A 144,179-nucleotide genomic window follows, 5' to 3' on the forward strand; every position below is an offset into this window, starting at 1 on the left:
GGACAGTCCTCTTTTTTAAGCTCTGTCCCAGACATTGCGACTTTTTTGGCAAAACTGGGCATTTGTCCCATTTGCTCTTGCCCTGGGGGGGCATGGAGGAACGTTAGGGCAAGAGCAAACAGGACAAATGACCAGTTTCACCAAAAAAATCATAATGTCCATGACGTTGGCTCAAGCAAGTGACAACGCCAGGTGGCTCAGGTCAGAATCTTCAACCCCACCATGTGGCTCAAATTAGCCCCACCCAGCTCAGGGTGTCAGCCTCGCATAGCGGGACTTGGGCAGACAGCCCCAAACAACAGGGCTTGGGCGAGCGGCGATGCCAGGCAGCTCTGCCAAGCAGTGACGCCAGGAAGGGCTGGCCTGAGCTTTCTGGCATCACTGCTTACCTGGTGTCCCGTTTTCAGTTTAGGGAAATATGGTCACCCTAGTCAGTGACCCCCAACTACTCTTACACTCATAGGCTACAGAGTAGTTCCACAAAACTTTCTGAATATCCCAGTCAGGTGCACATGAACTATTCCCCATCTGCTTAGCCTTAGACTATAGAACCCTGCAGTGTCCTTGCATATACACTAACTCTATAGCCTAATTTTCATAACATTCCAACACTTAACATTACCTTTGAAAATTCCTACCAAAGTATGCCTGACTATATATGTAAAAACAATGAGGAGTCCTTGTGGCACCTTAGAGACTAACAAATTTATTAGTGCTGAGCACTTGGGCTGTGAAAATCTGGATGTTAACACTTTCCTGCTAACATTACAATGCAATTGGAAGGATGTTTCTGAAAGAACAATTCAGTATATTAGCTCTCAAATATGAAAAAATACACTTTCAGCATTGAAATTACTCACGTTAAGTAGCACTTCAGCAAAACATTGTCCACAATGACCTTGTAATTATATCACATCTCGTGTGTACTGATTTACATACTGTATGGTTTCCACCTGTAATTGAGGCTATTAAATTGAATCCAGAGGATGTGGTTCCCTCACTATATCTAACAGATTACAAGGAATGTAAGCCCAGTAAAATATATCTAGGGAGAAGTTGCTGCTGGAGTTAGAATATACGTATCCATGCTTGCAAGGGAATATTGCTGCTGGACTGAAGGAGCAACTGAAGTGGCTTCTGTCAGCAGAGAATCTTCAACTCTAAACCTAGTTTAACAATAATTAATAGCTTAACTCACTTAGGGATAACCTTATGCAGATCAAAAAGTGATGTATTTTGGTGGTACAATCCTGATTTTTCAAAGGCACATTTGCCCTTTGTTAGAATATTTCTATTAGAGATAGTTAAACTAATCCTTACAAATGATATTTGTTATTAATCTATCCCCTTTTTTACTCAACAAATTAATTGTGAATTGATCTTGTTTTTCATTTAATGATTTTGTTATTCATATGTATTCCTCAAATTGTTTGCACAAATGCTTTTCGGATTATGGGTTTTCCATGAGCTATTCAGTTTGGCTATTTACAATTTGTAAGTAATGTTCTGAGATTGGGCTGCCAAAATCACTTGGGGCTATTTCTGCTCCTTGGCTGGATGACAATTTTTTTAAACAGAAAATATCAAATAGAGAATAACAAATAAACCATTTTAACTATGAGTCTTAAGGCAAGATTATTTGTCCTAAAATTTGTGAAACTTTCAGGATTTGCAAACTCATGTTCAGAAACTTTTAGATACTCATGAATAATTCATGAGAACATAAGAATGGCCATACTGGGTCAGACCAAAGGTCCATCCAGACCAGTATCCTGTCTACTGACAGTGACCAATGCCAGGTGCCCCAGAGGGAGTGAACATAACAGGTAAAGATCAAGTGATCTCTCTCCTGCTATTAGGGTGACCAGATCACCCAAGTCAAATATTGGGACGCAGGGGGGGAGGGGCAGCGTGACGCGGGGGGCGGAGGGGGGCAAAAAAAAAAAACCACCCTTCCTCCACAAACGATGGAGGGAGGCCCGGGAGACGCAGGGGAAGCGCGGAGCCGGGGTGAGTGAGAGTCCGGCCTGGCCCCGAGCAGGCAGGACTCAGTTGGGCGGTAGGGAGAGTAGGGGGCGGCCCGCGGGGCCAGGCAGCGGCTGTTCTCCCCCCCCGGGCAGCGGGATTCGGGAGCAGCCGCTGCTGCAGCTCCCACTGCCGCGGGGGAGGAAGCGGCCGATGGCCAAGCTCGGCGGCTGCGGCTCTGGCGCCCGGGCCCGAACCCCCCGAGCCCGGGCCTGCTGCGGGGACCCAGCACCGCGCACACTGCGCCCAGCCCCTGGCCAGTCGCGTCTGGGCTGCTGCCCAGCTGGTGCAATCCCGCGGCGGCCCCGGAGTGGGGGCAGCAGGCCTCAGCCCCCCAGTCCCGCTCGGGTCCCGCAGGGGAACGAACGGGGCTGGGCTGCCCATCCACTCCCGTCACTGGGAGGAGCCGTTGGAACTCCCCCACACCAACCCCGAAGGCGAGACGCCACCGGAGCCCCTCCGCCCCTGCTGTTACCCGGAGGAGCCGCCCGAGGTCCATTGGCCGGATTTCCCCGAGGAGCTGCCGGACCTGCCACCAAGCCCCGGCCGAGAGGAGCCCATGCTGGTGGACTGGACTGGGCCCGGTGCCACGGATGAGGTAGGCCCTGAGGGGGAACCTGGAAGTAGCCCGGGGGTAGCCAACCCCGGTCAGGCTGTAGACACGTATGAGCCGATGTCAGTGTGTTTCGGTCAGGACACCCCACTGACCCGCAGCGGCAGTGGCCGCTGCTAGGGCCCCGGGCTGGGACACAGTGGAGTGGGTGGGCCTGCGTCCCCCCCTGCCACCCCCGCTTACGGGTGGCAGGCTTCCCCCTCACCCAATGCTCAGGCATAGGGTCCTGGGCCTGTCCTAATCACTATATTGTTGCTTAGCCCCTGCACCAAAGGGCCTGAGCTCCCTAGACTGTTGTATTGTTGCTCAGCCCCTGCACCAAAGGGCCTGAGCTCCCCAAACTGTTGTATTGTTGCTCAGCCCCTGCACCAAAGGGCCTGAGCTCCCCAAACTGTTATATTGTTTGCTCAGCCCCTGCACCAAGGGCCTGAGCCCCTGAACTAACTGTTTGTTTGCTCAGCCCCTGCCTGAGGGCCTGAGCCCCTGACTAACTGTTTGTTTGCTCAGCCCCTGCCTGAGGGCCTGAGCCCCTGACCAGCTGTGGTACTGTTGCTCAGCCCCTGCACCAAAGGGCCTGATCTCCCTCACTATTGTACTGTTGCTCAGCCCCTGCACCAGAGGGCCTGAGCTCCTTCCCTGTTGTACTGTTGCTCAGCCCCTGCACCAGAGGGTCTGAGCTCCTTCCCTGTTGTACTGTTGCTCAGCCCCTGCACCAGAGGGCCTGAGCTCCCTGAATTGTGTGTCGCTCAGCCCTGGGCCAAAGGAACTGAGCCCTGACCCAGCGAATTATACCGCTGTCCCACCGGTAGTGAGTCGGTGTGGCTCCCCTCCTGCCCAGGAGGGTCGAGCCCCGGCACGAACCTTCTACAGTCACTATCACTGTCCTGGTCAGGTGGTTGATAATAGATCCCTACTGTTATATTCTTATTAGAGCATGGAATTACTATCCATAGAGATTCTGTGGAACATGTGGATTCATTTAAGATTTTTACTTCATTTGATTCTACATTTTCTTTCACATATAGTGCCACTCCCCCCCCCCCCCCGCACCACCTGTTCTGTCCTCCCGATATATTTTGTACCCCGGAATGATTGTGTCCCACTGATTGTCCCCACTCCACCAGGTTTCTGTGATGCCTATTATATCAATATTCTCCTTTAACATGGGGCACTCTAGTTCACCCATCTTATTATTTAGACTTCTAGTATTTGTGTACAAGCACTTTAAAAACTTGTCACTGTTTATTGTCTGCTCTTTTCTGATGTGTCAGATTCTTTTTTATGTGAATGTTTCTCGTCTGGTCTAGCGCATACTTTATTCTCTTCCATCCTCTCCTCCTGACTAAAACCTAGAGAATCTCTATCAGTAGGTTCTCCTTTAAGGCCTGGTCTACACTAGGCGTTTATGTCGAATTTAGCACCGTTAAATCGAATTAACCCTGCACCCGTCCACACCACGAGGCTATTTAGTTCGACATAGAGGGCTCTTAAATTCGACTTCTGTACTCCTCCCCAACGAGGGGAGTAGCGCTAAATTCGACATGGCCATATCGAATTAGGCTTGGTGTGGATGGAAATCGACTCTGATAGCTCCGGGAGCTATCCCACAGTGCACCACTCTGTTGACGCTCTGGACAGCAGTCCGAGCTCGGATGCTCTGACCAGCCACACAGGAAAAGCCCCGGGAAAATTTGAATTCCTTTTCCTGTCTGGGCAGTTTGAATCTCATTTCCTGTTTGGACAGCGTGGCGAGCTCAGCAGCACTGGCAACGATGCAGAGCTCTCCAGCAGAGATGGCCGTGCAATCCCAGAATAGAAAGAGGGCCCCAGCATGGACTGATCGGGAAGTCTTGGATCTCATCGCTGTGTGGGGCGATGAGTCCGTGCTTTCCGAGCTGCGCTCCAAAAGACGGAACGCAAAGATCTATGAGAAGATCTCTAAAGCCATGGCAGAGAGAGGATACAGCCGGGATGCAACGCAGTGCCGCGTGAAAATCAAGGAGCTGAGACAAGGCTACCAGAAGACCAAAGAGGCAAACGGACGCTCCGGATCCCAGCCCCACAGATCCCGTTTCTACGAGGCACTGCATTCAATCCTTGGTGCGGCCGCCACCACTACCCCACCACTGACCGTGGACTCTGAGGATGGGATATTGTCCACGGCCGGTTCCTCGGACATGTTAGCGGACGTGGAAGATGAGGAAGGAGATGAGGAGGACGAGGCAGTTGGCAGCGCTTACCAAGCTGATTTCCCCGACAGCCAGGAGCTCTTCATCACCCTTACAGAGATCCCCTACCAACCCTCCCCAGCATGTAACCCGGACACAGATTCAGGGGAAGGATCAAGCGGTAAGTGCTTTAAACATATAAACCTTTATTTTTTACAAAACTTGAATATTAATACTAATAACAATCTTTGATTCATGATTTCTTCCCCCTGGGCGCTTAAATAATCAGTAACAACTCTTTATAAAAAAATCAAACAGTGTCCGGTTGTGCATGATTGTGCTGCCCAAGCTGCTCCACTCTTTTGTCCCTGCTACTGCAGCTATATGAAAAGCCGGTCTATATGTCCGGGGATAGAGCAGTAGTCCTCCACAGACATCTCCACAAAGCTCTCCTGCAAGTAATGGGATAGCCTGTTCATCAGGTTCCTGGGGAGAGCGGCTTTACTTGGTCCTCCAAAGTACGAGACGTTCCCGCGCCAGGAGACAAGCAGGTACTCTGGTATCAGTGCCTTGCATATCATGGCGGCATAGGGCCCCGGTCTCTGCATGCTTTCTCGAAGCATCCTTTGGATCTCGGTGTCCGGGATCCTCATCAGAGTAATGTCGCTCATGACAATCTGCTTTGAATTAGGTAGGGGACTGTTAGTATTGGGACTGCTTGCAACAAGTTCCTTTACAGAACTGTGACCGCTGGTTTACAGCCACGCGGTGGGGGCAGGAGAGGGTCAGCATCCAGGGATCTTTCCCTGGCACATCCGCGAGGGGGTGGGACAGGGCCAGAGTTCTTGCTTGGCCGATTGCTGGCAGCACAGACTGGCAGTGCTTTCAATGTGAAAGGTGGCCAGTGGTACTCCTAAAGTTTTAATCTGCAACAAGTCTACGGCTTACCATCTTTGCCTGCTACAGAGAGTACCGTGTCCTGTCCCGGTTCCCAGATCGGCAGTGCAAAAGCCCAGGCACTGAAGGCGAGGTTCGAAAATTCGACCTTGTCCTCAGTGCGCATGTGATAGGTGTGGTTCATGGTCTTGTTCACAGAGAAAGACTAGGTTCTTGTGAATCAAGGTTCTTGATTCACAACTACATTTATCTTTCGGAGGAATTCACTGCCTTTTCCTCATTCCCACAGCCACATCTGCAACTGTCTCCCAACCCAGCCTGGAATCACACTCCCAGAGGCTAGCGCACATTAGGCGGAGGAAGAAGAAGACGCGAGAGGACATGTTCTCTGAACTTATGGGCTGCTCCCGAGCCCAGGCAGCACAGCATAACCAGTGGAGGGAGAATTTGTCCCAAATGCACCGGACACACATGGAACGTGAGGAGAGGTGGCGGCAGGAAGACCAGCAGGCGACTCAAACGCTGCTTGGACTTCTGAGGGAGCAAACAGACACGCTCCGGCGCCTTGTCCCCCGCCACCAAGTCCCATACCCCCCTCGCCCAAAGTCCAAAGAAGGAGGGGCGGAAGAGTCCGTGAAAACTCTCACTCCACCCCTGCAGACTGCTCAAGCACCAGGATGCTGTCATTCCCCAAAATTTGAAAAGTCCTTTCCTGGCCGCCTCAAGCAAGCCCCCGTCCAAGTTTCACCCCCCAGTTTCATGTGTGGTTGTTAATAAAAAATACGTTTTTGTTCATTACTGTTTCAGTCATGCTGTTTTGAGGGAGAGTCTGTCTGCAGGGGGGGAAGGGGCTTGGTAATTGGACAGGACAGTTACCTTTAGCAGGCTACAGAGGCGGGGGCAGGTCCAGCAGCAGGGCACATACACAGTGCAGTGACTAGTTACCCTGGTCAGTCTGGGAGGGGGTTTTCATGTTCTGTGCGTGGGGGGGGGGGGTTGCTCTGTGACTTTGTGGCAGGGGAGGGCAGTTACAGATGTTATGCAGCGGTCCTTGTCCTGGATCACAGAGCCACGCAGCAGGGGATCTGTAACCCTCCTCCCCCTGCCATAAAGTCACATAGCCCCCACATACACGCAGTCCCACTCAGGAGGGCTGGCAGGCTCCGTTGAAACAACCAGTCCGCCACTGCGAATCCTGTCATTCCTGGAGTTTAGAAGGATCATTTGAATCAGTACACTACACCCGCTTCCCACCACAGTCTGCGTCCCAGGTTTAAAACATTCCCGCGAAAACAGTAATAAAGACAACGGTGTTCATTAACAAAATAAAACTGAATTTATTTTTTTGGAAGGGGGTGGAGGGGGTCTGTAACTGGAGAGGATAGTCATCCTTAACTGGGTAAAGAAACGGGGGCAGGTTCAGCTTCTCTGTACAGAAACTTAAAAGTCACTGGTCACCCTGCTCACTGTGGAACCTAGCTTTCAAAGCCTCCCGGATGCACAGCGCGTCCCGCTGTGCTCTTCTGTCTGGCTGGGCGTAATCAGATGCCAGGCTATTTGCCTCAACCTCCCACAACGCCATAAAGGTCTCCCCCTTGCTCTCACACAGATTGTGGAGCACACAGCAAGCAGCTATAACAATGGGGATATTGGTTTCGCTGAGATCACAGCGAGTGAGTAAGCTTCTCCATCTCCCCTTGAGACGTCCAAAAGCACACTCCACCACCATTCTGCACTTGCTCAGCCGGTAGTTGAAGAGTTCTTTTTCAGAGTCCCGGGCGCCAGTGTAGGGCTTCATGAACCAGGGCATTAGCAGGTAGGCTGGGTCCCCAAGGATCACTGTAGGCATCTCCACATCCCCAAGTGTTATTTTGTGGTCCGGGAAGTAAATACCTTCCTGCAGCCGTCTAAACAGACCAGAGTTCCTGAAGACGCGAGCGTCATGAACCTTGCCCGGCCATCCAACGTTGATGTTGGTAAAACGTCCCCTGTGGTCCACCAGTGCTTGCAGCACCATTGAAAAGTAGCCCTTTCGGTTGATGTACTGGCTGGCCTGGTGGTCCGGTCCCAGGATAGGGATGTGAGTTCCATCTATAGCCCCACCGCAGTTTGGGAATCCCATCGCGGCGAAGCCATCTATGATGACCTCCACGTTTCCCAGGGTCACTACCTTTGAGAGAAGTACCTTGACGATGGCGTTGGCTACTTGCATCACAACAACCCCCACGGTAGATTTGCCCACGCCAAACTGGTTTGCGACAGACCGGTAGCTGTCCGGCGTTGCAAGCTTCCAGAGGGCTATGGCCACTCGCTTCTGGACAGTCAGGGCTGCTCGCATCCGGGTGTCATTGCGCTTCAGGGCAGGGGACAGCAACTCACAAAGTTCCAGGAAAGTCCCCTTCCGCATGCAAAAGTTTCGCAGCCACTGGGATTCGTCCCAGACCTGCAGCACTATGCGGTCCCACCAGTCAGTGCTTGTTTCCCGTGCCCAGAATCGCCGTTCCACAACATCCAGATGACCCATTGTCACCGTGATGTCCTCAGAGCTGGGTCCCGTGCTTTGTGAGAGGTCTGTGCCCCTCTCAGAGTTCAGGCCCTCACCGCGGTGCCGTAGCCTCCTCGCCTGGTTCATCTGCATCTGCCTCTGGGAAAGGTGGATGATAACCTGCGAGGCGTTCACAAGTGCCACAACTGCAGCGATGGTCGCAGCGGGATCCATGCTCGCAGTGCTGTGGCGTCCGCGCTGTCACTGACCTGAAAAGTGCGCGAACTGATTTCCCGCCGGCGCTTTCAGGGAGGGAGGGAGGGCGGTATTGACAGACGGATGACGACAATTACCCAAAAGCACCCTCGACCCTTTTTTTTTACCCAGAAGGCACTGGCGGCTCGACCCAGAATTCCAATGGGCAGCGGGGACTGCGGGAACTGTGGGATAGCTGCCCACAGTGCACCGCTTCCAATGTCGACGCTTTCCCCGTTAGTGTGGACTCACAAAGTCGAATTACTGTCCTTAGTGTGGACACACACGTTCGACTTTGCAATATCGATTCCACATATTCGATTTAAGTGAAATCGAAATACCCTCGTAGTGTAGACATACCCTAAGAGAAGTCTCTGCAGCAATTGGCTTTCCCCCATCTCTTAGTTTAAAAACTGCTCTGTAACCTTTTTAATGTTAAGTGCCAGCAGTCTGGAGCCACAAAATCATAGCAAACTGAATTTGCCACTTTTATTTTTGAAAATATATTTGAATCAGAGTTGTTTTGTTACACTGTTTGATCATCTCTAGTTTCTATTGTCCTGCGAGTCAAGAATTTTGATGACTGCATTTACTTTCTGGAATGTAGAGGATGCATAAAATGAAAAATTTCCTACAAGACAAGGCGAAAGCTGTAAAACTAGAAACATACTGAGATACTAAATTGGGACAGTATGTTCTTGCAATATAAAATAATTAGGGGGATCAAGTATAAGAAATTTCAAACTAGAGGGCTGGATGGAACCTAAAAAAAATCATTGTCATGAAGCAAAGGATAATACATTTGCATGTGAAAGGACTGTGAACAGCATCTATGAAGAACTGTGAAATTACTACAGTGTTTATTATTATAATTTTGTGTCATCATAGTCTTATTTCAGTATGACCCGTAAGAATAGATTCAATTAATGCCATTTTCTTTTCTTGTTAACATTTTTATCATAAGAACAAGCTGTCAGGATGTTAGTGTCTAAAATAGTCTGAATTATTGCAAGCAATAGTTGGACTATTTCCATAATCTATGCTTTGATTGGCTAGCCTCATCCAGTACTCACTTCCTTACAGATATGCAGGCTATATACAGGGTGACAATGAGCTTGAAAGCTCCCTATACTGTACTCTCACTACAATGAGAAGTACTTTATTGTTTTTAATCTATAAGATTAATTAACAGAATGAAACCAAAAACGATTGGGAGAAAGAAAAAGGCAGCCATAAGAGGAGAGAGGCCTGAATAGAGATCACAGAGCAAGAGGGAATATAGAAGGGGAGAAAAGCAAAATATGTATATGGGAGCAGAATATATGTAGTCAAAATAATAACTATTAAAGATAAAAGATCTCAGCACAAAGAAAATGATTTGACAATTACAAAAACTGATTTTATACAACAAAGAAGAGTTCTGAGTCAAGCACAACAATAGCCCTTCCTTCTCTTCGGATGTTTCTAAGAAAAGCTGGTTAACATTTTTTCAAGTAAAAATGTGTGTTTAAAAAAGGCATTTAAAAGAAACCAATTTTTTTGGAAAAATTAGTGGGTTTTGGGGGGAAATTCTTTCTTTCTTCCTTTCTGTCTTTTCAACAAAAGTGGAAAGTTGAGGTGATTTTGCAACAATTGATAAATTAAGCAGTAGTAAGTTAGGACCCAGATGGCATTCACTAAAGAGTTCTGAAGGAACTCAAATATGAAATTGCAGAACTACTAACTGTGGTATGTAACCTATTACTTAAATCAGCCTCTGTACTAGATGACTGGAGGATAGCTAATATAATGCTTCTTTTTAAAAAAGGCTCCAGAGGTGATCCTGCAATTACAGGCCAGTAAGCCTAACTTCAGTCCAAGGCAAATTGGTTGAAACTATAGTAAAGAACAGAATTTTCAGACACAAAGATGCATGTAGTATGATGGGGAGGAGTCAACATGGCTTTTGTAAAGAGAAATCAAGCCTGGCAATCTATTGGAATTTTTTGAGGATGTCAAAAAGCATGTGGACAAGGGTGATCCAGTGGAAATAGTGCACCTGGACTTTAAGAAAGCCTTTGACAAGGTCCCACACCAAAGATTCTTAAGCAAAGTAGGCAGTCATGGTATAAGAGGGAAGGTCCTTTCATGGATCAGTAACAGGTTAAAAGATGGGAAACAAAGGGTAGGAATAAATGGTCGGTTTTCATAGTGGAGAAATTAAAAGTGTGGTGTACCCCAAGGATCTATACTGGGACCAGTGCTGTTCAACACATTTATAAATGATCTGTGGAAAGCGATAAACAGTAACATGGCAAAGTTTGCAGATGATACAAAATTACTTACGATAGTTAAGTCCAAAGCTGAGAGTGAAGACTCACAAAGGAATCTCACAAAACTGGGTGACTGGGCAACAAAATGGCAAATTAAATTTAATGTTGATAAATGCAAAGTAATGCACATTGGAAAACATCAGAGGGCAAATATAGGGAAATAAGGACAACCTGGGGAATTACAGACCAGACAACTTAACTTCAGTACCCAAAAAGATAATGGAGCAAATAATCAAGCAATCAATTTGCAAACACCTAGAAGATAATAAGGGGATAAGTAACAGTCAGCACGGATTTGTCAAGAACAAATAGTGTCAAACCAACTTAATAGCTTTCTTTTACAGGATAACAAACCTTGTGGACAGGGCGGGAAGTGGTCGATGTGGTATATCTTCACTTTAGTAAGGTGTTTGATACTGTCTCGCATGACCTTCTCATAAACAAACTAGGGAAATATAATCTAGATGGAGCTACTATAAGGTGGGTGCATAACTAATTGGAAAACCATTCCCAGAGAGTAGCTATCAGTGTTTTACTGTCAAACTGGAAGGGCATCTCGAGTGGGGTCCTACAGGGATCACTTCTGGGTCCAGTTCTGTTCAATATCTTCAGTGATTTAGATAATGGCATAGAAAGTATACTTATAAAGTTTGCGGACAATACCAAGCTCGGAGGGATTGCAAATGCTTTGGAGAATAAAATTAAAATTCAAAATGATCTGGACAAACTGGAGAAATGGTCTCAAGTAAATAGGATGAAATTCAGTAAGAACAGATGCAAAATACTCTAGTTAAGAAGGAACAATCAGTTGCACACGGACAAAATGGGAAGTGACTGCCAAGGAAGGAGTACTGCAGAAAGAGATCTGGGGGTCATAGTGGATCACAAACTTAGAGAAAAGATGACTAAGGGGGGGAGGAGGGGTATGATAGAGGTCTCTGAAATTATGAATAGTGTGAAGAAAGTGATTAAGGAAGTGTTATTTACCCCTTCACATAACACAAGCAGGTCCAGATGAGCGACTCTCTGCCCCAGTCAACATCCTCAGCTGCCAATGACACAACTGCAGCTTTACCACTCCTGCACACGTGGGAGACATATTAGTGGCTGGAAAGCCATGGCTGCTTAACCTAGTTTGAGGTTTCAGATTTACTGGGGTGTGACTTCGGTTACCTGGTGCTTCAGTGTATCCTATTACTGTTATCTTACATCTCTGTGGCCTCTGGCACTTTGCAGATTCTTCTGCCAGCTGCAACACCCTGCACTGCAGTACGGTAGGATTTTTTTTCTTCTGTCGGTCAGATGCAGTGGAAAGGCCAACTCCTAAGAGATGCTCAGCATCTGGGCCACATGCAAGTTTACGTGATTTCCACATGGACGATGTATACATACCTATGAAATTAATAGGCAGCACTAATATTAATATAGGGAAGTACTTCACACAATGCACAGTTAACCTTTGGAACTCGTTGCAAGTGGATGTTATGAAGATCAAAAGTATAATTCAAAAAAGAATTAGATAAGTTCATGGTGGTTAGGTCCATCAATGGCTATTAGCCACATTGGTCCAGGATGCATCCCCATTCTCTGCGTGTCCTTAAACCTCCGGCTCCCACGGGATGACAAGGGATGGATCACTCAATAATTGCCCTGTTCTGTTCATTCCTTCTGAAGCATCTGGCAGTGGCCTCTGTTGGAAGACAGGATATCGGGCTAGATGGACCATTGGTCTGATCCAGTATAGCCATTCTTATGTAAAGTCAAAAATTCATTCATTTTTGGTTGTTTTTTTCAGTTTAGTGTTTTTCCTTTTTTCCCTTTCTCCCCCTCTTCCCTCCACTTCATTTTTCATTGGCAAAATGGAATAAGGGGAGGTCTTAAAGGAGAGGAAAGTGATCAGGAACAGTCAGCATGGATTCACCAAGGGCAAGTCATGCCTGACTAACCTAATTGCCTCCTATGAGGAGATAACTGGGTCTGTGGATGAGAGGAAAGCAGTGGATGTGTTATTCCTTGACTTTAACAAAGTTTCTGATACGGTCTCCCACAGTATTCTTGCCGGCAAGTTAAAAAAGTATGGGCTGGATGAATGGACTATAAGGTGGATAGAAAGCTGGCTAGATCGTCGGGCTCAACGGGTAATGATCAATGGCTCCATGTCTAGTTGGATGGAGGATGGAGCTAGACTGTTCTCAGTGGTACCAGATGACAGAACAAGGAGTAATGGTCTCAAGTTGCAGTGGGGGAGGTTTAGGTTGGATATTAGGAAAAACTATTTCACTAGGAGGGTGGTGAAGCACGGGAATGGGTTACCTAGGGAGGTGGTGGAATCTCCTTCCTTAGCGGTTTTTAAGATCAGGCTTGATAAAGCCCTGGCTGGGTTGATTTAGTTGGGAATTGGTCCTGCTTTGAGCAGGGGGTTGGACTAGATGACCTCCTGAGGTCCCTTCCAACCCTGATATTCTATGATTCTATGAGGTGGAGGTAAAAAAATAAAGAGGCGGGGGGAATGTAAAATATTAAAGAGAAAAATTTCAAAACCAAAATTGTGATAAAAACTTTGTTGAAAAATGTTAAGTGAATGAAAAATGCTTCCTTTGAGAAACCTAGAACAAAATTAGTTCAAAATTTTCAATGTTTATTAATTCCCCTTGCTGCTCCTTTTTCAACCAGCTTGATTTCTAAACTATAAGCAAACACTTACTCATTAAGCATAGATATTCCTATTCACAATTCAACCCAGTTAATTACTGTCTAAACCTTTTGCAATCCTTTTGAGTCTTCAAAACTGGCCCATAAATCTCACATCAGCTCATGTTGGATTTCCTGTAATTTATGGGGGAGAATAAGAAGTGTGGCAAAAAGTAAACTGGACTTTTTTGGAACCTCAGGAAAAGTTTGATTTGGTTCATTATTTGGAGTGAAGGTTCAGAGAGGGTGGATTTTGATGCCACCCCACAAGGTCACCCATCCCTCATTTGTACAAATCCTGCTCAACTTACTCAGGTCAGCAATTCCACTGGCTTTGTTGGGAGTACTTGCATAAGTAAGTTAAAGAGATTTTGGGCCATTGTTTGTCACATAATATTTGTTCATGAAAGGAACCCTTTGGAATGTTCAGCTCTTTTTTCAATACTGTCCTAGAGACACAGGTATTAATCATACACGTAAGGAATTTTTTTCCCCTATAAATGTAGGAATGGTACTTAGGTGTCTCCCCTATGACTAAGTAGGAGAAAATAGACTCCTTGCTTTCTAATCAAGAAGTGAAGACATACAGGGCCAGATTCACTGCTGCATTGCAACCCATTTGTATTGGCTACAATAGTGCAAAGGGACCAAAGGATAGATGTCAGGGGAATAGTGCCAGCATGGAGGACTTCAGTATTGCTCTTACAGAAGCCCTTGGGCCAGGAGGCATTCTGGGTCAGGCAGACAAAATGAGGTGTGGCCAGAGTGGTCCTCACCTTGGCAGTTTGCCATTGCCACAAGCCCCACTGTAATCAGGCGCGGACTCACCCCTGTGGCGCCTCCTGCTGGTCATCTTGGGAATTAGTTCACCAGTCATCGGAGCACCCTCTGCAGGTCAGGTGTCCCGCCCGTCCTCTGGCCCCCGTGTCCCGCCCTGGACCCCGGTGCCCTTTTACCTGGGGTGCTGCCCCCTGGCAGTAACCCCTCAGTCTTAGGGTCTCCCCTCCCCGGGGAACCCCCACCCACTAATCCCACCTCGCCTCAGTATAAGGCTACTGCCAGTCATCGTCTAGCCCCATGCCCTGGGGCAGACTGCAGGATCAACCTACTCATCACTGGCAAGGTTGGGTTTGGACCTGCTGCCTTGGCCTACCCCAGGGCTGCCCTCTGCAACCCCCAGTACCCCTTGGCCTTCTGCTAGGCCTCAGCCTGGGGCTTTCCAGGCTGGAGCTCCTCAGCCTGTCCCCAGCCCTACTCCACTTAGGTATTCTGTCTCTAGCTCCCTGCAGCCAGGCCCTTCTCTCTCTGAATGCAGAGAGAGACTGAATCCTTATTCCTGGCTCCCAGCCTTTATAGGGCCAGCTGGGCCCTGATTGGGGCATGGCCCAGCTGCGGCTGCTTCCCCAATCAGCCCAGCATTCAGAGCTGCAGCCCTCTCCAGGGCTGCTTTTACCCCTGCAGCCCTCTTTAAGGGCTGATTTCAAGCCCTTCAGGGCAGGAGCGTGTGACCACCTCGCTACACCCACATAGCAGCAGAAAGCATAAATTAATGCATCCTGCCTGTTTGGGACTCTTCCCAAAAATTTAGATTTTAATATCATTTCTACTTAGAGTTTTCTGAGATCAAAGAACAATTCGTAATAAGAATATTGTTTCTTTTAGTGGTAAATACAAACCCTTTTATTAAGTGTCACAGTCCACAGATCCCTCACAGCAAACGCAGTTTCTCTCAAATCCCCAAAGTAAAACAAAGTTACGATACAGCAAATCTTCAATCCCATTCAAACGTCACCCCTCTGAGAATCAATAACTATTTGCTCACAAGTATCAGAGGGGTAGCCGTGTTAGTCTGAATCTGTAAAAAGCAACAGAGGGTCCTGTGGCACCTTTAAGACTAACAGAAGTATTGGGAGCATAAGCTTTCGTGGGTAAGAACCTCACTTCTTCAGATGCAAGTAATGGAAATCTCCAGATTATACCTGCCTCTGGAGATTTCCATTACTTGCATCTGAAGAAGTGAGGTTCTTACCCACGAAAGCTTATGCTCCCAATACTTCTGTTAGTCTTAAAGGTGCCACAGGACCCTCTGTTGCTATTTGCTCACAGTTCCTTTGGCCCCTGTTCCAGGACTCCACTCTCTTACCTGAGAGTTCTGAGGCCCACTTTTCTCCAGCAAGTTTTTTCCCGTAGCCCCAAGTCACATCTGCCATGAGAGGGCTCCCCACACTAATTCATTCCACCAGGCATCCTCCTGGTGAGGCCTACCCCAGCTCAGAGGAACCTTCCTCCAGGACCAAGCCCTAGTTCCTTGACTCAGCTTCCTGCTGCCTTCCACTCACGCCTGCTACAAGGGGCTTTCCCACAGGGTTCCACTAACTGCCAGACCTCCATGCTTGTGAGTCCTATCCCTGCTCTGGGATCCACACTCCAGGATGTTTTGGGCTCAGCTTCTCCTAACGAGGCTGGTTCTTCCACATCTTCTAGGGGCCTCTGCCAGGGCTCACTTTGTGTAATTTTTGGGTTTGCCAATGTTTAACATAGGCATCTGCATCCTGGCTTCCAGGAAGAGTATTTATAGAACTAAAATTTCACATAATTAAACATAGGTCATATTGATGCCAATTGTTTGTTTTTCAACATTATATCTTTTGTATACCTTTAATTCTGGTTTCCATTGTATGTAAATTGCTCAGTGAAGAAACTTCAGAGGAATAGAACATTGTTTCAGGATAATGGTCTCCTAAGCAGGAAGGCATTTATAGAAAAATATGGACACTGCTGGATTCATCTGGTCCTAGCTTATAGAGAGAGAAGACCCAGCAGTGGTATATGGAAGGCAGTAACAATATACATTCTGAAGAAAGTTTAATGTAGATATTTTATTCTTGCTCATAATTACAAAGAAAGCTCTCTAACGGGTCTCTTTTCCTCACATACACAGCCACCAACATTATTAATGGAAGTTATATGCACCTATGGGGAAAAGGACAGATTCCTTAGTGGTGATCACACATTAGGTTATTGCATATTAGAGTACTTCAGGGTTTCATTTTTCCTAATAGGATGTATAATTCCCATCATAAGAGGCTGAAGTAAAAATAAAACAATGAACAAATTTCTGAGATTAATATACCCTTCAGCCTAGGCTCCTGCCACAAATAAGTATGTGATATGTACGGTTTTGCAAACAAGGTGCTTTAAAAAAATAAAACTAGATTTAGTTTTCTTTCATTTTCCACGTGTGTTTAATTTAAACTGTAAGTCTAACTCCTTTTGGAGTTTTTCTATTATTCGATGAATAATTTAATTCATTAAATTGATTTGTATATAGGCACTTCCTAATGTTCTTGGATGTAGTGTTAGAAAGCTATAAAAAACAACCTGTTAATCAGAGAAACACAAAAGATTTCCCTAAGAGGAAATTGTCAGTTACATAATTACATTAAAATCTACTACACCGCGTTTTTTTACTTTAAAAGAGCAAAATGAAGAGCTGGACAACAGACAATGCTCCCTTAAAAATAAGCCTTTTAATACCTCCTATAAGGGTCAGATCAAGGGTGAAGAAATGAGAATTGACCAAACACTATGGCAATTCCCAGCTAAAATAAAAAGCCAGATATTCTTTTCTTCACTGACAACAGAAAATGCACATAGAGACAAGAAGGGTTGATCACTGATGCAGAAAATGTACTTTCCATTCTTTGAGCTTTCTATAGTCTCTTCTTTTATCCATTTTCTATTTTTCCTCATATTGCCATTCTCTGTTTCTTGTCAATGACCTTTCTTCAGTCCAACTCAGATTCTGTCTAATGGCCTGAAGAGGACTTCTTCACATGATGGAAAGCTTTAGATTCAAGATCCCCCTCTCCCCCCCCCCTCATTAGAGTGAAAAATGAACAGTCTCTATGTGCTGAGTGTTAATGAAAGTGAAGAAAGATTTTTTTTGTATGTGTTTTACACATTATGTTCTTGACTCCTCGAGGTGCTACAATAAATTGCCGCGCTTCGTTTATAAGGAGTGATAACAGAAGCAAAATGAGGATCTGGCAGCAAATTACTTCTCAGTTCACCCTGGGTCAGGCTGCTGGGGCTAATGAGAAGAGGTGCTCTAATTTTAAACTCCTCCTCGACCAAGCTATTCTTGCATTAATGTTCACTGCTATAAATTGTAAAGTCAAATGAAGGAGCACTGTTGAAAATTAACCAGTATTTTTATCCTTTGAGTACTCAATAGAACATATTTTGGCTTCTGAGCCTGGTAGTTATCAAAGGCAGCACTGACTACACCAAAGGTTCTAGCCTTACTTAGCAAGGTGGTTTTGTTTTTATTTTTTTTTCTCCACGCTACTACTAGTTCAACCCTTCTTTTTAAAAAATCAGCAAGAGGAAGTGGTGTAGGTGTTCAACAAGATTACAATTCAGCCTGAAGGGGAAGTGTTTAACCATTCCCGTTGTGTATCCATTTAACAGGACACTGTACACAGGCATTAAAAGTCAGGCAGAATTACACTGTCCATTTAGTGCTGCTGATGTGTAATGAACTGTAATTGTGTATGTGGAAGGAGCCCCTGTAAATCACTGACCCATTAGGTCTGTAAGCACTTTGTTGCTATAAGCCCAAAGCAGGATTTGAGTAACTAATGAGAAACTAATGCAGCACCTGCTTCTCTCATGAAATAATTTGCTAATCCCACATTTTGCCAGTTTATCCAAATCAAATACAAGAGAACTGGGGAGGAGAGGGGGGTGTTGACTCAAAATGGGGCGTTATGCTGCTTGAACAAGACTCCAGATTTTCATCACAGGATTTTTATACTGACACCTTGGCATTGACCAAAAATGTAGAAATTTATTGAAAACATATATCAGTGCCATGAAGTTAATTTCATGTATGATGTGTCTGTCCTGGTACATTCTCCCATGGAATAGCTACATAACATACAAATTAACCACACTATCGTACTCTAATCATTGTAATCAGTTATGTTTTCATGTGTACATTACTAATATATAAGGTTGTTGTAGTTCTTGTGTGTGGTTTAATTGCTTGTTTTTGCATATCTTGTGTGATTGATGATGTTCTAGAAAATTTTTCCCCTAAAGGAGACTTTCTAAATTACTTTGTTTAGATGCTAATGATTGTATTTCATTAGTGGCCCTCTCATCCAGAATCATCTTTAAATGAATGAATATGCCATAATTAAAAATCTGAATTATGAATTACTTTGAAAGGAGACAACATTGTCCCGATTTCCCACTGCGACTCAGTGTTATTTCAATTATGTAAATATGTTTAATCATTCCCCTTTTGTTTTTCTAATTATTTAATATTAATGTTGCTTTACCCCTTTATTGCTACAAGAAGGGATATGGCATCTTAAATTAGAGTACTTAGACAAGTGACACACAGATGACTAGATTAAAGCAGACATTTATCAGAATGCATAACCATTTCAAAAACAAACATGCTATTAACATTCATACTAATATAGCAACACTAGCAGTAATTGCACTTCATGCATGTTTTGTCTGTATAAATCTAATGTATTCACAATGTACAATTCCAATCATTATTTTTAATGATCAAAGTCAAAATTCATTTGTGAATGTTTAGACTCTCTCAAAGTATAGATTTTAGACAACAAGGAGATATCTTTGCCATATCAGACTGGACATTATCAGCAATTTATTTTTATTTTTTTGCAGGGGGGAAGGCAAAACAGAGGTGGGGGGAAGCAGCTGGACTTGAGATTTTTGTATATTGACGACTAAACCAAGTTACCAGATAGGACAGTCAGATTTTATCCCCTGAATGGGAGGAATATTAGGAAATGAACATTGAACCAGAGTACTGGAAGAAGCTGTTTTTATGGAAAGTCAGAGAAAACAAAAGATCTTGTCATTGGGACACACAGTCTATCAATGTTATAAATCCACGGTTCACAATTCTGTATAAAGTTATTCACATTAGGCATTTAAAAGCTGATTTTAGAGATTAGCTTTATACATCGTGTAGAGTTCCTCTCAGTTTTCGCTTTATTTAGTTAGGTCTAGAAATAAATAATTGTGATTATTCCAGTAGGGCATTCTGAATTGTTTTAACTGTTAGAACTACAGTATTTGATTCCTGAACAATAAAAACCAAATCATATAAGTTTAAAACTCAGTTGAAAATATTGCTAGATTAATCATGTGAAATTTAACTGAAGTAGACATATTAAAGAATGTGAATTTTAGGTCCACACCATTTATAGAACTGTCAAAAGTGAAAACCATTGATTATGGATAATGCTGTTGGTCTAAAGCTCAGCAGTAACAGCTACAAAAATTGCTTTAATTTTCAAATTCCATTTTTTAAATTTGAATTTTAGTAACCACACAAGCCAGAGCTAGAGTTCACTATGTTAAGACGTACCAGTGTTATTTGCCCTAGCACTAACTTACTTCCAGTTTGGGTTTATTATAGTTTGCTTTGAAGTTTGTACAAACCAAAGTAAATACTTTCACTTAGTATTACTGCTCTTTCAACATATGAATTGCACTAGGTTGATTAAATGTACATAAAAAAATCATATTTAACAGCTAATTGTAAATTAGTTTAAATATTTTTTCAAATAAAGTGTTCAGATGGAAAAAAGGAAGGGTGATCATTTTCCATTTACTACTGTTCCTCAGCATAACCAAAAGAGAAGTGTTTCATTTAACCTTACAGTCTTGCCATCTAAAAGGAGGCCCTGCATGCATGCAGATTTGAGAAGGCTCCAAACATATCAACCCTAAATCAACCACAGGCCATTTGAATAAATTTGTAGCGGCATCTGAGTGCATGTGTATGTAATTGTGTATATTTTTGTCAGTAAGTGTTCCTTTATATTCTACTTTAATTTCACTTGAATGATAATTTTAGCAGTCACAAAAGTGATGCAAAATACCAACTGCAACTGATGTTCTGTTAGATTCATGTGTTTTAAAGTGCTGATAGGTTTCTCTTATTAGTGGTAGAAATCAAGCATAAAAAACCAACCCTAAATATTTTTGAGTCTCTGTTCTAGTCAGTTATCATTTCTGTAGTGACCATTCCCTTTTAACTGAAGATGCTTTTCAAAACCTGTTTGAGAGAAAGAGAGAATGGGCTTCCATAGACTTTTTTTGGGGGGAGGAGAGTGTTAAAATTGGTAAACTACACACTCATCCCAAATTGGCAGTCTTCATTTTAAATAATATAACACTTTTGTAAAGTTTTTTAATTTAAAAATTATTACAGGTACATGTAAAATTATCCCACTTAAAACATCTCTTTGGGCCCAGCCCAGAAAAAACTATAATGCTATATACTGTCCTCGGGATTCTTAGATATGCAAATTGTTATTCTGCTTAAGATCTCACAGACACAGACTTGGTCAGAGCAAATTATCCATGAAGTTGGCATTCATCAGAAAGAGACGTCGAGGCAGTTAAAACAGATGAAAATTGGAAGTTTAGAACAAAAGCTTACGATTTCATAGAGAAGAGTATCCTGTACTGTAGTTCTCTGCTCTGAGGGTATGTACTGAAATCTTATCTTAGTTTCATAAAATCATATAGCACAAAATCATGCTGGCCCTTTCGAGTCAGTAACAGTTTTTCCATTCACTTCAATGGGGCCACAATTTCACTCCTGGGCTTTACTGTGCATAAACTGTACATCATTTATATAGCGTTCAATGAGTAAATACTTGTTTTTAAAAAATAACGTTATTATTGAATTTTCAATAATATTTTAAGTGGTCTATATTCATTCTGGGAATGGATACTCTCAGAGTCAGTTCAAGCACTAGTTATAATATATTTTGATATATTAATTTCTTTAGAAAGAAATGTATGTTTTGTACTACTTTAATTAAGGCATATGTAATTATTAGAATAAGGTGCTTTTTTTGTATGAACTATTAATTCTTATTTTTCTAAAAATAAATCAACACAAATATGCATGCAATTACCAGAAATTATTTTCCAGGATAAATATTAGTGGTCTTACCCTCTAGCCATCCCTGAAAACATAGTCTGTGATTTTATTTTTGGCTTTTTCTTATCAGAAGAATTAGTACTAAGAGTTTAGGGCCCGATTGTGATACCCTTACTCAGAATGAGTAGTACCCTACTCAGCAAATAGTCTTACTGATTTCAACGAGTCTGCTTGCTGTGGTACTTTTGAATGTGAGCAAGGGTATCACAATCTGGCCCTTAGGAAATAAACGGGCTTTTAGCTAGTGAATTTATATTATCCTAGTTAATAACTTCCATTTAATATACTGAATATCAATTACATCATAATAAAATTCACTACAGAGTTTCCTCCTCATGCAATTTTTCCTTTATTCTTTTCTATGCAGTCTTGTTGATTGCAATATAATGTGCCCATAGCCTAATTTAAATAAAATGAATAAATTATATTTGGAGTTTGAATGTCACAGATTATAAAAAAATAGCAGAATGTTATTTTAATTACATCAGCAAGTTTCAATCGTGGGGGTTCTTCACATTTTAAATTACTTTTTATTGTCTTTTTGCTAGAACATGGCAGTTGCAATTTTCATTGGTTGTTTTGTTTATTGACGTATTGGGGTTTATAAAATATATATATCAAATGGCGCCTATCTAATACTTACAACACCTTTGAAATAAGATTAAAAAACTAAACTAACCCCAGCAGCTAACCCTGCAAACTGCTCCAAACAAAACTCCAAAATTTCCATCCCCGCTTCATTCAAACCCCTCTCTCCTTCAAACCCAACTCAGTACATAAGCCTTACTAGCTAATAAATATTGTCCTGTCATAAATATTTAAATATGTTCCTTAAATATATTTTAAAAGTATTGTCATGAGCTAGGTGAAGGCTTGTTATGGTTGAGTTAAAATAAAAGCCGATTGAGATTGGTAGGTGTGAACTCACCCTTCAATTAACATAACTGTAAACATAAGCCCTACCTAAGACAAGAAGTGTGTGACTTGCCTAGGAACTTTTGGGCTGCATATTGCTTTGGGTAAGTGTGTGAGGGTATGTCTACTGCAAGAAATAGAACACTCGCAGCTGGCCTATGTCAACTCACTGGGCTCACAGGGCTCGGTCTGCAGGACTATAAAACTGCATTGTAGATGTTTGGGCTCAGGCTGGAGCCCAGGCTCTGGGACCCTAAGATCCCAGATTCCAGACCAAGCCAGAACATCTACACTGCAGTTTTATAGCCCCTGCAGCCAGAGCCCCACGAGCTGGAGTCAGCTGACATGCGCCAGTCATGTGTATTTTATTGCAATGTAGACATACCCCGAGAGACCATGCAGATACTGAGGTTACAGACAAGAAGACAGAGAGAGGCAGAGTTAAAAAACAGAAAGTCTAGTAGCCTTTGATCACAGTTTAACCCTGGAAAAAGCTAGAGAAAGGGAGCTTTTGGGTCTGATGGCTAAAGAGGTTTCGAGGCTGTAAGCTAAAAAACTGTTCCTTTTGTTCTTGGTTCCTTCTGCAATCAGAGACATAGGACTTTGTACATTCTTTGTAAATAAACAAACCTGCATCAAAGGAAATACCAGACTCCATCAATTTCTACTTCCAACTGGAACATACCCAGGCCCCTGAAATTTGACTAGCTGCCCAGGCAACACTGGTGCTAGGGGTAGGATCCAATTTCCAAGGAGAGAGACTCTGACTGGTGTTGCTGTTGAACCAAGGTGGAACAAATAATGGAGGTGCTGCAGAAATCAAAAATGGCCAGCAAGATTTAAAGCAAGACCTAAATGAGGAGCTGAAGGTTCCTTAAAATGATTTAAAGCAGCATCTGGAGGTTTGCCAGAAAGGGCTCAGAAAGGACTTGCAGACAATGGTGAAATCTCTGTTGGAGCAACAACTACAAAATGTCCAGGCAGATTGGGAAGCCCAAGTGCAGAACTCCCAAGTTGGAATGGTAAAACGGATTGATGAGTTGACCAGCAATCTGGCTGCCATAGACCAGAAGTTCTTCCATGAAATAGTGAAGACTAGGCAAGCTTTAGCCAATCTGGAATTTGCCAACTGTGACGAGCTGCAGCAAGGACTTACAGAGCTGAAACTTCATCTACAGAAGGAAATCAAAGGATCACAGACCACAGTGAAAGGCAGCCACCTAAATGGAAATTGAGCCAGCCAGAGTACTTGGGTAAGACCGAATATTTACAACAGTTTTCTACCACATTTGTAACCCACAGAGACCCAGAGGGAAGTGGTAGGGCTGTCCCAGCTCAAACAATGCCAAATACTCCCTAAAAGACTTATTTGTCTCAACTCAACAATGAATGGCTGGGAAGAGGGACAGAAAGGGGAGTTTCTAGCAGCTCTGGGTGGTCCAGCTCTGCAAAATTTACCCCCAGAAAAGAGACTGAGTCATTCAGACCTTGCAGAAGCCCTTGAGATGCAGTTTGGAACTAGCCAGCAATATGAGCTGCCCATGGCATAGTTAAAAGCTGGAAAGAGAGAAAAAGACGAAACCCCACCTGAACTGTCAGAGGACTTGTGGAGGCTTGTGGTAATGGCATACCACCGTGGCCTTCCAGGATAAACTGGTGATGGGCCAATTTATAGATGCTCAGCTGGACTTGGACTTGCAGTTCAAGATCAGGAAAAGGAGACCAAAGACACTCTGAGAGGCTATGGAATTTGCCTCAGAATGTGGATCTTTCCTTGCAGAAGTTCATCGGAAGAGGTAGCAGCTGCTAGTGAGGAAGATGAAAGCTGATCACTATGAACCCTGCAAGTACAGCTTTGTGTCTAATATGTATGATGAATGAGGCAATTCTAATCTGACCATATTGAACAATTAGATCATTTTGGTTTATAAAACAAGGGAAATGGCAGTAATGCAAAAATTAAAGGAAACAGTTCAGACAAATGCTGGTACTGTGTCAAAACTGACCACAAAAAGGATTGTTACAAATTTTAAGGCAGGCCAAGACACTGTCACAAGTGGACTCCACCAGAACGATGGGAGGAGTAGAGATAAAGGGTGTTGTTACACTGAACAGTGTTGGTAGCTGCCAGCAAGCGTATCTTTCATCTCTGGACAATCACAGACCTTACTGAAGCTGATGGGCATGCTAGCTGCCCTTCATTCTGGCTAAATGGAAGAAGTAATTAAGCTCATTATGGAGTAAGATAGCTGAAACAGTAGACACCACCGCCCAACACACTGGCCACGTGGAAGGCCTGAGCAAGACCAGACTCAGGGTCCAAAGAGGAGTTTCTGGTTGCTGCTCGGAGTGACTGGGAACTGATTGAAAATGAAGGGACATTGATTGGATTGCAGCTCTGTGTCTGTGTGTTTCAGAAGCAGAATGCAATCAGAAAAACTAGGAGAAACCCAGAGAAACACTGATGGCTCTGAGAGGAAGCCAACAAAGAGTGTTTCTTTAGGGTAGAATGCTAGCTGGAAAGGCATGCTTGGAATTGTGAACAAGGAAACTGCCTCCTATTGTTTGTTCCTACTGGGTTCAGAGAAACAGGACTTTTTATACATACTTCGTAAATAAACAGAGTTGCACCAAAGAAATGCCTGACTCATAGAATCAATTTCTCCTAACAGAAACAACATAGCAAGGCCCAGATTACTAGTTAGCTGCTAGAGCTAAAAGGAGCTAGCAGTAATATAAGTAGAGCTGGTTGGGAAAATACATTTCCTGCAAAATAGAAACCTGTGGGAAAATCTCAATCTTACCAACAACATTCAATTTTCTGTTGGGAAAATTGAAAAATATTTTGTGTTGGGTTGAAATGACCAAAACATTTTTTTCCAAATTAATTCAATAAAACATTAAATTGCATTTTCCTATCCATGCATTGCCTTCTAGGAGGTGTAGTTCGGGCCCTCATTCTCTCCTCTGGGTTGAGCTGTCTGGAAGATTACATCTCCCATTATACAATGCACATTTCCCTCTGACCAAACTCTGTGTAGTGCATCATGGGAGATGTTGTCTGGTCCAGGAGTTTGGCCCATAGATGAGAATGGGAACATGAGGTTCCCGAACTACATCTCCCATGAGGCAACAAAACAATGGAAAAATGAAGTTTATTGTTGAACTGACTTAAAAATGAAGTGTTTTGAGTCATTTTAAACAAACTGAAATGAACTATTTAGATTTTGGGACTGTCAAAAGATCAAAAATGTCAAAACAAAACATTTAGCCATTTCCAAATCCACATTTATCACAATTTCCATTCCACAAACATTTTTGAAATTTCAATTTTTTGTCCCAATTTGGGATGAAAACAAATGTTGAAATGTCACAACATGCAAATTAACAAGCCATATCTAAAAAACACTATTTCCTTCTCTGAGCTTCCCAGTACATCCCACCTGGCTTGTCTTACTCAGCCTGTAAACATTTCAGGGCAGGAATCATCAGAATTTAGTATCTTTTGTGGTACTGAGCACATTTTCTGCTCTTCAGAAGAAAGGGGGAGGGATAGCTCAGTGGTTTGAGCATTGGCCTGCTAAACCCAGGATTGTAAATTCAATCCTTGAGGGGGCCACTTGGGGATCTGGGGCAAAATCAGTACTTGGTCTTGCTAGTGAAGGCAGGGGGCTGGACTTGATGACCTTTCAAGGTCCCTTCCAGTTCTAGGAGATGGGATATCTCCATTAATTATTTAATTATTATTATAGTAATAAAAGGAACAACATACACACACACACACACTCCTCTCAGTCACCAAAGAACGTATCCTACTAGAGAATGGATTTTAATCCCTGATGGAAGTATATAAAAATGTATTCATATTTGGGCTGCCCAAGAGGTCTTGATTCTGAGAGTTCTCTGCACCTGCATTCCCACTGTCTTCACAGTGAGTTGTGGCTGCTGAACAACTCTCAGAATCAGGCCCAATTCCATACAGAAAAAGCATCCATCCATAAAATGGTTTGCTGGTGACTCAGGGCAAATCACGTTCCCTTAAAGAGAAGTGAGAAACACATGGCTCCAAGCAGCAGAAGAGGGCCAGACAGTGCATAAGGTCTAGGCAGGCAGGGTCTGGCTTTGGCACCTACAACCTGGACTGAGGTCAGAGATGAGGGACTTAGTGAGTGTGGTTTCCTCAGTGACACTACATCCATTTGTCCTTTCTGGAGTGGTAACAAGGAGTTCAGTCTCATAGTTAAGTAAGTTTACATGTAGCACCTCTATCTGCACGGTTACCTCGTTTAACACCAATCTTCCTACAGCTCCAGCTCAGCAGGATGTAACTTCCCTCCTCTCTTCCCAGATAAATATACTTGGTGGGGCCTCCACCTCCCTCACTCCTTCCTGGAAGGATCATCAGGGCAGATTGGAAGGAAAATTCAAACCACAAGATAACCCTGAGTTATGTGCCAGATAACTGGAGACTCCCAAGAAATAACACAAACGCATGCAATATATTCAACAGAGTAACTGTATAAAACAGGAAGTAAATACGACATAAGAGGGTTAACCAATACTCTCAGGGTCACCCATGCCCTCCCAGTGCTGATAATACACATTAATTTCCCTAAAAATCCCAGTCACGTGACCTAATATATAGCAGGAATAATTTGGCTCATGTGGTTCAGTACAGCCCTAAAGATTCACACGTGAGATAAGGTGGTAAGTCCCTCCAACAGCTTTAATAGACAGTAGGTAATAAAATCCCTAAATTCTTACCCCACTGCTTGCAAACACAGTTTGGAGAATAAGGAATGTCCCAAAAAGTTTCCCAGACTAGCTAACTAAAAGATGGTGCACTCACAACTCCGCGAATGATCCTCAGGTTCAGAGCTGAATCCGGACTCCTCAGTAACTGCAGAGGGGCAGGCATCCTCTTCGTGCAGAAATTAGGCTGCTTCTTTTCCCAAGAGTACCCCTCACTGTAAAGAGACACAGGGATCAGGTGCAGATTATAACTATTCTAACTCTTAATCTCTTAAACTCTTACCTTAGTGCTTACATACAATTACAGTAGGCTGGCAGCCAAACTAGTAGTGAGAGTAGTACTTGCCACATGGTGACTGATTTATCTAGGGACCTGAAGCACTAACTCAGCCTGGCTGCATAGGGAGTTTTCCCAACAAATTTCTATTCACTGGGAGTCACCTTGAAGAGGAAAGCACCAAGATAAGAGAGATTGCTTCCAGGTACCCCAAAGCCAGTTCTCAGGAGGAACCCTGCATGCCAGCCTGGGACTCATGAGCTCACTAACAGTAAATTTTACCCTTTCGGTGGCTGGCTCCAGATGCCTCCAAAATGGCTTCTGCCCCTCTCACAGTGCTCCTAGGGCAGGCTTCTCACCGAGCACCTTCCTTACTTGTCAGGCTAGCTCTGATTTCCCGGGCTTTTTCCTGTCAATCATTTGACTCTAATGCCCTCCTTTCTCTCAGGCACTGCTTCTCCTCTGAGCAGGTGAGCTGGTAGCCAGCCAGGCACTCTGCTATTCCCCCTTCTCCCCACCCCCCAGCTGACAGAGGCCACTATCACTTGATATGATGGGTCTCCTCTCTCCCTCTTGGTTGCATAGCAGACTCTGAGGCTGCCTTAGGCTCCCCCTGCCTCCCAGGGTCAGGGTGCCTCTCCCTGAGTCACCAGCACAGAGACACCCAGGAACCAAGATGAACTTCCCAGGGGTTACATTTGCTTCCACAGTAAATGATTCTTCCACACCATGAGCCCTTCTAAGGATATGGCTACTAGTGCCTCTGGCACCATTACTACACTCTAGCTTGAGATTCCACAAACCCTTTCTTCCCTCCCCACCGTGGAAACCTATTCTCCCTCTCCCTTCCTTTCCATTTGACAGGATCCCCTTCTCTTGCCTCTGTTCACCTTCCCCGCTTATGATGCTTTCCTCTCTCCCTATTTTAAAAGCTATTCCCTCTCTTCTGACATGCTGTCCCTCCAATATTCCCTTCTATTATGGTCAATATATAAATGTGTTATGATTAAGAGATTGCTAAAGAAACTGGCAGTTGTCTCTCCCTCAGTTGCAATGACTAACTCCTTTAGATAATACAGGAAAGCCACCGTTATATTTTAACAATATGAATTTTTATTTTGACAGATAATCATTCTGAAAAGGGATGGGGAGATGGGACAGGGAAGAGGGAGCCCCACTTCTTCCCACTTCACAACCAAAATTTCTCACTCTCACCAAAGCACTTCTCTGTGAGGCCCCAACCAGCATCCTAGCTATTTCACTTCGAATATCCGGTTGGCCTACACTGGGAGGGTAAATGGTGTGGGAAGAGGAGTCAGTAGTGATGCTCTGGGACAGCCAGCCCCATTACATTTTTTGTACTAGGTGCCAGTGATATATATTTAATGCAAGAAGGATGTTGATAAATCGGAGAGGGTTCCAAGAAGAGCCATGAGAATGACTGAAGGATTATAAAATATGCCTTTGTAGTGATAGACTCAAGGAGCTCAATCTATTTAGCTTACCAGAGAGAAGGTTAAGGGGTGATTTGATCACAGTCTGTAAGTACCTACGTAGGAAACAAATATTTGATAATGAGCTCTTCGATCTAACAGACAAAGGTATAACAAGATTCAATAGCTGGAAGTTGAAGCTAGACAAATTCAGACTAGAAATAAGGCATACATTTTTATCAGTTAGGATAATTAACCATTTGAACAATATACCAATGGGTGTGGTGGATTCTCCATGAGTGGCAATTTTAATATCAAGATTGTATTTTTTTAAAAGGATATGCTCTATCTCAAAAGGAATAATTTGGGAGAACTTCTATGGCCTCGGTTATACAGCATGTCAGATTAGTTAATCACAATGGTCCCTTCTGGCCTTGGTATCTATAAATCTATGAAAGACAAACAAAAAATTCAAACACACACAACTCTTTTACAAACACCTTAGCTTGTAATTACTAAATCAAAGAATAGAACAATAACCATACATTTGCTTCCATCATATCTTTATTTGGCATAATAACAGGTATAACTTATTATTTGGTATAAATTAACAAGAATCATTTTCAGTTCTACCTTTCCATCACTAGATAGTGCTAGCAACAGCTACACTCGCTCCAATTCAAAGATCAACCAGAACGTGGAACATTAAGTGTATATTTTCTTGTAAGTGCACTTACAAAGTCTCATTGTATGATAACATCAAGGGCTTGTTTCACTTCTGAGGAGTGCATTAATGTGCAATTTTTACTCCCTATATCTAAGCAGGGATTCAGCCCTAGAGCAAAGACATTGGTACTATTGCTGCTCTCCACCAAAAAAAGGCAGCTTTAAACCCTGACCATGGCTCTCATTGGAATCAATGTTTCTAATGGGTACCCTTGTCCAAGCCCATTCTATAAGATTGCCTTGTCCAAGCCCCTTCTATAAGAATGCCAGACTACACCAGAGTATTTCTTCTGTAGTAGCAGAGACAGCAAATCTGGCCCCATAAGTTTGAACCCTGGCTGTCAGTACTTATGGTGATGTAAAATTCAGGCTACTAGATGGAGAGGTAACTCTGTTGTGCATTGTCACTTCTCCCCATAATAATTACCTCTGCCATCAGAATCTACTGTATATATTTTTATCATTTAGTAAGAATCTGATATCTGCAAAGCACATGTTATTTCTTCTTACCTTGCAATCCTACTTCTTCCCTCCCTCCAGCTCCCAGCAACTACAGGGCAATGGCAAACATCAACATATAATTTCCATGCACAGGTTGGTCTTCAGGCTTAACTTCAGCTTGAGATCTGGTATATGCATATTCCACCCATTTTAACAATAGCATATGTTGAATTTAACTAGACTTTCATTACAACACTGTACTGAGCTCATTTAAAAATTAAATTAGCTATATATAAAACAAGCTAGCTAAATTGCGCCAAAAGCAATTAAATAAAATCAGTGAATTTTGGCATCTGTAAAATATCATTACATCTCTGTTTTAGAGAGAGGGAGAGATTTAAACATGCAAAAAAGACAAAGATTGTTTTCTCTGCTGGTAACCCACCACACACTGCCGATGTAGGAATCACTGACAAATCAGAAAATTCCCATACAATGTTTGGCTCAGCCATTCAACTGAAATATGGGCAACGTTATGCATGCTCTGCTGCCAACTAAATTATTACTATTTGTATTACAGCAGTCCTTGAAAACCCCAACCAAGTTCATTGCGCAAATACTTAGGAAGAGAGAGTCTCTGCCCCAACGCATCTGCAATCTAAGAAGAAAGGGAGACTGAAACTGGCAAGGAAAACAGAACCGAGATGAAGTGATTTGCCCAAAGTTAATGGGATGCTGAAACTAGAATCCAGGACTCTCAAATCTCAGTCTAGAGCCTTAGCTATTGGACCACACTGCTTCACCACTAACTATGAAACTTGCAAGACTGGCTGGCTCCACATGCTTTTCCTTCTTTTTCTCTTTTTGCATGTGTAACCCTTCTACAATCAGCTGAGCTATAGCTCAAGAAGAATTCAGATGCTCTGAGGACAATGATTCTTAATATATAAGGAAGGGAACCATTATAAACCAAGTATCAGAGGGGTAGCCGTGTTAGTCTGGATCTGTAAAAAGAAACAGAGAGTCCTGTGGCACCTTTAAGACTAACAGATGTATTGGAGCATAAGCTTTCGTGGGTGAATGCCCACTTTGTTGGATGCAATGCACAGGACTCTCTATTATAAACCAAAAGTTTCAACTCCATTAATACTTATTTTTAGTTTACATTTTATTTACTTGTTTACTTCTACAGCGCTTACATCTGGAAATCCTGTAGTATCTCAAATGCTGTAAGATCTCAGATCAAAATCAATACAACACCTGGGTGATTAATACAAAAGGAATTAGCCATTGCCTAAAATAAAAAATGAACAAAGAGATGGTTTTAAAAAATGAAAACAAGATGGTCATTGATGTCTCTACTTGAAGTGAAAAGCCTCATACTGATGTTTGAAGAAAGACAAAAAGGGTGAAAGTGCTCACTAGAAAAGTTCCCTGAACCACTAAGACACACCATTCCGGGCCCAAATCTGGCAATACCTCAGGACAAAGAGCAGAAACAACTCAGCCAACCTCAGATATCTTTGAGGAACACATAACTAAATCCTCTAAAATAGAGGATTATTTCTGTATGGATACATATCATTTTAAATTGTGTTAGCAGTTAGCCCTGTATGACATTCTGAATGCTTACTGTCAGCCAGTTGTACCAACCTGTAGTACCCAATTCCACCCATAACTCTAACAGCTATTGTGATTGCTCATCCAGACTTCACCCTGCTGTAGTTTCCTAGGTAACCAACACACAGCTGCAGAAACTGGAGGCATTCAAAAGGAAGGAAACCAAAACCATTTGGCAGTATTTCCATTTGTTTCCGTCCCTTTTAACAGTTAAATAACATCAATAATAAAACATCTGAATGCTGCATAAACCTATGGGGATGAAGACTGCCTTCAGTGTGGAAAAGTATAGGTTTTTTAGAGGCTAGGAATACAAAACTCAAACTGGTTGGAAAATATTTTGGTTTGTTTTTTGGTTTGTTTTTTCTTCCTCCCATGGAAAATTTAGGTGAAAACAAACACAAAATTTCATCAATATTTTCCATTAAAAAATTGTGAATTTTCAGAAGCGAAACCAAAAACTTTGGGCTGAAAATGTTCAGCTGAAAACTGAAATTTTGTTTTCAGAAATGCTACCGCAGTGCCCCATGAGAATTGCAGGTTAGGTGTGTCGGAGAATAACTTGTGCCCCCATTATTCTCTATAATAAAATAAATAATAATAGTCATAATAATAATAGCACCTAGCTCTTAGAGAGTGCTTTTCATCCATAGGTCTCTCAGCACTTTACAGAGAAAGTCCATATCATTATCCCCCATTTTACAGATTAGGAAATTCTAAATGCCATACTTCCTCACCAAACTACATCTCCCATCGTGTATCATGGTTTCCCCTCTTGCTGAAACACCGTGGTGAATCATGGGTATCCCTGGCTGTAGTACATTATGGGGATGTAGGCCAGCTGGTGAACCTGGCTCATAGATGGCAGTGGGAAAACGAGGCAGCTGAGCTACAGTTCCCATGAGATACCCTCGCAGCATCTCTGAATCAAAATTTTTCAATTTTCTAGTGACTGTTTTTTGATAAAAAAATTGAAATTTTCTGCAGTAATTTTCTCTGTTCCCCTCCCTTCTTCCATCCCTCCTGTTCACACTTTCCAAGAGTTCCTCCTCAGAAATCTTTTTTGCAGGAGGACAGTGTGGTGTCCTGCAACCAATCCTGGCTCCACTTATAGTTCTCAATTCTTGAGGCCAGCTGAGCTGTTCTCAGGGCCAGACCTCAGGGATAACCAAAGGGATAAAGGTAACTTTATGCCATCCTTACAATCCCTCCCCTCACCACCATCTTGGGGCACACTGGGAGCCACTTCAGTCCCAAGTGAAATTAGAGAAGGCTCAGGGAAGCTCTAAATTGCGCTCATCTGAAGTAGTCTCCACAGGGCTGTTCCAACATCTGAAGATCACCAGAACGAAAAAGTGCTTTGAGCCCACCTCTCCTCCCAGCCAAAACCCACATGTGGGAGTAGTGGGAGTAGGAGGTATCCCCCTACACCAGTAGTCTGTTGAAAAGCAGCTACAGCAGGGACCAGAATCTGGCTCATAGTCTTTCAGAGGGGGCAGAAACATCCCTGAAACCTTAGGAGATATCAAATAGTAATTTCTTCATCTTGTTGCTACAAAGGTGCTGTCTATTGTGCCTCTGCTCTCCAATCATTGGGAGGGTCTGAGGATAGCAGGCAGCATGGACCACAGTCCTGCAAGTATTAGATACCAGAAGCAGCAGGTATCTAAACTGGCACTGAGGCTAGAGATAGCAATGACACAAGGCCTTCTGCAGTATGTAAACTCCAAGGATTTTCAGCTACAGTGCTGGGAGGTCTGAGCTATATCTTTGGTTTCCTCTGGTGATGGCACAAACTTCTGGGTATCTCTGAGGCCAGTGCCAGCAGTAGAAGCTCTCTAGGAGATCCTGGAAAGGCTCAGAGGGCAATGCCCCTTTTCAAAATGAAGAAGCAGCCACCCTGCTCTCCAAGAGATAACAGGGAGAGGCCAGCATACCCAAAAAGATCATCACAGATCAGAGAGAAGTTTCCCAAGCCACCACATAGCAACCTTTAACCAACAATTGGGAGAAAGTGATGACTAAAAGTATTATAGACGGAAGGAGGGCTCAAAGGTGGAGAAACCCCACAGCTCAGACCAGCTATGCAAACAATTTGATGGTCCTGGGCCGTTTGTGGTTGGTAATGACACCTGAAACAGGGGAGCTTCTCCATTACATTTTATATATTTGGGTGCTGTAGTGCTTATATTAGGAGCTCCTCTGGTGAAGGGTGAGCTTCATGTGAGTCGACAACACCAGTCTGTTAATGAGGAATTGAATTAACAGATCTAGTTGTACTCACCCACACTGCCCAGATGCTAGCCACTGTGAAACAAGGTATGTATACAGGGAGGAGAAAATATATGTTCTTCACAAAGGTGTACGTTAGAACCACTTAACTCTTCCTGCCCAGTTTCCATTTAGCTTAGCAGAGCATAAGTCTAGGAGGTGATGTATCACCACAGTAAATGGGATTGTTTCCAGTACATTCACAATTTAAATCACACTAGAATTTAGTTTTCCAGAAAACATAACATTTTGTAGTTCATGTTCTAAATTTCAGCACTGGTTACTGAAAAACAACTTAATTCCTGCAGAAGTATCCCATAGGGGAGCCAAATGGCTGAAGCGAGATATTCTAGATATTGTTTTAGACTTTCAGCCTCCTTTAGTACGATCTGAAATTTTGCAAGCATTACTTCATCTTCATTGTGCCTGAAGCTTTCATTTTCCATGATGGTTTGATCCTTTGCTCTGAGCCTCTTCAGTTGCAGAAAGTTTCAGTTTGCTTTCCAGTTCAGGTTCTCATCTGCCACTTCTAATCCTCATTTTTATTCCTGCTAGTTAGTCATCTGATCTCTTTGATCCTTTGTAGAAAGCCTTGAACTCTGTTTTTATTCAGATTGGAATCCAGTGTCAAGAAGTGATGTTTTCTTATTCTTGTGGTTTTGCAGCCTGTAGCTTATTTAAGCTTATTTTCTCTTTTCAAAGTTTTCTATGGCTTCCTTCGTATTGTCTGTGGTTTCAGGCCCCTTTTCAGTACCAGACAAACCATTAATGTATGACATTTGTGGCAATATATATTAGTCTCTCTGCTGACGCAATAGCATTTGATTCATGTCTTCCATTTCTTTTTAATTCCTATATGTTGATTAAACAATAGGAAGGAAGCTGTACATAATAAAGGTATAATATATAGAACCTACAGTAACTGTGGTTCTTCAAGGTTTTGTTGTCATTGTGTGCCCAACTGTAGGTGTGCATGTATGCAAAATCAGAGTCTTTTGAAAAGCAGGGGCCATCACCCTCTGCCTCCTTGTACTCCTGTGCAAGGGCATAGCCAGAGTGAGGCAGCCATGATGCTGCCTCAGTTCCTTTGTAATGAGAAGTCTTTTCAGGACCAGGATAGAATGAAGAACCCCCTTTTAAATTCAGGATACAGAAATATCGGGAACAGAAGCCTCCTCCTCTGTCCTCCAGACGTGCCTTCACTATGACTCCTAGACAAAGCTACAAGACCACTTTTTTTGTAACAGGTTCTCATAAGAAGAATCCCTGATGAAGGGTAGGGAAGGAAGATGGGGAAAAGGAATGGAAATGAATGGGGTTAGTTTCATAGGGCAGCCTTACCTGGAGCATTTTGTGGCAGCCTATGGCATGACAGGTCCCCCTGCCTCGTTTTCCCCTCTCAGGTGATTATTAACTTCACTTTAGGCTTTCTAGTCTCAATACTACCTCTCCTTGGGGCTGGTTTATGACAATAGCACAGTCCAGATAGTCCATAACCAAATTCCCAAATACATAATTCATTTCTCACTGAAGTGCAAGTAGTGATTAAAACCCAAGACATTTCATTGCTTGATGCTTCTCAAAACACACATCGGTGCCTTCAACCACGCCCAGACTCTCTGGCAGTCATCTCCAGTCCATGTACCAGGACAGCCACCCCAGCCCTTCCAATTGGAGGGCAACCCCACTCTTCCCTGCAGGAACTGCCATAGCCTCTCTGTTGGGAGCATCCTTGCCAGGGAGCATCCCTCTCTCCCCTTGGCCCTCTCATGGTTCCTCTGAGGCCAGCTCTCTGGCCCTGGAGATATCTGTAGGTAAGCTCTTCTGCTGCTCCTCTGATTTCAGCTCCCTCCAGCTTAGAACCAGCAGGCAACTCCCACTCCTGTTCCTATGCTTCACCTGCTTTCAGTTCTCTCCAGTCTTCCAGCCCTGGCTCTCCGGCTTGGGGACACCAGCCAGCAAACCCCTCTTGCTGCTCTCCTGCCTTCAGTCTTCCCCCAGGAACCACCTTCTGCTTCCTTTCAGAACTCCTCCAGCCCTCTGGCAGCTCTCACCTGCCCTTCCTGACTGAACTAATCTGGCTCTGACTCACTGAGACACCTCCTCACCAGGTCTCTCCTCCACTGATCCTTTATAGCTCCCAGCTGCTGCCCCACCCTCTTAACTGCCTATATGGGGCCAGCAACACCATGAGAGGTAGGCGTGGATCAACGATGTTCAAAACCCACAGCTCAGCTATGACAGTAGACCAGACCCAGTGGAAAGGGGCAAGATGGCTCCGAAACGTAATGGCAGCCCAGATTGGTTCCAGTGTGGCTCATGCACTCCCGCCAATCCTGTTGCCTCAGAGAGGGTGCTGTGTGTGTGATGCAGAAGGAAGAGGATGGACATCTCCAGGCTCTCAAGCCTGGAAGTAAGATGGTGTCCTCTGCCCTTTCTGGGGTTGGTATTTTTATATAGCTTTTGATAGGGAGATGGTGAGTAGCTCCCTAAGGATCACAGCATGCCCATGAGTCTTTAAGCAAATGGAGTGCTTCATCCATTATGCTGCTAAAGAGCTCCATCCCCTTAAATGGCAGATCCTCTATGGTGGACTGCACCTCTTCTGGAATGACTGATGCTAACAGCCCTAATGCTCTCCATATGGTGATGTCCAGGGCCATCAACCTTGTGGACGCACTCCATTATGCTGCTAAAGAGCTCCATCCCCTTAAATGGCAGATCCTCTTTGGTGGACTGCACCTCTTCTGGAATGAGTGATGCTAACAGCCCTAATGCTCTCCATATGGTGATGTCCAGGGCCATCAACGTAGTGGACACATTCTCAGCTGCTTCTAACACTGTTCTGGCCACCATCTGACTTTCTTATGTAATATCTTTCCATTCCTTCCCATTCTCCTGTGGAATTTTGGACAGGAAGGAAGTGATTCTTTCCTATATTTTGTTAATAGGATATGATAGTTTGCAAAAGGGAACTGCAACAATGTGGAGGAATGCACCTTGCGCCCAAAGAGGTCCAGTTTCTTAGTGTCTTTTGCCTTCAAGATAATGTTTGTGGATCTGGTCTTCTCTTGTGCTACAGACATCAGAGACCTTGGATTTGAGTGGGCATAAAATGTTCAAAGCAATGTTGGAGGCACTTTGTACCTCTTTTCCATTCATTTAGATGTGGCAGGAAGAGTGGCTTGGGTCTGCCAAAGTCCCTTCACCAGCTCAAATATCTCTTCATTGATGTGGAGTGCAATCCTGGCCAGGGTTGTGAAGTTCAGTATTTTAAAGAGCTTGTGGGACTTTTCCTGGATCACTGTGGTTTCAATGTTCAGCAAGTCTATGAACCAGGACAGGAGGTTCTGGAACATCTGGAAGTCATCAATTGCTGGTGTCACTATCCCATCTGGCAACAACAATAACTTTTTAGGTGGGAACAGAGTTTGAGACTGCCCCTCCATTGTCACCTGCTCTTACAAGCTGATGTCTGACTCTGGCATGAGGGGCCTGGTTATGATGCTTAGAGGGTTGGTTTTCCTCCTCTTCCATGATGTATGGGAGGGGTTCTGCTCCAGGGCTTATGTGACAATGGTCCCCGATATGGCCAATACAGATAAGGTGGTATGTTGTAAAGGTACAGGCCTAGCTGAGGTTGGCAGGCCTAGCTCGGATTGGCCAGCCCAGTGCCACTCACATCTCTCTTGAGGTGGGGCCTGAAATGGGAGACCTCTGGAGCCATCCCTGGGGTCACACTCCAAAGGCAGGGGAGAAGGAGCCCTACTCAGCACTGGTGCAAACCAGCATATCAGCAACTGTGATGAAGAGTATACTTTCTCAAACAGGGGGGCCATAGAATGATGTGGCCTCTATGCAAGGGGTGCCCGTGCCAACCACCACTTCCCTGCAGAGCATGTCTACAGACAGGATGCCAATTTCTCCAGTAGGATATATCTCAGGCTCTTGGTGAGCTCAGCCATTGGTGCCATGCTGGTGCCAGTATTGGGACTTCTTTCCAACAAATCCTGTCAGTGGTCCAGTTTGCATCTCCAGACATGGTAGCAGTAAAGAAGTTGGTGGCTTTTTCTTTGGAGGAGTGGCATTTAGTCCTCCTCTCAGCATGACTCTGCATCATGTTTGGAGCTGTACTTATGTTCCATCCAGCCCTGCCTCTCAGTGTCACCCTTCAATATATGTAGGCTCTGAGGTTGTCCAAGACCGAGACCATTGGTGCCCGAGTCATTGGCAGAGACAGCCTGTGCCAATGTTGAGGTGCCTTCTTCAATGCCCTCTTCTCACCAGATCCCAGAATACAGTGTCTGCTTGAGGGTGCACTGGCCAATGGTGATTTCTTTGGGTCCAGTCTGGCAGTTACTGCTTCTTCTAGTTAAAAGTGACCTGCAAGGACTTGCTCTTGAAAGTCCTCCAGGAAAAAGACCATAACACCAAGCATCTGTCTGGGATGTGGCTTTTTCTCAAGCAGAACAGGTATTGACTACATCTTTCCATGAAGGGGTTAAAGCCATCATAGGACAAGCGAATTTTGGACCAGTTTAGCTTCTGCCATGTCGTGGCAGTTGGCATGATGCGCCTTGCCCCCTGTACATTGCCAGATAGTTTTTGTTTGTTTTGAAAGTGTCCAATTCAAGGACGTGGAGAAGATGAAGTTCTTTGCAAATTTTTGTGAACAACCAGTTTTGAAGCTCTCAAGAGAGTAGCAGGTTAGACACAGTCCAGGTTCTGTTTCACTTCCACAGGCAGTAAAAGGGAAAGCTCTGACCACCCTGTCCTTTATGCCCTCGCATGGGAGCACAAGGAGGCACAGGGTGCGTCCATGCCCTGACAGACACGGCTATTTAAAAGACTCCTATCTGGTGCACATGAGGCACATGGGCACCTTCAGGGGCTGTACTCCGACACATACTTGAAGAAGAACCAAAATTAGATCTAACTGTAGAAACTGCACAATACTACTAACCCCCACCAATATGAGTAATTACAAATGCAAAGCCATGAATACTTTGGCATAAAGGTTTTGTCAGCAAGGTGACATATTTTACAGATAGCCCTTTTATGACCCACAATGTTCCTTCGAGCATAGCTGATGAAGGAAAGCCCCAGGTGAAGTAATTATTGTAGGTGTCTTCCTTAAAACTCACCATATTCTCCAAGGACAATGACTCCTGTCTGTGTCCCATGAATTTCCTGGATAGTTCCCCACACGACCTCCCTCTGTGCCCTCTGTGTTGTGTTTGTTTGTTTTAGTAATAAAGTACATCTTTATTTTTCTAATCACTGATGTAGCTACTTCTTTATGTGTTTCATAACACAGCAAAGACACTCCATTTATGCATGGTTTGAATAAAGCTGGGGAGGAACTTTGGGTCAAGCATATCTAAGTTTGAGCTAAGTTTGCTCAGGGCTTCTCCTAAAGCAACTGTGGTTCTTTTTCCCAAGGTCTGATCTTCAAGCACTGACCGCTTCCTGGGCCCCCTATTGTTCTGTAGTTCTCTTTTCCTAAGCTTCTTTCTCTTATTAATAATTTCATGCTTTTCCTTTTCTATATAGAAGATATAGGCCATTTGCTGCCATGATTCCTTAATTGTTTTCAGGTGTGTCCTTTCATGTTCTTTGCAATATAAAATTAAATTTTGACAGTTAGGTTTTTTATTATAGTTTGATTTATATTTCCTACCTAAAGCTCTGGATACTAAAGAGTGGTGATAAATGACTTTCAAAAGGCTGCTTGGAATATATTTGCTAATATTCTGGTGGTGGTTACAACTTGGAAAGGCTGGATTAATCTATTATTTCTCCATATAAATTATCTAGACATGTCCCTCAGAGTATAGTGCTCAGTGTTTACATTCTGTGTTTTAGGTTTTGACATTTTTATGCGATTTTTACAAAACCAATGTTTAAAATTCCTGTCAAATTAAAAACTGTAACATAGTTATAACTATGTTGTCACAATCAACTCCAGAATATGTGGTTGTGAGTATTTATATTGAACTGTATAAATGTGGATGGTAAAGAGGGTGTTTGGATTTCGTTTGCCAGAGGCAGTAATTTTTAAACTAGGGAATACAGGAGCAGTCAACATTTTTTCATGATCTGTCTGACAGAAGACCAGAGGCAGTCTCCATTGACAAACTATCCCTAAAAACCACACACAGAGCACTCCACACACACACACATCTCCTTTTTCTGCCTGGCATGGGTGGGGAACCAGCTGTATCCATGTCCTCTGGACCCTGTGGAGACCCATCTGTGAAATTAGGGTCCATGCAAGGGGAAAAGGAGGGCTGGTGGGAATACACATTGTCCCCCATCCACCATGAGATGTGGGGATGGGTGCTGTAGTGCTTGAAGAGGTACAAGGCCTCTATGTGGATGGCCCCTGTCTCTTAGGGATGTGCCGCACTTGGGAGCTGATCTTGTGTTTCATTCCACAGGGATCAAACCCTGCACCCACCAACAGAATGATGGTAGAGAATCACAACAGGAGATCCTTGAAGAGACTTCTTCTTCCGGAGCCACCTTCTATGATTTTTCATGTAGAAATGGGCAATCCTGTCCATGGTCAGGATGGTGCATAATTTTCATGAACAAGGAAGACACAATTCATTCATAATCAGGGAGAGGATGTCACCTATGTAGCTGCTTTGCATAATGGGAAATGGTCCTAATGCTGGCTTAACTGGCAACAAGAGGTTCACTTCCAGTTTCATAAAGCCAGTGTAACCCTTCTTACCCACTCCACAACCCTGCAGCCAGCACAGGGAGTTGGGGTTAAGGGATGTGTCAGTCCCCACAATCAGTGGCTTCCAAAACAGCCTTTTGGTGATAGCAGGTGTAAATTACAGCACCCTTAAGGCTGCTCTAATTTATACCCGGGGACCAGTTCAATACACAGCCAGCCCAGGATTGTAGGGAACACAAAGTGGCTTGAAAGCTACCTTTTCACCTCTTTTCTTGAGTTATGCTGTGGCCATAACTAAAGAACAGGGACTTTATACCTTTATTTTATAACATACAAACAGCCTTCTGTCAAGCTGTCCTATGGTGGCTCAAGAGCGTGAGTACCAATCTCAGGGCAGACTGTTAAGAGGCAGGGTACAAACCCCAAATTGGTTGCAAGTTCTATACTTAGATTTCACCAACCATGTATCAAGTGTGAACTCCTCAGGCACTATAACAGCCTAACGTGGAGTCACAGACAGTCCCTTTGGGTACTCAGATTTGTCTTGTTACCTAGGCAAGTTTGTCTTTGTGATAGATGGTCCCTTACACCAAATATCACAACAATATTCAAGTTACTCCCAGTTCTAAAGGACCAGTTACTGATCTTAGATCTCACACCAAAGACAATGCTTATAGCCAATCCTATAATAAACTATCTAAAGAATTATTAACTAGGAAAAGGAAATAAGAATTATTTACAAGGTTAAAGTAGGTAAACATACACACATGAGTTACAGTCTCAAGTTTCAAAAGGTAATAGAAGCTTCTATAAGAAGCAAGTTCTATATGTCCCTTATGGCTAACCCAGACTAAAAACTGGGGATCTTTTGCTTATGCCTAGAAAAGCTTGCCCTAGAGAGTCCAAGCAGCATCGAGATACAGTTTCTCCTTGTCAGGGACTTTTATTCCCTTTCCCTCTTCTCTGAACTGCCAGCTCAGCTGATGGGAGGAATTCACTTGCATGTCTCCTCTTCATGGCAGGGGGGAGAGCAATCAACAAAGTCAGTTATCCTCTTCAATGTTCCACAGTAGTTCATCTTGCATTGATGGACCTTCTCTATTGGGCAGCATGTAACACCTTCTGCTGGAAGCCAGCTTTTCACACTGTTAATGTCTTTCTCCTGTTTGGTGATTTACAAGTTACAGAGGGTTATAATGCAAACTCTTTAATATTATCTTATACTGTAATATGGGATACAGATATTATAAGTGAGATTAATGCAGGCAGCAATTTACAAGCATTTCATAACAACAATGTAAAGAAATTCTAAACAGTGAACACATTCTTATAATTCTAATACCTGTTAACATTATTAATACACACGTGAGCCAGACTGTTCCAGCTATGCATTTGTCAGTGTTTACTTGAGACCTAAGGGCCTCGGCATGAGCTGGCACTTAGTCTGCCAGCATCACACCTTCATCTATACCTTAACCTAAAATCAGGTTGGTTATATAGCAGAGGAATGAGCAAAGCTTGCTCATTTTGCAAGTCTCAACAGTGTCCTTTGCTGATGGTGTCATATTTCAAGCACTGATATGAGGAATGCATCCTGGAGTTTCAAATGCCAAGAGAAGGAATATCTGATTTTAGTGCTCAAAAGTAAAAATACAAAGAACCTTGGTAAAGCTAGGAAGATGCCAGCACAGAAGGTGATTAAACACATAGGCAATAGAACAGATACAAATTCTAAATTGATTGCTTTTCATGTACTGGTATTTAATTGCATTTCATAAACATAACATAAGAAAGAAGCATATAAAGAGAGTGCAAAGTTTAGATCACATTACAAGCAGTCTCACATATCTCCTTAAAATTAACTTCTTCAGGAAAACCTTACAAAAATGACCGCTGGGATTCCTACATCATCTTGATCTGGTACTACCTCCTGATTGTACCCATGTGAATGAATCAGACTGTAACTCCTTGATGCAGTGACTGCTGCTCTTCATACGTATTTGTACAGTGCCAAGCATACTTTAAGAGATCAAATGATAAATAAATACTACTACTCAGAAAAACCATTCTGTTATGTTCTTGCAACATCGCTTTACACAAAAACAATAAAGTACTGTATCAGGACTATAAGTTGTACCTAGAATGTGTGAGAGAGGTTAGTGAGACTCCAGAGATAAATATGAAAGTAAAAGAGGTAAAATAGAAATAGGTCAGTATCCATTCCATGTTGATTTTCTTCCATCAGCTCACAATAAGTTCACCTTCCCGTGCCAATGTATATGGAACAAGGAGTACCAAATTTGTTTGAATTTCTTTATATTGTTGTTATAGCTAAAAATCTTAAACTACCACCCCTTACCTATACTAACAGCCAGTTCCTTAACATTACTGAACCAATGTTCTTCCATTCTTAAGAATATTTGTTTATCTGGCACTTATTACAAACCCCAACTGTTTATTTAGGATACCTTGAAAAGATAGTAAATGAATAGAAATCTCTTGCATCTCTGCAGTAGATTTCTGTATGGGAAAATCATATGAGGGTATAATGGGACTTGCCTTATAATGACCACAAAAATATGTTTTTAAAAAATTAAAACAAATGGAGGAAAAAGCTATTTATGTCTAATGTTGGAGGAAAACAAGTATGTGTGTATATATACACTGGAAAAGCTTTTGAAAAATATTACTGCAGGCATGTTCTATTGAAAACATGACTTTTGGGGGAAGGTCAGCTATGCTATCTTCTGTACCAACTTTGTGGGGAGGGATAGCTCAGTGGGTTGAGCATTGGCCTACTAAACCCAGGGTTGTGAATTCAATCCTTGAGAGGGCCACTTGGGGATCTGGGGCAAAATCAGTACTTGGTCCTGCTAGTGAAGGCAGGGGGCTGGACTCAATGACCTTTCAAGGTCCCTTCCAGTTCTAGGAGATGGGATATTTCTAATACTAAGCATGCAGTTTGTAACTGCCCGGCAAGTAATTTAACTTGCACCTTCACCTTTGTAGTAACTTTTCTATTCATGCATCAGTGTTCATTGGTTCATTTATACCAGTTTTTCCTCTCTTTTTTCAGTCTCACCTCCCCATTTTTAACTTGCATCTCTTCCAATCACATATCAACAAGTACCCCATTCTGCAATGAGAAATTTGGAATGACACTAAAATAAATAAAAATGGTGAAGATTATTTTAAAGTAAAATGTTTGTAAAACTTCTGTAGTGGTCATCTTGGTCAATGTACATGCTGTACAGTGCAGTACAGCAGTTTGGGCTCCATCTTTTTAATCATTTATAGCCTTTTCAAAAAATACTGCTAATAATACTATCTTATAACTGAAATATTGAAACAAAAAGCGAACATGTAAAGTTTGAGATCTAATAGTATATTAAGCTAGGTAAAAGAAACAGTGCCTCTGTAAATAGGCTTCTTGCCAGTTCAAATGTTAGTAAAGATTCCATCTCCCAAAACATTATAGCTTTAGTTGCAAATGCCCAGAAAATACTACAATTTGTTCTGACAAGAAGCTGCTGTTATTTTGAGGACTCCAACCAAGGTTCTCAACAGCAGTAAGATAAGAAGCAATGTCAATTATGCAAGTCTGCCATCTGCTGGCCTAAAAGAAAGAACACACATAGACAAGCATTCCAAAATAATAAACACTCTTCATGTGCATGCTCTTCTATGTGATCATATGCATTCCAGCTATTCCAGCCTTTTTATACCCTAAGGTTAATTAACGTGGTGCATGTCTTCCTTTTTAAAGTGTAGGAATGTAAAAAAGTTGATATTTGTGTTACTTAAACATTTTGTTTATAAATTGGCACTTTTTCTTTTATTGAAATTGTGTCAGTCAAACAAGGACCCAGTGGGATGCTTTATCTCTTCTGTCCTGAATATATAAATTACATTTCACACACAAAACAGAACTCTGTAAATACTATAAATGCATGTGTTTGTCACTTTTCCATTAGTAATAGTCTCTCTGGAATTGAGCCTCTGAAGTTTCCAGTCATAGAGATGTTTTTATAAAAGAACATTTTACATCTCCATGTACATACTTAAGCTTTTTGGTGCTTACCCTGTCACAATAACACAATATTCTAAAATACAACTAGTTGTCATGCCCTTGGGAAGCACCAGGGATGCCACATGATGGGCAAGATTCTGATCTCAGTTACACCACTGTAAATCTGGAGTAACTCCACTGTTGCACTGGTGTGAGATCAGAATCCCATGGTATGTTTTTACTGGAGTGGTGCTTCAGATATTCACTGAAGAGAGAAGCATAACATTCTGTTACGTGTAAAGTAATAATATTTTGGAGTCTGGAAGTGAAATAGATAAATAACTGATTATATTACAAAAAAGAAATTCAATTGATCTTAATTGGAAATGCACAAGCAAGCTGGAGAGGGAGAATACCAGCTCTGTGGGGTTCCATCAAAAACTTTTCACAAAATGTGTACGGCAAGGAATCCAACTGCAATCACTCTACCATCAAAGCAAGTTCATATTGGCTGATGATCAGACCCAGAAAGTAGGACCTTGGTAGAAGCAGTGGCCTTTGGAAATTATATATTTTATGGGTGTCAGGGATATGCCATCTTTTTAGGACTTGAGAAAGGGAAAACCAGGAGAAAATATAATAGGAGCTAAGAGGTCTATCAGCTGGAAGGAAGGAGGATAGCAAAATAACCATTTTAGGGCTACAGCATTTATTTCTGACAAATTAAAAGGGACTTTTAACAGAAAAGCATGCTGGGAAAGGTTCCAGTAAGAGATGGCCCTAACATTGCGGAGTTTCAGTGCTGATCAGGCAGTCATCTCCAGGGGAAGGAGCTGAATTCCCATCTTTTTAAGGGACAGAGATTTCATTGGAAAGTATCTCCAAATTCTCACATCTTCAGCCCTTTGTTTAGAATAGTTAAACCTTTCTGTAATAAAAACTGAGATGCTTCTTGAGACATCAGCTACTTCCTGTATTTAGTAGAGCACCATTAGGCCACGTAATATACACATCACAGTTTCTCGCCTCCTCTTCCCCTATTCACTCCCCTCCCCCTGCAAAAATCACACCATTTTGACAGTTCAGGAGCTGTGGTAATTTACAGCTCTCCCCTTCAAAACTGCTACCTCTGAACCTTGAAACTACCTGTCCCAGCAGAAATTTTATGCAGCTGGAGGGATATATCCCCATGGCTGAATACCAAGGAGCTACTTTTAACCTAGCCTTATATTCAGCACTTTTGTTTTATCAAACAGCATGCTTATTAAGACAGTTGTCACATCACTGTATGGAATTGGTTAACTGACTGAAACAATTGTCTTTCCTTTTAGTCTTTATCACTGGATACCAGGTTAACAATTTCCTGTAGTATAAAATGAAACACAATAAAAAGAGTAAAATCCCTAAGGTCAAAATGCTTCAAAAATCTTGAAAATCATACCTACTTTCGTTTGTAATGTGTGAAATTATTACAAGTACGTTCACTATGAGGACTATTGATGGATGACTCACAATTTAGCTAAATTCAATAAACCACATACTGTGCCCATCCCAGTAGGTGACTCATGCATTTTGTATTTCAAGTATCAAGTGTTTGCCACAAACAGTATTTTAAAAAAGTAGGAAAATTGTTCAAAAGAGCTCATGAATAGGTTAGGACTACCCACAGGCAGCTCTTACTTGTGTTCTGACCACTTACACAGGATTTCATGGGACTACTGTAGTATTCAGTGATAAGAAAGAATGCTTACCACAGGAACCCAGCATCAGAGGGCATATGCTATTTCTCACATATATTGTACCTTCTTTAAATGCCCACACATTCCAGTATTTAATGTGAACCTTTAAAGGGGCTACATTTTAAGAAGAAAACCCTGCATGGCAAAGATTTTTGCTACAGTCACTGTTTAACAATTCATATATTTGTTTTAAATTGTCATAAGGCCATGCTTTGCTTTTGCTCTTCCAAAAATTAATTGTCAAAAACCAAAAAAAGGACTGGAGGTTTAAAGACACACAGAAAATACAGACTGTCAGGGGGAAATGGGTCCTGGCACTTTGTGATGCAGGGCAGCTGTGACTATGCAACATGAATCAAAGTGAGAGAATCAGGCCCATAGGAAGAAGCAAGACTCTCCTGGCTCTGACATGTTGTTATAGTTTAATCAGTCTGCAGAGTGGCAAAAGGCTTTCGTGTGCCTATTGATTTTTCTCTAAAGACATCTGTGGATACACCACATAAACCCATTCATACGTAGCTCAGAAGAGAATATTATTTTTTGGATTTGAAGAGATATTTCCCTTTACAGAGTGTGTGACATGGAAATGTGGAACATCCACATACCATAACCTCTTTTTTCTGGGAAGGGAAATAAATCCCACAGTACTGTTTACATGTCCCCATAATGCCTCTGAACCAGAAAGGGAGGTCCGTTCTCCAGGTCTATATTAAATCTATAGCTACTGAGTTGGCACAGTTGCCTAGTCAATAAAAAATATATAGAAAAATGTTCAGATACCATGACAATAAATATGATCTTGTACCATTTAAGTCAACAAGAGTTAATATTGACTACAGTACCAGAGGTATGGCCAGATTTCTGCCATCATTATTCATGCTGAGTAGACCCTCACTCCATAAATAACTACATGTGTTCCAACAATCCTACTGCAATGGGCTTAAATTGCAGCAAGGGTGGTTTAGGTTGGACATTAGGAAAAACTTCCTGTCAGCGTAGTTAAGCACTGGAATAAATTGCCTAGGGAGGCTGTGGAATCTGCATCATTGGACATTTTTAAGTGCAGGTTAGACAAACACCTGTCAGGGAGGTCTAGATAATGCTTAATCCTTCCATGAGTGCAGGGGACTGGACTAGATGACCTCTCCAGGTCCCTTCCAATCCTACAATTCTATGATTCTACTCATGAAATAAAGTATTACTCACCATGGGTGAGGGTGAGGTGTCAGAATCTAAATTTAAATCCCTTTTTTAATTCTAATCTTCCAAATTCATTCCACCCTCACTTGATCCATAGATTCCCAGGGCAGAAGGGACTACTGTGATCATCTCGTCTGACCTCCCATAAAACTTCCCTGAAAAAATTCCTAGAGCATGTCTTTTAGAAAAATATCCAACCTTAATTTTAAAATTGACAGTGAGAGAGAATCCACCACAACATTTGGTAAATTGTTCCAATGGCTAATTACTCTCAGTGTTAAAAATTTATGCCTTATTTCCAGTCTGAATTTGTCTAGCATCAACTTCTACCCATTGGATTGTGTTATATCTTTCTCTGCTAGACTGAAGAGCCCATTATCAAATATTTATTCCCCGTGTAGGTATTTAACGACTGTAATCAGGCCACCCCTTAACCTTCTTTTTGTTAAGCTAAATAGATTGAGTTCCTTGAGTTGATCACTACAAGGCATGTTTTCTAATCCTTTAATCATTCTCATGGCTCTTCTCTGAACCATCTTCAATTTATGAATATCCTTCTTGAATTGTGGACACCAGAACTGGACACAGTATTCCAGCAGTGATTGCAGCAGTGCCAAATAGAGAGTAAAATAACCTCTCTACTATCCAGGATTTCTGTTTATGCATCCAAGGACTGCAATAGCACTTTTGGGCCACAATGTCACCCTGGGACTCCTGTTCAGCTGACTATCCAACACAATCCCCAAATCTTTTTCAGTCACTGCTTCACAGGAAAGATTCCTCCATCTTGTAAGTAGGGCCTACATTCTTTGTTCCTAGATGTACACATTTACATTTAGCTGAATTAAACACACATTGCTTGCGCCCAGTTTACCAAATGATCCAGTTCACTCAGTATCAGTGACCTGTCCTCTTCATTATAACCACTTCCCCAATTTTTGTGTCATCTGCAAATTTTATCGGTGATGATTTTATGTTTCCTTCCAGTTCATTAATAAAAATGTGAAATACCATAGGGCCAAGAACTGATCCACCTATGGGACCCGACTAAACACACCTGCTTGAGGATGATTGCCCATTTACAATGACATTTTGAGACACATCAGTTATCCAGCTTTTAATCTATTTAATGTGTGCCATGTTAATTTTATATCATTCTAGTATTTTAATCAAGATGCCATGCAGTACCAAGATGCCTTACAGAAATCTATTTTATCAACAATATCACCTTTATCAACCAAACTTGTAATCTCATCCAAAAAAAAAATAAGATAATGTTAGTTTGACAGGATCTATTTGCCATAAAACCATGCTGATTGGCATGGTTACTCTCCTTTAATTCTTTATTAATGATTTCTGTATTAGGCAATTGTATTAATGCATGTATACACTTATGTTAATAAATTGTCCAGTTGCCTTGTGAAAAAGGTATTGATCTAGGCCAGGGTGCTAAAGCTTTGTCATAGAGTCCACTGCATCTTAATCACCTTGTGAACCACCTCCCCCACCTGTCACAATCACATAAAGTCTCTGCAGAAACTATAGCAATAGCTGACTTTGGAAAGTAATGTTAGGAAAGCATTTAATCTATTGTAGCAGAGTTTCAATGCAATTTAGCATCTGGAAATGAGTAGAAGAGCCAGCATCACATAACCAGTCAGTTCTCTGTAGACCATTGGCAAGTGCTATGTAGAGATTCAGTGGCCACTGGACCAGAGTAGGGGGATCTCTGGTTTAGGTTATGTGCATTATGATATAAACTTAATTAACCTGTTTCTTTTGCATCTAATAATACTACTGGGAAGGAAATTGTAGGCAAATAATGGTTTCATGCTTTATTGTTAATATGTACCCACCAAAATTATTCTAAATAGAAAGTGGGCACATAATAAAAATTATTCAACACAAAGCACATTTTGAAGAATAAGGTATGTGTACACCTGATAGATCATTTTTATTAGTTATTAGATAAAATTTGTAATTTTAACATTATTAACAAATGGCCACAGTATGTTTTGTTATCTATACACCATGTTCAAAATGCAGTTTAACATCAGAGACTCAAATTTTATCAAATGCATTTGATATAATAATATCTAGTACAATAGTACTCCAAGGTTACCATTAGTTTGATTGAATGTTATATCCGTCTAAACAAACCAAGCATTAGTCACTTCAGGGAAAGTCCTTTGTAATAGATAAAAATATAATGCATGAATATTTCATTACTTGATGAATACCCATCAAAACTTTACTTAAAATGCTTGAAAGCCCCTACTGAATATGCTGCCAGTTAGCTCATAAAACAGAGCTGGTTGTAATGCTGCTGTTGAAACAGGAAAAATCTATTAGTCAAGTCATTTAACATACTAAAACAATTATGTCATAATTATAAGGAACATAATTATATGTTCTTGATGTCTTTAATTGTGTCAGCCTCACTAATTAACATTAGAAACTCAATCAAAACAAATTAAGCTTTAAAGTTTAAAGCAGAAGTTACGAAGTCGAATGATTATAACTTTGAATTCCACCTGAGATTAGCCAGGCTATTCACGTGCACATGCACATGCTCTCTCTTTCTTTCAGTGTAAATCTATCTTTTTTATATATGTATCCAAAAGGCCTACTCTAACTTAAAGTCACAAAAGGCTTGATCCAAAATCACTGAAGTCCATGGAAAGACTCCTATGCATTTTAAGGGCTAGATCCAAAAAATGAACTAAAGTGCAACGTTGCAGGTGCCCTGTTACCCAGTGGAATCCCCAGCCCCAAGTTAGGCTTCCAGGCTCCCCCATACAGTGCACGGGGAGAGTTAGGGGGCTAAGAGTGGGAAATGCAGTTTTCACAAACCTGAAATTTAATTTTCTTCAGGAAGCTTTTTTTCTGAATGTTTTCAATTGTTGATAAAATATTTATTTTTGGGTCAAGTCAAAGTATTTTGGCTTGTCAAACTGAACCGAAACATTTTGTAACTGTCAATTAATCTGTGTTAGCATGAGCTCCTTACAGGAATTGTAGTTCAGGTGCTTCATGCCCCCATTTCTCCTCTATCAGCTGGGCTCCCTGACTGGACTACATCTCCCATGATGCAACACAATCTCCCCACTGGTTGAATCACCAAGTTGCATTATGGAAGTTCAATGACCATGCTGCATCAAGGATAAGGTTACAATTTTTTCACGGAGGTCGCAGAAGTCACGGAATCCATGACTTCCAGTGACATCAGTGAATTCAGCCCTGTCAGCTGGGAGCTGCAGGGTTCCCCCGCCAAGCCTGCAGCTCCCCGTGGCTGCGGGAGCTGTGGGCCCCCGGAGATCCCAGCCACCGCGAGCGGCAGGTGTACCCCAGAGCTCCCAGCCACTATGGGCAGTGGGGGGCCCCCCACAGCTCTGAGCTGTTGCAAGTGGCAGGGCGCACACAGCAGCTCCCAGCTGACACAGGCAATGGGCCCCCCGGAAGCCCCTAGCCGCTGCGAGCAGTGGGGGCCCCCCCAGCAGCTCCTGGCTGACACAGGCAGTGGGGCTCCCAGCTGCTGCAGGCGGCGGGGGCCCCCCCTAGCAGCTCCCAGCCAATGCAGGCAGTGGGGCCCCCCTGGAGAACCTGGCTGCCATGGGTGGCGGGGCCGTAGCTCCTGGCCGACTCGAGCAGCAGGGGCCCCCCCACAGCTCCCGGCTACCGCAAGGGGCAGAGGACCCAGGAGCTCTGAGCCACTGCAGGCAGCGGGGACCCCAGAGTTCTGAGCTGCTGCAGGGCCAGGGGTCCTGCAAAGCTCCTGGCCTCCACAGGTGGTACGGGTACCCCGAAGTTCTGAGCTGGGGACCCTACAGCTCGGAGCGGCCCCCGCAGCTGCCCAACCTCTGCGGGCAGTGTGGGGGCAGCTGAGTTCCCCATTTCGTCAGGGATATGTTTAGTAAAAGTCAGGGACGGGTCATGGGATTACATGATTTTTTCTTTATTGCCCGTGACCTGTCCGTGACTTTTACTAAACCTATCCATGACAAAATCTTAGCCTTAATCATGGGAGATAAAGGACAGTAAGGGGACTAGTCCATAGAGGAAAATGGGAGCATGAGGCACCATAGCAGTTCAGGAGGGACACTAATTAATGTCTAACCAAGCTGAAATGAAAAACGTCAACTGGAAATGTCAAAATGTTATAATCAAAAATGTTTAAATGTTTTGACATTTACAAATAAAAAAATTTCAGAACTTTCTATTCCATGAAAAATTTAAATATTTAGACTCTTTGTCCTGATTGGAGATTAAAAGAAACTTCGAAATACTGGAATTTCCTGTGGGAACTAAATTCCTATTTTTGACTAGCTCTAGTCCTAACCTAGTCTTATCGGGGAGAATTTGATTATAAGTGTTAGAGTTTTTTCCTGTCTCTCCCAGTCTAAATGGAATACTTTGAGTAGTTCAGACTGAGGAGGACTGAAGGGAAAAGAAGATCTGCTAACTGCAATATTTCAATAAAGAAATTACATTTAATAAATCTGAGGGAACAGAAAAGAAGAAAATGTGTACCATCCCAGCAAGTCCTGTAAAGAACCGTTTTGTGTTGAGACTAGAGTAATTCCCTAAACAAAGGCATTGCAGATAGTTGGTTCTGCTACACTTCTTTCTCCGATAAAGATCTTTTGGAATTGATCCAAGTCTTCATAAGGTGGAAGATGGAAAGCTATGAGACTCACTTTTCCCTCTCTTTTTAAGAAAAATAATTTTGCAGAAAATAAACACTTAACTTACTTCACTTTGAATGGCATTGGTTTCTCCTAGACTTCTTCAGAGCCAGACTTGACCTGACTTATGAAATAGAAGGTTTATGTGCTATAGAGTAAGTCTTCCAGGAAGTATAGAGATACAAGCTTCCTGTTCACTCTAGATTCTGTCTTCCTGCTGGAGCAGAAATAAAGAAGCCCAGAACATGGCACTCAAAGGCTGCAGCTACATAGAACGATAGGAAGTTTAGTTCATTGCTGTACATAGTTCATGTTCCTAAGAAAGGGTTTATCATGAGACAGGTCTCCTCATCTAGGGTTACCATTCGTCCGGATTCCCCCGGACATGTCCGGTTTTTAGAGTTAAAAATAGCATCCGGGGGGAATTTGTAAATGTCCGGACTTCCCGCCCCCCCTCCCCTGCAGAGCACGCGCTGCTGACAGGGCAGCCGGACGGATGGTGCCACTTATATGGGGCTCCGACAGCCAGAGAGAGCCCCTCCTCCACTTCCCCCTCCTCTCCCCTGCAACTGAGAGCACTCCCTCCCTCCCTGCATTCGCAGATCACCAGCCGGCCGTTCACACCGGCAGTCTGGAGCTCCTCCCCCTGCTCCTCCTCCCCGGCACGCTGGTCTGAGCGGCAGAGTAAGGGGGCCAGGGGGTCGGAGAAGGGGCAGGGAGGTTCTGGAGGGAGCAGTCAAGAGACAGGGAGGGAGGGGGTCGGGCGTTCGGGGGGGGCTTTCTGGGGGTGGGGGTGTGGATAAGGTTTTGGGCAGTCAGGGTACAGGTAGGGGGTAGGATCCTGGGGGGGGCAGTTAGGGGACAAGGAACAGGGAGGCTTAATGGCTCTCTTAATGGCTCTCCATGCGTCTCTGGACCCTCTCAGCTGTCGGGCTTGGACGGAAACATTGCCTGAGGGTAGTGAGAGAATGGGTTATCGGTGAGGTGGGGGTGGGCGTGAGCCCGGTCAATAGGGGCAACCCCTACCAAGATCTGAGCCTTTTCTCACACGCCCGTTAGAGCTCGACATTATGCTGTTTGGGACCCCTCTTCGAGGAAAGCCTCTGGATTGCAAGTCCAACCGCTACCTCCTCGTGGTGAGAGTCGGTAACTGGCTTGGATAGCCAGGCGGATTGCGGAGGACGAACCCACATCCCACATTCAGTGGGGTGTGGGACGGGGTTGGGCAGCCCCATATGGTGCCACATGGATGCCCCCCTGGTAAGGGTAGCCTCCCCCAGGTACGGGTTGACTCCCCCTGGTAAGGGTTAGATTCCCCCTGGTAAGGGTAGTCTCCCCCAGGCACGGGTTAGTTTCCCCCTGGAAAGGGTAAGTTTCCCCCAGGTACGGGTTAGTTTCCCCCTGGAAAGGGTTAGTTTCCCCCTGAGAAGGGTAAATCTTTTAGCTATGGAAAAAAGTAATTTATATTTTTATACCGGATTGGCGCTGGACCGGGTTAATAACGCCCCCGCTGTTGGCTTTGATGCCCCGGCTGACAGTGTTAAATATATTAGGGGTGTGATTAGGGTCGCTGGACCAATGGATAAAATGGTGTGGACTATAATGAAGTCTCATGAGCATGAGAGTGAGAATCAAGTCCTCCCAGTGGAGCATGGAGAGGAGGTAGAGGAGACTGTTTGTGATGATCATGGTGAGGAGATTTTATCTATCTTACCGATGGTTTTTACAAGGGACACTTTTAATGATTTAACTATGGAAAGTTTTAATCCAGATTTTAAGTATTTAAGTACATTTGATGATCCATATGTTAGTGAATCGGGATATCTTAATGCTCATTTAGTTAATGGGTCTAGTTTATTAAATAGTTTTAGACCAAGTACTGATTTTAATAGGGATCGTAATAAGGATCTTAACAGTACTGGTAGTAATATAAATATATTAGAAAGTAGTTCGTGGAAGGATGGGGTTTTTTATTTAGAGTATCCCGTTGATAGTTTTAATTGTCCAATATGTCCCCAGATATTACCAACATTTGGTAAATGGGCCAAACACATTAATGTGGTTCATAAAAGTAAAGCCATACGAGTTGTATGTAGTAAATGTGGAAAATCTTCTCAATATCATAATATAGCTTGCCACTACCCCAAGTGCATACCCAAGAAGGAGGATACCCCAATGAAGAGCCATACGTGCTCGGTCTGTGGGCTTGGTTTTCATACTAGATCTGGATTGAGCCAACACTGTAGACATAGACACCCTGCTGTGAGGAATGAGCAAAGAAAAGAAGATATGGCTGCTAAAAGTAAGATCAAAGAGGGATCGACTAGATCTCGTATATGGACCAAAGATGAGGTTGCGCAGCTTATACAGTTGGAAAGGAAATATATTGGGAAAAGGAATATAAATAAATGTATTGAGAGCGAGATGAGGACCAAAACGAATAAACAAATATCAGATAAAAGACGAGAATTAGCAAAGAAGAAGTTAGTGGTAACAGGAGATAGGGAGGAAGTGACTGAGGTAGAGGACATTAGAGTAAATATATTAGAAATTCCGCCTCCAAGAGAGAGGATTTTCCCACTAAAAGGACATCCAGAAGTGGATTTAGTGGAGAAAATATGTAAACGGGGAAAACAAAGTAGGGAGGGAAGAGAAATAATAAATAGTTTAGGGGAAATTGAAGGCTTATTAAAGGAGGATTTAACAAAAGCTCTCGGATGGGCAATGTTGGAAAAATTATGTTATTCATTAGTAGAGGGAAAGGACCCTAGAAATGAAAGTCAAATAGAGTTGAGGAATAAAGGAAAAGGGAAGATGAGAAAGGAGGGGAGAAGGAAGCAATTTAATGCAATTAGGAGATATGCTACAAAGAAAGCTAAGTATAAATTCTATCAACAATTATTTGATAAGGATAGAAGAAGATTGACTCGCATTATAATGGGAGAGCCAGATAAGGCTAAGTGTGCTATCCCTATGAAAGAAATTGAGGAATACTATGTGAATATTTTGGGAACCATTGGACATGGTAATATGATAGGGTGGCCATCATCCACAGAGAATGCGGATAATGATATATTAATGAGTCCGATCTCTGTGGATGAGATTAGAATAGCTTTAAGAGAAATAAGAAAAGATAGTGCTCCTGGCCCAGATAAAGTAAAAGTGAGCAATTTGTGGGATATTTTTAATTTAGACTCCTTAATACTTACAAAAAATTTTAATATATGGTTTCTAAATAGACAGGTACCAGATGAATTTAAGAAAAATAGAACGATTTTAATACCAAAGACACAAGATGAGGAGGAAATGAAGAAGTTAACATCTTGGAGACCATTGACAATTGGGTCAGTTTGGATTAGAATCTATACCAAAATATTAGCAAAAAGACTGGTGGAAACAGTTAAGATATGTAGTAGACAAAAAGGGTTTATATCCGCCCCTGGGTGTGAGGAAAATATTGCTATATTAGATAATTTGATTAAAGGGGCTAAACGAAATGGGAATGAAATTGCAATAGTGTTCGTAGATCTGGCTAAAGCTTTTGATTCTGTGGGACACGGACATATAATAGCCGGGTTGAGAAGATTTGGTATAGATGAACATTTTATAGATATTATTAGGGACCTTTATGATAATTGCACAACTAGGGTATGGGTGGGTGATGAAGTTACTGAGTCTATTTTAATTAGGAGGGGGGTCAAGCAGGGTGACCCGTTGTCCCCAATTTTGTTTAATATTGCTATGGATCCCCTTTTAACTAGATTAGAAGTAGAAGGAAGTGGTTTTTATGTTAAGGGCAATGGTGTCACGTCATTGGCTTTTGCCGATGATGTGGCAATTTTAAGTAGCTCATATAAAGGAATGATTAAAAATTTGAGTATCTTAGAGGAGTTTTGTAAAAATACTAATCTCTCTGTTAATGTGAAGAAAACGAAAGGCTTTCATATTTTAACTAAACATAAAACCTATGTAGTTAATCCTAAGGATAATTGGCAGATAGGGTCAGAGGAGATTGAATATGTTCAACCAGGGGATTTTGAAAAATATTTAGGAGCTAGAATAGATCCCTGGATAGGTGTAGGGGGACCGGTACTTAAAGAAAAATTGAAAGATTGGAGTGAGAATTTAATTAAGGCCCCATTAAAACCGGCCCAAAAAATATTAATTTTACAGACATATATTTTACCGAAGCTATTTTATAATCTTCTTTTAATAGAACCCCCTTTTAATCTTTTAGACGATCTTGATGTGTTAGTTAGAAAAATAGTTAAAGAGATTTTACATTTACCTCAGTGTACCACAGATGGGATATTTTATTCTAGAGGTAGGGATGGTGGTTTAGCTCTCACTAAGTTTAGTGGGCAAATCCCAAATATGTTAATTCGTAAATGGAGGAGACATATTGTCTCGAGAGATGATTGGATAGACCTATCTTATCTATATGCAGGAGAAAATCTTGTGGATAAAATATTGTAATTTAGTGCAGTAACATCTCATCCCAAGAAATGGAGGGAAGAGGAATTTTTAAGATGGTCGGAACTGAGATGTCAGGGAATAGGGATAAAATATTTTTAAAATGATTTAATTAGTAATTTGATTTTTAGAAAGTCTAGTAAAGTTAAATCGTCAGCGTATAGCACAGCATTGCAGCTTAGGGCAAATATTTATCCTACTAGGGAGACATTAGCAAGAGGAAGAGGAGGTATGAATGCTCTTTGTAGATGGTGCGGTAAAGTGCGGGAGACTGTTCCCCATATCTCAGGACAATGTTATAAGACTAAGAATGCTAGGATAAAAAGGCATAATAGAGTAGTGTCTGCAGTTGTAGATAAGGTTGGTAAATTAGGGTGGAAGGCAATGATAGAGCCCCATTTGAGAAATAGTAAGGGTGAGTTAAGAAAGCCGGATATTATATTTATAAAAGGAGATACAGCAGTGGCGGTTGATGTTACAGTGCGATGGGAGGATAATGCCGGAAGTTTGGAACAAGCCCACAGTGAGAAGGTGGCTTATTATCTTGAGTTAGAGGAAGAAATTAAAAACTTAACGGGAGGTAAAAATATTCACTTCTTTGGTTTTGTGCTTGGGGCGCGTGGCAAGTGGAGTGAAGGTAATAATGATTTGTTACAATTATTGGGAATGGACAGAAGTAAAAATTTTAAGGAGAGTATATGTAGACTTGTTTTATATTCCACTATTGGTATGATGGCTATATTCAGTGACAGGTAAAGATCCCGGAGTTTCCATTCCGTGTATCTTGCCAAAACTAAATTTTAGCTATTTTGGTTTCCATGCTCTAAATTTTCAAATTTTTAATATTGTTTTGAACATTAATTTATTTAGTGTTATTTAATATCTGTCCTTCAATAGAATGGTTTTAATTATATAATAAATACTTATTAATGGATGAAATTCCAATTTAAATTATTAGTTTATTTAATTACTGGATGTGGATGCGGACTGGCCGCGTATAATAACCAGGAAAGGGCAGGTAGTCACGCCTGTACATAAATAGGGGATGGGGTTCTGGAGGGTAGTTAGGAGCAGGGGTCCCAGGAGGGGTAGTCAGGGGACAAGGAGCGGGGGGGCTGTCAGGGGACAGGGGTGGGGAGAGGGATCGGAGCAGTCAGGGGACAGGGAGCAGAGGGGTTTAGATGGGTCGGGAGTTCTGGGGGGGGCTGTCAGGGGGTGGGGAGTGGTTGGATGGGGCGTGGGAGTCCCGGGGGTCTGTCTGGGGGTGGGGGTGTGGATAAGGGTTGGGGCAGTCAGGGGGCAGGTAGGGGGTAGGGTCCTAGGGGGCCAGTTAGGATGGGGGGAGGGTCTCAGGAGGGGGCAGTCAGGGAACAAGGAGCAGGGAGGCTTAGGTAGGGGGTGGAGTCCTGGGGGGCAGTTAGGTGCAGGGGTCCCAGGAGGGGGCAGTCAGGGGACAAGGAGCAGGGGGAGGGCTGGGGGTCCTGAGGGGGGCGGGAAGTGGGAGGGAGTGGAAGGGGCAGGGGCGGGGCTAGGGCAGGACTGGGGTGGGGCTAGGGCAGGACTGGGGCGGGGCTCCTCCAGTCCTCTTTTTTGCTTGCTGAAATATGGTAACCCTACCTCATCAGAAAGATACTACATGATACCAGGAGTGGGGAGCACAGCATGCTGGAAGACCCAATGGAAGGTAACATTGTAATGGCTGCTACAGCGCCTGTGCAATTGCAAATAACTCCCCCACCAGCCCTAAGACTCAAGAAAAATGCTGAATATGCCTGGAAACAATTCAAACAGCAATTTGAGTGGTATAGGAAAGCCACGGGGCAAATAAACTAGAGGGTGACCAAAAGATTTCTCTGCTCTTAGTGTCAGGCACAGAAGCCCTAGATGTACAGAATGCATTCCATATAGGTGGTGGGAAAAGAGACAGGAAAGATTTGCAGAAATAATGAGCCTCACATGTTTTTTCTGTCCCTAGGGGAAAAAATACTTTTGAAAGATATATGTTCAGGATGAGAGCAGAGAATGAGGGGGAAACAATAGAGGAGTTTGTCATAGACTTAAAACATAAAAGTCAGTCCTGCAATTATGGAACATTACAAGACTGTCTCATTAAAAACCAGATTGTCCTTGGATGACACAATAAACAAGTGTGTGAATGGTTACTAAGGGAGATGGATCTGACACTCAAAAGGGCAATATGTATATGCCAAGCAGCAGAACAAACAGAAACAAAAATTAAAAACCCAGAGAAAGGTACTGAGCATATGACTGAGTATCATAACTAAAGCAGCAAGAGAAAAGTTCACAGAAATTAAATTGGCCAGGGACAAAAAAAATGGAAAGCAGGGAACAATGCCAGCCATGTGGCAACCAGCATGAATAGAGAAAATGCCCAGCATTCAGATGAATATGTAGAAACTGTAATAAGCCCAACCATTATGCTAAAGTGTGCAGAGAAAGCAGGAAAGTGCATGTATTAGGTGCAGAAATAGATTCCTCAAGTGAAGAGGAAGCGTTACTCTTAAGCACAATAATGGACAAGCTGAAAACTAAAAAGATTGGCTAATTAAAATGTGCACAAATGGCACTTGTATGACATAGTAGACAGACACTAGGGCACAAGGGAATGTAATAACAGATGTTGAAACAGAGAGATGTAAGGACCACATAAAAGTATAGAATCATAGGACTGGAAGGAACCTCAGGAGGTCATCTAGTCCAGTCCCCTGCACTCATGGCAGGACTAAGTATTATCTAGACCAGTGGTCTCCAACCTTTTTACGTCCAAGATCACTTTTTGAATTTAAGAGCAACCCAGGATCTACCCCGCCCCTTCCTTGAGGCCCCACCCCTTCCCCAAAGCCCTGCCCCACTCACTCCAACCCCCCCGTCACTCGCTCTCCCCCTCCCCCACCCTCACTCACTTTCACCAGGCTGGGGTAGGGGGTTAGGGTTTGGGAGGAGGTGCAGGCTCTGGGCTGGAGCTGAGGGGTTCGCAGTGTGGGAGGGCACTCTGGGCTGATCCTGGGGCCAGGGGTTGGAGTGTAGGAGGGGGCTCTGGGCTGGGGCACAGTGTTGGGGTGCAGGAGGAGGCTTGGGGTGCTGGCTCTGGGAAGGGGCTCAGTGCTGGGGTTTGGGGTACAGCCTTCTGCTGGGCAGCACTTACCGCTAAGGCAGGCTCCCTGCCTACCCCGGCCCCATGCCGCTCCTGGAAGGGGCCAATGCGCCCCTGTGGCCCCTGGGGGGGGGGCGGGTGGCACATGGCTCCACACACTGCCCCTCTCTGCAAGCACCACCTCCGCAGCTCCCATTGGCCACAGCTCTCCGTTCCCAGCCAATGGGAGCTGCGGGGGTGGTGCTTGCAGGCAGGAGCAGTGCACAGAGGGAGACCTCTGCCCCCACCCGTGGGGCTTCACTGGCCACTTCTGGAAGCATCATGGGGCAGGGCAGGCAGGGAGCCTGTGTTAGCAGCAGCCCCGCTGTGCCGCCGGAGATCGCAATCGAATGGGAGAGCCTCTAGGATCGACCAGTCGATGGTGATCGACCGGTTGGTGACCACTGATCTAGACCATTCCTGACAGGTGTTTGTCTAACCTGCTCTTAAAAATCTCCAATGATGGAGATTCCACAACCTCCCTAGGCAATTTATTCCAGTGCTTAACCACTCTGACAGTTAGGAAGTTTTTCTTAATGTCCAACTTAAACCTCCTTTGCTGCAATTTAAGCCCATTGCTTCTTGTCCTATCCTCAGAGGTTAAGAACAATTCTTCTCCCTCCTCCTTGTAACAATCTTTTATGTGCTTGAAAATAGTTATCATGTCCCCTCTCAGTCTTCTCTTTTCCAGACTAAACAACCCAATTTTTTCAATCTCCCTCATAGGTCATGTTTTCTAGATCTTTAATAATTTTTGTTGCTCTTCTCTGGACTTTCTCCAATTTGTCCACATTTTTCCTGAAATGTGGTGCCCAGAACTGGACACAATACTCCAGTTGAGGCCTAATCAGCGCAGAGTAGAGCGGAAGAATTACTTCTTGTGTCTTCCTTACAACACTCTTGCTAATACATCCCAGAATGATGTTCGTTTTTTTTGCAACAGTGTTACACTGTTGACTCATCTTAAGTTTGTGGTCTACTATTACCCCCAAATCCCCTTCCACAGTATTCCTTCCTAGGCAGTCATTTCCCATTTTGTATGTGTGCAACTGATTGTTTCTTCCTAAGTGGACTACTTTGCATTTGTCCTTATTGAATTTCATCCTATTTACTTCAGACCATTTCTCCAGTCCATCCAGATCATTTTGAATTTTAATCCTATCCTCCAAAGCATTTGCAACCCCTCCCAGCTTGGTATCGTCCGCAAATTTTATAAGTGTACTTTCTATGCCATTATCTAAATCACTGATGAAGATATTGAACAGAACCAAACCCTGCGGGACCCCATTCGTTATGCCCTTCCAGCATGACTGTGAACCACTGATAACTGCTCTCTGGGAACAGTTTTCCAACCAGTTTTTTACCCACCTTATAGTAGCTCCATCTAGGTTGCATTTCCCTAGTTTGTTTATGAGACGGTCATGCGAGACAGTATCAAAAGCTTTACTAAAGTCAAGATATACCATGTCTACCAATTCCCCCCATCCACAAGGCTTGTTACCCTGTTAAAGAAAGCTATCAGGTTGGCTTGACATGATTTGTTCTTGACAAATCCATGCTGACTGTTACTTATCACCTTATTATCTTCTTACAGATGTTTGCAAATTAATTGCTTAATTATTTGCTCCATTATCTTTTTAGGTACAGAAGTTAAACTGACTGGTCTGTAATTTCCCGGGTTGTCCTTATTTCCCTTTTTATCGATTGGCAATATATTTGCCCTTTTCCAGTCTTCTGGAATCTCTCCTGCCTTCCATGACTTTTCAAAGATAATCGCTAATGGCTCAGATACCTCCTCAGTCAGTTCCTTGAGTATTCTAGGATTCATTTAATCAGACCCTGGTGACATGAAGACATCTAATTTGTCTAAGTAATTTTCAACTTGTTCTTTTCCTATTTTAGCCTCTGATCCTATCTCATTTTCACTGGCATTCACTATGTTAGACGTCCAATCACCACCAACCTTCTTGGTGAAAACCAAAATAAAGAAGTCATTAAGCACCTCTGCCATTTCCACATTTTATGTTATTGTTTTCCCACACACACACATTGAGTAACAGGCCTACCCTGTCCTTGGTCTTCCTCTTGCTTCTAATGTATTTGTAGAATGTTTTCTTGTTACCCTTTATGTCTCTAGCTAGTTTGATTTCGTTTTGTGCCTTGGCCTTTCTCATTTTGTCCCTACATACTTGTGTTATTTGTTTATATTCATCCTTTGTAATTTTACTTAGTTTCCACTTTTTGTAGGACTCTTTTTGATTTTTAGATCATTGAAGATGAAAGACTATAGTGGGAAAACAATTCTGTTGTTGGGAGAGTGCACACTGACATTTAAATACAAAGGCAAAATTATAAAACAGGAGTCTGTGGTGGTATACAGAAGCTAGCAATTAGTCTTGGGCCTACACACGTGAGGTGCTTGGTCTCGTTAAGTAGATGTATGCCATAGAGATAGAAAGATAACAGAGAGCCAGATATGAAAGTATTAGTGAAGATGTAGTCACAGGAAATGTGTGCCTCCCAGTAATATACAAGGTATGGTTAAGAGAAGATAGAGAAGCTGTGGTACATGCTACATGAAAAGTTCCACAAGCCTTAAGAAAGAGGCTAGAAGAGGAGCTGCAAAACATGGCAGCAAATGGCATCATTTGGAGAACGGAAGAACCAACCAACAGATTAGGTTCACTACTTAGTAACTAAAATGAACCAAGGAGGGGGACTATGGCTGTGTATAGTCCCTAAGGAGCTGAACAGAAACATAAAAAGAGAACACTTTCACTTGCACACAAGAAATGAACCATTGTCCGAGATGGCAAAGCCAAATTCTTCAGTAAATTAGATGCATCAGCAGGATTTTTGGTAGATCCCCTTGGACACTGAGAGCTCCAAGAGTTGCATTTTCAACACACCTAAGATTGCCTTTCAGAATAGGTTCAGCTTCAGAAGTATTTCACCAGACAATAAGCCACATGCTAGAGGGTCTAATGTGTGAAAGTATACAATGATGACTTAATCATTTGGGGCAGCACTACCACTGAACATCAGGAATGACTGAGGAAAGTACTGGAAATTGCAAGAGCTAATAATCTTAAACTTAATAAGGCCAACGATCAAGTTCAAACAATTAAAATAAAATACTTGGGAGAGAGACTGACTTCAAAGGGAGTCTTGCCAGATGAATCAATTCAGACAATACTGAATATCCCAAGATCTGATGGTAAGTAGGAAATTACATATTGAATTATGTCAGCAAGTTCATACTAAGGTGTACAACTCACCTCAGACACCTCTTCTGCAAGATCAATGACTGGGCATGGGTGCCAGAGCATGAAAGAGTTCAATGATTGAAAGCACATTCTGACATCAGCTCCAGTGCTGCAATTTTTTGATCCATTGAAAGACATCAAGCTCTTTACAGATGCCCTAAAAGAAGGACTGGGAGCAGTATGTCATATCATGGAAGTGATTGAGTCTCATATCCACCTAGGGCTATGACAGCTGCAGAGATGATGTTGGCACAAATTGAAAAAGAGACACTAGGAAAAAGAGGCATATGGATATATAAGATTTATTACTTCTCTAGGGTCATAGCTTCAAATCAAAGACAGGTCAAAAACCTCTGATTGCAATACGCAAAAAGGGACCAGGAAAAGCACTATCCAGGATGTAGTGACTACTCTTGAAAATGCAAGTATGATGTGACCCTAGAGTTCCCACTTAGTAATGGCAGAGACATTCTCAAGAGCACATGTTCCATCTGACAATACACAGCCTGATGATCTGGAACAAGCAGTTCATATGCATGTGACCATGATAAAAGAGTCATGGGCATATGCGGTGAACTGGAGACAGAAACAGCTAACCATGAAATGCTGCAAGCCACAATACAAGTGATAAGTAATGGAGGAAACAAAAATCAACACTTCCAGTCTGTGTACTCCCACTATAAAAATGAGCTTCCAGTGATCGCAACAGTGCTCTTGAAGGGGACACAGATCTTGGTTCCCACTGTGATGAAAAGGAAAATATTGGAACAAATACGTGAAGGGCACCTAGGAATGACCAAATCAAAAATGAGAGCTAGAGAAGTTGTATTCTGGCCACAGATGAATAGTGACATCGAAGAAATGGTGAGCAGGTGTGGAATGTGTCAGTGAGGTGAGAGCAGGCATACCCGTTGAAAACAATTCAAACTAACATTATTTCCTATGAGAGTGAACAATCTGTTACAGACAAGGATTTGCCTAAAGAGGGTTTGCAATACAGCAGATCAGAAAGATTGCTGAAATGCCCTAAAAGACTGATCGAGATGTTAATGTTGTGTTAGAACAACCTGAAATGTTGTTGTATTTCTAATATTTTGTTAGTTTTATTTAATAGTCAGGACCTTGTTGAAGGCTAGACTTCTTGCTCAAAATACCTATGATCAACAGGTTTAACAGCGTAAAATAAGCTAGATAGCTTTAAATTGAATACAGGTGTTAACTGTGAATGACAAGAGTTAAGGGCTAGGCCCTAGCGGCTGTAACTAATGATGGTGAAACCTGCTTCCACTAATGTACAAGAAGGATTGCACATCTGTGAAAGTAGGAGAGTAAGCAAAAGAACAGAGTAAAACTGCAAAATGATGTAAGCCCTAGAGCAGCCTTTCCAACCCAGAGTTTTACTAGTTTTGATGCTGATATAATTCCTTTCAAGAATTCAGTGCTCAGAACCAGGGCCGGATTAACCATTAGGCAAATAAGGCTATAGCCTTAGGCCCCCCTATTTTTAGGCCCTAGTGGTCAGGGAGGGGGCGCAGCCGGGGCGGAGGGAGCGAGCTTGCTCACGCAGCCCTGCTGGAGCGCTCCTGCTAGCAGGAAAGGCAAAGCAGCCCCCTGTGGCTTAGAAGGAGCTCAGCCGGCAGCCTGCTGCTTCCGCTTCCTCCCATCTGCATCTCCCCACGCTGCAGGAACACATTGCCAGGTATCTGGTTAACACTGGTGACCGGACACTAAAAATCTGGTTACCATGGAACCCCGTGCCGGCTGTGGGCATAGTTTGAGCAGGCATTGTTGCCCCCCCTCCCGAGTCCCCCCCACTCCCAATTTGTCCAGAGCTCTGCTTAGCTGTCAGGGCGGGAAGAAGGTCCCTCTATCCCTCTCCTCCGCTGAGGCTGGCAGGCAGCTCCAGGACGCTGCCTCCTGGGTTCTAGTGCCCGTCACCATCATCTTCTTTGTGTGCTGGGTCCAAGTTTTGGACAACTGGTGAATGCCTGTGGGGAGGGCAGGGCAAGGGGGGACTGGGGGGAAGAGGCAATATCAGAGCAGTAGGGTGGGAAGCTTGCACAGAACCTGCACACACTCTATCCAGCTCCAGCCAGAACTATTGCCCCTCCCATGTATAAGGAATGAATTCCCACACATACATTTGTAGGGAAAACAAAACAAAACATCCCATTCTGGATACCAGTACTTTAACTTTTACAGTACCTTCCATTGAGGGGCTTCAAATTTATGATGCACTGTGTTCAATACTGTATTGAACTGTACTAAAAAAATCAAAGAAATCCAATTTTTTTCTTTGATGTATTTTTCTGTACTTGGATGCACAGGTAACCAAGTTCTTTCCTTATGCTCGGCCTAGTTCCACAGGTCAACGCATCTTTGTACTTTTAAGGGGTTTCAAAAGCACTGGAGGAGGCTCAACACACAATGTTGTAGATTTCTCCCTCCCCTCTCCCTCAAGGATTTTAAATCCACTTCTTAGCAGGCTATGATAGAAAGACTGGCTGAATAGGCTAAAGTCAGGTTCTGTCCATTTGCTGGTTCTCTAGCAGTTCAATCCATCATACAAGTACCTCACATTTGATTTCTTTTGAGTTTCAGTCCAAAAACTTAAAGTTAAATAAACCTGAAGTTAGTCCTCATTTTTCTGCCCCAACTCAAACTAACTCCTTTCCCAAGTGGAAAATGTAGGGTAAGCATGGAATGTGTGTGATTCGAGAAGGGAATGAGAACACAGGCCAATTCCTGCTGACAGTTACACCTGTGTAGCCTTATTGACTTCAGGGAGAACAGATTTTTGCACAAGAATAGATTTTGGTCCCTTCTGCTTTTTCACACCTGGTATACGCAGAATCTCATTCACTTTCCTCCCCTAAACTCTGAGCACTTAAGGGGGAAAAAAATAAGTAAGGTCTGCTTGATTTACACATGCAAATGAAACAGGAAGCTTTCCCTTCATTCTACACCCGCCTTAAACAAACACCAGACCTGGTGCAACAAGGGTGTCACTACAGCAGCCTTGGTTGGACTGTTCTTTAGAAAGATCCTTAATAGTGCTTTTAATATGCTGATTTTCAATGAAGTCTTTTTGTTCAGGGGGGCAGAGAACACAACAGGGAATAGCTCTGTTTTGTCAACTCCTAGTCACTCAAAAGCTGAAAGGCTTTAGATTAAGTTTGTTTAATGTTTGTACAGTGATTTTGAAGAGCTAACATAGTACAGAAGTGCTAAATATTATGACTGGGCAACCATCAAAAGATCTGTGTCACTTCTAGCTGTTACCTTTTTCTTACAGGAAGCTTAAAACAAATGCAAACCGTAGGGGGCTGGTGCACACAGAACTCATGCTTAAAAAAATCTCATGTCAGAGCTGCTGATCACATGTTCTAGAATATATAATACTTAGTCCTGCCATGAATGCAGGGTACCAGACTAGATGACCTCTCGAGGTCCCTTCCAGTCCTATGATTCTATTCTATGCTTCTAATTGTGGAAGAGCTTGGTAACAGAATGGCCTGATGTGGTGAATCACTTGAGATTACCTACACAAACTGGGTATCATCCCACAAATAATATTTGGGTTCAATGTGAAAACAGTAATTCATTGTCCTCAGCCAGTGCAACACTGGGAGGCAGCTTTCAGAGTAAAAGAGCCTAAAATACAATGCCACCCAATGTAATTTTCCCACTACTACTTCCTCTACTTCAGTGGATTATACACCTGAGTGGTTTTCTTTTAAATAATAAACGCTGGCTGCCTCCCAGACTGCAGTCAGAGTGAGACGGGGTATGTGATGTAGAATCCATAGCTTGGGGGAAATACCTACCTCAGCACTGTGCCATGTGGATAGCTGAGGGTAGAAGCACAAGGTTGAAAGAGGTGAGCAGGATGGGGAATGTTGCAGTGTTCATCCTCATACAGATGAGCACTCCACTACCTAGGAGGAAGGAGGCCGAAGAGAAGGGAAGTGTAGCATCCCTCGTGCTACCTCTTACGCAGAAGTATCTGTTTGAAGAATTGAGAGTCGTGAGAGTAGAATAAACTTGTTAATTTTACATAAATAAATAATATGTAAATATGCATGTAGATAAATGTTTGATGACTTCATAATTATTTTTGCAATATGTAATTAATATTTAGGCTCTTCCCTCCCATTAGCCTTAGGCCCCTCATAACCTTAATCCGGCCCTGCTCAGAACCAGTTCCTAAACAAGTGGCACCTGGACAGATCAGTAACAACTCAGGTGTGGAGTTTTGAAGCCTAACATTCAGAAAACCTCATCATTTTTAATAAGAGATGAAGTATTAAGTGCATAGATTTAAAAATCTCCCTTCCCTTAACCGGGAACCCCTGGCATTAGAAGCATTATAGGATTTGTTTCCCTTCTTCCCATTCCGTCAATGGAAGCTACTTAGTCCTTCATCATTCCAAGGTAGATAACAAAACACCAAACACTTGCAATCTTTGCTCATTTATACTCTATGTGGGCATTAAGGCCCAAATTTTCAATAGGTAATAGCTTTGCTAAAGCTTTTTCATCATAACTGAATGACATTCCCAAACAAACCTCCCATCCCCCAACTAAAAAACCCTCCCCCAGAGATTCCTATTACCAAAGAAGGGAGAATATCTGAAGATTCCATGAAGTACATAAGGGACCTCACTATGCCAATCTACTCAACTTTAACCTGACGAGAATGATGTGCACTAATCCAAAATATTCAACAAGAAAAATAGGTGCATGCATGTGTCACATGAGAAGCACTGAGGTCTAATGAATGTATCATTGGCCATGAGAGACTGGAGACCTGAGTCCAAGCCCCAGTTCTGCTGCTGACCTGTTGTGTGACTTTGGTCAAGTCATTTCACCATTCTGTACCTCTGTTATCCTGCCCCAATTTGCTTGTCTTTTCTATTTAGATTGTAAACTCTGCAGGACTGGGACCTTTTCTTACTAAGCACAATGGGGCCCTATTCTTGGTTGGTGTCTCTAGGTGCTAGCATAAAAATAATTTCTAATTATGCATGTCCACATCCACACATAAAAAATATGTTTGCAAAACTGTGCCACCAACTGCAAACATAATTTCCATAACTGTATGTGCAAATCAAACCTGCATATACAACAAGCCAGCAAGGAACCTAACCATCTCCTAACCATAACCGAATCTAACCTTTCAGGCTGTTATATAGCACTTATCCCACAGGTGCTTAAACATGATGCATTTACTTGATTTGTTCTCCCAATTGCAGGTGCATTTTGGTGCGCAGATCTCAGGTATTCATATTTGAAATTTTGCCCATAACTAAAATGTTGAACTTTTTATAAGTGGAGGGAGATTTCCTTCCATTTTATTTGCCAACATTTCCACCCCTCCCACCATCAGACAGCTTGCTGTACCTCACTTGTCCAACTAGCTGCTGCCCTCCAGTCAATGGCGTCATTTCAGTGATATAACTGCATGCTTCCAGCTGGCATAGCACTTTGGAGTGAAAGGGTCTAAATAAATGTAATATATAATAATTACTAGAATGGCTCAGATCAGCAAAGTCTAAGTTAATTAAGTTTAGTCTGTGTTTTAAAGGTAATTTTAATATTAGGCCTCCGGGCCCTTTAAAAATGTTCACTGCCCATTTAAAAGACACATCCTTGATCCAAGTATATTCCTATTAGGGCAACACTAACAATCACAATCCGCTATAGTAATGATTAGAGCTGGTCAAAAATTGGTGAACATTTTAAATTAAAATATTGCATTAAAATATCAAATGTTCAAGAAACTTTCAACAGCTCTAGGAAAGTCTTCATTGATCAGCTCCTTCATGCTGTATAAAGAAAGTCTCTTCCACAATCAGAAAATGGAGTATAACATATGTGGTGGTTTTTAATTGCAGGAAACACATATCTGATCCCTTTTTATTTTGTGTACAACTCACACATTTCATGAAACTGAAAAACAATGGGCAGCACTGACTTTTGTTACAGTATTTTGTTTATTTTCTCAAAGAATGTTAATGTAACATTTCTATGTTATTTGATAAAATATTACGCAGGTAGCATTTCCTCCATTGGATGTCCTTCTTCCTTTAAACCAAGATTCTTTTTTGTATGCTCAGAATATATAAAACTGTTTGTTCCTTCAGAGTTTTTGTTTGATTACTTCCCCCACTGAATTTAATTTCTTCTTACCTTTTGTAATAAGCTTAATTTATTATTGTATGTATATATGGCCAATTGTGCAGTAAAGTGATTTTTGGTTATTTTTTGCTAGCTTGCATCTAAATATATATGCATGATTTTTCAAAAGTGCCATATTTTCTAAATTTTAGCATTCTCTTTCCCCACCCTATGGAACAGGCAAAATGTCTTCATGGTACCTACAAGCATTTTGGCAGGGTTTGGAATGTCAATATTAAGACAAAATGGTAGCAAAAAAATAAAATAAATAAATAATGTAAAATCCCTTTCACTTTGAAACAAGTGATTACAGTGCTGCTGATTACAATTGGGGAGAAAGCATGCAGAGGCAAAATGCTACCAGTAGCAATTGTAGTGAATTAACTGGGGTGCTTTGGCAGGCTCTCAGGAAATGAAATAACTCACGGAATGTGTTGTAGTGGTGTGAAAACTTGCGTTCCGTTTCCTCAGCACAAGGAAAAGCAATCTACCTGATTTTCCAAAAAGCAGCAAAGCAAAGCAATCAGATGTTTTAGCTGTCTATTGCCAGCCAAAGAGATGGGAAGCAGGTGGAAAGCACTGAAGTGTGGGAAAGAATCAGAATCATCTTCAACATACATCAGTATATTACTGCAAAATATACTTACTTCTCTGAAGTTTTGTCTAAAAAATTGGACTTTCCTAATGAAAATGGTGCATTTTTTAATGGAATCATAACTGAGAACAGTGGTCACTCACTAAATGCTGTTGGAAGAAAACACAGCCATGATTCAGACCTTACGTGTCAAAGAAAATGGAAAATAAGCATAAAAATCATTCTGATCTCCATCCATATCTCAGATTAAGGGCTTGTCTACAAAGGGACACTCAGGAAAGCTAATCCAAATTAATTAAAGGTATGACTTTAAAGTGGGTTGGTTAAACTGCATTAAAATGCTGCATATGTCAGAATTGCCAGGTGGCCAGTTGAGACAGGACAGATGCAGGCTGGAACAGGGGATGGCTAGTGTGGAAACAGGTACAGGAGCAGGAATCTGTTGAAACTATTGGCAATGGGGACATTCCCAGCAAGGTAGTGATGTTGAGCAGACTAGACCCTTAGGAGCCTATATACCTTCCTTGGGCTCACTTGGCTGGGTCCTCACCTGTGGATTGGCTGAACCTTGGTTGAATGTTATGTGGCCTATCACAAGACCTGCAGGTAATTGTCTCTGATGACTCATCACACACTCTGGCTCAGGGATGACTCATCAGGCTTAAGCAGGCCCAGGCTCAGAGGTAACACATCACAGTGTGGACAGTCTTAGGGCATGTCTACACTTAAAATGCTGCATCGGCACAGCTGCACTGATGGAAGCTGCGCTGCTGTAGCAGTTTAATAAAGACGCTCTATGCTGAGAGGAGGGAACTCTCCTCTCAGCATAGTTAATCCACCTCCTCAAGAAGCGGTAACTATGTTGACAAAAGAAGCTCTCCCACCGATGTAGCGCTGTCTGCATGGGGTGTCAAGTCGGTATAACTACATTGCTCGGGGTGTGTGAATTTTTCACACCCATGAGCAATGTAGTTATACTGGTATAGGTCTGTAGTGTAGACCAGACCTTTTTCAGAATTAAAGTGGCCTTAATTCAGTTTAGTTTATTTCACTTTAACTGAGGTTAGGCCACTTTAATTCTGAAAGTGTCCATCCGGACTTAATGCAGTTTAGCTAAGCCACTTTTAATTCACACCTTTAGTTAATTAGGATTAGTTAACTGAGTGTCCCTGTGTAGACAAGGCCTGAGCTTCTTGAAAATTCTTTTTATAACCAGATTCTTAACTGCACATTGGCCTTGCTTTAAATGGAAACTCAATCAGCTCCAACCTCTATAGAAGGTTCTCGGTTATAACACTCACTCCAGTAATAAGAATGATTTCTTCCCATGTTCTCATAACCAATTGTTGTCTGAAGGGGGTGTATAGTTGGGTATACAAACTCCACATGGGCTTGCAAGGGTTAACTAACTGCTCTGAGCACAATCAGCCCTGTCCGCTACAGCTGTACTGGGTGTTAGGCTTGCAGGAAAGGACTGAAAAGGAAAGAGCTTGCTGGGAAGGAGAGAAGCCTGACTAGACACAGGAAATGAGTAGGACTGTTGTGGGTCAGAGCCTCCGTAAAGGGAAGGTGTGACGTTATCTGATTAAAATATGACCATATAGACCATTGTTGCACCCACTAATATATATTATATATTTGCAGCAAATATTGTACAAAGATTGTCGAGTGAGGTGTCTATGAAAAGGTTATGATTTGCTGGTTATGATTATGCTATCTAACGCCCACAAGTTAGTTAGCCAGCACATCTTGGAGGGACTGTTTTGGGTTGTGTTTGCCCTGTTTGTCAGCAGTTCGTCCGGAATTTTGCATCCTCAGTTGTGACCCACTGACCCACTAAGGCACGGTTACAGAAGGTAGGCCTGATGCTGAACTATTTGGGTTGATCAGGTACCTGCTGATAGCTTTTAAGCCAGGTTGTGGCAGGAGGTGCCCCACCTTAAGGGAAGCGGGGTCTGAGAGCTGAGCCACGAGGATGGGTGAATGAATAACCTCAGAGGAGCTGAGAACTAAGACCAGTGAGGATAAAGGCGCCTTTATTTTGTGTTTGTCTGGGGAAGGTTACTTTGGACTCTGCTCAGCTGGAAGAGGTGTTGGTGATTTTGAACTTTTGTAGTGATCTGGCCAGAGGGCTAACCCATAAGCCACCAGAGCAGGTTGGAAACCCTGATGGGGAAATTGAGACACAGTAGCTGCAGCACTGTGCCCTGCCAACACGAGGTGCACAGGGCATGATGATGTGACAATATGGTAAGATTTTTTTCCTAAGGCACAAATGAGTTCGGCTCCCAACTGCCACTGACTTTCAATGGCAATTGTGGTTTTGAAAAATCTCTCCTCTTATAATGCTTTTGAGCCAAATTCTGCCCTTAGATGTTCACGAACTGCTGCCAATGGTTTCAATAAGGGCCTTGTCATATATCTCAGGAGAAAGTGTATGAAGTCTCCAAATACAGGTCTGCAACAGATAATCCTAGGAGACAGCAAAGTAGCATCATATAGGCTGTATTATTTGAAATAGACTAAAAATAAATAAAGTGGTAAGGAATAATACATGGAAGTGTAAATCAGGAGTAAAAATCATGCTTATACAAAGGACCAGCACAAGGCCTTTCTTTACACCATGTACATTCCACTTCATACCTAGAAAGGTAGATGAACAGCTAGGGACTGGGAAAGCGTCTAAATCTCTGCCCTCACTGTAGGAAGCTCTTACTACTGCCAGGGACCTGGTAAAAGCATCTAGCAGGTCTTTTTTTCTGCCTGTGGTGGAAGTAGCAGCTCATAAATTATCAGCCCTCTATAACACTGATAGAGAGATATGCACAGCTGTTTGCTCCCCCAGGTATTAATCACTTACTCTGGGTTAATTAATAAACAAAAGTGATTTTATTAAGTATAAAAAGTAGGATTTAAGTGGTTTCAAGTAATAACAGACATGTAGCGAGGTGAACACCCGCTCCTGCCTGGGAAGGGTTAAAGGCAGCCCTGCAGAGGGCTCGGGCTGTGGAAAAAGCTACCTAGGCTGATTGGGGAAGTAGCTGCAGCTGGGCCATGCCCCAATCAGAGCCCAGCTGGCCTGTATAAAGAGGCTGGGAGCCAGAAGCTCAAAAGTCTCTCTCTGCACTCAGAGGCTAGGTCTACACTACCCGCCTGAATCGGCAGGTAGAAATCGACCTCTCGGGGATCGAATTATCGCGTCTCGTCGGGACGCGACAATCGATCCCCGAATCGACGCTCTTACTCCACCAGCGGAGGTGGGAGTAAGCGCCGTCGATGGGAAGCTGCGGAGGTCGATTTTGCCACCGTCCTTACAGCGGGGTAAATCGGCTGCGATACGTCGAATTCAGCTACACTATTCGCGTAGCTGAATTTGCGTATCTTAAATCGACCCCCCCCTGTAGTGAAGACCTGCCCAGAGAGAGAAGGGCCTGGCTGCAGGGAGCTTAAGGCAGGATACCTGAGTGGAGCAGGGCTGGGAAAAGGCTGGGGAGCACCAGCCTGGAAAGCCCCAGGCTGCGGCCTAGCATTGAGCCAAGGGGTACTGGGGGTTGCAGAGGGCAGCCCAGAGGTAGGCCAAGGCAGCAGGTCCAAACCCTCCTTGCCAGAGATGAGTAGGCTGATACTGCAGTCTGCCCCAGGCATGGGGCTAGATGATGACTGGCAGTAGCCTTACACTGAGGCGAGGTGGGATTAGTGGGTGGGGGTTCCTCTGGGAGGGGAGACCCAGCGTGTGTGGGTACAGCCAGGGGGCAGCACCCAGAGCAAGGGGCACCAGGGTCCTGGGAGGGACACGGGAGCCAGTAGAGGACAAGGCGGATCACCGGCCTGCAGAGGGCGCTCCGGGCTGGATTGAGCTGTTTCCCCAGAGTAACCAGCAGGAGGCGCCACAGGGGTGAGTCCGACCTCTTACAAGACAGAACATAGTAAGTCACCAAGCAAAATAAAGCAAAAATACGCAAGTCTGAGCCTAATACATTGAGAAACTGATTACAGGTAAAAATCTCACCCTAACAGATGTTCCAATAAGCTTATTTCACAGACTAGACTCCTTCCTAGTCTGGGCCCAATCCTTTCCCCTGGTACAGTCCTTGTTAGTTCCAGCAGACATCTTAGGTGGAAAGCAGGGGTGTTCTCATGACTGGCAGCTCCCTTTGTTCTGTTCGACCCCCTTTTATAGATGTGGCACAATGCGGGAGTGTTTTGTCTCTCTGGGTCCCCACCCCACCTCCTAAATGGAAAAGTACCAGATTTAAGATGGATTCCAGTATCATGTGACATGGTCACATGTCACAGTAAGACCTCATCCTTCATTACCCAGGGGTTGGCCCACATGTCCACAGGAAGGCATGTAAGTAAACAGAGCCATTTACAACCAATTGTCCTAGTCAATGGGAGCCATCAAGATTCTAAACCATTAATGGCCCACACTTTGCATAATTACAATAGGACCTCAGAGTTATACTTCATATTTCTAGCTTCAGATACAAGAATGATACATGTATACAAATAGGAGGAATATATTCAGTAGATTATAAGCTGTGTAATGATACCTTACAAGAGACCTTTTGCATAAAGCATATTCCAGTTACATCATATTCACACTTATAAGCATATTTCCATAAAACATATGGAGTGCAACATCACATACCTGCCTGCCTCTAGCGACATCAAGGCCTTCTAACTATGATTAGAGACTTCCACAGGGCCCTCTGCCCTTGAGTGGATTTTCTCCCCTTCCACAAGAGATGATACTCCCAGAAGGAGTCCTTCATAGGTGATGATGCTTTATATCAGGTGCTTCCTCTACGCCCTCTCCAATATGGGTGAGAGTGCTCTTGTAGGGGAGAAAGAGAGAGACCTGCATCCTCTAATTCTTGATCTACTGATACTACTCCCATTGGCAGCTTTCTAGAGCTCTTGCTGCTTCTCCCCAAGGGCTTCCTCTGCCTCACTTTCCATAGCTGCTACTGTCAATGCCTACTTGTCACAACAGTTTAGTAGTAAGCAGAGCAGCATGAACAAATCATTACATGGGGGTGCCCAGACTGACTGGGTCCACAGAGGGCTTCCAATGTGTTTAAACCAGTCCTTGAAAAAGAGCCAGAGATTCAAAGAGAGGTACAGGCACAAGGGGAAATATCCTAATAACCCATTTACGGATCATACATTTCTGCCTCAACTCTAACAAAATAGCCAAGTGGCATATTGCATATTAATAGCCAATTTGTTTCACTTAATACATGTAATTAAGTAGATTAAATATATAAAATAAAAGTCATGGGGCTGTGTGCCTTCACCGGCCTTGGGAACTGGCGCGTTAAGCACTTGTGCTATTTCAGTCTGCATCACTCATGCAAAACTAGCTGTACTTTTTTCTTTTGAAGCGTGTGAGGTTTTGAATGTTCCGTCATTTTATGTACTGCAGAACCTGAGGAGAAAGTCAGTTATTTCAAAATGTTTTGTCCAAAGCTCAGTCAGAAAAGGGGATTCCCTTAGGACTGAGTCTGCTTTTATGCACTTTTTTTTTTAATTTAACTAGCATTTCGTCGGTACCATCCATTCCCAAAAGAGGAACAATCTGGCAGGAAATGAGAACATGAGTTATTATTGTGGGATGGTGGCCAAATTGAATGCCTTCTCTCCTAATTGCTATTCAGATCAGAGAACAAAAAGAATGAAATATTAAATTAGCTGGGAACCAAAAGCATTTCAACCCAATGACCTACCTGGCTGCGCGTGGCTCACGGATACGGCAACATGTCCCTACGGCTCCTAGGCGCAGGGGAGGTCCCCGCCCCATGCACCAGCTCCGCAGCTCCCATTGGCCGGGAACCACAGCCAGTGGGAACTGCAGGGGTGGCACCTGCGCGCAGAACCTCCTGGCCACCCCTATGCCTAGGAGCTGAGGGACATGTAGCTGCTTCTGGGGAGCCCCCCAAGGTAAGCACTGCCCGGAGCCCGCACCCCCTCCCGTGCCTCAACCCCCTGCCCCAGCCTGGAGCCACCTCCCACACCCAAACTCCCTCCCGGAGCCTTCACCCTGTACCCCCCCACACACCCCTGCCCCAGCCCGGAACCCCCTCCCACCCCCTTAACCCCTCATTTATGGCCCCACCCTAGAGACAGCTGGAGCCCTCACTCACTCCTGCCCTCCAACCCCCTGTCCCAGCCCAGTAAAAATGAGTGAGCGAGGATGGGGGAGAGCGAGCAAGGGGGGGAGTGGAGTGGCAGGAGTGGAGTCTCAGAGAAGGGGTGGGGTAGGGGCGTGGCCTCGGAGAAGGGGCGGGGCAGGGCAAGGGTGTTTGGTTTTATGCGATTAGAAAGTTGGCAACTCTACCAAGCTAATAGCACTAGTGCTAGAATCACCACAGAATAAGACATCCTGTGGCTATTGTAATATAAATAATAGCACCTACTGAAATTGGGGGCCCATGATGCGAGGCACTGCACAGACACATAGTAAGACAGTCCCTGCTGATAAAGTTTACTCTCTAAATAGACAAGAAGGATAAAGGGTAGGGAAGTTACTTACCACTACAACTGTAATATTCACACTTATGGAATCAAGTCACTTGCCCCATGAGCCTTTGGAGTGGTCCATAGAGCAGTACCCATCACAGCTACCCATGCCCCAAAGGGTACAAAGAAGGAGGGACTCCAACTGCTCTTCATTTATTGTGGTGCTAGGAATTAGTAGGTATTGGTTACTCAGAGGAGGTCAGTCCAATCCTCACTTACAGAAGACTATATTTTATTTATTTATTTTAAAGAAACAGATCTCAGCTTGGAGACCTGAGGGAGCATAATACAGGTCTGTCTCATCTTACGCTGGGGTTACGTTCCGTGGTCAGCGCGTATAGTCAAAATTACATTGAGTGTAATGGCGGGCAGAATCGCCCACACTACAGGAACAGTATTTAAATTGTTATTTTTCTCTTGTTTTTTTTGTTTTTTTTTGTTTTTGCCAACCGCGTAAAGCTGAATTCGCATGTTAAATGCGCGTAAGATGCGACAGACCTGTACCCACATCAAGGCAGGGGAATGTATCTGCACCCTGAAAGTGAGAACAGTGGAGGTTGTCTCTCCCCACCAAAGAAGAGGATTGTTGCAATTATTAATTAATTATTAATTATTATATGACACCAATTTAACCATAAAATTATTTTATTAAATCTAAAGGCCATATGGTACTTGTACAATTGCTTTAAACATATCTTAAAAGCCTACATAATAAGCAATTACTACATCCATACAGTAACAAACATTCACAAGCATTTGATTAGAATACTCACAAAAGGATCAGTCCCAGGGATAACCCTCTCATACCAACTTGTTCCAGCATGATCAGGTGGGATCTGATAAATATCCATAGTGAACCTGGTTCTTTTATACAGTGCAACAAACAATTAATGTCATATTGACTGTTGTTATCTCAGCTAAAAACCAGTTTTTGCCTGGCTTGGGATTGACTCTTTTCTTAGGGCTGGGGTAGACAAGTTTTTATGAGTAAGCCCCTGCAAGATAACATTGGTATGTTAAGCATCACTATAAGTTTATCACATCACAAAACAACTTTACTTTGTCTGTTAGAGCCAGTTTTTGATAATTAGTGACCTTTCTTCTCTTATTAGCCACATTTTGAACTTGGCATTTTTGCTACTTATTTTGCCAGTTAGATTTTTTCCTCGAGGCCTTCCCATGGCTGCTAAAACCTCTTTATTTTACTTAAACTACAAAACATATTTTCCTTCATTAAACTAAGCTAACCTAACCCTTTATATGCCTGTCCAATCCTACAGGGACTGTGTTCCCAAGAGCAGGGACGGTGGAGGGAGCTGCTTGAGATGATCTTTGCTCTCAGAGGAGTGATGTAGCAGGTTTTTCAGTGTGTGTCCATGCTTTAAGAGCAGAGGTAATGGAGGGGACGGGAGGGTGGGAACGGGCTCAGAGAAAGGCAAGTTCTTGCACTAGTATCACAGTAGGAAAATGCATACACATGAAGAGCATACAGTTCCTGTCCACCGTGTTATCTGAGCTCAGCACTGCTGTAATGGGCAACTGATGTGAATGTACAATAGTATCATCATACTAGTTCTGGCTTCTAGCATCATGGTGATAAACCAGTACAGAAGTAGCCTAATGACATTATTCATTAATCCTATCCATGATGCACTATGGCATCCACCCTTTGTTGAGTCACTGTAGTGCCTCATGGGATATGCAGTCTGGCTGGGGAACTTAGACCAGAAATAAAAATCAGGACAGAGGCCCCTGAACTGTAACTCCCATGACGAACTGTGTCATTTTCAGATTGGAAAAAATTCAGTTTTCCTGACAAAAAACAAACTTTTCAGTCTTTGGGTATTCAGTTTTTTCAACAAAACGACAAAGTTTTTCCACAAAAAGCTGATAATTTTAACCAAAAAACCTCACATTTAGTCAAAAACCCAATTTTCTATTGAAAAACAGTTTGTTACATTTTTCGTAGAATCATAAAAATGTAGGACTGGAAGGGGCCTAGAGAGGTCATCTAGTCCATATCCCCACTCTGAAGCAAGACCAAGTATACCTTCTAGACCAGGGGTGGGTAAACTTTTTGGCCCGAGGGCCACATCTGGGAATAGAAATTGTATGGTGGGCCATGAATGTTCACAAAATTGGGGTTGGGGTATGGGAGGGAGTGAGGACTCTGGTTGGGGGTGTGGGCTCCAAGGTGGGACCAGAAATGAGGAGTTCAGGGTGCGGGAGGGGGCTCGAGGCTAGGGAATGGGGTGCGGGGGGGGTGAAGGCTCCAGCTGGGGGGTGCAGGCTCTGGGATGGGGCTGAGGAGTTTGGGGTCTAGGAGGGTGCTCTGGGCTGGGACCGAGGGGTTTGGAGGGTAGGAGGGGGATCAGGGCTGGGGCACAGGATTGGGATGCAGGAAGGGGTGCAGGCACCGGCTGGTGGGCCCTGGGGTGGGGCTGCGGATGAGGAGTTTGGGGTGCAGGAGGGTGCTCCGGGCTGGGATCGAGGGATTCAGAGGGCAGGAGGGGGATCAGGGCGGTGGCGGGGGGTTGGGGCACGAGGAGAGGCTCAGAGGTGCAGGCTCAGGGCAGTGCTTACCTCAAGCGGCTCCTGGAAGCAGCGGCATGTCCCTTCTCCGGCTCCTACACGGAGGCGCGGCCAGGCAGCTCTGCATGCTGCCCCATCTGCAAGCACCACCCCTGCAGCTCCTATTGGCTTCAGTTCCCCGCCAAAGGGAGTTGCGGGGGCGGCGCTTGGGGCGGGGGCAGCATGCAGAGTGGAGCCCCCTGGCTGCCTCTATGCATAGGAGCCAGAGGGGGGCCATGCCGCTGCTTCCGGGAGCAGCATGGAGCGCTTCCCGACCCTGCTCCCCGGCTGGAGCGCCGGAGGGGGGCAAGCCCCAGACCCTGCTCCCCAGGAGCTCGAGGGCCAGATTAGAACGCCTGGTGGGCCAGATCCAGCCCGCGAGCCGTAGTTTGCCCATCCCTGTTCTAGACCATCCCTGAAATGTGTTTGTCCAACCTGTTCTTAAAAATTTCCAGTACTGGGGATTCCACACCCTCCTTTACCTATCCTTATAGTTTAAAATTCTTTTGTAATATCTAACCTAAATTTCCCTTGCTACAGATTAAGCCAACTATTTCTTGTCCTACCTTCAGACAGCCTGGAGAACAATTGATCACTATCCTCTTTATAACAGCCCTTACCATAGCAGACTATCTTCGACCAGTCCTAGTAGTAAGAAATTTTGAGATGAACAGACTGTTTGACCTTCAGTGATGAGATCTCTTCCCTTTTTTCCTTTAAAAAAGCAACTTTTCTTTTTACCTTGTTTATTTTCTTTTAATTTCTTTTACTTATCTCACTCTTTTTTATCCCATTTGTGTCTTCTGTCATCTTCCTTTACAGTTTTATACTGTATAATTCCTTCACTATTGTAATCCCCTCTCTGAGAGATAGGTCTCTGTTAATAGAAACAGGTTGTGCAGTAGCCTCCATGCACTACACACTAAAGCTGAGGTCCCTAAGCAAGATTCAATATTCTAAGATTCCACCTGAACAGGCTATTATGCACTGCATTAGAATTTTTTCCCTTGACACAACACATACCAGTATGGCTCTCAACGCTCCATTTACTCCGGCTTCCAATATTGCCAGCTAAAGATTGGACCATGGTTTTAATTCATTTTTTGTGGGGCAAAACAACATTTGGGAGGAGATGGGGGGAAATAAATATAATCATAGAAATTAAATTGATTTGGCACCTGATCTAGGGGAGTGTTGAACATCCTTAACTACTTTGACTCCAGTGGGAATTGACATCACTTTGCAAAATAAAGCCACCCCAGTCCTTTTTGCCCAGTGTCTTCCTTATCACAAATTCTGTATCTAGATTTCTTCTGGAATTTAAATCAAACCTGAGGGAGCTTTGTTCTGATAATCATTTCTACCTGGTGAAATTACGCAGGATGGGCACTTCTCCTACTGTTTATAAATATTCTAGATGTGGGCAAATACTGAAAAAAAAATCCACAAATATTTGCTGAATACTTTAAACAAATTCACTTTGGTCTCATACTGTTAGCATTGGCTTTCTGCAACTATTCTAGCAAATTAATTCACTGTAAAAATATTCACAGAAAGAAAAATGTAAGGAGAATATTCTCTGGAAACTTGATTATAAACGTTGCATTTATACATCAGCGAACATATGAACATCACTGAGCACATGTGATCTGTGGAGTCCCATCAAAACAGTTCAAACTTCGAATACCAAAAATCGCACCAAAAAGATGGTGCTGGACAAGCTCCAGAACAAAAATTATTGGCAGACATTCTGCAAATAATTGAAAACATAAATACATTTGAAAGACTCACAATTTGTTGGCAGACAATTTGTGAACAGGAATAGAAGAAAAAATTGTGAAATAAATGATATTTTTCTGAATTCCTTGCCCAGCTCTAATTATCTGTATAGTGCCATTGATGTGCCTGGTGCTGCCTTGGTCTTCTTATTGATAAACAATGTTAGACTGGAGCAGCAATTAGAACAGAAGTCCAGAGTACCAGGAAATTTTAAGTACCAGTTTCAGTACCAGGAAATTTTAAGTTCATGAATAACATGTAAGGTCTACTGGTGCGGAGTCTTTAAATTCTGTCACTGGCAACCCTGGAGCTAAAATGTCTAAAGAATAGAGCTCCAAGTGATCAGTCTTATTTATTCCTTATCATTACAGCAAACAAAAAAGAAGATCAAATGAAAAAAGAAACTCTAAATAAAATGAGCAGATGGCACTTCAGGCCAAGTGTCTGGCATTAATGTTATTTTTAGCTAAATAGAGAATGCATGATAGCTTTCTAGTAGATTAAAATATATTTTCATTCCCAAAACAAAGAGGTCTCACCCTTTTGCATGGTGATAAATATAATCCACTAGCAATATGTTATATTCCATTAACTGCATTTTTCTTTTATTCTTAAAGTATTTGCTTTACATTTCAAACTCCTTCCTTTTTTATGTGGAAGTGAGACAGGCTTATATATGAAAGATCTTATTAAACAGTTATTGTCAGTGTCAGTGTGAAAGCTGATACATTTATAAAAAAAAAACACCTTCAAACATTATTTTTATATGGCAATACTTCAAAACGAAACTAACTGAGGATTATTCAAACTTTTTCAAATAATTTTGAATTAATCCCACTGATTTCAGTTGTCAAATATTTTATATTTATTATTTTTGTGGCTTTACTCTCCATTGTTTAACTCCTTTTTGGAATTTTAAAAATAATTATTTTTTCCTCACCAATGCCCCATCATGCAATTGGATCCTGGCACCTGTGCAGAGCCCCACTGACTTCCAACACAGGTGCAAGAATCCACATGTACTAATCTTCTTGCAGAATCAGGGTCCAGTATTACCCTGTATCAATTTGCAAACACTGATCTTTTGTCCTAGGGTGAAATTCCAATCCTGGATGTCAGGGCACAGCTTCTATCACAGCAAACTGGAGCCTCAACACACACTGGAGCCTTCGGGGGGAAAACCTGAAGTTAATATTGCTGTTTTGTTAATTGTCATCAATTTATGGAGCACTTAGGGCAGGTCTACACTTAAAATGCTGCATTGGCGCAGCTGCATCAGTACAGCTGCACTGCTCTAGTGCTGAAGTGAAGACACTTCTACACTGACAGGGGAGCTTCTCCTGTCACTGTAGTTAATGCACCTCCCCGAGAGGCAGTAGCTATGGTGATGGAAGAAGCTCCCCCATAGACATAGTGCTATCTACACCGGGGTTAGGTCGGTGTAACTACGTTGGTCAGAGGTGTGGATTTTTTACACCCCTGAGCCACACAGTTGTACTGATATAGGTCTAATGTAGACCTTACCTTAGATTGCCACACTCTGTGTGTGTGTGTGTGTGTGTGTGTGTGTGTGTGTGTGTGTGTGTGTGTGCACGCACACCAGCTTCAACTGCTGTCAGTATAATACTAAGAATAGTATTCATTCGTTAATTACAACCTTTACTTGCAGATCTAGAAGTTAAAAATGAGTAGATTTTTAAAAATATTCACTGTGATGATTAGAGATGGAAATGGAGAACAGATTTTATGGAATCCAGAAGACTTTTTCCATCAGCTAACAGCTTTAAGGTACTCTAGGTCAAACTTTGGATATAAAATACAGGGATAATGATACTTATGTCCTTCGTAACGCAATTTGAGATCTACTGATGAAAAGTGCTATATAGGAGCTAGGTATGTCTGGCTATGCTGGCAAAAGGACAGGAGACACTGGATGTGGTTTAATTAGACTGCAGCTTTATTCCTAAATGTCTAGGAGTACCACGCAGATAAAAGTGTACAGTGCAGGTAATTCCATAATCATTTACATATACCTGGGGGTGGACTGCTGTCAGCCCTCCCTCTTTACCCATCCTGGTCCCCAACCAAACTGCTGCTCAGACCCTGCCTTCCCCACCCCCTGAATGAGGGTTAAGGGGAACTATAAAGGAGTGGGAGATTGATTCACTGCTGTGCTAATCATACGAGTCCCAACCCCTGCCCCCTGTTTCTGCTCCTTTAAAGAATATCTCCTTTAAATCCTTTACCAGCCCATTTTATCTGATCGTTGTATCCCTTCCCTATCGAGGACCTGCGCTGGACATCTGCCACAAGAAGATGCCAACAATTAGCTTGGCTACCACCACACACACACACACCCCTCCGTCCATACCCAGCTGGGTTCCCAGACAGCTACTAATGCCCTCTTTCATATCAGCCTAAACCCTATTGGCTCCCAAATCTGACAGGTGGACCCCATCCTCCCTGAATAATTCTGGTGCCCCATGTGCTAGGTCCGGATGAGAAATTATTGACACCCCCCCATGCCACCTATGAATTTGGCCACCTCCCCATCACATACCTCCTAGCCTAGTCAATCCGATGGGGCTGCACAGCTCCCCGCCATACCCTACATTGCAACATGTCCAACCAAATAATTTTTACTCCAGGGGAAAGTTCCAGGATCTGCCCCAAGTCCCTCTTAGCTCTGAGTGTGAAGTCCACCCCTTTACATGTTCCCAAATCATTTCCCCGGAGGTGACAAAACCCATATCTGGCGCCTGCTCACAGGCCACCACAGTGTACAGAAGGAACAACAGCTGGTCCCATAACATGCCCCTCCTCCCATGCCAGCCCAGGACTGCTTCACCACTGAGGCCCAGCTGCGAACTGACTAAATTACAACTTGGAAGGCTGCCTATGCACCGAGTAAACTGTACTGTGCCTGCAGATCCACACCACTGTGTGGCTGGCCTGTTTGCCAGCATATGGAATGCAAACACACACAAAAATGAACACTGATTCTTCACCTCAGGTCTCACTGCTGTTGCCTCCCTGATCCTGAATGAGTGGGAACCAAATTCAAGTGCTGGAAGTCCCAACCTCGTCAGTCCCCTCATAAAACTGTAACAAACTGGTATGTTGTGAGGGGACTCCCATCACTGTGAATCAAGAGGGTCCCATCCCTTCCTGGCCCTATTGCCATATATGCCCTCAGTCTCCACAGGGCAGATCTTGGTCTTGTCATGCTCCTGTAGAATAATTGATCCATCTTTGACCTCCTCAAAGTTAATATCACTGATCAGCCCTCCCAAAGTATATCCCTCAATTCCAAAGCCCTTCCAGAAGAATCCCCATAGGACCCAAGTATTAATTCACTGATCCTAAAATCTCCAAAAAATGTTGAGGGCAGGGTTTTTTGTTTGATTGATTGTTTTGCTTTAATGTTCATTTTTTTATAGTGCTGATTATAGTTTCTGATAGACTATTCAATCACAGCTTGGCAACCAACAAGCCACATAAACACGAGCTGTATCCTAACCTGAGCTCTGACTTTTAATCCAGTCTCCATCTGTTGGAAGTGAGGTGTAATTTACTGGGTGAAGTCCTGGCCCCATTGAAGTCAATCGCAAAACTTATTTTGATTTAAGTGGATCCAGGATTTCACCCTTTGTCTGAGCAAGCATATAAATATTCCAATAAAATCAATTAACAGGTAAGAAATTTCACTGGTTAAATTTTTTTTAAAATATTTCAAAAAATGATATTTTCAATGTTGGTTGAGATTTCCAAAGCAGTGCAAGGAATTTAGCTACTCATCTTCCAAAAGCTGAACCATTACATACACTCTCACATAATATAACACTCACATTATAAGATCCTCTTTTATAAAACTCTTTCCAATGTGACTTAACTCCCATTTAGACTGACCTTTATTGTGGTTTATTTTGCTACAACACTGTAACACTCAAAATGCTATGCTACTGAAGAAGGGAGAATACACAACTTCTAATAATCTTTTATTTCTCATACCTGCAACTGAGTAATTTCTCAACTAGAAAACTGAAGCTTTGCTTTGAGTAAAACCTGCCAAGTTTCCGTCGCATCTAGTCATTTCAAAGGTCTATATCTTTTCAAAATTATCAGTGTTATAATCTTTATTAAAATTACCCATTATTCACTAAATATTTGTCAGATACTCTATTTATCTTAGAATTAATGGCCACTTTGATGAACTGAAGATGGACTAAATCCTCAGCCGTTGTGCAGAGGCATAGTTCCATGGATATGGAGCTACACTGATTTACACAAGCTGATGATACGGCCCTAGGGTTTACTTTAAGAACTGGATTTCCTGGAAGAAGAACACAGTGGAGACTAATTTATTACTTGAGACTAACTAGATGTTATTTCATGCATTTGTTTTATCTCCATTAGGAAAAATATTGTTTCTAAGAATAATTTATCTTTACAAAACAATGTATATCAGATTGTGTTAAGTAAACGCTTAATGATATGCCAAGTGGAATGGCTGAGCTAAAATTCATTTAATAAAAGTATCTGGGGTTTATTTATTCCAGCTATGTGCAAGAAATGTTCATTTTGTGCAGTTATAAGAGGCATATTTTTGAATTTCAGCTAATGTGACTGACTGGTGACTGCCTAATCTCTGGCAAGAAGAGATTTATAAATATTTGATTTGAGCAGGCAGGGGGATTAATTTAAATCAAAGTTATTTAAACAACTGATTTAATCATAATTTAAATTGGCAAACAGGAGAGCCTGATTTAAACAACAGATTTTAATCTTGCTTTAATGGTTACCAACCAATGAGAATCAACTTTCTTTAGAAAAAATAACTAAATTTACACTAAATCTGGTGTTTCTTTTTGCTAACTGGGAAGATACCTCATATCTAGACACATTTATTGGGGCATTTATACAGTTTAATTTACATTTATTCAGATTTTTTATTTTTACATTTTTATTGTGTTAGAAAATGGTGAATGGTGCATTTCTAGGTAACAATCAGTTTTTTGTGGGTGATTTGTGTCAAGCTCTATTTGGATGGAAATTCAAATTCAATTAAAAATGCACAAAACCAGCATTTTAAAATAGTTTTATTTAACTAATGAAAACATCTTAATTCTGCTGGCTACGTATGAAGAAATTTTGTTAAAACTTGTCCTTCAGGGTTTTAGAACTATTAGATCTCCTTCTCTCAAAGCTAATTTTTATTCATGGATTGGAAGAGGAAACAAGTTTTTCTGCTTTTTGAATTCCCACTGGTTTCTTAGCTTTGGATGAACTAGTCACTGAACTGAAATTGTTGAATAAACTGAAATAAAGAAAATATTGTCTCTGCACCTGTAGGAGAGACTACAACGATTAAAAGCTGGTTTTGCACTTCAGTTGACTGTGGTTTCAGGTGCTTAGCCAGTGACTTGCATCAGTTCAGAGGCTTGACTTTCTTTAAATCTTGGGAACAAACATGTAGTGCTTAATATTTTTTTATTTAACTTAAATTATTTGAATAGATTATAGTATGTTGAGGCCTTACCATAGGTGGTTATAATTTCAAATTTAATTTATTTTATATAAAAAATCCTGTATTTAATTTATTTATTTCTTTATCACTTTTTATCTACTCTGGGAGGAGACAATATTTCCAAGCAGAATTTATCTCATAATTTGCCTGGCTGTGATTCCACCAAGTTTTGTATCCCGAACTTTGAGCTAAAAGATGAAGAACAAATTCAGAAACATGGAAACAAAGTTGGGGAAGAGAGCAGTGAAGAGAAAAAGTACTTTCTCAAGGGCACAGGGCTTTCATTGCTTCAAATCCCTCTCTCAAACTAACTAAAGCAAAGGTATGGGATGTTCATGGCATCGATTGCAGATTGAATGCATTAGCACACACATCTGGCATACATTGTTCACATCTTTGTAGCGAACGCCTACTGATTTAATAATGGAGTACAAAAGCCTATGGAACAATAGGATGTGAATAAAAACTAAAGCAGGAGAGGCACTATTGCAATATGGGATAACCTGTCCATAAATGTATTCATATGACCCTACTGCAATAATATTGAGTAGTCTGCCAAAAGCATACATAGTAAACAGCCTTGAAAAGTTCTATTCACCCAGGGTGAGTAATTCTTTTGATAGCCAAGTAAAAATTGTATTAGTTTGCTATTATCACAGTAAACTATGGATGAAAATATTTTGTGCCTGGGTTTATACATTTTCATGACAATTTTGCAAAGCAGCTTTAGGTCAAGGGTATCTCCATATCTGGAAACTCAACATTATGAGGCAGGAATGGAAAAAATGCACTTGTTTTTTTCATCCATAGGCATCACTGAGAAGTGTTTGATATCCTACAGGAAATGAGGTTGGTGGTCTCAATCTTGCTAGTTGTCCATATCACAAAAGCCACTATACCAAGCAGTAGTTACTCCATTTTGGTAGCAGTCAGAAGAGAGACAAGGACTAAAAGGTGATAGTCACTGAACTGCCCTCTCACCCCTGGAGATGGTCCCTCCAGGTAAGGGTTTAAGCCTATTCATAGGACAGTATAGAGAAACTTGCATTAATGCTGCCTGTGATGGACATTTTCTGTGGATCTACAGAAAACTTCAGTGTCTGACACCTTTCATAAGCACTAGAATTCACATTAAAAACCATTTCCCCCTTCCTCACAATCACAAGCAGGTACTCAACCCTTCCCCACACAAATGTAGTTGTCTCTCCAGAATACGCTTGGAATATATTGCTTTTAAACTATTTTGTACATTTTTCTCCTTCCTTTGCTGAATTAGCACTTATTTTTACCTTGCTCTGCCAGCTGTGCAGATATAAAATAAAAACCTTTACAGCTGAAGAAACCTGAAATGGTCACTAGGATGATGTCATCGATATACTGTGTCAATTAGCAAAAGGAGCAAGCAAAGGCCTTCCTGTGTGACAAGGTTTGCTTCCTTGTCATTTTATATCAGATGGCACCACTCTGCCTTAGGAGATAGTCATTACACACTCTGCAGGAAACTAACTCTAGTATAGAAGTTTTAGGAACCCCTTGAATTCTACATAAACCCCATTTTGAGGGCTAAATGGGACTTAAGTGGTTCACAGGACTTGTGCTGGCCTTTCACATAGGAGTGAGCTATACCCATAGTGAATAAAATACAATGGGTTCTTACAAAGTAATCATTGGATAAATTTTTCTATTTCTTTTCAGATTCCCACATATGTGAGAGTGGGCTCCCATCACCCCAGTGACCACAGCCCAGACATACTGTTAAACCCTATTAAACCTGCAATTCACAATATTCGCCCTCTTTGAACAAGAGTCAAGGAAACTTAAACCATCCTTTTCTAGGCCCCAATTCAGCAAAGCATTTGAGCATATCAGTAAGGGTTTTGTTGAAAAGGGATGACCTGCAGAATCAGGGCCCTAATGACTCATCATTCTCCACATTTCAAACATCTCTGCCTTTCTTCCGTACGCCTCAAAAAGCCACTACTAAACACAAAGGCTAATATGCACAGCCAGTAGGGAGAACATATATGCATTTTGCACCCTCTTTAAGACATCATTGCTTCAGCTGGGTGAAGGTTTTCATACAAAACATTTTTGGGTTGAAAAATGCAGGTTCAGAGATACTAAAATGTTTCACAAATTCATTTTTGTTTCACCAGATCATTTGTCCAAAAATCCCCAAAACCAACCAAATAAAACAAAACAAAAAAACCCCTCAAACTAGTGCAAAAATCAAAACACTTTGTTTGATATTTTTAAAAAGACGTGTTTTGATTTTTTTTGGTTCACAATGGCTTTGCTTTTCAAAATTTAATTTAATGTTGTTTTAAAACAACTCAAAATGTTTTAAAAATGCTCCAAATCAAACTGAAACATTTCATTTTGGATAGAACAAAATGTTTTGTTCAACCTGAAATGATTTTTTTTCTTTTCAATTTACCAAAAATTTCAAAAAAAATTGTTTTCAGTTTGACCCAAAATGATTTTCTTTTTCTGCACTTGCCAGAGAACTGAAAATCCGCTATTTGAATAGCTCTAACTACCACCTCAGTACTCCCAGTCCCTATTTTGACCTGCAGCTCCACAAAGCAGAGTTTCTAAACAGCCACACGCTGCTCCATTGCCATGATGTTGACCTACAGAAAATCTTGTTTAAAAAGAAAGCTAAACAAAACACAATATAGGTCTCATTAAACTGCGGTTGCAAATTAGGAGCTAAGTAATAAGCCTATTTCATTAAATTAGTGTTGTTAAACCAAAGACAATTAGCCTCCCTGCGTTGTGTGCGTATGCAGGTGCATATCCTAAGTATGTTGTTCCATCAGGAATCCAGGATACCGTCACGCATCAATCTATAATAATCTTGCTGCAGATCACGAACAGAATTACTTGAAATAGCTTAACTTCTCCAGCAGGTCTCTGAAATGAGAAGACTCCCAAGAATGTTGTATATAAGGTATTCAGAGAGAACCATGAAATGAAATGCAATGAAATAAGCTTATTTGGAACAGACTGCAGCTTGGAAATATATAGATTTTTAATACCAGCTAATAAGAATGCTTTGTGGATGGGATCTATGGTGGACAGTTAAACTCTTCTGCTTCCCCTGCATTCCACTTTTCATGCTATAAAAAATTATTAATCAGAATTTAAAAAGCTGCCACCAGTTCTTTAAGAAAACAAGGATTATATAACATAATATTTAAAATTTAAGGCAATACATAGATTAACTCAGCTGTATTTATTATAATATATTCACTTGGATTAAAAGGGATACTATCAAGGTAAAAGTTTTGTGTCTAGAAAATATGTTGCCTGTGTTACTAACACCTACAATTACTGAAGATGAACGAGTTTTAGAACTCTAATTTACATTTTTTCATTTAAGCTGTTTATTTACTTTTGAAGAAGGAAGGATGGACTTGTATTTAATGCAAATAACTGGAAGTTCGTTGACTTGGGGTCATTTATTTATAGACATTTCAATGGCACTCACCACTGTTATTTGAGCACTTCACAAATATGATTAATCTGTTCTATTAAACATTAATCTATAGGTCCTAGTCCTGATTCTACTCAGTCATCCCATGCAACCTTCAACAAGTCACAAATGCCCCAGGCATCACTTTCCCCATCTGTAAGGTCAAGGTATTATCTACCTCGCTATGGTTACCTCCCTTAGACTGTAAGCAGTTTGGGAAAGGGACTGGCCTTTGTTCCGTGTTTGTATGTTGCCTAGAACAATGGGGTCTTGGTCCATGTGTGGGATTCCTAGGCGATACCATAACGCAAATAAATAATAATAATATGGTAGGATGGGTCCTTATTTTCCTGGAATTGTTGCACTTATCTCTAAATGCAGCTGAATTCAGCCTCAAATTAACTTTGCTACATTTTTAAAAAATGTTTGTTTAAATAAAGTATCAGAGGGGTAGCCATGTTAGTCTGGATCTGTAAAAAGTGACAAAGAGTCCTGTGGCACCTTATAGACTAACAGATGTATCAGAGCATAAGCTTTCGTGGGTGAATACCCACTTCGTCAGACGCATGTCAGACACATGCATCTGACGAAGTGGGTATTCACCCACGAAAGCTTATGCTCTGATTCGTCTGTTAGTCTATAAGGTGCCACAGGACTCTTTGTCTCTGTTTAAATAAAGTTAACTGGGAAGCTACAATTCCACTGTAGATAGATCGTGGGACTTGTCCTTCATTCATCAGGGTGATACAGGTCTCCAAAAGGACAAGCTGAACGCTTGGACATTGCAGGACACAAATCCAGGAGGCACAAGACCCAAGGTGTGGGATTTGTTTTTGTATCATCTTTTCTTAGGCAAATAAGTCCTACAAGTCCCTGCTCTTTGCAGATGTCTCTGTCAGGCAGAAAGGAGTTTTTCTCCCACACCTAAACATTTGTTTCTCCTTACATTTTTTAAGTCTGGCGAAATCATGAATTTACACCAGTTTCTCCAGTGATGTGAATTGTTTGACAGATCACCATTTGGACATTTGTGCAAACCTGCTATGCCCTAATCCAACAAAAGTACCTAAAGCACATGCATAACTCTACACACGTGAGTAATCTCATTGGATCTAGTAGGACTACACACATGTTTAAGTGCTTTACTGGATTGGTGCCATAACCTTAAAGTGTGGCATGTTTGCTCTTCAGAGATGTATATCAATTTAATGGAGCATACACATTTCAATACACACATTCCCTGACACATTTGTGTAATAATCAGTATTTGTGCTGCCTGTATAAATATTTCTGTTTTAATTAAATAATAGAGCCCCATATTCTCAACTGGTGTAATCAGCATAGCAACACTGATACCAGCTGAGAATCTGGTTCATTAAATGGTAATAAGATTCATTCCATTTTAGATCACTGGTTCAAATCCAGATAATTTCAGTACTGATAAAAAAAATCATTGCTATCTGAAGGCTGTTCTGTGGCCTGCATAATGAAAGTTGATGGGTCCAGCTTCTAATGTACAAATAACCATATCACAAAAATCTACCGTCATTGAAATTAAGTTGTAAACTTGTGTCAGTTCTTAGTTGAGAAGCCAATGACTGAATGGCAATGGAGACTGAACTAATCTCTGACCAATCACGGTGGTTGCTTTCATGTGAAGACTGAAGCATACTGATGGGGCAGCAGTCGGGACTAATATTTATACTGGTTCTGCTGTGCCTTTCCCTAGATAAACAGAGGACTTCAGTTTCCAGGGCTGTCACTGAAACACCTTTTACGAAACACTAAATTGACACAGAATTTGTTTAAAGTTTTATTTGGGAGATAAAACACATTTTAAACAGTTAGCTCAGTTCTGCAATGAAAAGAACCTCTGTATTGAGACAGTCAAGAGTGTTCAGGTCAGGACAAAAGTATATAGAACAAGCTTATGCTAAGCTGGCACTGAACTTTCCAGCAGTTTGCATGTGTCTGGCAAGTGCCATCAGTTCCCAACTTCCATGATGATTCATTTGCACCCACTCAAACTTTAAAAAGTAGGTCACTAAATAATGCCTGAGTTTGTTCTTTCCTATTCTATCAGAAACCAAGGCAACATTGTACATAGAAAGATACAGTAAATACCAATATTCTCCAGGGCACAGCATTGGTGAATCATAAGTTGTTATTTTGCTCCTGAATATTCATATATGTTTATTTCTTCAGAAAAATAACACTGGATTTTAGCAGATGGTGCTTGAGAGAATACATGTAAGAATAGTACTTGATCTGTCCTTGTAAGACACAAGTATGAGGCAAAAAGACTACTGCATAACATTTATATGTGGTGCTACATCACTGGAATATAAGAAAGGAATATATCGCTTGGCTGGGGTGAAGAATACTGCATAGAAGAAAGAAAAAAGACAGATGATTTGCAAGTCTCTCTCTTAACTTTACTTTAAAAAGCAAAACCCTGAAGCCCACATAAGTAAAGACACCCTCAAATAAATCTTCTTCATTTTTTATTGCTATATCCAAGAACATGGAAAGTAGCAGTACATTTTCATAAGCTAAGATTTCCAAAAGTGCTTTAGTGACTTAGAAGCCTAAATCTCATAAATGACTTAGGCCCTTAAGGCAAGACCAAAGGTATTTAGGCACCTACAGATGCAGCTAGGTGCCTAATGAGATTTACAAAAGAACCTAAGCAGGTTAGATGCCTAACTCCTATTGGTTTATGGCCCTTAGGCAGGGCCGGCTCTAACTTTTTTGCTGCCCCAAGCAGCAAAAAAAAGCGCCGCCCCCCGAGCCCCCCCCGCCGAGCGCCACGCCGCACCCCCCCCGCCGAGCACCGCGCCGCCCCCCCCGCTGAGCGCCGCCGGAGCCCGCCCCCCCCCCCGCCGAGCGCCGCCGGAACCCCCCCCCCCCAGCGCCGCGCCGCCGGAGCCCGCCCCCCCCGCCAAGCGCCACGCCGCCGGAGCCCGCCCCCCGCGCCGCGCCGCCGGAGCACCCCCCCCACGGAATGCCGCGCCGCGCTCCCCCCGCCGCCCCTTACCAGGTGCCGCCCCAAGCATGTGCTTGGTTGCCTGGTGCCTGGAGCCAGCCCTGCCCTTAGGTATATCTACACTTGGAACACTACAGCAGCACAGCTGCAGAGCTGAAGCTGTGCCACTGTAGTACTTCAATGTAGACACTACCTATGGCATAGGTAATCCACCTCCCAAGAGGTGGCAGCCATGTTGACTGAAGAATTCTTGCATTAACCTAGTGCTGTCTACACCAGAGGCTAGGTCAGTATAGCGTAGGCGCCTATGAGCCAGATCTTTAATGGTCTTTAGGCACCCACTAGGCCTCTATCTGCATCTTTAGGTGCCTATAGACCTTTAAAAATCTGACCTTAAGTCCCAGATCCTCAAAGGTATTTAGGCCCCTAACTCCCATGGGCCTAAAATTCCAATTGGCTAAATTTTTTTTAAATGTAGAAAATTGCTATAAATCAATAATGAATTATTTTTAACACACTGTAATAATATAACTGATCTTATTGAAACCTGTAAAATAGATTGTGTAGTGTAAGAACAAACTATAATTGGATGAAGTGACAATAAAAAAAGTGCAGGTTTATGTTCCCCCAAACATCAATACTCTGCCAAAGCACTTCATTAAATCTCAGGTACATGCCAGAGTTGCACCATGAAATAGTGGGGTATTCTAAATAATTATGTACTAAGCATTCATCTATATAGCCTCACTTCACTTCATGAAAAAAAGTAAAAGTGATTTTTGTGAGCCTAAAATTCCATATGCACTAGATATTTATGGATCAGATGAAGGAAATATATTTGGTTTCAGGATCTCCCTTGTGTTCTTTCTACATAAAATATTTTCTCAGAATGCCTATGAAATCAGTGAAGCGAAGGCACAGCGGTTAATAAAACCTACAGCTAAAAATAAATAAAGGATAAGAAAAATATACCCTGTGTTTCTTTATGAGAAAGTTGGAAATATTTGACACGTCTTTTGCTATTTCAGTAATTTGACCAAGAAATATCAGCTGAGCAATGTATGGTAATGAAAAGCATGGAGATATTTAAGTTTGTAAAGCCAAATACAAAATAGAATTCTTCCCTAACTTCAGTTATACTGCACAACACTCTACCTTCCTAGGATACACCGCAAAATTAGGACACTGGTCCTGATCTTTCTACAAGCAGAAATCCCAAAATCAATTGCTTGCAAAAGAACTCTATTTCGGTCTATTTTGAGCCTGTCCCTCCCACCCCCACCTTTGCGCAGATTACCAGAGTTCTTACAGAGCAAGAGTTAATTTCTTTCCTACCATAAAAGAGATTTTTCATTGAACAGTTTTTAAGTTCAAACCACACTATCATATAGGATTTAAGTAATGTTAACCCTCTAGCTTAATGCAAGTAAAACAAAATTGATTGCATTATTTACAGATGGTTTTTATTCAGCTCCTCTGCTAAAGAACACTCAGACTGGATAATTGGCTACCTTATACATGCACAGTCGTAAATGAAGCTTAAAACATGGTCCTTTACACTGAGCATAATTTGGAGGAAAAAGCATCCTAGACAGATGTCTACTCCATGGTTTATAAGGGTATGTGATACCATCCGCACTTTTCACAACTAACCCCTTGAAAACTGGGAGATTGACAAAAGGCCCCAAACGTGAAGAGCATTCATTAAAAGATGTAAATAGCCAAGATCCATGCTGTTTTGTTTCAATCTTCTTTATCCTGCTGAAAACAGGAAAGCCTCCTGTCATGCAGGCTCAGGGATTCTCAGGGCCCAATAAAGGTTAGTGACATTTTCAATTCATGTTTGTTTTCATTCTTCTAATCATGAACCCTGTGTCAGCCTGAGAAACCAGCTGAGCTTAATCCATAACCTTTTACAAGCGAAACATTAACTCACAGCATGTTCTGTTGTCTTTTTAAAGCAATACAAAAGAGGGGGAAAGGCACAATATACATGATAAAACACAGCAGCCAAATGTGAAGGTTATTTGAAAGACGATACATTTGTAGAAAGCAGGATATTTCAGTAATTGAATTAATCATATTAAGATATCATAACTGCTACCCACCACACAAGACTATATTCAGTACAGATAGCAATTAATTATTATTGACAAAAAACATAAAACATCAGAGAAAAGCTATCATATCTGCTTTCTGTTTCAGAATTTCCCATATCAGACTTCCATATGTCACTCCAATATTTCTGTACAATTTATCCATATTTGATTAATGTATATACACATATATAGTGAAAATACTCGGTGAGTTTTTTCTCTTTTCTTCTGTAAATTAATCACACTTTTTTTTCTTAACGCTTCACTTAAATAAATGGGAAATAGTTTTGTTTTGCACAGAAATACTGTATAATAATCTAGATTTTACACCAGACTATAGACTGCATATTGCAGCACCTCCTTCCCCACTGTTAATACTGACTTACTTTATGCAAATCTAGCAGGATGAACAGCATACAGGACAGGGCAAACTTATACAAGATGGATAATTATTTCTCAAACCTGGATGAAACATTATGAGGAGATTTATTTACCTCCTGTATCACTGTTGGGTAACAAATACAGCCACATATGTATTAAGAAGGTTCTCAAGTTACAAGGGACAGTTTTATTACCCAGGGCAAAAAAACTCCCACCAGAGGACAAACCACTCTGAATCTATGTTAAGGAACAAATGACTCAGAATGTTAAAATAATAGGGAACTTTAGACTGGTAACCACAAGCTATTTGAATCAGGCATAGTAAGGAAGATAGAAATACAAGTGAATTAGATTTCAGGAAAGCAAATTTTGGGAAATTAAGAAATCTAGTGACTAAGAACAATGGGATGAATTATTAGAATTTGTAAGTGTGGAAGATAGCTAAGGAACATTATCATTATAATACAGACATTGCAATTAAGAAAATGCAAAGACCAAGCAGGAACCTATGTGGCCTTGTGAATTGCTGATCAAAGATCTGATGTTAAAAAGGAACCTATAAAAGAAATGGAAAAGAGGAAAGCAACCAATCAAAAATACTTAGAGTCCATTACACAGTGGGCTACACTGTCATAGCCCTTACTTGGCTGCACAGGGGAGTGAGAGGGAGTAAAGCCTTCATTACTCCCCTGCTCAGATTGTGACCAACTATGGTGTGGAGAACAGGATCTACTCACCTGATACTCCTCACTACCACCAAGTCAGCAGGAAGAGGAGCAGCCCTAGCTCTGCCCCACATCATCATCTCCCAATTGTTGGTCAAATTAGCCAGATTGTTGCACAAGAGGTTGTAAATTACACAACAAAAATACTCCTCTCTCAGAGTAAGGGAGAGCAGGGGAGGAATTGTGACGGACCTGCAATTCATTCTCTGGTCTGTTCCTGGGTGACGCACCTACTTTCTCTGGACAGATTATAAATTATAATCTTACAATCAAGCCCAGAATGAGTCAAAAAGACTAAGGGGAATAAAAAGGGCTCTTATGAATAAAGCAGGACGAAAATAAGTACTAAAGAGAAAGGAAGTCCATTAACAAATGAGGAGGATGAAATTAATGATGACTCAAAATGGGTGAGATAATAGATTCTTTTATTTTAAAAAAATCTGTTTTACTAGAAGAGTAGTTGGAACAATAAAGAACTAAGAAAGATCTAGTAAAAGTAGCTACTGATAGGAACAGGTAAGAGAATACATTAAATATTTCAACATATATATTAGCTGATCTACATGGTATGCACTGTAGGGTGTTAGAGTAAATGTGTTACCTAATTCCCTTATCATAGAATCATAGAATATCAGGGTTGGAAGGGACCTCAGGAGGTCATCTAGTCCAACCCCCTGATCAAAGCAGGACCAATCCCCAACTATATCACCAGACAATTATAATTAATTTACTCTATCACTGACAATTATAATTTAAGAATCATAAATTGGGAAGGTGCAGAATAACTGGAGAAAAGCAAAAGTAACACTGATTTTCTAAAAACGATCCAGGCACTAGCAATAGCCTGCTTTGAAATCTAAATTCCGTCTCTAGAAAAAGATCATGATGGGCCAGATTGTGGCCTATCCTGCACACCAGCACAAGGGAGCAGAGGGAGATATAGAGGCTCTGTAGATCCTGCTTCTGCCTGTGTGGAGGAAGAGATGCTATGTTTCACTGGCACCATCTCCCCTCATTCAGGTGGGCAGGTACTGGGTAGAACATAAGAGCGTCCATACTGGGTCAGACCCAAGGTCTATCTAGCCCAGTATCCTGTCTTCTGACAGTGGCCAATGCCAGGTGTCCCAAAGAGAATGAACATAACATGTAATCATCAAGTGTTCCATCCCGTCGCCCATTCCCAGTTTCTGGCAAACAGAAGCTAGGGACACCATCCCTGCCCATTGATGGACCTATCCTCCATGAACGTACCTCAGAGGTGTGGTTTTTTCACATCCCTGACTGACAAACATATGCCAAAATACCTTTCAAGTGTAGACCAAGTCAAAGGATGTAAAGAGGAATAATTCAAGATGATGCAAAAATGTATGCAGCATAGTCACAATTTGCAAAGATAGAAACTTAAAGTTAGGCTCATAAATCTATACTTAGACACCTAACTAGTTGGCCTGATCTTCAGAAGGGCTGAGCATCCAGATGCTCCTCTCGACCTCAATAGGAAAGGAAAAGTTTAGGCTGAATGTCAGGGGAAAACTACTGATAGTGAGAGGTAGTCAGTTGTAGGACAGCTTCCCAAGGGAAATTGCGCAAGGCCTGACACTTGGGGAATTTGAAACTAGACTTGACAAAACACTAGAAAATGTACTAAAGGAACAATTCTGCAATGACACAGAAATTAATTAGATAATCTATCAGATCTTTTCTGTCTCTAACTTCTGTAATTATAGGCTCTTATGTCCGGATTCCAACACAGACCCCCATTTACTACTATTTGTGATGCTACAAAGCTGGGAACATTGATATGTCTTTTAACAGGCAAAGATATACAAATGTGAACTTTCCGAAATTCTGTTAACTATTCTACTTTATGTTTTCATTTAAAATTTTAGGATGATAAAATGCATGAACCTTACACATCATAAAACATACAATGGAGAGAACACAAGTTGTTCTCAGTACAAATGCCCACCAGGGGAAAATATGTGCAGCAATCTTTCAGATACATTTTCATGGGAGAAACTAAAATTGACATAGAAAGGAATATTTCAAAAATGATTTTCTTCCATATTAAAGTGATGGTTTGTAGTCCATTTTCATAAAGACTGAGACAGATGTGAAGAATCCCCTTCTGCTCTCAGAATGGAGGAGATGCATTGCTGTGCATCTCTGCCTTGATGTACATCACCTCATTTACCATATAGTCAAGCTGGATAAAGACTCTTCTGAGTGGGGACTCAGCAAAATTCGCTCCTCCCCCAAAAACTATAGCCCTCCACTGGACAGCCAACACTCTGTTCAAGTCTGAGTCACAAGATTCTCATCTACTACCCCTCACACTCATCCTGAGAGGCTGAAGGGGGACACCATAGATGGTGGGTACATCTTCTCCCCAGTTCTTGGTAGCCAACCAGCAGCATCACTGTGCCATCAGTTGCTTCCTGACTCCTCTGACTGCTGAGATCTCAAAGATTCTGCTTTACTTCTCCCCTCCCCCCATCCCCTTGAATACAGTAACATGTTTTTAAAGTGATGCATTTTATATACCTGTGAGTAAGCTGAGCTCAAAGGCAGAAGGTTCTCCTCACTTGTTAGAACAGAATGGGGGCTGAAGGATGTGGGTAGCTCTGGTCTTTAGCATACCATTTATTTCATTACATCTAATTTGGTTGATATTATCAACATTATTACATTGATAGTTGTTTCAACTCAGACTAATTTAATTGATAGAATTCTGTGTCCTTGCTATTATATGAGACAATTAGCTCTCATTAGTTCACATTTCACTCATTTTCTACTGACTGATTGCACTACATACTGATACTTGCTAATATTAATATGTAATGCAATCAGTCAGAGGAAAATGTTGGTATAGTACTGTATCTCTAAAAACTATCACACATCATTCTGATTGTCTTCAAAGTACCAATATTTTCCTATAATTTAATGGTTTCATAATCTAATATTTTGTATTAATAACAATCTTTGTAAGGTCACATACTTAATCACATATGGATTAAACAGCATTTAACTAATGAGAATTGCCATGTATTAATAAATTGCAGATGGTACATTTCCGTTATCCAGCATGACCTTCAAATAGAAATGAGACTGAGGTTTGACTTAAAGACTTTTTGCTTCCCTTTCCCTATTTCCTCAGTTTTCTTCCTGAATTCTAAGCTTTTTTGTATTCTATTGTTAAGGTCCTGCTGTAACCATATGGAGAGCCTTAGCAAAGCAAGAACATGCAGCTGATGCTTTGTAGGAGAGGTGAAGAGGTTACTCGAATTGTGCTACTGTTAATTTGCCCTTTAAGCATCTACAGCAGGGAGTCTATAATGGCAAGAACCAAAGCACAGATTTATCTATCAGTTTATTACGTCAGAAATACTAAAGATTCAAAAGGAAAGAAAGGGGCAAAAGGCTTTTTGTAACCAATTTAATATAATCCACTGAGCTTTCATTGGGGCCCATTTGTAAATGCTCTAGCTTATTCAGATAAAATGCAAATATACATGCCTACATTTTTTCCTTAAGTATTTTTATATTATGGGATGTGAATTTGTAGGTATGTTTTATAAACAATATACTTTGAGTCCTTGCATTTTTCATGAAGTACTAAACCCATCAATACTCTACTAAAATACAGATCATTCTGAGAAAAATAATAGCACCACACACTTTCTCTACTATTCTTTAGAGTTCAGCTCTTCAATAATAAACATATTTAACAACCTGTACAGCTAGTCTCAAGCAAGATCATAATCTTTAAAAGAGAAGTGTTTAATGTTGGAAATGTAAAGAAGAATAAAAACAAACAGTTCGCAGTTTGGGATTTTAAAAATTCAAAATAATCGTTTTCTAAAGAGCTCATCCAAATTAGTTTTGCTATGCGATATTCTACACTGAATAATGACAGAGGATATTTAAATACCATAGTTACTATAATAATCCCTGTTTGAATCATGGCTTCCCTGAACTGGGCTAAGCCTTTAGATAGAAACTAATTGCTACAAACACTAATTTTCAAGTCCCTTTTGTTTCCTATTGCAGGCACCTCTGGATGCAGAAGGTACCCAATTAGCAGAATTCAAGGTCCTGATTGTGTATTGTGGGGCTAGTGTGTGAAAAGTATAAATACTGTTGATTACTATTCCACTGTAATGGTTGATTTTTTTTGATTGCTTAATAAGGCCATCTATTCTGCATCAGGCACTAGCAAGGCTGTTGGTGAAATCAGTTAGGTCACTTTTTCTGGTCATAGTAGCAGGAGGAGCCTGGTGGATGGTAACAGATGACTAAAGACATAATTACAGGCTATTTAATCCCATCTGTTTTCCCACTTAACATTGTTTGCTCAAGTTACATGTAGTTAAAGAAATCAAAAGGAAAATAATGGCAAAGACAGTAAAAAATTACTATTAGGTGGTTAAAACTCTAGGGTTTGTTATAATTACAGAAAACAGAGTTTACAGTGATTTTTAAAGGTACTAATTTATATTAGTGAGCTTATATACACACACACACTCTGCAAAGCTGGTTGTGTAGTCCACGTCATTTAAATACCTATTTGTGTAATAGAAGTGGCTGAAATTTTTTAAAAAAATCATAGCAGGATTAATATTGTTTGTATATTAAAGTTATTTGTATGTGCTCATCCAATATTATAATTATATGTCAAGTTAAGTAACTCTTTTCATGGTTTGTGATTAACAACTAATCCTATAAATACACCTTCTATTAAATGGCAATCAGAATAGCAGAAACCAACTGAGTATCTCTGTATGCCACTCCATTCATTCTGGGATGCTATTTTCATCCCTTTATCCCTCCAGGTACAGTTCCCGCAGTCAGTCAATAATGTACCACTGCTTCACAATCAAATAGAGGGATAGAACTAAAAGATACATAACTGCCTGTGAGCTGTCAAACACAATCCATATTGCATGCGTATATATAGTCAAACCAACTGTAGACATAGGCACTCCTGTATCTGTTTGCCACCCACATATTGTATAGTAAATGTAAAATGTATACCATGTTCAGTAGGTAAAAATACATATACAGTATACACTTCAGCTTCTTATCGGTATAATGTAAGTAATTTACTATGTAATATATAGATATTATTAAATGTTACTGTGCAAGTTACAAAATAATCTGCATTGCATTTTTTAAATATACAGCAAAAGTGGTCTAAAGAAACAAACCATGCACCAGAAACAACTGATCAACCAATAGGATTCCAATACTGATTGGGAGCGCTGGGTACTATTACAATATGGATATTAGATAATAGTCCCATAATTGTTTCTGTCAGAAAAAGAAGAAAGTTGAGGAAACTTAAGCTGTTTTTTTAAAAAGCATGAAAAAGAGGAGATGAGGAGAAATTGATGAGCTCCCAAATTAAGCTTAAGTGGTCTTTATTAAAAAAGACATTTAAGAGTCTCGGAAAAGAAAAGGGGAACACAAAAGACTTAAAATGAGCTACTAAACAGAGGGATTGTGCCAAGATATCCCAGCTCCAGTTGTGGTCTTCAGAGTGCCCACAAGCCAGTTAGACTTCCATGGAGAATGAGAAAATGTAGTATGATTGCAGTAAGTTGTAGAGGTTATTTTCCAAGAAATTTCATGACACCTCTAACTGATGTCCTTAAATATCAACTCACTCTTCCCCAAACCCATCCCATCTATTCCCAGATCAAAACTGAACAATGGCTACTCGTCCTGCATTGCCATACTTTCATGCTGCAAGGCTTTGGATAAGAGTCAGCTATGCACATCTCATTCATTTTCTTGTAATGAAAATTGTGACTCCTACAATCTGCTGCTTATGGTAATCCTGCGCTTTCCCACTCTGCTGACCGCAGTTTCCTTGCTTTTAAAGGCCTCCTCCCTATCATACATGATTGACAGGGCCACAGGAGTGGGGCTAGCCCTATAGTCACCTTCCTCGTCATGTGTGATCTATACAGCCATCACATACTCTTCCCCTCAAAAACAACTCTGGGGTGTCATTCCTTGCGGTGGGCATGACCTCTTTATCCACAAGTAGTATTCATACTCTATGAAAAGAAATCAGCACCGAGAATTGATATGGCTGGAGGACCAGGTACCAATGCATGATCCTTGTGTTTGTGTCCTTCATTGTGTGTAGCCATTAGTGGGGTGTGTGGTCCATATTGAGCAAAAAGGGGTTGCCCAGCAGGTAGTAGAGCAAGATGTCAATGGCCCACTTCATGGCCAGGCCTCCCTTTTCTATTACAAAGTAGGTTATTTCACGCGGGAAGAGATTTTGGCTTAAATACAATATGGGGTGTTCCTCTCCCTTGAAGGTCTGAGAGAGCATCACCCCACGTCCTATGTCTGACGCGTCTGTATGGAATATAAATTCTTTTGATAAATCTGGGTTGAAGACCGCTGGATCACAGCACAAGGCCTCTTTCAGTGTTTAAAAGGCTGAATCACACTCATCTGACCACTGCACCTTTTGAGGTCTTGCCTCACTCATCAGTTCTGTAAGAGGAGCTTAGATGGTGACAAAGTTAGGCAGAATCGCCTGTAGTATCCAGCCAACTACAAAAATTGCCTAACTTGTTTTTTGGCTGTGGGTATTGGATAGTAGGCCAAAGCCTGCATTTTGTCCATGACCGGGCGAATATGCCCGCCTCCCACCACATATCTCAGGTACATGGTTTTACTATTCCCAAATCAACAGATAGCCAGTTTGACAGTCAGGCTGTCTTCGGCAATCAGCTTTAGTACTGTGATGACATGGTGCAGATGGCTCCATGTCTGAGCAATATATCTGAGCAATATATTACTATCTCCTCTAGATAAGCTGTGGCATAGTGTCCATGTGGAAGGAGCACATGATCCATTAACCTCTGAAAGGTTGCCACCACTCCATGCAGCCCAACAGCATTGTCAGAAAGTAGTACAGTCTAAAGGGCATGTTGAATGCTGTGTTTTCCCTGGATTCTGGAGTCAACAGAATCTGCCAGTAATTTTTTGTAAGGTCAACTGTGGACAGGTACCTGTCTGCCCCAAGCCATTCCAGTAGCTCATCCACCCTGGCATGGGATATGCATCAAACTTGGAGATCGCATTGACCTTGCAGAAGTCGATGCAAAACCTTGTCGCACCATTGGGCTCCAGGATGAGAACTGTGGGGCTACATCAGTCACTAGAATCTCTTGGAGTTCTGTCTTGATGTATCCAACATCTTCTTGGGTAGGGGCTGAGGGTTCTCCCTCAACCTCTGCCCAGGGTCGCTCTCAATGCGATGATACATTAGGTGAGTATATATGCCCAGGAAGTGTGGAGAATAGCTAAAGGCAGGGGTGGCTCTAGCTTTTTTGCCTCCCCAAGCACAGCAGGCAGGCTACCTTCGGCGGCTTGCCTGCGGGAGGTCCCCGGTCCCGTGGATTCGGCGGCATGCCTGCGGGAGGTCCACCAGTCCCGCGGCTTCGGCGTACCCGCTGCCAAATTGCCACCGAATCCGCGGGACCGGCGGACCTTCCGCAGGCACGCCGCTGAAGGCAGCCTAACTGCCGCCCTCGCAGGGACCGGCAGGGTGCCCCCCGTGGCTTGCTGCCCCAGGCACGCGCTTGGAGCACTGGTGCCTGGAGCCGCCGCTGCCTAAAGGAATGCTTGTTACAGCTGATCCTTCTGGGCTTTTTGTTCAGCCCCAAGTGTCTCCCCCCAACTTGGCAGTGTGATCAGCCTCTGTGGTTGGAATCTCAGGTCCTTGTTTGGGGTCAGTGGCAAAGGGAGTGATAAGGAAGGCTTCCCTGTCACACCGGGCCTTTAGTAGGTTGAAATAGTAGATTCGAGTGACTTTTTTTTTCATCTGGGTGTTATACCTCATAATAGATGGGACCTACACATCGCAGCACCCTGAGAAGACCCTGCCTTTGGGCCAGTAGCTTGGACTCTGTGCTCAGCAACAGTAGATGATCTCTGTCCCCCAGCTTGAACTTTTGTAACTGGAGTCCTTCATTGCATGTTACTACCTGACGTCGTTGGGCCTCCTGTAGGCTCTCACAGGCAAATGCCCCCAATTTTTTAAGCTGCTTGCACAACTGGTGAACATTAGGACTGGGTTTTCTGTTCACAGTCCCTGGCTTCCCCAGGATTCCTGTAACAAATCAAGAATGCCCTGAACCTGACCCCCACATCACAGCAAGAATCTTTCCAGCAAGCTGGAAGAAAGTATAAAAGAGAGACAGTGACATAACCAGTTGGCCTCTCCCTCCCTCCCCCATTTCAACACCTGGAAGAACGTCTGGAGGACAAAGACTTTGAACTGGGGAAATTTGGTCCCAGGCTGGAAGGGAGTCCCAGACTGTGTATTGAGGAACTGTAATCGGCTTGTATCATCTGTCAGGGTGAGAAAAGCTGTTTGACAAAAACCTTGCTTAGACTAAAGGTTTAGGGTTTAGAATGCGTGTTTATTTATTTATTTTTAAGTAACTATCTTTGACCTTTATGCCTACCATTTATAATCACTTAAAATCTATCTTCCTGTAGTTAATAAACTTATTTTAATGTTTTATCCTTACCAGTGAGTTTGTCTAAAGTGCTTGGGAAAGCTCAGCTCATGTTACAAAAGCTGGTGCATGTCCACTTTCCTATGAAGAAGTGGCAAACTAAGTATTGAACTTACTGGTAAGGCTTCTAGGGTGCAAGACTGGGGATCTGGGAGAATTGGCTGGAGCCTCTCTATTGATGATTCATGAGTGGCTGGAAGATCATTCATGTAACACAGTTGGCCGAGTCCCTGGCTGTGGATGTCTGGGTAAGTGCAGAGCTTATCAGAGGTTTGTAAGTTGACATCAGCATCACAGTGTAAGAGGCAACCCAGGTTGGTGGGTTTGGAGGGCTCAAATATCCCATAGTCCAGGTTACATCCTGGGGACCCCCTCATACACTCATATGTTTGCTGAGTGTCTCCTCACCTCCAGTTGTACTTGCTGTGTGGGGTAGGACCTTAAATCCGCATGGACACACTGGAGGAACAATATTCCCCCAGTGTCCTTCCCAGGGTCTATGAGCTGCTGGTGGATCAGGGTCTGATTACATCCTGAGTCCACCAGCCCTATTACTTTCTTTCCCTCCAACCACACCTGGACTACTAGCTTGACAGGGCATTTCTTATGGGCCTAGATTCTGCAGTCCACACTTGCCTGTAATCACATTCCATATAGGGGCAGTCCCTACAGAAGTGGCCGGCCTGCCCACAGGAGAAGCACTTCCCGCCTGACGGTGTTGATGTCTTGGGGTAGTGTGGCCCCTGCATCGCCCTGTCTGTCTGGTTTCTCTGGGACTGAACCAAGGGTTCTACCATGTGGGCCTGATAGTCCTTTATGGGCAGTAGAGGGTTCTGCCGAGCTGGTGTTCTTCATTTAGGGTGACCGGTGACCAGATGTCCCGATTTTATAGGGACAGTCCCGATTTTGGGGTCTCTTTCTTATATAGGCTCCTATTACCCCCCACCCCCGTCCCGATTTTTCACATTTGCTGTCTGGTCACCCTATCTTCATTGCTGTTCTGGCATGGGAACCTAGCTTCTTCACCACAATCATGGGTCCTTGTGAGACCCCATCAGGCCTCAGACCCCACATTGCTGGCTCTCATGGGTCCAACCTCTGGGTATCTTGTGGGGGTGGGGGAAGGGAGAATGTAGGCGCTGAGGTAGTTTTCCATCAGATTCATAACCTCTTTCCTGGTGTGAGGCTGATATTTTAACACCCAGGCCCGTCCTCCCGCTGGTAAAATCTAGACAAACTGTTCCACAAGTATGAGCTCTGCCACCTGTACCCATGTCCAGGATTCTGGCCTCAACCACTGCCAGCAGTGATCTCTCAACTTCTGTGCTACCATTTGTGGCCACAGCTCTGGAGAATACACCTCTTCCCGGAACCGCCATCGATGTCTCTTCGGTGATGTCTAGATAATCCAGGATTGCATCTCTTACCTTTGCATAATCTCTGGCCAATGCTGAGTCAAGTTCCCAGTAGGCAGTTTGAGCCAGTCCTGAAAAATGGGGCACCACTAGCACAACCCAGTGTTCCAGAGCCCACTCCACAGCAGATGCCACCCACTCAAAAATGGTGAGGAATCCCCTGGGGTCATCGTCTGGTCCCATCTTAGCAAGTTTCACCAGGATGGCCATCACGTTGGAGGGGCTGAAGCTAGCGTTTGCCATCTCCCTCCCCGCCCCCCCCCCCCCCACACACACACACACTACTACCCCTGGAGGTTGAAGTACAGCCAGCATTTGTTGCACTAGGTTCTGTCGCTGCTTCTATTGGCATGTGGCTAATTCCCTTATTAGCTGCTCCAGCTATAGTTGCTGCTGCACCAGTTGTTGTTTCTGGGCAGCAAGCTGTTGCAGCAGTGGCTGTTGCTGTTGTTGCTGTAGGGTAACCTGCTGATGATAATTTTCAGTGACCCATTTTAGCTGCCACTCTAGATCTCATGATGGATTTTACAACCCCGGGCAACCTCTTGTGGTTTTTTTCCCCTCCCTTCTCAGCAGAGCTCACCAACTGCCTGCATTCTCCACCACTTGTAACAGAGACCACTGTAGTTCCTCCCTCAGAGGGTGGAAGGCAAGTCTATGCTGCTTCCAATGATCCAGCACCATCGTAGTGGGATTTGGCAAATCACTCTGGCTGGGCCATTGAGTCAGACACATTCTGTCTGTCTTACCCTGAGAGTCCACTCTCCTCTCCTCAGGGTGCCTTCCCACCCTACTGACTGCAGTTTCCTTGCTTTTAAAGACCTCCTCCCTATCATACATGATTGACAGGGCCACAGGAGTGGGGCTAGCCCTACTGTCAGGGCTTCTCTGGTACCTTCCTCTTCCATGTAGTCTATACACCCCATCACACATTCCTTTTCAATTTGGGTGTATGTTTGTTCCATTGGCAGCCATGACCTTGATCCAACAGTTCCTTTTGTAGAAGTAATGCGCCAGTGACTGTCTCACCGGCATCATGTTGTATGGTTGCCTCTTTATTTTCATCATAGTATTGCAGGATAGGGTAGGTGGTCTCCAGCATCTTGACATGTTTGATGGCTGCATCATGTTGAGGTAACCATGTCTATACTGCATCTTTGTCCACTAGTTGCCTCAGGGGTTTGCACACCTCTGAGAAGGTTGAAAGAAATTTTGTCAATTAGTTTACAAATCCTAATAGTTTCTGAACTGATTTAATATCTTTAAGTTTGGACATCTGCTATATTGCTTTTAAGATTTCGGGTTCAGGTCATAGCCCATCTATGTTACTGTTTTGTTCAGTTTTAGATTTCCAGCATGCTGTCTCTATGTCCATACACCAGAAAGTCATCAGCTATGACACTGTCTCCAGTGACTCCTTTTAGCATGTCTTGCTGATGGCATTGATAGTTGTCTGCTGCAGGTTTGATCCTAAATGGCATTCTCAACCATTTGTATCTACTGTGACAAAGTTCCTCCTCTATCTTGGTGGGTCCTGCGCTTATTGGCGGATTTTCTTGCCTCAGAGATTCACCATGTGGGTTGGGGAACAGCCCAGAGACCTTCCCCTCTGGAAGAACCCACAGTCCAGGTCAATTGGGAGGTTTGGGGGGAACCCAGGCCCGCCCTCTACTCCGGGTTCCAGCCCAGGGCCCTGTGGACTGCAGCTGTCTATAGGGCCTCCTGTAACAGCTGCATGACAGCTACAACTCCCTGGGCTACTTCCCCATGGCCTCCTCCAAACACCTTCCTTATTCTCACCACAGGACCTTCCTCCTGGTGTCTGATAACGCTTGTGCTCCTCAGTCCTCCAGCAGCACACCCTCTCACTCTCAGCTCCTTGCGCCTCTTGCTCCCAGCTCCTCACACTCGCACCACAAACTGAAGTGAGCTCCTTTTAAAACCCAGGTGCCCTGATTAGCCTGCCTTAATTGATTCTAGCAGCTTCTTCTTAATTGGCTCCAGGTGTCCTAATTAGCCTGCCTGCCTTAACTGGTTCTAGCAGGTTCCTTATTACTCAAGTGCAGCCCCTGCTCTGGTCACTCAGGGAACAGAAAACTACTCATCCAGTGACCAGTATATTTGCCCTCTACCAAACTCCTGTACCCCACTGGTCTGGGTCTGTCACATATCCCTCCCCCCTGCTCAACGCCAAGGGGTTGGGCAGCTTGGGACGCCAGACAGTGCACACGTGACAAGCCATCGGCGTTGCCATGACGGCTCCCTGCTCTGTGTTGCACACAGAACTGGAAAGGTTGGAGGGATAAGAACCATCTGGTCACCCTTGTGTTCTTCTCCTTGTTCCGCTGCATCCATTGAAGAGGGGCATGGTCGGTCACGAGGACAAATCTGCGCCCGAGCAGGTAGTAGCGCAATGTTTCCATGGCCCATTTTACAGCGAGGCATTCTCTGTCCACCACTGCATATTTTTATTCCCTTGGAAGGAGTTTCCAACTGAGGTATAGAATTGGGTGTTCCTCCTCCCCGACCATCTGTGATAGAACGGCCCCCAACCCTACTTCCGATGCATCCATCTGCAGGATAAACTCCTTGGTGAAATCAGGGGCTATCAGTACGGGGTTACTGCAGAGGGCAGTCCGTAGGTCTGTGAACGCTTCCTCTGCTGCGTCAGACCATCTCACCAGATCAGGTCCACGGGCTTTCACTAGGTCTGTCAGGGGGCTTGCCCTTGTGGCAAAGTGGGGGATAAATTGTCGGTAATACCCCACCACACCTAGGAACGCCCGGACTTGTTTCTTGAGACTTGGTCGGGGCCAATTTTGGATGGCCTCTAACTTGTTCACTTGGGGTTTTACCAGACCTTTCCCCACAATGTAGCCAAGATATTTGGCCTCTGTAAACCCTACAGCGCACTTGGCAGGGTTTGCTGTAAGGCCAGCTCGCCTGAAGGTATCAAGGACTGCCTCCACCTTCTCCAGGTGAGTTTCCCAGTATGAGGTATGAATGACCACATCGTCCAAGTAGGCAGCAGCATAACTGTTATGCGGGCGTAATAGCTTGTCCATGAGGCACTGGAAGGTAGCTGGGGCCCCATGTAGTCCAAAAGGGAGGACAGTATATTGAAAAAGACCCTCTGGTGTAGAGAACGCAGTCTTTTCCTTTGCGTCTTCTGCAAGGGGAATCTGCCAGTACCCCTTTGTCAAGTCTAGGGTAGTCAAGTACCGGGCATTACCCAGACGGTCCACTAGCTCATCTATGCGAGGTATGGGGTACGCGTCGAACTGGGATACTTCGTTTAGTTGCCGGAAGTCGTTGCAAAATCTTGTGGTGCCATCAGGTTTGGGCACCAGCACGATTGGGCTGGACCACTGACTGTGGGATTCTTCGATGATCCCCAACTCCAGCATTTTTTTTACTTCTGCTTTTATTTCCTCCCTTTTTGCCGCTGGCACCCGATAGGGCCTCATTGTTACTCTGGCCCCAGGGTTTGTGACGATGTGGTGATATGTCTCGGTTGTTCGACCCGGTTTTGTCGAGAACATATCTTGGTTCCGGAAGATCATCTCAGACACCTCATTCTTCTGGTCTGGTGTTAAATCGGGAGACACTCTCACCTGTTTGGAAGGCTTGTTTTCCTGGGTTAGGTCTTTTTGGACCGTTGTGCATGCCTCTTGTGCATGCCAGGGTTTCAGAAGGTTAACGTGATAAATCTGTTCTTGTTTTCTGCGTCCTGGCTGCCGCACCTTCTGGTTACTTCCCCCACGGGTTCAACCACCTCATAGGGCTCCTGCCATTGGGCCAGAAGCTTGCTTTCTGCCGTGGGTGCCAACACCATAACCCGATCCCCTGGTTGGAACTCTCGCACTTTTGCCTGGCGATTGCAATGGGTTCGCTGGGCCTCCTGGGCCTTCTCCAAATGTTCCCGTACAATAGGGGTAACCCAGGCTATCTGGTCTCGCATCTGCATTACATGCTCTATTATATTTCTCCCCTCATTGGGCTCCTCTTCCCAGATCTCTTTGGCGATATCTAGTATGCCACGGGGGTGATGCCCGTATAATAACTCGAAGGGGGAAAACCCAGTTGAGGCCTGAGGTACCTCCCGGATAGCGAACATAAGGTAGGGTATTAGGGTGTCCCAATCCTTCCCGTCCTGACTTACCACCTTCCTTATCATAGCCTTGAGGGTTCGGTTAAACCTTTCTACCAACCCATCAGTCTGCGAATGGTAGACCGAAGTTCTCAGGGTATGTATATGGAGAAGCGTACAGAGGTCCTTCATTAGCTTCGACATAAATGGGGTTCCTTGGTTGGTTAATATCTCCTTCGGTAGCCCCATTCGGGCAAAGATCCCCACCAGCTCTTTGGCTATAGTTTTAGAGGCCGTGTTCCGTAGAGGGACGGCTTCTGGGTAGCAAGTAGCATAGTCCAAAACAACAAGTATATATTGGTGGCCCCGAGCCGTCTTCTCCAGGGGTCCCACTAGGTCCATGGCTATTCGCTCAAAGGGGACCTCTATGATGGGAAGGGGTACTAAAGGTGCCCTCAAGTGGGGACGGGGACTGTGCAACTGACACTCCGGGCAGGAGGCACAGTACCTCCGCACTTCTTCATGTACTCCAGGCCAGAAGAACCGTCGTAGGACTCGTGCCAGGGTCTTCTCTACCCCCAAATGCCCCCCAAAAAGATGACTATGAGCAAGACTTAATACAGCATTCTGGTGTTTTTGAGGTACAAGGATCTGCTGTACCTTCTGCTCCTGTACTGGTACAACCCGGTATAAGAGATCCTTCTTCATTATGAAGTAGGGTCCTGGTCCCTGGGTTTTCCCTTCCACGGGGACCCCATCTATTTCAGTCACCTCCTTCCTAATGTTGTCATACCTTGGGTGTTCGGCCTGGTCCCGTCCAAAATTTCCTCTCCCAGGGCTAATCTGCCCAAGATCTAGGGGCCCAGTCTCTGTTGCCTCTACTGGTTCAGAAGCATTAGGGTGGGGGTCAGACTCAGGTGCTTCTCCCTCCTGCGTGGCCTCCTTTTCAGCTGCGCGGGTCCGCCTACCTACAAGAGCGACCCTCTGGCTTTGGGTCAGTATTCGGGTTCCCAAGGCCTTAGCTGCCCTTCTTTCCCTTTTTGTCTTTCTACCGTGTCTGGGAGTGGAGAACAAATCTGGGGATATTTCAGAGAAGATTAGGGGTTGACAGTCTGCTGTGGATGCCTCACCAATTTTAGGGTCCCCATCTTTCTCCAATCCCCCTACTGGGAGTAAGTTTCCAAACCCTGGGAAGTCCCTCCCTATGAGCACTGGGTATGGGAGTTTAGGGACTACACCTGCTGCTACTTCAGTAGTGTTCCCTTGGATCTCAATTTTTACTGGGATGGTAGGGTAGTAACTAACTGTCCCATGGACACATGTTATCCCCGTACGTTTAGCCTGTAGCAGCTGACTACGCTTCACGAGCTTCCCTGAGATAAGCGTGATAGCACTCCCCGAATCAACCAGTGCCGTGGTCCCTACCCCATTTAGTTTCACTGGTCTGGTATACATATGTGGGGTTAGTGAGACCCCCATAAGGTGGATTAGGGAGCATGGATCTGCCCAGTTCCCCAGGTTACACTGCATAGGCTCCTCAGCATTGGGACACTGTGCAGCTATGTGTCCCCACTCCCCGCAGGCATAACATCTGTATGGAGCCCTAGGCGTTCCCCGGTCTCTTGGTTTGGGCAGTCTAACCTCACGATCCTCTTCTCCCTCAGTGCTCCGACTCTTTGTGGACTCTGATGGGCCTTCAGCCTCTCTCTTTTTCCACCTGGGCTCTCCTGGTGGCCCAGTCACCCGAACTTTAGGGCTTGGTGCTGCTAGTTTAACCCGGGGTGCCTCTTCCTTAACTGGTCGGGTCAGCTCCCTCGCTGTCCTTCGCCTCTCTACCAGGGCGACAACCTCGTCATAGGTAGTGGGTTCGTTCTGGCTTACCCAGGCATGAAGGTCTGGTGGTAGTCCCCTCATGTATCGGTCGATGACCAGAACCGCTAGTATCTCTTCCGGACTCCGGGACTCTGTTTGCAACCACTTTCGTGCGAGATGGATGAGGTCATACAATTGGGACCGCGGGGTTTTATCTTCCTGGTACCTCCAACCGTGATACTGCTGGGCCCGCACTGCTGTCGTTACCCCAGATCTGGCCAGGATCTCTGCTTTGAGCTGGGGGTAGTCTGCCGCAGCCTCTTCAGGCAGATCATGGTAGGCCTTCTGGGCCTCCCCACACAGGAATGGGGCAAGGATGCCAGACCACTGATCTCGAGGCCAGGCCTCCCATAGGGCTGTCCTCTCAAAGGCCAGAAGGTATGCCTCTACATCATCCTCCCGTGTCATTTTCTGCAGCCAATGGCTGGCCCGTATGAGCCGCGTCCCATCATGGCAGCGATTCAGCTCTGTAAGGGACTTTACCTGGTTTACCAGTTCCCGCAACATAGCTTGGTCTTGAGCAGCCTGGTCCATCAGCAGGCGATTAGTCTCTTGCTGCAGCCGCACTGCCTCCTGTTGGGCGGCTGCCTGGACACGGGTAGCTCCTGCTGGGCCGCCGTAGCTTGTATCAGTGCCCGCACTAGGTCATCCATTGTGGTGAAAAAAAATAAACCCTCTCTCTTTTTTTTTTTTTTTTAAATCACCCTCCTTCTTCCGCCACACTGTGCACCCCAAGATCCCACTTCTAACACCAGCGTGACAAAGTTCCTCCTCTATCTTGGTGGGTCCTGCGCTTATTGGCGGATTTTCTTGCCTCAGAGATTCACCATGTGGGTTGGGGAACAGCCCAGAGACCTTCCCCTCTGGAAGAACCCACAGTCCAGGTCAATTGGGAGGTTTGGGGGGAACCCGGGCCCGCCCTCTACTCCAGGTTCCAGCCCAGGGCCCTGTGGACTGCAGCTGTCTATAGGGCCTCCTGTAACAGCTGCATGACAGCTACAACTCCCTGGGCTACTTCCCCATGGCCTCTTCCAAACACCTTCCTTATTCTCACCACAGGACCTTCCTCCTGTTGTCTGATAACGCTTGTGCTCCTCAGTCCTCCAGCAGCACACCCTCTCACTCTCAGCTCCTTGCGCCTCTTGCTCCCAGCTCCTCACACTCGCACCACAAACTGAAGTGAGCTCCTTTTTAAAACCCAGGTGCCCTGATTAGCCTGCCTTAATTGATTCTAGCAGCTTCTTCTTAATTGGCTCCAGGTGTCCTAGTTTAGCTTGCCTGCCTTAACTGGTTCTAGCAGGTTCCTGATTACTCTAGTGCAGCCCCTGCTCTGGTCACTCAGGGAACAGAAAACTACTCATCCAGTGACCAGTATATTTGCCCTCTTCCAGACTCCTGTACCCCACTGGTCTGGGTCTGTCACACTACCTACTGGTATCTAGAATGTGGTGAGGTAGCTGCTTTCCTTATCCAGTAGCACTAGCCAATATCCATTTTTGGCATCAACTACTGAAAATATTTTTTCTTTGCCATGTCAGATAATAGATTATATCTGATAATAATATGTTCATAGATTAAAAGGCCAGAAGGGACCACTGTGATCATCTAGTGGTCTCACCTCCTGCATGACACGAGTTATAGGTCTTCCCTGAATTAATTCTTGTCTGAACTAAAGCATATCTTTTAAATCAAGATTGGATGTTTTTCTAAAAATTGCTAGTGATGGAGAATCCACCACAAACCTTAGTAAGTTGTTTCAATGGTAATTACCCACATTGTTAAACATGCGCACCTTATCTGTAGTCTGAATTAGTCTAGCTTCAACTTCTATACACTAGATCTTGTTACACCTTTGTCTGCTACACTGAAGAACCCTCTATTATCAAATTTCTGTTCCCCATGTAGGTACTTATAGACTATGATCAAGTCATCATTTAACTTTCTCTTCAATAAGTTAAATAGATCAAGCTCCTTGAATCTTTCACTGTGAGGCAGATTTTCCAATCTTTTAATCATTCTGATGACTCTTCTCTGAACTATTTCCAATTTATCAACATCTTTCTTGCATTGTGGGCACCACATCAGACCAATGCCAAATACAAAGGTGTACTATAACCTTCCTACTCGATATTCCCCTGTTTATACATCCAAGGACAGCATTAGCCCTTTTGGAAACAGCACTGCACTGAGAGCTCATGTTCAGTTGCTTATCCACATGACTCCCAGGTCTTTTTCAAAGTCACTGTTTCCCAGGTGAGAGTCTCCCATCCTGTAGTCTGGACTACATTCTTTGTTCCTAGATGAATGATTTTACATTTGGTTGAACTGAAACACATATTGTTTGCCTCCATACAGTTTACCATGCAATCCAGTGACCTGTCCACTTCATTATTTATCACTCTCCTGATCCTTGTATCATCTGCAAACGTTATCTCTAATAATTTAATGTTTTCTTCCAGGTCATTAATAAAAATGTTAAATAGCGTAGGATCAAGAACCAACCCCTGCAATAACCACTAGTAACACACCCACTCAGTGATGAGTCCCAATTTACAATTACATTTTGAGACCTATCAGTTAGCCAGTTTTAATTCCATTTAGTTCATGCCATATTGATGTTGCATTACTCTAGTTTCGTAATCAAAATGTCATGCAGTACCAAGTCAAATACCTTTAAGTTTAAGTATATTATATCATCCCTATTACATTTATCAACCAAACCTGTAATCTCTTCAGAAAAAAATGATATCTAGTTAGTTTGACAAGATCTGTTTTCCACAAACCCATGTTGACTGGTGTAAATTCTGTTACCTTCCTTTAATTCTTTATTAATCGAGTCTTGTGTCAGTCATTCAATTATTTTGGTTGGGATTGATGTCAGCCTCTCAGACCTGTAATTACTTGGGTTGTCCCATTTATCCTTTTCAAATATTGGCACTACATTAGATTTCTTCTAGTTCTCTGGAACTTTCCCAGTGTCCCAAGACTTACAGCAAATCACTAGCTTTACACTAGACATAGCTCTTGGTGGAGTTAGTGCGGGCTCTCCTCTTATAAGATTTGATAATTGCACAAGTCAACCATTTTGCAGTTTGGTAATACATTGAGCTATTGTTTCTCCAGATTCTTGATCACACTTCTTGAAAAGATGCCTTTTGTATATGACATCTTTGTGGGTTGAAAATGATTTTGGAGGGTTTCTAGAATTGTACATGGGTCCTCCCATCTACTACTTGTATATTCAGATGCTGATGGAGCATATGGCAGCCTTTACCCATTACGCATAATAGTGTGGCTGCTCTTATTTTGTTTTCCTTTTTTCAGCCCTGTTGCAAATTCATAGTTTTCCCACTGTGATCTACAGAATCTCCATTTGCTAAACACATCCACTTTCATGTCCACCTGCTTGGGGAAAGGAATCTGTTATGCTGCCACAATTCGTGATTTCTTTATTTTTTCTCTCCTCCCCTCCACCCCACCTCAATATTCTTAGTTTCTGAATTCAGGTACCTGCAGGAACCAATTTACTTCTGACAACATGTCCAAAGTTGAAGCATAAAAAGTGAGAGCACCAAGACAGTGAAACATTCAAGCTTTATTCCCTTCCTTCACATGTGCTGTTCTCTCTCATCAAGAGGTGAATATAGCTGGACTGCTTAGTAATAGTGACCATAATGTAATTAAATTTAATATCCCTGTGGCAGGAAAAACACCACAGCGGCCCAACACTATAGCATTTAATTTCAGAAAGGGGAACTATACAAAAATGAGGAGGTTAGTTAAACAGAAATTAAAGGGTACAGTACCAAAAGTGAAATCTCTGCAAGCTGCATGGAAACTTTGTAAAGACACCATAATAGAGGCTCAACTTAAAAGTATACCCCAAATTAAAAAACATAGTAAGAGAACCAAAAAAGAGCCACCGTGGCTAAACAACAAAGTAAAAGAAGCAGTGAGAGGCAAAAAGGCACCCTTTAAAAAGTGGAAGTTAAATCCTAGTGAGGAAAATAGAAAGGAGCATAAACACTGGCAAATGAAGTATAAAAATACAATTAGGAAGGCCAAAAAAGAATTTGAGGAACAGTTAGCCAAAGACTCAAAAAGTAATAGCACTTTTTTTTTTTTAAGTACATCAGAAGCAGGAAGCCTGCTAAACAACCAGTGGGGCCACTGGACGATCGAGGTGCTAAAGGATAAGGACATTGCGGAAAAACTAAATGAATTCTTTGCATCGGTCTTCACAGCTGAGGATGTGAGGGAGATTCCCAAACCTGAGCCATTCTTTTTAGGTGACAGATTTGAGGAACTGTTCCAGATTGACGTATCATTACAGGAGGTTGTGGAACAAACTGATAAATTAAACAGCAACAAGTCATCAGGACCAGATGGTATTCACCCAAGACTTCTGAAGAAACTCAAATGTGAAATTGCAGAACTACTAACTGTAATCTGTAACCTATCATTTAAATCAGCTTCTGTACCACATGACTGGAGGATAGCTAATGTGACGCCAATTTTTTAAAAGGGCTCCAGAGGTGATCCCGGCAATTTTAGGCCTGTAAGCCTGACTTCAGTTCCGGGCAAACTGGTTGAAACTATCATAAAGAACAATATTGTCAGACATATAGATGAACATAATTTGTTGAGGAAGCATCAACATGGTTTTTGTAAAGGGAAATCATGCCTCACCAATCTACTAGAATTCTTTGAGGGAGTAAACAAGCATGTGGACCAAGGGGATCCAGTGGATATAGTGTACTTAGATTTTCAGAAAGCCTTTGACAAGGTCCCTCACCAAAGGCTCTTATGCAAAGTAAGCTGCCACGGGATAAGAGGGAAGGTGCTCTCATGGACCTCCTGCACATTGCAGGCCACAGAACCTCACGCACCAACTCCTGAAATAGACCCCTAACCTCTGGCTGAGTTACTGAAATCCTCAAATCATGGATTAAAGACTTCAAGTTACAGAGAATTCACCATTTACATTAGTTTAAACCTGCAAGTGACCCATGCCGCATGCTGCAGAGGAAGGTGAAAAATCACCAGGGTCTCTGCCAATCTGACACGGGGGGAAATTCCTTCCCAATCCCAAATATAGTGATCAGTTAGATGCTGAGTATGTGGGCAAGACTGACCAGGCAGATACCTGGGAAAGAATTATCTGAAGTAACTCAGAGCCTTTCCCGTCTATTGTCCCGTCTCCAGCCGTTGGGGATTTTTGCTACTGGCAGTCGCCAATGGATCACATGTCATCGTAGGCAGTCCCATCGTACCATCCCCTCCATAAACTTATCAAGCTCAGTCTTGAAGCCAGTTAGGTTTTTTGCCTCCACTGCTCCCTTTGGAAGGTGTGACGGGGCTCCCGGGATGCCACATGGAATGTGGGACCACTGAGCCCTCTCTGTCCCAGCAACCTGGGCTCCCTCTCACACTGTAATGCTGTTAGCAAGTTACAAACTTCTGGCAGGTAGTGCACTTACACAGACATCCACAGGCAGGGACACACCCAGCTGAATTACATGAATGTTTCTCCCAGCCATTTATAAACCAACAATAGAGAGGCTTTAGCCAATTCCCCCCAGCTCCTCAGCCTTGCACCCCAGACTGTACTGTTTTGCCCTAGTCAGAAGCCTGACCAGTTAAGTTCATTACCCAGTCCACCCCTCCCTCGATGTGGGGAGGACACACTAGCCTTTGTAAACTGAGCTGAAATTTCCCAAACACTTCAACCAAAACACACTGTTTTAGGTAAAATACAAGATAGATTTTAAGTGATTATAAGTAGTAAGTGTAGCAATCAAAGTTATTTACCTATGAAATAAAAGTAAATTCACAATCTGAGTTCTGTGAACTAAACAGGATTTGAATCAAGCAGTGTCTCACCCGGGCAGATGGTATAGTTCCTCAGTACACAGGCTGGAACTGCCCTCCAGCCCAGAACCACCCTCCCACAATTCAAAGTCTTTGTCCTCCAGACGTGCTTTCGGATGTTGAGTTGTGGGGGTAGTGAGGCCAAGTCATGATGTCACTTCCCCTTATTTTATAGTTTCTTCCAGCTTGCTGGAAAGATCTATGTTTGTGATGTGGAGGTCCGCCACATTGGTCAAGCATTGGTCAAGCTCTCTCTGAGAAGTCTTCTGGGATGGCTGTTGGGAAAGTGGATTCCCTTTAATGGGCCATCAGCATCTCTGGCTACTCCATTGTTGTACCCATTGTAGGTGTTCCCAACCTCACAACATATTTCAGTAACACACACATAGCAAAATTTCATAACTTCACATACAATGATAGCACATAAAATCCAACAGGGTATTAATGTTCAACAGATCAAGACTTTAAAAATGATACCTCACAAGGCATACTTTGTACAAAGCATATAATAATTATATGACAGTGGTGAATACGGTGGTTCCAGGGTGCTGCTTTGAGGTACAAAGTGTCACAGAAGGCTGTTCTAGAACTTCACTCCTCTGATGGTTAGAAACCTTCACCTAATTTCGAGCCTAAACTTGTTGATGGCCAGTTTATATCCATTTGTTCTTGTGTCCACATTGGCACTTAACTTAAATAACTCCTCTCCCTCCCTGGTATTTATCCCTATGATGTATTTATAGAGAGAAATCAACTTTCTCCTTAGCCTTCTTTTCGTTCAGCTATACAAGCCAAGCTCTTTGAGTCTCCTCTCATAAGATAGGTTTTCCATTCCTCAGATCATCCTAGTAGCCCCTCTCTGCATCTGTTCCACTTTGAATTCATCTTTCTTAAACATGGGAGACCAGAATTGCACTCAATATTCTAGATAAGGTCTCACCAGTGCCTGTATAATGGTATCAAGTATCAGAGGGGTAGCTGTGTTAGTCTGAATCTGTAAAAAGCAACAGAGGGTCCTGTGGCACCTTTAAGACTAACAGAATGTTAGTCTTAAAGGTGCCACAGGACCCTCTGTTCCTTGTATAATGGTACTAACACTTCCCTGTCTCTACTGGAAATACCTTGCCTGATGCATCGTAGGACTGCATTAGCCTTTTTCACGGCCACATTGCATTGATGGCTCAGTCATCTTGTGATCAACCAATACACCCAGGTCTTTCTCCTCCTCTGTCAATTCCAACTGATAAGTCCCCACCTTATAGCCAAAATTCTTGTTCTTAGTCCCTAAATGCATGACCTTATACTTTGCACTATTAAATTTTATACTATTTCTATTACTTCAGTTTACAAGGTCATCCAGATCTTGTGTGATATTCCAGTCCTTCTTCGTATTGGCTGTTTATTAAATTTATTTATTTATTTTATTTATTTTATCTTCCAACTTTATGTCATCCACAAATTTTATTAGCGTGCTCTCACTTTTTGTGGCAAGGTGAGTAATAAAAATGTTAAATACGATTGGTCCCAAGACCAATCCCTGAGGAACTCCACTAGTAACCTCCTTCAGCCTGACAATTCACCTTTCAGTATGACCTGTTGTAGTCAACCCATTGAGCAGTTCCTTATCCACCTTTCAATATAAATCCCCATCTTCTCCAATTCAACTAATAATTTCCCATGTGGAATTGTATCAAATGCCTTACTGAAACCCAGATACATTAGATCTACTGCATTTCCTTTGTGTAAAAAATCAGTTATCTTCTCAAAGAAGATAAGGTTGGTCTAGAACAATCTACCTTTTGTAAAACCACATTGTATTTTATCGCGATTACCGTTCACCTCTATGTCCTTAACTACTTTCTCTTTCAAAATTTGTTCCAAGACCTTGCATACAGTTGAGGTCAAACTAACAGGCCTGTAGTTTCCTGGATAACTTTTTTCCCCTTTATTAAAAAATAGGAACTATATTAGCAATTCATCAGCCATAAGGTACAACCCCCAAGTTTACAGATTCATTTTAAATCCTTGCTTTTGGGTTTGTAATTTCATGTTTGCAGTTCCTTTAATATTCTTGGATGGAGATTATCTGCCCCCCCCCCCCATTTAGTCCCATTAAAATCTTTGAGTTTGACTTCCACCTTGGATGTGGTAATTTCTACCTCCTTATCCTTGTTGCCATTAGCCACTTTGCCACTACCCCTAAACTCTTCATTAGCCTCATTAAAAACTGAGGCAAAGTATTTGTTTAGGTGTTGGGCCATGCCTAGATAAACTTTAATCTCCACCCCATCCTCAGTGCTTAATGGTCCCACTTCTGGGATCATGTACATCCCGCAGATTCTACATTCGGTCATCTTCATGTCTCTTCCATGGTCACTACTACTGCTGCCTCTATACCTATCATAGCCTTCCCGCCTAAATTCCTGTCAAGGGGGGGAAAAAAACCCAAAGACCTGAACAAGCACCAAAACAAAACCAGATCACCACACACACCCAAACTCCCCTTACAAACTCCCACTCAAACTTTCCTGTTTACAGCTCTGTTTGCTGCTCCTGTGCTGCTGGCTGACTGTTTGACTGCCTTTATAGGCTCCCTAATCAGGGAAGCCCCACCCACTAATCAGGGCTCTGCTTCTCTCTCAGCGCACTGCCCCCTACCAGCCTCTACAAACCTATGGGGCGGGAGGAACACATCATACAGAAAAAACACACAACACCCACAAAAAATCACTCACTGCCCCACTCACTATACATCTCTACAAAAACAACAAGGAGTCTGGTGGCACCTTAAAGACTAACAGATTTATTTGGGCATAAGCTTTCATGGGTAAAAACCTCACTTCTTCATCTCTATATATTTAATCACTGAGTTATGCATGTTTTTCCTCGGTTTCTCAACATAGCTTCAAAGTGGTGCAAATTAAATATACATACAGCACTTAAAAAGATAACTGCAATTTTATTCAAAGCACTTACAAATGCTTGATTCCTTATGACAGAGTTAATTTCAATTTACTTTCTCCAGTAAAGTGGTTCATGATTCTTTATTTCTCTGTGTCCTACACATTTCATCATCCTAATCTGCAGAAGTAGTATTTATTTATTTAGTATCACTAAAGTTTGCTTTCACAGTGTTAGCTACATCAAAGCACCCATCTTAGGAACATACTATACTTCCATTTAGTAAGTAAATGAATTGTTCTTCATTTGATATATCTACAGTTTTAAATACAACAATTTCAACTCATAAAAACACCAAGTACTTTCTTGAAGATGGGAAAATATCTGAATATCCTAGCTTTGCTTTGTAAATCAATAGACTTGTGCATTCATCCAGTTAAGTAGAAAGGACTTTCCTGAAGAAAAAGCAGTCATCTGAGACCACTTTGTTTCTTTCCATACAGTAAACACAGTAGTCCCTACACACACACACACACACACACACAGAGTGTAATAGCAATGTTGATATCTCAAGTGTAGACCAGAGGAAGACAGTAATCCATTCTATAATAAAGTTGTCTAATAAAGAACAAAAGAATGGGAAAAAATACTGGAGAGAGCAGGGAGGCCAGGGGCTGAAAGAGCCTCGAGACTGAACTAGCCTCTCAGCCCTAGCGGAGGTCCTTCCAGTTAAGGTTCAAAGCATATTATCAGAGCAGTGCACAGAAATTTGTGGGTGCTGTACCCTGTTCTGTGGCTTATTTCAGTCTGTGGGGCTGTCAGTCACAGGATTCTTGTAGGCAAAATTAATTAGTGATTATAAAGTATTTAAAAATCCTCAGAACAGTAAAATGCAAAAATAAAAAAACACCCTAGTGGGAATAGTGCAGTCGCTGGACGGGATAGAGCAGTAAAGAAGAAATCCAAGACAGTTGCACATATCCAGTGTTGTGCATAAGTGTACAGGTGCTGGATTGCACCACACAATTTTTAAAATCAATGAATAAAAAGCTTTTTTTTCACCTAGGGAAAACAAAGTAAAAATACCAAACCATATGTGAAACTGAGAAAATAGAGACTCCATTAAAACATTCTCATAGAAGAACACAGTAGGCCTTCTGTTTAGCTGTTCACTGTTTAATAGGGTGACCAGATTTTATCGGGACCGTCCCGATATTTCAGTGTCTGTCCCGATATCCGCTGGCAGCAATGTGTTGTTGTTTTTTTGCTCAGCCAACAGGATTCGGCTTCTTTTTTTGCTCAGCCAGGGCAGGACTTGGCTTTTTTTTTTTTTTTGCTCTGCCGGCGGGCGCCCCCTCCCCCCGTGTGTCCTGATATTTTCTTCCCCTCATCTGGTCACCCTACTGTTTAAGGGCTTGCAAATTTTATAGCTACCAAGCAAATTATGGATGAAGGAACTTAAAATGTTAATGGAATTATGTATTTCTTTGACTTCATTCTATTTTACCATATAAAGGAAATTTACCTCAAAATATCTGGGATATCAAAGGATTCTGGGCCTGATTCTCCTCTCACATCAGTTTTACACCAGTGTAACTCTAGTTGCTTTGAGTAATTTCTGATTTACTCCAATGCAAGTAAAAGGAGAATCAAGGCCCCCTATCGTTCCCTAAAGGATAGGTACATTTTGTGATCCATCCTCTTTTGGCCTGTACCAGGTCCCTGGTATCTTAGATACTGTGAATAATTCCTTTCTTTGATATATATTATTTATATACTATATCCATGTCCCCAAGTCCTTTCTTTTCTAAAGAACATATATGTAGATCTCTTGGTCAGTCCTCATGTGTCATTTTCATTGCCCTTCTTCATATCTTCTCTAGCATTTCTACATCTTTTCTAAAGGGGTTTAACAGAGTCTCATTGAATTCTTCCCCCAGATGGTGGGAGCTCCCGACCATGCCCAGTTATTTACACTGCGTGGCTCCAGCACAGGCCCCACTTCCTTACTACTTGAAAGGGGGCCCTGTCCCTAGTGGGCCTTCTTAAGTCTCTCCAGATGGGGGATCGAAAGGAAAGTCACAAACCCCAAATCTCTTCCTGGGGGCCCTCAAAGACAGGGGGGAAAGTCCACAGTGCTGCCCATGATACAGCGCCCACACAGTGGGTTTTGAAAAATCTCTCTCATTGGGCTTCTGAGTCAGGCTTAATCTGTCCGGCTTACTCTGGGATTTCATTGCACTCTCCATAGGATCAGGGTGAATGTCTCCTCCATGGTTTCAGGGGTCACTCCTGCAGTCTGCTGCTTAAAGCTCTCCTATTCCTTGATCCCCTCTACCCCAGCTGAGTGCAGTGTCCTCCCTTTTGAAGGCTTCTTCCCTATCATACATGATTGACAGGGCTAGAGGGCAGGAGCGGCGCCAGGGTTTTTGCCGCCCTAGGCGGCAACGCTCCTCCTCAGTAATTGGCGGCAGCTCCTCCTCCGAAGCTGCGTTCTCGGCGGTGGGGGTCCTTCTGCTCCGGGTCTTCGGGGCACTTCGGCGGCGGATCCCGGAGCGAGTGAAGGACCCACCACCGAATTTCCACCAAAGACCCGGAGCTGAAGAAGCCCCTCTGGGCGGCCCTGGTTCTCGGCGGCATTTCCGCGGCCGCTTTTCTTCCTGCCCAGAGGAATCGCCGCCGAAATTCCACCGAGGGCAGCGAAATGCCGCCCCCCACATCCTGCCGCCCTAGGCGACCGCCTAGGGTCGCCTAGTGGAAGCGCCGGCCCTGCTAGAGGGATAGGGTTAGCCATGCCCCCAGGGCCTATCTGGCACCTTCCTCATCTGTGTGAGGTTGATACTCCAGGTGCAGATGCATCCATGTGGTTATATTACCTCCTTAATTTTGTGTGAGTCCCCACACACTGCTAAAAATAAGTGACTTCACTTCACATGAGATTGATGCTGACTTCTAGGGAGCTGTCCTGCGATTTGTTCTGTTTATTCACTTTCCACAGATACATGTATGACTTTATATTTATTGGTACTGAATATTATTTCAATGCATTGGACCCACTGATCAAATTTCTTAAGGTCAATGTGTAGTTTGGTTCAATCCTCTTGTGTCTTCTAAGTAGGGTGACCAGACAGCAAGTGCAAAAAATCGGGACGGGGGTGGGGAGTGTAATAAGAAAAAGACCCAAAAATCGGGACTGTCCCTATAAAATCAGGACATCTGGTCACCCTACTTCTAAGCCTTATAGACTTTGCAATGTTGTTTTTACATTTAACTTTTTTAGCTTATTATTAGCCTTCACATTTTTATTTTCTTTGCACTTAATTCACTATTTGTCAAAGATCATATTTGCCAATTTAGATAGCCAATAACCCTTTAAAATTATGCTGTACAGATATACATGCATACACATTATACATATTACATATGCACACTACGGCTCTCTCTCTCTCTCACGCTCAATCTCTGCTGCCCCTTTTCATTTATAATCTACATTTCACTGTTAAATGTGGTGCTTTTTAGATAATTCATGGCTACTTTGGATATGTCTGTGCTGCAGCTAGGAGCAAGCCTCCCAGCCTGGGTATGCAAACTTGCCCTAGCTCTGGTCAAGCTAGCATGCTAAAAATAAATGTGTGAACTTTGCAACAGGGGCAGTGGCTTGGGCTAGTCACCTGACTCCAAGCCTGCCCACCCCCCGGGGTGTCTAGCCCAAGCTGCCACCTGTGCTGCAATATCCACACAGCTATTTTAGCATGCTAGCTTGAGCAGAGCTAGCATGAGTGTGTTTGCCCCATCCGGGAGGCACACTCTCAACTGCAGTGTAGACATACTCTTTAGATTCTAAACACCTTTTTTCTGGTCTTCATAATAGAAAACTAAGATTAAGGGTCCAGAATTCATAATTAGATAACTAAAACATTATCTGTTACTGCTTGATGTCAGTGTTTCTCTTTGTCTTCTCTGCATGCAACATTCCAGCACTGGAGTCAACATATTTGCGCAGTCATGGGCTGAGCGTGTCAGCTTTAGGACCTAGATGCCAAGCTCTGGAATGTATATTCACAGACACAACACTGGTCTCACAGTTAGTCTTTATGGTAATCTTCTGCCAGATCAATGCTGGCTTTTATGACCACTGTGAAATTATACAAACTTGCTGAAAAGTGTCTTCTCCAATCAAATGCAAATTTCTTCCATACCCAATCAACATTTTTCTCCATTATAGATTGGGTTTTTACATTAAAATCTAGTACAAATCTCTTAGCACATTCACAGCAATATTTGTTAATGGGAAACTATGTTTCCTTTGTCTTCATTATGATCTTTGCAGACATAGAATCTTTTATGTCAGGGCTAGTTCATTAAATATTTGGACTCTCCTACTTCGCTTCCTTTGCAAATCATTTGCTGTGGCTTGTGGGCTTCTGTATTTATTGTTTCTTTCTAGATAAGCATATATTTTTAATATTCAAATCTACTATTTTGGCAAAAAAATAACTTTTTTAAACTGTTCCAATATGTGCAGTTTCATTGAAAATGTAGTCCTAGAGCCCTGTTTGTCTGCTTGCCTTTATTAACCTTTATGCTTTTTTGTTGTTGTTGTTGTTGCTATATGCTCTCTCTCTTCTCTCTGTCTTCTTCCTGTTTCCATAGCTAGAAGATATAACTAAGCTAGTTATTGAGAGAGTATCATTTATTTCTGTTCTTTAAGCAGACTGCAGCAGAGCCAGGAGATAATGGACACCTCATTTATTCAGGCTTTGAATGATCATATTTAATTCCCAGTGACAGCTGTCTTCACCACATTAGCATTGCAAATCAGCTCGGTTTTGTAATGGCCTTCTATTGAACATGATTCAATTATGTGTGGTCCGTAGTGAGGCCGGATACGGTCTTAGTATCTATAGCAATATTTCTGCAAGCTGCTGCTCTTTACACTGCTCACATTTAAGCTGTCTGTTTACCACAATGATTTCCTTGAACTATACTGAACTCTGTGCACTTTGAAACTAAATAAGGAAGAATGAATATAATTTGTAAAAGCAGTTATCTGTGCAGACATGTTACATACCTCGTGTTCTTTATATATGCATGGAACCAGGAAACACTTGTTAAAATAATTGTCTGTTTTTATACTTTAAACATTTATAATATAAAGTCATTAAAGCAGATTTAAATGATTATACAGTGTTAAATGGTACCAAGTACTGAGGCTTGATGCTGGTTTAAAAACCTATTGTGATGACATATCAAAGAAGTGTTTTCCTGAGTTAATCTACCTAAAATTAGTGACATTTTCCTGAAAAGAGTTGAAGAGTGGCATAATGTTTGTGAACTGAGGTAGAAGAACATAAGACTGGTAAAAATATATTTTTAAAATATTTCAGATTTCCTATTCAATTTGCTGTGTAAATTATCCTATGTACAGTATATTCCAAGCCTCCTGTGTTTTGGAAAGATATGTGCAAATTAAATTTCATGCTAGCTTACCCAAGGCCACAGGCAGCTTATTATGTTTTATAGAGTTCATAATATTACTACCATGTTCTAATAATAACAATTAAATAACACAATAACATAACAATTGTCTTTTAAATTCTGGACCCATGTCTCATGTAGCCCCTCCTCACCCCAAATCAAGCAGCTGCCACAACCAGCCAGTTTCCCTTTCTATCGGTTCTAGCTAAGAGACAGTCTTCATCCTGGGGGAGATCTTCCGACCCACTCCCACCCCTTTATGCCAGGTGTCAGAGCTGGAGCAGCGTAAAGGGGTTTGAAAGCCCCCAGATCTAGGCAGGGGAGAATTCCCCCAGTGAAGGAACTGAAGTAACAATCATAACCTTCTAAAGACCCCTTTGCAAGTCCTGGCATAGGGGATGTGCCAAGGCCAGAGCCTTGATTTAGTTGGGGATTGGTCCTGCTTTGAGCAGGGGATTGGACTAGATGATCTCCTGAGGTCCCTTCCAACCCTGATATTCTATGATTCTATGATAGGGCAGCAGCACATAGCATTGAGGAGATTCTGAGCAGTGCTGAGGCACGTTGGGCAGCCAAGGACTGCTTCTGTAACTGGGAAAACCCTTCAGGGAGCCACTTTAGCTCTACCTCTCCCATGGCTGTGAATTTTGTGCTTCACCTCTCTTAGGGTACGTTTTCAACCACAAATAAAGGTGTGCTAGGCATACCTGCACTAAGCGTTAATCTAGCTGGCATGGGTAACAGTGATCGTGAGAATGTGATGGCACAAGTTTCCAAAAGGGCTAGCTACCCCAATACAAGCCGACCAGGGAAACTGAGTCTGTACTGAGTTGCTGGCCCGTGTTAGCATGTCTTGACTGCTACTGTTAGCCACGCTAGCTAAAGTGCAATCATGCTTTCATTTGTGGTATAAACATACCTTTAGAGAGACAGCACAAAATTACTCCTTCTTTAGGTTTTTATTAGGTCGCTCATCACCATGATGTCTAAGCATCCAACCCTTGCAGAAGTATAGCTACAGACACTAAAACTGTATCATGCCTCACTATGGATCACACACAATTCTCTCCTGTCCACACCCTACATCCTGGTGATCATACAGACACAAATCAGAAATCTGATATGTGTCCCACAGGCTGGCATAAATGACCACAATATACTATAGGATGTTATATCAAACCCAGATTTGGAACCCAGATAGTACCTTGAATTATTTAGAGAACCTCTCTAGATAACGAGGGACTCTTCTGTCTTTAGACTATTCCTCTTGCTTCTCTTTCCACAGTGTTATAATGTGGAGTATGGACAATAGCCCTCTCTGAGTGAAAGGTAGAATATAAGCAGAAGTTTGAGAGCTTGGTGAGATTTGGTGACCCAGAATAGCTGAGGGTAGAGCATGTTTATGAAGATTCTTGAGTTCTGTGGTGTTTTTTGTTTTGCTCTTAATTTTTTTTTTTTTCATCAAAAAGTCACTTATAAGTCTCTCTTCGGTAACCTCTAATTGAAGCACCTAAGACCCAGATTTTCAAAAGTGCTCAGCACCCAACTGCTGCTGTTGTGGAACTTATGACAATTTCTTGAAGGTTTAATGGTCAATGTACTGAGCTCTTTTGAAAATCTGGCCAATAGTATGTTAGTTTGGCTGAGTTTTTTGCTGCAGTAGCCCTGAGGGTGTGTGTAGAATTAGTTCTTCTTTGATGCCTCTCTGTCGTTTCCTGACCACATATTTTTAAAAACTTGTTTTAGTTTGTCCCTTATCAAACCTATGTTTACAACCTTCTCCCTGCTCCCATATTTCCTGTGTTACATCCCCTTCTGTTTTCTTTGCTATTCTCTTTGAGATGGGTAGATTTAATAATGATGCCTTTCTTGTGTTTTATAATGTTTTTATTGAATTACTGTACCCAGAGGGCATGTTACAAATAAAGTTATTATTACCAATATATCACTTAAATGCAGGATTCCTTGTATTTTTCAGTTAAGAGCACATTTTTTTAAAAATGGCTGCAGTGTTTGCATGCATAAAATTGCAAATTCACCTATTTGGGAAGCAAACTTACATTGATAGAAGCAACTTGACTAGATGAAGACATCACTTGATTTGCACACCAGTGATGAACTGGGAAATACCTGAATTGATTTTTTTACCAGTACAGTGAATGCCTCTATTTTTATTTATGATTGGTTATTTTTATGGACTTAGATCAAAAGGGGTTGTTAAAGAAACTGAGCCGGAAAGGTAAAACAATAGCCTAAATAAGCAGCATCCCAGTAAACACTCAAATGCAACAGCCAGGTTTGTGGCCAAGAAGAGGCAACTCCTCAGCCCCAACCCTGGTGACATAGCTGTTCTGCCAAGGCTCAGAAGAGGGAGATCAAAGGGAACACTAAGCCATTACATGACCCTGGGCCGAGAAAGGGAGGAAGTTTGAGAGAGCTAAGAGAGGCTGCCCTTGAACAGCCAGCCAAGCTAACTAGTCTGGGCTAGTGCTGTGATCTGCTTGCACAGAGTCAGTTGCAGGACTGGGGCCTCAGTGGCTAAACTGAGGCCAATGAAAAATCTGGCTGTAAATTTTCAAAGAAAATATATTATATTTTTAGAAATCATCATCAAAAGTATACTGGAGATGAAAATATGCCCTGCCCAGAGTATGCGCTGAGAATAGGAATGGGTTTCATGTCCAATGTGCATATAAGCTGGATGGTAATGTACAGCTGCAACTTGAACCTCTCTGCTGATTAAAAATAGTCTATAAAGAAAGTAGAATACTTGATAATGGAATAAACTAGTCTGAGGAATATATTATCTGGCACTTTAGAGTCAGATGCTCTAAACTCCTCACTGACAATCAGATGATTTTTTAAAATGTTAGAAGAGAGTTGTTCAGGTATTTTTCATGTATTTTTTCTTATTTTTCATAATAAAAAGTTATATCCATGACACTGGTTCAGTATAGTAAGATTTTGCTCATGAGTGATGAGCAATGGAGGTAGAAGGAATAATAGAAAGAGTATGATTCACATGGTTTGGTGGGAAACCCACAGAAATATATGGCTTTAACAAAAAGATATAGCAGGTGGGGGGAAGAGAAAACAAGGTGGGTCTTCCAACCTAGACAATAACACTTAATCAACTTGTTCTGTTAAAAGAAAGAGAGAGGAAAACAGTGTAAAAGTTTGCTAAAATGTGAATTTTGGACCTGTTAAATAAACATGTCTACTATGGCATGCATTAATTAAGACAGACAGACAGACATATATATATGTGTGTGTGTGCGCTTGTGAGAGAGAGAAAGACTCCTTTATATCTAATATGCATATAAATCTATTTTGGTATATAAAAGTTAGCAAATAAAACATCTATATTTTAACAGGGTTTCAACTAGCGTATACTCTCACAGAATGGCATTACAAATATAATCAGACTAGGCAATACCTTTGATATGTGTTCTCAGATTAAATTCATGAATACTATTCTTTCTACAAAACACTTTTACTTCAATATACATAAAATATTTTTCACATAAAAAGCACTATTAATCGCCCACTGGGAAGAGATTGTTATGTAAGATTGTGCATATTTACAGTCAATTAATAAGGGAAACTAGAAAATTTGTTCCTATATTGCTTTATGTAATGGATACTAATGAAAACTTATGTCATGTGTAATTTGATTTAATTAGAGTAATTTATAGCATTTGTTCTGGTAATTGTGAAAAGGTCAGGACTGGAGTTCATGAAATATGAATCACTTCTACATCCTGTTTCAATATTTAGCATCCCACATTACCCAGAGATACCATTAATGCACAAAAACTAAATTATGAAACAATTAAGGTTGCTAGTGCTACATACATACCATACCTGATACAATAAACACAAAAGCAAGGAAATGAAAAGTTAAGATACTTAACATTCTCTTACACTTCCACCCTCAGACATATCTTTCACTGCTACCACAACCTTAAGTCTGATCCCTTTGTATCTACAATTTGGTAAAGAGTATGTTGGAAGGCGGGTACGACTATACTGCAGCTGGAACAGTGTTTCCCAGTGCAGCTAGACAGACATGCACAAGCTCTGCTGGAGCTAGCACACTAAAAATAGCAATGTAATCAGGGGCAGCATAGGCCACTGCTCAGGCTATCTGAACAAGTACATAACTGCAACCCACACACCTTCTAGGTGTGGTGTTCTGTCCTATCTAGTAGCACTGAGACCACTTGAAGAGAGAGATAAAGTGAGTCTGCTTTACAGCCTTAGCTAAGAGCCAACTGGCTTTTAGCTCATACTGTAGAGCACGGGTCGGCAAACTACGGCCCGCGGGCCGGATCTGGCCCCTCAGGGCTTTGGATCTGGCCCACGGGATTGCCACCCCCATGGCACTGCGCGCCCCTCACCGCTCCCAGAAGTGGCCAGCACCATGTCCCTGCGGCCCCTGGGGGAGGGGGGTAGAGGGCTCCGCGCGCTGTCCTCACCAATGGGTACCTCCCCCAAAGCTCCCATTGGCCGGGAACGGGGAACCACGGCCAATGGGAGCTTCAAGGAAGGTACCCACAGGTGAGAGCAGCATGAGGAGCCCTCTGCACCCCCCCTCCCCCAGCAGCCTCAGGGACATGGTGCCGGTCGTTTCCTGGAGCTGCGCAGGGCTGGGGCCGGGGCCGGGGCCAGGGCAGGCAGGCAGGCAGGCAGGGAGCCTGCCCCGGGCCCGGTGCACGCCACTGCCACCCCGGAGCCGCTCCAGGTAATCAGCGCCGGGCCGGAGCCCGCACCCCAAACCCCTCCTGCACCCCACACCCCAACTCCCTGCCCTGAGCCCCCTGCCACACCCCAAACCCCTCATGCACCCCAACCCCCTGCCCTGAGCCCCCTCCCACACCCTGCACCCCTCCTGCACCCCAATCCCCTTCCCTGAAACCCTTCCACACTCCGCACCCCTCCCTGCACCACTGCCCTGAGCCCCCTCCCGCACTGTGCACCCCCTCCTGCACCCCAACCCCCTTCATTGAGCCCCTTTGTACACCCCACACCCCTCCTCTGCCCCAACCCCTTGCCCTGAGCCCCTTCCTGCACACCGCACCCCCTCTCACACCCCACACTCCCTCCCGCACCCCAATCCCCTGCCCCAGCCCTACATTCATAGCCCTGCATGCAATTTCCCCACCCAGATGTGGCTCTCGGGCCAAAAAGTTTGCCCACCCCTGCTGCAGAGGCTGCACTAAGCTCCAGAAGTCCCCAGTTCGATCCTGCCCATTGACAACCAGTGTCTGTCAGCTTGACATAACCACAAGGTCTGGGTGGGCCTGTCCTCAGGCAGATAGCCTGAGCTGCCACCCATGCTTCTCCTGGCTACATTGTTATTTTTAGCGTGCTACCTCAAGCACAGCTTACGTGTGTCCATCTAGCCGCCCTGGGAAGCACACTACCAACTGCAGTATAGACGTGTTCTTAAAGATGCCAGCCTTCCAACAAACTACTCCCTCAAAACACACCAAACTAGCCTCAGCTCTCCCTTCTACACACTCCATTCACCACACTTCCCTCGCCCCACACTGTTAAATACTAAACTATCTCCTCAGGTAACATGCCTCCATCTACATCTGCCAGTGTACCAGGACTCACTAAATTACTTAAACTGACTTGCTGCTATGTGTTTCACACCAACTTGTTTGCCCTTGATGTGATCATGACCTCAGACTTTTCCTGATTCATCTTCCATCTTTATATCTCATGAAACATGCTGACAGTGTTTGATTGAAATACTCCACCCTTTTAGCCAGTGATGATCCAGCTGGGGAATATTATGTAGGTTCTGATGACTCACTAAGGAAGGCAGCTTTTTATCTCACATGCATATAATAGAGATGGGAGAGCCGCACAAGAGAATGGGGATCCAGGTTGTTGGCTGGGCAGGCTTGAGATGGAGACCCTAGGAGCAGATGACTCCAGGGAGACAGTTTGAGATGAACTTTGCTGTTTTATTAATTTCTCGGTCAGGCACCAGAAAAGGGGCGAACAGGTGGATTTTAAATAGAATCGACTGAAGTCTGGGAGTAGGTTGGGAAAGACCCCAGCTTACCCTTTCTATTTCATACCCTTTTTTATGTCACCCAACTAACTCTTCCTCAATAGTACAAGGTCATTTGCATTGCTGAACTACCACTTTATTTCTATCATGATGATAAACAAAAGCAAAGTCAACAACAAAGCCCTCCTGCAATCTTACATTTATTTCATTGCTTCCAACAGACCAGTCTCCTGAAATGAGGCAGTCTCTCTTCACCATGACTCTGTGGAACCTCACACCACTTCAAAAAAAATTTTTTAAAAATCTAAGCACTTTGCTGTAGACATACTCCACTCCAATGAAATGTCATTACTAAAATACATCCCTTTGTAACTAGCATAGGTAATGAGGGCGATGGATTCACTTAGCATCAAAGAATTAACTGCATTTGAAAGTAACACGTGATTTGCCAGTTTTGTAGTTTACTGGGAAGGATTCTTGATATAATTCAGCATTAGATTTCAGGATTTTTCTATACCCCCACTAACATTACCATGTTAAATCCTAAATTGTAATGAAGCATCTTTTGTAAAATGAGTCTGGAAGTATTAGAGCCACTACATTATTACAATTTATTATAAAAAAACCCAAAGCAAACAAACAACAAAACCCACCCACCTCCCCATCACCCATACAATAAAAGAACAGGTGGCTGGTTTATGATTCCCAAGTTCTCCATTTATTACGTTAGTTAAATCAATCTTTTTGAAGTTCTGACCAATAAAGCTAGAACATATTGGGCTAAGCTAACAAATAACTGTTTTCTTAATGTTAAATTATTATAAGAATTAATCATTTCTCTATATTAAATATAAAAATATGCATTTTATTCGGATTTGCATGGTCCCTTTCCAAATCTTAAATGAATGTGAAACATTATAAAATTCTAGCTTAAGGGAATAATGGGCTTAATTTATTCCAGGGTTCCAGTTTTGTACTGTTGTGCTATTTTTTTCTGGAATGCAATTGATTTTCTGTTACATTCCTTTCATTAATATTAACTTTCTTTATTTGATATTTGGCAATTCACAATCGGCAATTTTTAAAAGGCCTTTAGGAGTACTCCAGATAAAATGAAGCGAAGCCATTCTAATTTCAAAGAGAAAGTTATCCGGTCTTTTTGTGTACAGGGGAGTCACATTACCAAGATTCCACAATGGAAGGCAGATGTCCTTCACTTTCTGACATTTTTTCTGCTTGCTTTAAAATTAATAGGGGACAACCTAAAAGAAAGTGAAAAACATTTCTGGAAGGAAACTGAAAAATAAATGAGAAATAAAATAATTCAGCAAGAACAAAAATAGAAAAACAAATAGCCAACCTATCATATACCAATATAGCTAAGAGAGATGCAGTATAAAGTACTGTACTTTCAGTGTAGTGCTACAATTCTGTGGTTTCCTAGAACTTGATAGTTATCAGTTAGCTGACTATCATGACTATTTAGAACTTCACAACAATAGTTGTGATATAAACTTAGAACCTAATATTCTAAAAGCTAAAGGAGAAATACATTAATCAACATTGTGTCATAAGCCCTATACTGCTAACAATCATTTTGTATATTTTTTTTAAGTTCAGAGGGGACAATTGTGATCATCCCATCTGACCTCTTGTATTACACATTCCATAGAATTTTACAGATAATTCTGCATTGTCTAATAATATGTGGTTGAACTAGAGCATGTCTTTTAGAAAGACATTCAGTTTTGATGTAAGAGAGTCAAGTGGAGAATCCACCACATCTTTTGGTTAGTTATTCTCAGTCAAAAATGTGCACCTTCTAGCTTCAACTTCCAGCCCCTGGATCTTGTTAGGCCTTTGTCCATTAGGTTAGAGAGTTTTCTGCTATCAGATATCTCCTCCCCATGTGGGTACTTCCAGACTGTGAGCAAATCATCTCCAACCTTCCCTTGAGAAGTTCTGAGTCTATCTAGTAAAGGGCAGCAATGATATACATACAGACACACACGCTGACTCTTTACAAAATTTGTTAAGATGTAAAATAAACACTGAATTCTAAGAATGAAACCATATCATCAAAGTCTAGAAGTTAAAGATGACTATGTTAACATCAAGGGGGAACTGAAATACTCACTTCACAATTCTGTTTTGTAGGGACTGGTTTAGTGGTGTACAGCTGAGCATCTTGCATTACCACAGAAAATCAGTATTCGAGTCACAAGCTCCCATAACACTAATTTCAGAGAAAATGCCTTCCTATTACACAATAGTATTTTAATATTTTCTTTTTATCAAACATACCAGACGATTTACTTCCAGAAAGGTATTTAAAGTATGAAGTGTCTCAATACTGTACATGTGTATTATTAGTTTTATACTACAGTTTACATTAGAATCGTTCAACACACATCCTAAGACTTTGACTAATAGAAAAATAAATAAATAAATACATGAGCTATTCCCTCCATCCATTCTTCTCCATCATTCACTCTCCATTTAAGGGTAAACTTATGCATATAGAAATAATGAATTATTCCCAAACTGAAAATCAAGGATGTTGTCGTATTGAAAGTAGGTCCTCACCAGGAGAGAGGTTCATAGGACAACTTGTATGTTTCTGAATGGTAGCACTACAAGTGGATTAGCACCACTGCAGGTTATTGCACTAGTTCCTATTAATCACAAACAATTATGACAGCTTCAAGAAAATATAACTAACAACTTGTGAGCAGATTCTAGGTGTGTCCCTATGCACACTTTTGCAATCCAGAGATGAATCAAGAGATTATAGATAATATTGATCCATAAAGAAACCCACAGAACTTACATTCTTCTTTCACAGTAGCATATCAGGAATAGCTTTATCAATCAGTGGAGTTACACCAGTGTAAGACTATGAGAAGAGAATCAGGCCCATAATATTTGAAACTGAACCCTTAAATAACTTCTGAATAGTCAGGTGTATATGTTTAAACTGAATTAAAGAAGCTTTTACTTGTTATACATGCATGTGTACATAGCAGATGATTCATTCAAACAGTGACCTTGCCTGTATTATGGTAGTAGCTAATTTTTTCAAAAAAATACTTTTCTCTGTCAGTTTCTTCAACATCTATAATTGCTGCAGTTACCACAGGGATATTATGTAATTGTGACTAGGAAGGCAGGTAGTCTGTGGCACAATCTCTGGGTTAAGATAAAGCCTGAATGAAGAAATGAGTTTTGCAATGTACCTTAAAGGGTAGGCATTCAGCATAAATAAATTCTATAGCTGATGCCAAGAATGTGCTTCATCAGCCCCCAGGGACAATATTGTCTCTGACAATATTAGTTGTCACACTGGAATGTGAAGAGACAGAAATGGCTGTCACTGACTTTGCTGGGTTCTAGCACAATTAAGGTTTTAAAGGCAAGGATCAGAATCTTGAACTGGACCCAGAATTGAATTAGCAGTCAGTGTGTGTTCGTGCCAGTCTGCCCTATCTAAAAGGCAGAACTGTGTTTTGAATCAGGTGATGTTTGAGTGGCCTTCAGCATCAGCCCGAGGGAGAAAGTACTGCCATGATCTAGCTTTGAGGTGCCAAAGCATGGATCACCATAGCTATATCCACATCGGAGAGTAAATGCTGCCGTTTCTTGGCTCACCAAAGGTAGAAAATCATTTCTGACCCACCCCACCCCCCGCTACTTGAGAGTCCAGGAGCAAGAATTAATAAGACAGCAAAGCCACCTCAGATGAAAGAGACATTACAGCTCCTGCCAGTTGTTTGAAACACTGAAGTCCACCATCCACTACAAACTTCAAGTCTTCCATGCAGCAGTGTGTAGCGTTGCTTGCCAAACTGTTAGGCCAACCAGTGGTTTTGTATTGGTCACTGCTTTAAAAGGTTGCTCTTTCTTGAGTTGCATGGAAGAGAATATTTTAATGTAGCTTTGATAGCAAGGATGTGCAAAGCAGCCATATTAACGCGGGAATTGAAACCCTTTGTTGTTGTTGTTGTTGATTTTTGGTTAATTTCACTACAAACTTAACACGGCATTAACACTTTTTTATTATTTTTTGCATATAATACTTATATTTTAAAACACTTAATCTTTAAGTGTCAAAATTACAACATGTTATAGCCTAACTGACCAGATGAAAACAAAATTTGATTGACATTAAATTACCTAGTAAGCAGAAAACTACCTTTTGTGTATGTTTATTAGAACTGGTAAAAACAAAAAACAAAAAAATACTATATAGTTTCTGTAAAAAATTTAAAACAAAATGAAAGTTTTTCATTGCATTCAAATTTTTTGCTGAATTTTTGGGGGGGTTGGTTGTTCTTTTTTCCCTCCCTCTCCCTTATTTTTGTCACTGGAAAGGGAAGGGGAAAACAAAAGAAATTTTTTTTATTTTAATTTTTCTTCAAAAGAACTAGAAAATTTCAATTAAATTTTGTCCAAAAAGTCTTTTTTTTTTCCCAAAAAAGTTTAGACAAATGTTAAACAAGTTCTAGTGTTCATATAAAGCTACTAGATATTTTTATATCTATTTTTATGTCCTTAAGTACAAAACAGACATAACAACTTGCTAAATGGTACTATAGTTTCTCCATGTCCAGTTTTTCCTGAGTGCATTAGTAAACAGGATGAGATATCTACAAACTGTTGATGGAATCAAAATAAATGATGACCAATGTTACTAGCAGAACATTAAGAAAAACAGGAGACAGCTGGGCTGGGGTGGGCAGGGGAATGTATAACATTAATATAATTCAGCCTAAAAGTAAGAAAAGCAAGGTAACAAGAAAATGCATGAGTTCTTATGGAATAACATTTAGTGTTTGCAGCAGAGGACTTTGATTACTTTATTGAAAAGAACTTTGAAAAAAACCACAAAACCAAGCTTGCATATGGGGGTGTTGCGGGGTAGGTACACTCTGTCCAGGATGCTGGTCAGGTATGGTGAGAAGAAGGGAAAAACACTAGAGCAGCCAGTTAGGTCTGGTTTTCGTGACCCTGACTATAAAACGTGGTAGTATGCCTAGTGGCTGGAGTCAATAAAGTGGCCCTTCTACTAAGGGCAGCATGGCTTAATAGCCTGAGTCAATAAAGTAACCCACCCTTGTGGGATTGTGTGGCCGATTGACCTGTTGGGAAAGTGGGGTGCCACTTAGGGGTATGTGGTGCCCAGGTAGTAGGATTCTGGCCATCCCTGCTCCTCTGAGTCCCAGCCCAGGGCCCTGGCGGTGATCACCACCAAATCAGCGGGGATCCTCCCGAAACACGCTGACTGGTTCTCCAGTTCACTCACTGGAGAAAAGTCTAAGACCCCTGGGCTGCTTCATACCCTTTCTCCCTCAGTGATGCTCCACAGTTCCCCCAGGTCTCTGGGGTCCTCATGTGGTGTAGCTCCTGCTGGCATGGTCTCTTCTCCAGGCTCATCAGGAGAGCCTGGAGTCCATCTGGAGCTCTGTGTGCCGTGGCTCTGTAGTTGGGGCCTGTAGCACCTCTCTGGAGAGAATCTGTGTGTGTGTTTCCTCCTTTGGCAGCCTACCCAGATCGAGTTGGGCTGCTTCCTTTTATACTCTGTCTCCAGGCTGAGCATGTGCAGCAGAGTTGGAGGGGCAGGGCTTCCTCAGCCTGAAAAGCGCAGTTAATCCTTTCTGGGCTGGTGCAGGGTAGGTATTCCCCTCACAGGGGAGTGGAGAAATCTCTCCCCAAAGTTGCAATGCTAAGAGGACAACTGAAGTGTTTTGGTACCATATGATGGGGAAAATGACTCACTGGTCACTTTGTTGCATACACACTTCTCCCATCATGCAGAAAATCCCACAAAAGAACAACAACAGGCTAAGGGAAATATAAAGTTAGGCTGCATCCTAGGAGGGGTTACGTTCTGTGCAGATGGGAGCCATGTCAGTGTGCCTATACAGCCTGAGGCTGAAGTAGAAGGCATTGAAAGTACACTTGGGAGAATGACAGAGAACTTTGAGATATAACTATGCTGCTATGTAACACTGACAGATCCCAGTTGTTGGCGAGCATGATCGAACCGAGGACCTCTGGAGCTTAGTGCATAAGCCTCTACCGAATGAGCTAAAAGCCAACTGCTTCTTAGCTAAAGCTGTTGAGCAGACTCATTTTATATCTCTCTCTAAGTGGTCTCGGTGCCACTAGATGGGACAGAACCCCACAACCAGGAGGTGTGCGGGTTACAGCTGCAGTAACAGATGCCCAACAAAGGTGTCTGTTAAGGATCCCCTGACTGGGGAGTACTGTGGCAGGCAAGCCATTGATGGTATGTCTACACTGCAGTTAAAAACCCACAGCTGACCAGTGCCAACTGACGCAAGCTCTAAGACCCTGTGAGGTGAGAGGGTCCCAGAGCTTGGGCTGCAGCTCCAGGCCGAACATCAACACTGCAATTAAACAGTTGCTTAGCCTGAGCCCCGGGAGCCCGACTCAGCTACCACAGGTGTCTATGGGTATGTCTACACTGCAATTAAAAACTCTCTGCTGTGAAGTAGAGAGAATGCAGGGGGGGAAAGCACAAAAGAAGAACAGAGGTAAACCTGTCACTGAGGAGTGGGGTAAGGGAGATGAATCCCCCATGGCTTGAGAGAAACATACAAGTTCCTATCAAGCCATCAGAGAATCTGAGGTGCATAAGCTAGGGCAGAAACCTGATACTGAGGAGTAAGGAAGAGAAGAAAATGAACTCTACCCAGTGACTGAGATAAACAAATTCCTGTTGGAATTTTAAAAAGGTTCACTATTTGATGTAACACTACAAGTGGATGAGCTCCTGGGCTGCTATTCTTTAGCCAGCTGACAGCTAAGAGGCCACATTTCTAGAATGCCACACTTTCCCAGGGACATAATTTCTGCCAGCAAAAGGCACCCAGACTACCCTCTGCTTCATTAGGAAGAGGGTAACAATCTGTTTTCAAATGAAAAGAAAGAATAGTAGGAAAATAAATGTTTATTCTCAAACCTTCTGAAATGTGCATTCCCAGCAATATAATAATATCTCATAATAAATGTTAATACTCTCCAATTATATAGCACTGTTCATGAAGATCTTAAAGCACTGGTTATTTTTTTCAGCATCATAATCAGATAAACAATATATGCTCATTTTAAAAATGGAACCAGCCAGAGAGAGGTTAAATGATTTTCCCTATGTCGCCTCCCATGGTGAGTCAGTGAGAGAGCCAGGAACAGCACATAGGATTTGGCCTATTCTTCTAAATTGAACATGCACATTTCATATTTGCATGTGTCTTGAAACTTAGAAGTTACAGATCACAGTATTAAACTAACTTTAAAGATATTCAGAATGAAATATTCACAACCAACCTTTTGCATTTTCTCTAGTTGCTCTCTTGTTTCCTAAGGCTTTCATCCTGCCTCAGAGTCTCACTCTTTTGAATAGACCATTCTTAGTTAGAGATCAATTCACCACACAATTGGTCCAGTTTTGAACCTTTAGCATCTAATTCTTCCACCACAAAGAAGGGGAAACAATCCCTTCTAACCGTTAGCAAGCTTCCAAGGAGCATGTTCTGGACAGATTATTATTATTATTATTTTGGTTCAGACTGGGCCTTGACAGGAAACAGGTTCATCACTGTAGTACTAGCTTTACCTACCAGTTAAGGAAGACACTCACATTCTCTCTGACCACACTGCTTTTTGTGCTCACAGAAATCATACATTTAGCGGGGGCTGCCCTTCAAATGAACGGACGACTCAGCTTTCACAAGGAAATAAAGGATGACATTTACCTGGATTATGGTTCTGCTCATATGATTTTACAACACAAAGATATTGAAAAATGCTGAACGATTTCTTACAGTGGTTCTGGTTCTCGCTTTACTTAAGCAAGGCTGTAAAGAAATGGAACTGATGTCCTTAGCCAAGGTATGGAGACAAACCCCCATGCTTATCTTTTATCTTCCTTATACATATTGTTCAGATTTCCAAGTTACATGTTCCATTTTACCCCTATTTTTTTAATACTGACCACATCTGTATACTATTAGATATACAAAAGGATACTGTGGAAAGTGTATAAAAAAATTTTTGATAAAAGCATTTTAACTAGATAAGTGTTGAAAGATGAGCAATTTCTAAGGGCCCAATTCTGCCCGTCTGAAGGTATGTTGACACTGCAATCAGCAGTGTGATTGAGCATCTGTAGACACACCCAAACTAGTTTTGATCTAGCTAGCTCAAAAAATAGCAGTGAAGCCACAGCACAGGCCATAGAAACCCTACTTACTCAGGAGGCTAGTTTGGGCTGAAAACCATGCTGCTACAGTTTCACTGCTATTCATACTCACACTAGCTAGATTAAAATTAGCTTGGGTGTGTCTACAGGTGCTGCAATCACACCTCTGCTACCCCTCAGCATGACTTAGGGTATCTTATATAACGCAAGTAGCTCCATTGACATCTTGATTGACTTGCGTAGACAGTAAGGTACTACTCAACAAGAGTAAGAGCGGCAGAATCAGACCCTAAATGTTTATGACTGTGTACCTCATATAGTCACATTTTCATTATGATCCTACTCATGGAGAACAGTTTTGAGAATAAAGTTAATTTTCTTTTCCTTATCCTTTTGAATCTATAGATTTCTGATGATCTTTGTTGGTGGATTGGGAAAATGGCCTGAGGGGATTTTACAATTGTGTACCAAGTGTGGCATGCAGTTAGCATTCAGTTCTAATCTAGACTATTGCCTTTAAATAGGAGAGTAACGCTGAGATACATGTCCCCTTGGCACATTCTTGCTGTAATGTGCTATTGTGATTAGCATAATCTGCTACTAAATTTTTGATTGTTTAGATGGAGCATAAAATTCATACATCTGACACTAAACTTCCTTTAAAGAAAGAAGTGTAGGCTTTTGGGTGGGGATAGGGGGTAGATGCTGTAATTTATCACTCAGTACATATATACAGAAGATTGGACATTTTTATTAATAAAAATAGATGCTTTTTGTCATTTCAACATTGTAGGTTCTTGAAAGAAATGAAAGAAACAGGTAACACCAGTGAACGATCCAGTTGCAATTTGAGTGATTCTAACAATGAAAAGAAAAAGTAACCTTAGTTTTCAGATGTGAGTAAATATGAAAGAAATTTCCAGTTCAAAAATAGCAATTCTGGATGTTGCTGTTGACATAAGTGATCCCCTGGGAATTATTTCAATCTGTCAGCAATTTGTTTTCTTTCTTTGTATATGGCATGGAAAATTCAATGCATTTTTGTCATAAATACTTTATCATTGCAGTCTCTTTTTTTATATATATAATTATCAGAAGGCAAGTAACATAAAATAAATTACTAGACTAAATTTTTCCATGCATCATAGTAATTCCCATATTGTACTGGCCAAAATCAGACTGAATGAAAGTTTATTTTCTGTTGATCATAGGAATTTTATATATATGTGTATATACACACACACACACACACGAACTGCAAAACAATATCAATCTTCTAGGGCTGGTTTTTGCCAACAACTGTGGCTGATTGCAAGTCATTTGAAAACATTGAGCCATGCATGAGCATGACAAAAGTCAATTTAGGTGGGTTTGGAGCAGAACAAAGACTTACAGATGCAACACAATTCAAAATTCAGCACTTTGACAGTGTACATTTCAATTTGGTGTTCATGCTATTTCATTAAATGATGTAAGAAGGTCAAAAGTTTAATAAACTTCAATTTTATACGCATATTGAATAACATTTTTATACATCATTCTAAATTATTGAAGATAGAGACAACAATGATTCAGGTCAGCAGAGAAATTTGTAAAGACAACCCTCAGCGCTGCAGGAACAAAATTAATCACTTGACTTTGAATCATTTCTTAAAACTACAAGATTACTTTAGGGATATAAATATACACTATGTTTTTAATTCCTTCCCCGTCTTACAGCCACAATTGAATTCACTTGCAAAGTCAAAGCACTTGCAGTTGCTGTACGTTATACAATATATTATATTTTGATGTAACATTTTTTAAACAGTGTCAGAAAACACTTCAGTGAGTGTCAGTCTTGGACTAAACATGAAAGAAAAGGGACGATTTAAGGTCAAATTTAACAAGGGGAAAGAAGTTAGTAGGAAGAGAGTGGTGTATTATGAGGGCAGTACCACTGAGACAGCAAACCCCAGCTGTAGAGGTGTGGGGGAGTCAGGTTGCAGACCCAGATTGCAGGAATAGGGTGAGCAACAGGGAAAGTAGATACTAGGTTAAGGTAGGAATCTCTTAAATGTTTTGAAAAGTTATACAGGGGAGTAAATTTTGAATGGAATTCAGAGATGGAGAGGAAGTCAGTCAAGGAGACAGAGGTGTATAATTTCAATTCCTTGAGTGGAGAGGAATATAGCCACAATTTTCAGAACCACCTGAAATCTGAACAATGGGAACTGAATAACATCAACAACACAATGGAAAGGAATTTACAGTTGTAAAGTTAAGTGGGTTGCAACCAAAATCCTTTTATGCATTTCAAGCATATAAAACAATATTCTTCTTTTCAAATACATTTTAAATGCAAGAAAACATTGTAGAAATTGTCTTATGCTCTTACCCACAAGAGAAAAAATTTAGACAATACCAGTTATAGTCAAGTGCTTACAAATATATATACACACAGGCGCGCATATACACACACACATTAACCAAACACATTTTCATTGTATTTTATCATAAATTGACAGCAACCTTTCTTTAAAAGAAAAAAAAATTAACTTCCCATGCCTCCTTTCCCACCTCCACTCTTTCTTCATTCACCCCATTTTCCCTTGTATTCTATATCTGCTTATCTTTTTCCTTCAGTCTATGGGAGAATCTTTTCCCTCTTTCTCTATCACTAAATCTCTCCTTTCATTCATCTACCTTCCTGTCCTTTCTCTTGTTGCACACAGCTGTGGCTGGTCAACTTTGCTGGCTGTGTCCCAGCCTCCACCAAATCCATTTTTGAGGCAATTTGCACACACTGGGTGGACCATGTACAGGGGACACAAAGGTTTGTGGATGGCCCCTTGAACCCTCTTTGCCCTGTGTGCTCAGACAAGGATCTGCTACAATCTGGCGCTAACATAGGGTTTATAAATAATATTAATAGTTTAAAGTCTACCTATTTGCTAACTTTTCACTGGAGGTGGAGGGAAGATAGCCAGTATCCTATTCCACCTCCCCTGCACACACACATTTTGCCTTGAAAGTTCCCAATTTTGTCCAATTTACAGTTAAAAAAATTGTCTGTGCTACTTCTGTTTCTCCCTGCCCTTTTCTCCGCCACTGAGCCCCTAACACAGCAACCAACAAAATAGAAATAAGGTCAAGGCAGAAATACAACTATTTAGTATCCTATTTCACAATTATACAGACAACACCAATGAACTTAATTTGTAATATCTAAGTATTCAAAAGTGTTTTTATAAAAGTCATGTTATGATACATATTGAACCATATTAATGCCAATGAAATGCTTGAAGACATGATCCCAAAAGTGCTTGGAGCAAACATTTTACCTCAGATGCTTGCTGAGAAGAATGGCAGGAAGACTCTCCGGGTAGCACAATTTTTTATTTTTTTCCCCTCAGCTTGGGTGCCTTTTATTGCCAACATAATTACAGGGATCGAAAACCACTTGCAAGGACAACATTCTGCCCTTGTATATGCATGTAACTCTCAGCAAAGTCAGTGGTATCTGTGACTAAGTACCTAAAGGCAGAATTTGCCCACTGATAAACACCATTGCAAGAACATGCAGATAACTCACTGTTCAGTGTGCTAATATTCACAGGAGCCAACAGGTGTTTGCTGCATTTTCTGTGATTTAAGCATCTTTAATTTTTTATGGGATTAGAGCCTATTGGGGAGGAGAGCAATTGCTTTCTAACAAAGTGCCAAGAAGGCAATCAACAATACTGCTGAATGATGCTCTGCCAATTATTTTAACGGGGAGCTGTCACAAAAAGTTTTCCCCTTAGCTTATGATAAGCCTCATGTACCA

Source organism: Emys orbicularis, chromosome 4 (genome assembly GCF_028017835.1).
Source record: "Emys orbicularis isolate rEmyOrb1 chromosome 4, rEmyOrb1.hap1, whole genome shotgun sequence".
Classification (NCBI taxonomy): domain Eukaryota; kingdom Metazoa; phylum Chordata; order Testudines; family Emydidae; genus Emys; species Emys orbicularis.